Source organism: Sarcophilus harrisii, chromosome 3 (assembly GCF_902635505.1).
Source record: "Sarcophilus harrisii chromosome 3, mSarHar1.11, whole genome shotgun sequence".
NCBI lineage: Eukaryota > Metazoa > Chordata > Mammalia > Dasyuromorphia > Dasyuridae > Sarcophilus > Sarcophilus harrisii.
This window is the reverse complement of record NC_045428.1, coordinates 39,857,391-40,001,569: the sequence shown is the minus strand read 5'-3', so window position 1 is coordinate 40,001,569 and position 144,179 is coordinate 39,857,391. Positions and strand designations below refer to the sequence as shown.

At 38.4% G+C, this 144,179-nt stretch overlaps 1 long non-coding RNA gene across 1 annotated transcript; it reads left to right on the top strand.

The window, feature by feature from the left end:
- The first annotated feature begins 57,531 nt into the window (after nucleotides 1-57,531).
- On the top strand, nucleotides 57,532-108,935 carry LOC116422208. Its single transcript, XR_004232763.1, has 3 exons — nucleotides 57,532-57,634; nucleotides 92,426-92,639; nucleotides 108,406-108,935. It is a non-coding gene; the product is annotated as an uncharacterized LOC116422208 (long non-coding RNA).
- The last annotated feature ends 35,244 nt before the right edge of the window (nucleotides 108,936-144,179 follow it).

The window sequence follows — 144,179 nt, the reverse complement described above, 5'->3', positions numbered from 1 at the left end:
TTAGCACAGTTTCTAAAATTCATAACTATAGATCTTTTGGCTGAAAGAGAACTTTCTTCAAATTATCTCATTAGATTATTACAATAACCTTGAGAAGAAGGCACTATTATTGTCATTCTTATTTTTATAAATGCAGAAACTGAGGCTTGTGGAAGTTGTGACTCTCCCAGGGTCAGGCAGTTTGAAAGTGTCTCAGGTAGGGTTTGGCCCCAGGTGTTTTGAGTCCAAGTCCAGAAGTCTGTGTTCATAGATAGAATAGTAAGAGAGAGGAAGACTTGTGGTTTAAGTACTCCTGAAATTTACTATCTGTGTGACCTCAGGAAAACTACTCTAAAGGACTCAGTTTCTTCCTTTGTAAAATGAAGCGGTTGGTCTAGATTATAATAGCTACCACTTATGTAGGGCTTCAAAGTCTACCAGGGGCTTAGATGATCCTCTCAACAACTTTATGAAGTCAGCAATATTATTATCCCTACTTTGTAGATGAAGAAAATGAGACTGAGATACATTAAATCATTTGATCAGTGTATCAAAGTGGCTAAATTTGAATTCTGGTCTTTTTAACTTACAATCCATCTCTCTAGTCACCATGTCATATTAGATGACTTTTTAAGATTTCTTCCAGTTTTAAATCTATAATCAAATCCACTCCCCAAGGTTTCAGTTTTATTTTCTTCTATTAACTGAGGGAGTTGGACTGTCTACACACTGAGTCTCCATCAAGTTCCGGACTTAGAAGTCTCAGTTCCAGGAATTCCTATTCTCATGAAACCCCAATCCTTGTGCCTGAATACCTAGCTCAAAATAAAATGAAAAAGAGTTGCATGGTTCACTAAAGACTTCCATGGACTACAGAAGAAATCTTGGGTGAAGGAAGGAAGTGGGTGTATTGGACAAGTGGGGACAGAAGGGTTTTTGAAGCCTGGCAGGAAGGTTAGAGGGGCAGTGGGAGCTATCAAGGGCCATCAGAAGAATGCCATCTTGTAATCAGGCATTGAATCTATGGTGCTTCCTCACCCTTGGTCAGGGGGCCATCAATGGCACATGTGCTGCTAACAAATGGCCCTTAGAGTAGGGTAGGAAGTCATCCCACCAACCACGAAGCATCCACACAGAATCATGGTGAGGCTTACCAATTCAGAGCTGAAGGATATCTCAGAGGTCATTGGGTCCGACTGCTTCATTTTAAAGATGAGGAAATAGACTGTAGGTTAAGTCACTTGCTCAAGGTCATAAAGCTAGTAAGTATGAAGGGCATCCATAGTACAAGTCATTCTATCAAAGGATCCTTGTGGCACTTTTTATTTCCAGGGGAGAGAGAAGCTACCCCGTAATCCAGGGATACCCAGAGGGTGAACTATGTAAAGTGTTTTGCAGATTTCTAAAGGGCCATTTAAAGTGCCTGCTCTTATTATTGGGAGACAGAATCTCTATCAGTCCCTTGGTACCGGAGTGTCTCACTGCAATCCTACAGGGTAAATGCTGTTTTCTCAGATAAATGACTTAGGTGCAAGGGACTTGTCATCCAGTCCCTTTGATCTGATACACGAAGAAGCTGAGGGCCCAGACACGAACCTTGGTTTGCCCTTCAGTAAAAGAGGAGTCATATACTGTCCTTCTGCAAATTAGATAGATGCAAGATGACATATAAAGGGGAGCTCTGAACAGACCCCACTCTCTCATTGAGCATTTAATATTATGGCTTAAACCCATTGGATTTGCCCAAGACAACAGGGCAAAGATTTGAACCTGGGACCTAAGAAGACCCCCAAATTGTACTCCACTGCCTCTATCATAGATCTACCTCAGGGACCATCTGGTCTAACCCCTGTGATTCAGAGCAATGAAGTTAGCCAAATAGAGAGAAAGGAGCCGAGGCCGGCTTCAATCTCAGGCCCTCTGATTCCCAATCCTTGCCTTTGCCACCATGTCACCATCAGTGACAAAATCAGAGGGCTCCCATCTCCCTAGTCAGCTGGCCTTAAGTTGCTAGAAGTTTTTTTTTTTTCTTTTCTTTCTTTTATCCTCCCCCCTCCTACCCCAGCCTCTTTAGAATTTGTAGCTATGTATTTTTAATACTGTCAATAAAACGACTTCCTCAGGACCCAGAAGGGCAATAAGGGGCCTGTTAACAAAGTGTGAAAGCAATGGGCCAGCAAAGGTTAACCACATGGCTGGCCCTAATGACCTCTGCAGCCGGAGCTGATGCCCTCCGCTCCTTGTAAAGACTCATCACGTGCACAATTTCCTGTCTGAGGTCGCCTTTATGGGCCAGAAGAAAAGCTGGCCTGCTTGTGAATAGAAAGCTCCCGGCAGGGGAGGAGGTTATTATTTTTAAGCTGATCGAAACACCTGGGTTTCCCACTGGACCCTATTAAGCATCCGCCATTATGTCTAAATATTTCAATCATCCCCGCAGACAAGCGGCTGAGCCGATGGGTGAATGCATTAGTGGGAAAGCACCGGCCAGACCAGGGCTGAGAAAGGAAAGGGCCATCCCAGGCTCTGAGTGGAGCCCAAAGGGTGAGCCAAGCAGGTGGAGAGGGGCCTAGGGTCAGAGGGTGCTGAAGGGGGGTCAATTGGTCCATCCCCCCCTTCTCTGCATCCCATAGCCCATGCCAAGCAAGACCACCCTGCAGCCCAACCAGCTTTGTTATTTTCTAAGACCTCTGAAGAAAGAGATTCCAGAATCTCTCTTGATATTTTCCCCTCCAATTCTCCCCAAATTATGTAGTCTTTATCTTCTGTGTATTTTTTAATTTGTTTTTTTCTGTACATATGCTGTTTCCTTGCAAATATTGTAATCTCCTGGAGGTCAGCGAGTATTTCTTTTCTGCATCTCTATTTGCCCTACTTGGCATATGATGGTTGTTTAAGAAATATTTCTGCTTGTTTCCAATGGTCAAGATATTTTTCCTTAGGATTTGTAGAATTCCCTCTGCTTGAATGTCAAGTTCAGCTATGGTTCAATTCAATGCAATAAGAATTTTTAAAGATTCTCTGCTACCTACCAATGAGACAAAGACCCCCCAAAATAAGTTCTTGCTATCAGTGAGATTGCATTCTTCATAGGAAGCTAACTGCACACAGAAGAGAAGCTGGGTAGAAATGGTACATGACTGACTTTCTAAGAGTAATAAATCTGGAAAGAACCTCAGCTGAAATATGAATAACAAACATTTGCTTTAAGGTTGGCAAAGCACTTTAAATGCCCTGCAAGATAAGTGCTATTATTATCATCCTGAGTTTGCATATGAAGAAACTGAGGCTGGAGGAGCTCAAATGACTTGCCCACAGTCACAGAGCTAAGTAAGTGTCTGGGATGGATTCAAACTTGGGTGTTCTTGATCCCCAAGTCTAGCACATAGCCACCTAATAGTGCTTCATTTGTAAACAGAGATGGAATCATTATTGCCCAATATTTGATAGTTGGAGTCAGAATCTACAGACAGGTTCTCTTTCTGGACATTCATTCTATCAATCTGCAGAAGACCTGGGTTCAAATTTCAGTTTTGCTCATGTGTGACCTTTCCAGACCTCAGTTTCCCCTTTGGAAAATTAAAGGGGTTGTACTAAATGGCTTTTGAAGGTCTTTCCAACACACCCACTTCTTACCTTTCCCTCTTGAATTCCCTTTCAATCAGCTCAAATATCACTTTCTAATGAAGGCTTTATTGGTCCCCATAGGTGCTAGTGCATCCATCCCAAATCTTGTATGTTAAGATTCTGCCTTTATTTACATGGATTCATGTTGTATCTTTCATGGGAACTCATACTCCTTTAAAATTTTTATTCGAATACTCACTTAGGATATAGTTCCTGGTACATCACATGGCCTCAATAAAGTTCCTGAGGAATATTATTGTTCAATGAGAAATGATGAGCAGGCAGATTTCAGAAAAGCCTGGAAAGACTTGCATGAACTGATTCATAGTGAAGTGAGCAGAACCAGGAGATCACTATAGATAGCAAGAAGAAGAAGGATCTGTGATAATCAGCTGTGATGGACCTGGGTCTTTTCAGCAATGCAGTGATTGAAAAAAATCCCAATAGAACTTGTAATATAAAGTGCCATCGGCAGCCAGAGAGACAACTATGGATTCTGAATGTAGATCAAAGCATACTGTTTTTTATCTTTTCTTTTTTGTTATTGTTTGTTTTTCTTCTGTTTTTTTCCCTTCTGATCTGATTTTTCTTGGGCAGTATGATGAATGTGGAAATATGTTTAGAAGAATTGCATATGTTTAAGCCACGTCAGATTACTTTCTGTCCAGGGAAGGGGGAGTAGAGAGAAAAATTTGAAACACAAGATTTTGCAAAGGTGAATGTTAAAAACTATGCATGTATTTGGAAAAATAAGAAGCTATTAAAATAAATTTTTTAATTAAAAAAAGATGGAAAAAAAGAAAACTCCAAAGGCAGTTAAGTAGTATGGGATAGAATGCCTGATGCAGAATCAGAAAGATCTGAATTCAAATCCTGCAGTTAACTAGTAGTTAAGTAACTTGACCTAGGCAAATTACTTAGTTTCTGTTTGTCTCAGTATACTCATCTGTAAAATGGATAGAATCTATCTAACAGGTCTGATGTGAGGATCAAAGAAATTGTGAAATGTAAAGACCTTTGCAAACTTCAAAATATGATAAATATAAAATATATTAAATACTAATACTATTAAAATCAAATCCAGTAACATGAATACTACTAATAATATGTTTGTTTACTGATCAAATAAGTGCAAAGTAATTTTCTAAGGCTTAGGAGAGGAATAATAACTTAGGGGTAAAGGGTTGGGCTGATAGGAAAATTCCACAAAGGAAGGAGCATTTGAGTTGAAGGATTTTCTAGATCATAGGTCTGATTGTCACTTCTCTTACTCAAGAAATAGTTATGACTCCCTATCACCTTTTAAAAGATCTGCCATCTGACAGGATCCTGACCCCGGTGATTCAAAGCTTATCATTTCTGTTCCAGATTAAACTCCTGTCAAAAGAAACTTTACTTTTCCTGGCCAAGTCTCCTTCCTAATTCAGTATCTACTAAGGTGTCAACCAGTTAAACCAATCAACAAGTATCATTAAGTGTTTACTATGTACCAGGCACTGTCCTAAGTAAGCCCTTTGTGTACGGTAAAAACATAACACCTGTTCTGGTGGTGCTCTTAGAAATGTTTAACAATTGGGGCTCTGAAAAAAAAAAGGACTTAATACACTTTAAATATAATCTGCATTATTAAGATTTTCTCCATCATTTTCTCAAGTCTGGAAATCAACAAAACAATAAATGGAGTTTTGATTTATAATGTTTGTTTATTTGTAAGGCATAAATCCTCACACTGAAAATTTAACAACTGGCTTGCAGTCTAGTGGAGAGACAACATTCAGAACATACACACATATATATATATATATATATATATATATATATATATATCAGGATACTTACATTAATATCTATATCTCAGGATACATACATATATATGGATGCATGAATATCAGGATATATATATATATATATCAAGGTACATTTATATCAGGAAACATAGGTATATCTGGATACATGTATAAAGCATGATAGATACATGTCAGGATCCATCTATATATGAGGAAATATACATATTGGGATACATGTATATATCTGGATACAAATATATATAACAGGATAAATACATATCAGGATACAAATATTTAAGGATACATACATACACACACATATATATGTATGTATAATCAGGTAAGAACATAGCTAGAATGCTCACTAGATAGGAAATAGAATTGGACAGCTCCATAGCTATGGTAGACAGGAAGTCTATTCTGATTGAGTGAGGTAATTTGCATCACTCTTTGAACCATGTGGGAAGCCAAGGAGCTAGTTCAGAATCCTGGAGTTTGTGAGCACTCACATCAGAGTGAAGAAAGCATTTGAGCTAAATCCCAATGAAGGAATTGACTGGTGGAGGGGCAGGTCTTGCCCTTGGTTTTCTCCTGACCCATGGTAAAGGAGAACCCTGTGAACTTCTACATGTTGAAAGGCTTTGAGACTTTCCTTCTTCTCATCAGTACTCTAACAGTGTTATCAGAGCATCCCACTCTATTATTTTTCTTGAGAGTCAAGGATAAATTCAGCTATAAAGAGCCCAACAAAAAAGCTATAGGTTCCATAGGGGACAACTTGAAGACTCCAGCAAAAAGGCTTCCAGGAACCAGAAGCTGTGAACTAGCCCCTGCCAGATATAGCATATCTCTCTCAGGGTTGTTGTGAAGGTCAAATGAAATCGTGTTTGTAAAACTCTAAAAAGTTTCAAGTGTTCTGTGAAGGCAAGGTATTATTATTAAAAAGGGGAAGAAGAGACAGTCTGCAAACTATACATCAGTAAGATCGACTTTGATTATTAGGGAAACTCTAGATTGGATCAGGATTGACAAATATCTACAAAAGGAAGCAACATTACAAAGATTCAGTGTGGCACCTTCAAGAACAGGTCATACAAACTAAACTTATGTCCATCCAATCAACCTTTAAAGCTTATGTTTACTCACCTCATGTAGGTCATTATTTTCCAGGTTGTGTGTTCTCCACTACAACATCCCCGCTCCCTTTTCTCCACTGAATCCAGCTATTGTCCAATCCCCTTTCTCCTGGTTTATCAAACTAGCCTTTTAATTGTGGAGGTGGTCTTCCTGCATCATATCTCACCCCTTTCCAAACCATCCTCCAAATAGCTGCCAAAGTGATTTTCTGCATCATAAGTCTGTTTTTTTCTTGAGTAAGAGAAGATTGTATTTCTCCTGCTCAAGAAACAGCCATGATTCCCTATTGCCTTTAGAAAAAAATATAAAATTCTCTGTGCGGCACTGAAAGCTCTTTATAATCTGGCCCTGATTGACTACATCAGCTTGATTACCCAAGGCTTTACATTGACTGCCCACATGGCCTTCAATTACACTTGCCTTTTAGAATCCCTAGATTTCTTCTAGGCTGAGCATGAAGACTTTCCTGATCCTCCCAGCTATCAGTGCTTTCCTTCCTAAATTATCTTGTCTTTGGTTTTTAATTTATCTATTTGTGTATTTATGTTCATGTCTCCCATGACTATATTGCATGGTGTTTAAGGACAGAGATTATTAAGTTTCTATCTTTGAACCACCAACATGTAGCATACAGTAAGTGTTTAATAAATGCTTTCTGCTTGGTTTGATAGGGTGCTTACGCTGACAGGTAAGGAGAATGTTGTAAGTTTAGTTTGTAATGAAGCCTTTACAAAAGGATTCCATGCTATTCTTGTGGAAAAGATGGGAGAGGTGTGGACTGGGTTAGTTACAGAATATGATGGATTCAGAGCTGGTTGAATAGCTGGATCCAAGGAATAACTGTTAATAATTTAAAGTCAAGCTGCCAGGAGGTCTCCAGTGGAATGCCTCAGGGATCTGTCCTTGACTTTGTAACTGCTTAACAGTGATTTGGATAACCTCATAGATGGCACATCCACCAGAGGTGTCAAATACACAACCCAATAATTCACATGGTTTGCCATGTGATAGAAGGATTAGACTTCTTCTATTTGATCCCAGAAAACTGAACCCAGAAGCAATGGGTGGGAGGTTGCAAGGAGAAAAATTTAAGGTTGATGTCTGGGGGAAAATAAAGAAAAAAACTTCACAATGTTGTAGTGTTGTCCCAAAGTGAAGGAGCTGCCCCCCAAAGTAGTAGGTTCCTTCCCCTTGTAATTCTTCAGGGAGAGACTCAATGACCACCTGACCAGCATGTTGTAGTGGGAATCCTTTCAGATATAGGTTGGACCTGATGGCTGCTAAGACCCTAAGATTCTGTGGTCCTAATTACATTATAACATTCTATGACAGGAAAGGACCACAATATATTCAATCAGGCTTCCATTGGTGGACATCTAGGTTGCTCCCAATTTTTTTTCACTTATAAAAATTGCTGCCGTGCAAATCTCAGGCTGGATAGCCCTTTTAAATTTTTATTTTCACTAACATCCTTAGAGTATATTCCCAACAATGGAATTATTGGTTTGGTGAAGTTGATCCTTTTTTCAACTTTTCATGGGTGCAGATTGCTCTACACATTTTCAATTCCACAAAACATGAATATATTTGCCTCTTTCTTACCAGCCCCACCAGCACTGGGTTTCATTGTTTTTAATTATTTTTTGCCAACTTGATTTTAAGTGGTACCACAAAGCTGATTTAATTTTCATCTCTGATATTTTTTTTAGCAAAGTTAGGCATATATATATATATTTTTAAGCAAATATATATATATATATATAATATAATTTGTTTATTCCTTTTGAAAATTTAATATTTTGAATCATTTATCTTGGTATCTTCTCCCAAATAGAGAAATTTAGTTTCTATTTTCTGATAGAGAGTCACACATAGGTTAATAATTCTGTTCTAGAATGTGATTTAGTAAAATGAAGGTTTAATGAAAACTACAAACTTCCATTAAAACACGACTCATTATTACATGGATTTGGATGGTTTCTGAACTTTTCCATGTGCCCAAGACTGTAACTACTTAGCAGATGGTGAGCCTAACATTATTAACCCTTATTAGTGAGCAATTATCCTATAAGTTGGCTAAACTGGCTGCAAAGGATTCTCTTTATGGCTAATCATAATAAAAATCATGAAATTGGCAAAGTAGATTTTTGAGGGGTATGCATTCTTTTAAGGACACCCATCTTCCCTTGAGCATCCCTTATTCCAGAATCTCATTGTCTTTTTGATATTTCCTGGAACTTAGTGCTTTTCCTAGGCAGGCCAAAAATGATTGAATTTTGGACGTCACTTGAATCAGTCCTCACTTTACAGATGAGAGAAACTGAGGCAAACAAGGTACAGTGACTTTCCAAGGAAATCTCAAATAGGATCGATCACAGAGTGTCTTAGATATGACTTGAAAAAGAACTGAACAACAAATAAGCACATCTTCAGAGGCAAACCCTTTTCCCCCTTTCACAGTGGTGGAAATGGTTGGGATTTGGCTGGAAGCACAACCCTAGATCCTCCTGCTGGACAAGATCTCTGCTCCCTGAACTAATCATTTCCAACTCCTCTGGAGATGGAAATTCTTGCCGTCCTTTCAGGCCTGGCTTAGGAAGCAGGATGATAGAGGGGAAAGAACACTATGGCTATGGAATTGGGCGTTTTCATATGTCCAGATCTCATCTCCGACAACTTTAATCACTTCCTTGGAGTTCTTTTTCCTCTTCATTAAAATGAGAAGGCTGGACTGAATTACCTTGGAAGTCCTATGCTGAGTTCCAGATCTTTCTCCTCCTTGAAGAGTTCTGCCTCCCTCTCTCTGCCCCCTTCCTAATGATATTTTCTCTGCCCTTGACTTTTTGCTAGAACACATATTCTAGATCTCTCCTTTGCCTCATCACACTATTCTACTCTGTCATAAGTAGTTTGTGTGTGTGTGTTGTGGGAAAATGTAAGCTCAAGAGGACAGGAACTGTTTATTGGCTTCAGAATAAATATAAACTCTTCTGTTTGGAAGATAAAGCTCCTCACAGTATGGCTTGGATCTTTCAGGACTGAATTTACATTATTCTCCCTGATATTCCTCCCAAACCAGCCTGTTTGCCTTTTCGGTATCCCCCTTCTACCTCCTATTTCCTGCCCTTTGTGGATATTGTAGCCCATCTCTGGCAGGCACTTCTTACTCCCCACTACCTTATGGAATCCCTGGATCCTTTCAAGGACCACCTATAGGACTACAGACTCATGGAACTGCCCATCTAGTCCCACCCCTCATTCTGCATATGAGAAGAATGTAATCAGATAGCTGGGTGATTTGTCTAAGGTCATGTTGCTAGTATTCCCTCTCTCTCTCTGACCCCCCAAAATAACTTTGCTTGTTGTTGTTGTTCAGTATTTCGATGATGTTCTACTTTCTATAACCTTATTTTGTGGTTTCCTTGGCAGACATACTGAAGGGGTCTGCCATTTCCTTCTCCAGCTCATTTTACAGATTAGGAAACTGAGGCAAACATTGTGAAGTAACTTGTCCAGGATCACACATCTAGGAATTGTCTGAAGCCAGAGTTCTTGAACTCAGATCTTCCTGATTCCAAGGCCAGTGGTCTATCCATTATGCTATTTAACTACCCCAACTTGGCTTATTATTATTTTTTTTTTTTTGTATTTAATTATTCATGCACATAGGTGCAGTGGGATATAATGGACAGAGAGCCTGGATTTAAGTCAGCCTGGCTGTGTGACTCTGAATGAGACATGTACAATCTCCATGCTCTCGATGAAAGCTTCTTAAATTGTGGGTTGTGACCTCATATGGGAGTCACTTAACTGAAAGTGAGGGAGGAGTCACAAAAATTTGGCAACAGTAAAAGGCATCAAATATTCTTCCACGATTTTATTCTGCATGTAAAAATAAAGACATCTATCTCATTAGCATGCCAATTTGCTTTCATCTTTAATAAAATTATACCAAAGAATATCTTTATGATTTAATTATCAGTAAATATTTCCTACCAAATGATTATACCAAAGAATTGTTTTAAAATAAATTTCTTTATGATTTATTGTCAGCAAAAGTTTGATTTGTGTACCTATTTTACATATCTATATACCCAGGATCCCAAGTAAAAATTTCTTGGGAGAAAAGGGGTAGTGAGTGGAAAAAGTTTAAGAAACCTTGTTCTAAGTACTCAAAATTTAGAAGGTGCTGGCTGATCTCCTTTGGGAGAGAGGACTCCTTCCCTCTCATCCCAAGTCCTAGAAATCACAGATATAGTCTCTCTTCCCATCTGGACATGTTATTTCCTTTAGTAGAGTATAAACTCCTTGAGGGCAGGGAGCAAAAGTGAGATGGAATTATTTTTCTTTGTGTCATTGTATAGGAACGTGTCTGATGCACAACAGACACTTAATAACATTTGTGAAATCACACTGACTGGTTCGTAACTAAACAAAACTCTGGATGCTTTGGAGCCTGGGGGAAAAGGACTCTCACTTTCCCTTTCTTACAGATTGTTTTTACTCACAAGCTGCCCAGCCTCGGGACAGACATCAATGCCCCCATATTCCAAACCGCGGATGGGCTTGAATTAGTCCCTGGAAATCTGAAATGTGGGCAGGCTTGAAGCTTTGTTGGCCCCCTGGTGAAATCTTGCCTCCCTTCATGGGAGACAGCTCTACTTTCAGGCCCAATGAGTCAGATCCCTGTTGATGTTCATGCTTCATTCATATGCAAATATTGGCTTTGCTTGTTTCTTGTAAATAGTGTTTTTATTAACCCAGGAGAGCCTGACTAAGAGAAGTCCCAGTAAAAGGCTAGAGGTTTGATTTGCATTTTTCGAGACAAGGCTCACTTCCTTTTAGGCATCTCTTAGGGGGATCTGGCCTGCTTCCCTCACCTCAACTTCTGAAATCCTTTGATGTTGATTGGTAGAATTGTTTGCCGGAGAATCAAAGAAATATATTTTTACAAATTGCTACCCATCTCAATTCCTTCTCTGCCTAATACGGCTTTTTTCAGGTTGGCAAAACATCCTTCCAGTTGAGCTTTTTCACTGTCCTTTGAGCTAACCATGATGAATCTCCCTTTGACAGATGAGGAAACTGAGGTTCAAACACCACCTGACTTGCCCAGGTTCACATAGATGGCAAGTTTTAGAAGCAGGATTCAAATCCAGATCCCCCCTGTTTCTAATATGCTCAGTTATCTCTAGTTTTTGTTTTAGTGGGAAGGTCCACTCTGAGTCATGTGTTGGTTCATCTGGGCTGGCAGGGGGCTCTGACCCCTGAGCTCACAATGGCCAGAGCCACTCTCCAGGAAGTGTTCATCCTTCATCTCTTCCACAGATGGACGCTGTGAGTCCAGAGAACTGTGGATTTATGCTCCCTGTAGGAATGTCTGTGAAAGAAAGTGGCCTGGGAGAGCCTGAAACAATGAGGGTCTTTCATCCTTGAATTACAGCATCACAGAGTTAGGAAGGTCCTTCGAGGCAGTGCAGCCAAGTGGAAAGAGCTCAGGGATTGGGGATCTAATTCTAACTCTACCACTTACTACTTGGAAGACCTTGGGTGAGTCACCCCCCCCCCCCACCATCTGTGGGTCTCAGTTTCTTCCCTTGTAAAATGAAGGGCTGGCCCATGACTTATCAAGACCAAAAACATGGACAGATTCCCCAGAGCAAGTGACCACCCAAGCTGTCTTTGAGAATCCTTGAGGGAAGGGGAAGTCCTTTTCATTCTTTTCCCTAATTACCCAAAGATATGGTATCTCCAAAGCCTCCTTAACACAACTCACATTTCTTGAACCCTTTACAATTGGTAAATCACTTAATAAGCTTTATCTCATTTTGATTCTCACAAAACCCGGTCTAGTAAGTCCTATTATTATCTCCAGATATGGATAAGAAAAAAAACCACTTTACAGATGATAAACTGACCCTTAGAGAAGTGAAATAACTTTCCTAGGGTCAAATATCCAGAAAGGACGGGAAGTTGGATTCCCATTCAGCTTTTCTGGAGGAAAGGAAGAGATAGCATGGTACTGAGGAAGCTAGGTAGCACCACAGTAGATCTGAATTCAGAAAGACTTGGATTTGAATTCTGCCTTTGACACCTATCAGCTAGGAGACCCCACACAAGTCATTAATCTCTCTGCAGCTTGGTTTCTTCATCTATAAGTGAAAATCACGATAACAGCTACTTAATAGGGTTGTTATGAATATCACACATGTAAAGTGCTTTGAAATGAATTTCTTAAAGCCATAAATAAACATTAGTTTATATCATTAAATTATATTTATATTATAAAGTTTTATATATATATATATAAAGTAATTTGCCATAAATTATATTTATATTATAACTGTTAGTTATATTAATAATAATTATTATTAGAGAATAAGGAATGACTCTGACACATACTGGTCCTGCGAGGCTGGCCTAAACACTCCTGTTCTCAGAGCTTTCGGCAACTCTCATTCAGTTGCGTCCAACTCTTTGTGACCCCATTTTTAACGCCAGAGGTACCAGAATGGTCTGCCATTTTATAGTCGAAGATGGGGCAGACAGGCTTAGTGATTTGCCCAGCATCATACAACCATGGTCTTCCTGACCCAGTCTCTGTGCTCTATCCACTTGGGCCCCAACTGCCTACAGATCAACTCTCTAAGAATACGTCAGTTCCAGAGAAATCGCTGTTCCACTTTAGAAGAGGGTCTTTTCTTGCTGGAGAGGGCCCTGTGGCAACGAAATCACTGCTGTCTCTTCCCAGCATTGTGTCCAGAACTCTGTCTGCTGTGAATGTCTCCCTACGTCAGCACCGCCACAGTGGATAGTTCAAAGAATCAGAGGTGGGAGCGATATTAGGGGCAGAACAATCCAACAGCTCCATTTTCTATCTGTGGGACCCAAATCTGACCTCAAGTCCACTGGGAAGGCAGAGCCCCAAGCGCTCTCTCTCTCTCTCTCTCTCTCTCTGTCTCTCTCTCTCTGTCTCTCTCTCTCTCTCTCTCTCTGTCTCTCTGTCTGTCTCTCTCTCTCTGTCTCTGTCTCTGTCTCTGTCTCTCTGTCTCTGTCTCTGTCTCTCTCTGTCTCTGTCTCTGTCTCCTGTCTCTCTCTGTCTCTCTCTCTGTCTCTCTCCATCTCTGTCTCTCTCTGTCTCTCTCTCTCTGTCTCTCTCTCTCTTCTCTCTCTCTCTGTCTCTCTCTCTCTGTCTCTCTCTCTCTCTCTGTCTCTCTCTCTCTTCTCTCTCTCTCTCTGTCTCTCTCTCTCTGTCTCTCTCTCTGCCTCTCTCTCTCTCTCTCTCTGTATCTCTCTCTCTCTCTCTCTGTATCTCTCTCTCTCTCTCTCTCTCTCTCTCTCTCTCTCTCTCTCTCTCTCTCTCTCTCTCTGGGTCTGCTGGCTCCCGTGAAAACTCTGACTTGTCCCAGGAACAAGAAAGAGCCGGGTTGGTCAATTACCAACTCTCACAACTGCCCTCAGACTAAAGTGATCCGCAAACACCTAATTAAAAAAACTGCTGGTCTCTCTGGAGCCCCTAATTAAAGATCCTCAGCACCCCTCCCTTTTCTCAGGGCCATGGAGGGAGGGGGCAGCTCCTTTAATTGCAGCCCTGTTGGGCGGCTTGGGGCAGATGCAGATGGTGGGGGGTGGGGTGGGGGGGACTGGGGCCCATTTGTTGGGCCGGAGCCTCATTGCTATTCCCAGAATGTCGAGCTGGGCTTATGCTCCTCCACGGGACTTAGAAGCCTGCAACAGTAAAAGAGTCTTTTCTTCTCCTCCTCTCCTCCCCCGTTCCCCATCCCATTCCCTCTTCACTCTTCACCTCCCCCTCCCTCTTCAAGGACATTGAAACATTGCCAATATCAGATCCCACCCTGTCTGCTGCAACTGCATGGAGATGAAGTCATTCCCTCCCTCCCCTCTCCTCTGGCCCCCTTTTTCTTCCTCCTCCTCCTCCTCTTCCTCCTCCTCCTCTTCCTCCTTTTCCTCCTCCTCCTCCTCCTCTTGCTGATCCTCCTTCTCCTCCTCCTCTTCCAGGTCCTCCTTTTCCTCTTTCTCTTCTTCTTCCTCCTCTTCCTCTCCCTCTGTCCTTCTCCAACTTCTCCCTCTATTTCCTGTCCCCTGCCAGTCTCGCCCCTCTCCAGATCCCTGCTTCCCTGGCTGTAGAAGCCCCTCTTATTGCTTCTGACAAGCCTGCTTGGAGCTGGGGGCCTTCCCCCCACCCCCATCACATCCCCCCTTCTGATGGCCTCCTTGGGGATAGGAGGGAGGTGAAGAGGCCAGAGGGGGGCCCCTGTTTGCGTCTGGAGGTGGAAACAGCCTAAGAGCCAGCAGGTGCACAGCCCCCCAGCAGCTGCTGGCTGGCCACAAGCTGCAGCCGCTGGCTTCGCCCTCCAAGCCAAGAGCACTTCATCTAATCCTCTCCTGCAATTCACACTGTAATTGCCCAGATTCCCCACTGCTCAGGACTCATTTTATTATTATTATTATTTTTTTCTTCTCCCACTGATAACAAGATCTTCTGCAAACAGGGATGGGGACCTGGTCCTATTAATTAGTTTTTCTCTAAGATGGGCAGCTTGGGCAAAAGAAGGAATTTTTTTGTCTTCCTCTCTTCAGCCCCCTTCCCCCAGCCCCTGGAAGGCCTCTCAGAAAGTCACACATGTGGAACTTTGGAGCTTTTTATTGCCTCACTAACTGCCTCCTGTGCCCTCTTGTTGGTGTGTAGCCTGATGGCAGAGAGAGCTTGGGAAGTCCACCCCAGTATCTTGTCTCGAGACTCTACTTCCTACTTTTCCTACTTATCAACTATCATTAATTTCCAGTGCTGGTCCATCAGCAGCTTCTTTTCTCCATCCTCTCTCTCTGCCCCCCAATAAGCACCTTATAGACCGCTAAGGAATCAGGAGCATGATGGAAAAAATCTGGTTATTTTGTGTTCTTTGTGGATGTCACAAAGAAACACACAGCTTCATTTACTGAAACACTTCTCTGTGTCCCTTGATTCCAAACAGTGTGTGGTGTGAATTCTCAGCACAAAGTCCAAATTAGGCTTTTCGATTTATTCCTCCCCCCCTTTCAAGTAAACTTTCCTTTGATTATCTGTCTCTCAATAGAATATATCCTCGTTGAGAGGTCTTAAAGAGGGTGTAAATAAGAATATTAATAAGTTACTTTAAGGTCTGTGAAGTATTTTACATATTATAAAACAGCCCTCTTGAATGTACATGAAACAGTATTTCCAGAGTAGAAGTTTTTGTTATTTCTATTTTCAGCTGAGGAAACAGATTGAGAGAAGCAGAAGATCATGGATTTAAAGTTAAAATGAGCTCTAGAGATCATATTGTCCAACCCCCTCATTTTACAGATGTGAAAACTGTGTTCAAAGTTTAAGTGACTAACCCAGGATCACACAGCTAGTCGATGTCTGAGATAATTAGCAAACTTAGATTTATTCTGCAATTCTTAGGAGAAAATGTTATGGAGCTGACACTGAGAATTAACAACTAGCTATAGATTAATAATAATAACAATATTAAATAGACATTTACGTATTATATTAAAATGGACAGAAAACTAATTTTTTTTAGCTAAAGAGCAGCACTGGGAGGCAAGTAGGGCAGGGATCATTATTTATATTTTAAAGATGAGGAAATTGAGGCTAAGAGGTTAAGTGACTTAGCATCACACAACTAGTGCCAGAGTCCCTATCCACCACACCATATTATTTCTTGACAGTTGTACATTGCCTACTAGCTTGTCCACTGGGATTAAACCTACCAGACAGGTCAGTCAAGTGATCAATTTTGTCAAACAACTATTTGAACAATGTTTTTCTTCCTCCTAAGGAATGGAGAATCTATTTGCTTGAAGCTACTACTTAATATAGAGGCAGAGGTAGAATATTCTTTGTCAACTACATAGAAGTGTAGATGGATAGAATTAACCCACTCTTCTGAAAACAGTCCAACTCCGACTGGGTTGGAGAATTCTCTTGGATCCTTAGGATCAGTCCGGGGAAACTTTGTGAGTTGCTGCTTCAAATCCATTGAGCATTTATGAGCTCACCCGTTTGCTACCAATATGACTTCCACAAGTTTTCTAAATGAGTATATTCTTGACTCTTAGAAATATTCTAAATGAGTACATTCTTGCAACGTGCATATACATGTACAAAATACACATATACTATATATATGAAATATAAAAATTTCCCCAATTCAATATATTTTCTTTAATACTGCAGCTGGAAACAAGGACTTATTTTTTTTTGGAAGGAGAAAAACAAGCATTTATTCCTATCAGGTACCTAACAGGGTGCTTAGTATTTCAGAAATATTGTCTCATTTGATCCTGACAACGACCCTAAGAAGTTGTTGCTATTTTTATCCCTATTTTATATTTGAGGAAACTGAGGCACACAGGGCTTAAGTGATAAGAGCTAAGAGATGACTGGGGCTGGATTTGAATTTAAGAAGGACACTTGTTCTTAAAGATGACCTCAAGGGCTCAAGGAAAAGCATCAGAAGATGGCAGGAATACTCTGGTTTTGTGAGACAGAGTAGTATAAGCTAATGTTAGTAGGCACGGTTGATGGCAGGAGGTCCATGGGAAACAAATACTGGTGATGGAGTGATCAACTAGGACTTTTTTGATCAAGCATAACTCCATATGAAAACTTCTTGTCTGTAGTGTGGGAGATAACAGGAACCTAAAAACTCCTCTTTTTAAAGAGTTTCCTACATATTTGGGAAAACAAAAATCACCTTACCTTTAAGCCTTAGAGTATAGGATCACAGATCTGGAGGTGCAAGTTATCTTATAGGTCATTTAATACAATTAACTTTTTACAAATAGGGGGGAAAAGGTCCAGAGAGGACAGATAAGTTCTAAACTCTATGGTACTTAATACAGTAATAATAACAATAACAACAGCAACAATAATAACTATATTCCTATGGCTTTTTGGCTTCTTCCCACTGGCTCTGTAAAAAAAGTTTTATAAGTAGTACTCTTATTTCAGGAATAGGGATTACATTAATTGGCAGGCGGCACTCCACTAATGCAGGTCAACAATGAGAGACTAAATGGTTGTTTGAGATCACCCTTAGGATATCCTGAGTCTGTGTTAGAAGCAGGATTTAAATACAGATCTTTCTTGCTTCAAGATCAGCTCAGTATCTACTGTTCTGTCCTGTTTCCCATTTTTTGCCACTGAAGAAACAGCCTTGGAGAGGTTGCCTGTGATCATGGTGGCTAAGTGTCAGAGGCAGGGTTTGAACCTGAAACACTGCTGATTTCCAGTGATCTTTCTGTGATACCATACTGAGTTGAGCTTAAGGGAATGGATAGCACTATCATAAATTCATGGGTGTTCATAGGATGGATGACTTAGAAAAGGATATTAGGAGTCAGCTTGTCCAACCCTCTTATTTTAGAGAAGACTAAAGCTGAAAGTAGTGAAGTGTTCCAGCTAGGGTTTGCATAAATTGAGGGGAAGAGAGAAGTCTTTCAGGCAGAGGGAATAATAGAATTTAAGAGAAAGAAATGGATGATAAGTCTGGTGAGTATATATGACTGGGACAAAGAATGGGTTCTGAATAGGAAACATAGTCAGATAAAGTTATGGCTGGCTAAGCAGAAATTCATGGAGTCGATCAAAGACTGGAGCTAAATTAGAGCCCATCAGGTAAAACTGAAGTAGAGAGAGGTTAAGGGACTTGCCCATTGAACTCAGGGCTTCTGCAATCCACATCTGGGGCTCTATCTACTAACCTTTGCTGATTGTTCCAAAGTTTTGGGCTAGTAGGTATTTTGGCTCTTAAGCAAGGGAATCCTTAGGACGATGAGTCTGCTAGTGGGAGGTGAAAAGGAGCTGTGCCAGGGCATTGGCAGTTGGAGAGAAATGTGTAAATTCAAGAGATGGTACATAGAGGGATATGATGATTTGGCTAGATTCTCAAATGAGAAAATGGAATGATTTCACTCTTCTACTCTGACTACTGACCTCTCTGGCTTCCTTAAAATGCCAACTAAAATCTCACTTTCTATAAGGAAGCTTTTCCCAATCCCTCTTAATTCCAAGAAGTTCTCTTAAATATTTTCTATTTATCCCATATGGATTACTTTGTATGTAGTTATTTGTATGTTGTGTTCTCTCATTTGATTATAAGTTCCCTGAGAATAAAGCCTGCCTTTTATCTCTTTTTGTATCCCCAGTGCTTAGAGTGCTTGGCACATAGTAGGGGCTTAATAAATGTTTATTGGATTGAATTGAATATGGAAAACCTTTGATTATGTTGAAGTACTATTATATAAATGCTAGCTGTGATTAGCTATTAGAGGGGTTGAGGGAGCAGAAGAGAATAAAAATGAATTCAAGTTTTCCAATCTAGGACAGTGGAATAATAATGGTACTACTGAGAGGCAGAAATGGAGAGTTGAAGAAAGGAGCCAATCGAGCTCAGGAGAGAAAATGAAGTTGGGCTTGGGACATGGTTGAATTTGAAGCGTCAGTCCCTAGGGTTGAGAGCTTTGGTAAGTAGCTGGTATCCAGAATTTGGAAAAATAGATTTTTAAATTTACTTTCTTTTATTGTTCCCTTGAATCATCCAATAATTCCATGAATATAGACTAAATACCATTTCTATTCTGCATCTGGAAAATGAGGATATTTTCTCACAGGGCTGTTGTGAAGAAAAGCATTTTCTAATGTGAAGAAAGAAGCATATGAAGTCATACCAAAATTCCCTATTGTACCACAAGTCCTCTTGCTTAATATTTATGATTACTGGCTTCCAAGAACAGATGAATTTATATATTTATATGTATAGTCTATAAACCTCAAAGCACCAGATTAGTTTCAGTTGATTTTACTATTAGTATTAATTCAATAATGTTATAATATTATAACAATTATAATTATAACATTCAGTGAAGCAGAATGGTGGGAGGATAGGTCATAGGGCATTCTGGTTAATTGATTTAATTTTCTGGTTACCTGAGGATTTTATTCACATCCTTTTATAAAACAAAACTGGTCTCTTTTTGTACCCTGGGCCATCAGCAATCATCTCTATCTTTGTCTGGGCACTGGACTCCAATGATCTGGAGGAGAGAGTGAAGCTGATGACTTTGTGAAGCTCTACCTCCCTCAAATTCAATACACTAGCAAGTCAGGATACATTCCTCTGAGCCTTGGTCCTTTTCATCCAGTGCCATGGATGGAAAACTGGCAGATGAAGTTTTAAGGCTTCACTTACAGAATATATAAATCAGGAGTGTGTGTGTGTGTGTGTGTGTGTGTGTGTGTGTTTTAACAATCCTTTAAGTTTGTTCAGTTGAATGTCATCAACTTATTGTCTTTCTAAAGCACAGTAGAAGAAAGAAGTAGAGCAGGATAATTGAGATCTCTGGTGGCTTGAATTCCATTTTTACTGAGGTTTCATTGAATGAGCAATTTAAAATATTAGTTATTCAGTTGTACTTCTCTAGAGAGGAAGACCTGTTGTATCTATCTTTGTATCCTTACTGTTTTGAGTAAGGCTTTGCATACAGCAGGTGCTTAATAGATGGTGAAATGAACCATATTGGATAATAGACTTAGAACTGGAAGAAAATCCATCTAGTACAAGCCACTGATTTTACAGGTGAGGAAACTTACACTTAAAAAGGTAAAGTCACTTGGCGATGGTTGCCCAGGAAGAAAGCATTGGAATTGGGATTTGGATTCAGATTTTCTGGATGGTCAAGTTAATGTCTTTTCCGCTGTCCCCTCTGTGCATTCCTCATTACATATCAGACTATCCACTCTGCCAACTAACTGCCTCTGGATGAGTATTAGCAAGTATTTTGCAGCTGGGTGGTACAGTGGATAGAGTGCCAGGAAGACTCATCTTTATGAGTTCAAATCTGGCCTCAGATACTTGTGACACTAGTTCAGTCACTGAACATTGTTTGCCTCAGTTTCCTCATCTGTAAAATGAACTAGAGAAGGCCAGAATCTTGGCCAAGAAAACTCCAAGTAAACCAATTGATCAGACAGGAAAAAAAAACAGAAGAGCTGGTTTCATATCCTGCATCTGCCATTTACTCCCTGTGTATTCTAGGGCAAATAATTTAACTCCCCATACTTACAGGTGAGGTTTCCTCATCTATTAAATGAGAGGGTTGGAAGAGAAGGCCTCTGGGGCTCTTTCAACATGATGCTATGACCAGAAGGGAAGAAAAGGGGCAATTACTTTAAAAGCTTCTTTAATATGTACTTTCCAAATTAGCAAATGGGCCCTTCTAGTGCAGCTGAGATTAACTTTTTAATCCAAGAACTTAAAAAAAAAAAGGAACTCATCTCAGTGACTTGAGAAATAATATGCTTGATTAGTTTAAAATGTGCTAAACAAATGAGGCCACTCAGTGAGAAAAGTTAACTTTGTGGTACTGCTACCAATCTGGTTTTTGGTCATAAACATCCGAGCTCCTCTGCACTGAGCAGGCGGCCACTCTGAATTTTATTCTTTGCTCATCCAGTTGTCATTAGGCACAGCAGCTGATACCATCTTCTATTAGAGAGCCTCCGATCTGTGGGTGGTCTCACCCTCCTCCCCCCATCCCATCCCATATGAACACTAATGCTCAGGCACAACAGAGGAAGTACAGGATTCTGAGCTTTAATTCAGAATCTCCCAGACTTCTATTGGTTGGAATCAGGGGAAAGAATAGAAAAGTCGTGAGACACTTAGCCTCTATTGGAGCCCAGCTTCTTATCGATGTCTCTTTACTGGGAGAACTTTCTATCATTCTGCCATTCCCCCCTCCACTCCCTCCTGCTTTGCTCCTCAGTTCCATCTTTCAAGTTGTTTACCTAACTTGTAGAAGGAGCTGAAAGAACGAGACTATGTATGTTAGAAAAAAACTGAAGAAGCCACGTCTTAGTGCCTGATACACAGCTGTCTGCCTCTACTTTACAAACCAGATGCTCCTAAAAGAACTTATTGGAAGGAAAACAATAGCAGACTTTTGATTTGTAAGCAGCCCTAAACATGTTATAGTGGATGGAACATCTTGAGAATGTCTGAGGCAGATGGACATATTAGATGGCTGATGTTCACTGTGATGTTCTTACAAAGAAATGCTACTAGGAAAAGGCTGGGATTTGGAATTGGAGAATTCTAAATCGAAAAATACAGACTCCTTCTCCCCCCGCCCCCAACAAGAGTGGCTGGTGTCCACTGCAGATCCTTAGTGAAATATTTATTTCATGTCTAGGAGAAACACACCATCGGTTTGCATCTAATAAGAATCGTTTGCAGTGGGACTTCTTTCCAAACATGGTTAGAATGTAAGAGAAATCTTTCATTTCTGGTAAATGTCCTTCAACTTCACACAGCTCAACAATCTTATTTTTTCTAGTAAGAGAACTTTTCAACCACAAAGAAGCTGACTCTGAAAAAGGGAGCCGTCCCCAAGGTCTTTTTCACCAAGGTCTGGAGTCATTCTTGGAGAAACCACAAGTTATCCTCTGCAGAAGAGGCATTTTAGCTTCAAGGCTTAATTTCATTTTTAACCTAACAGGCAGATAATTTAGGTCTCTCTGTCTCTGTCTCTCTGTCTTCTGTCTGTCTCTCTCATTTTGTTTTTGTCCCCCCTCAAAAAAAAAGTTTTCTGGAGCCCAGGGGGATTGGCTAAGAGCCTTGGCCATGTTGCATTCTCCCCTTCCCTCATCATCCCATAATATTTCAATATTTTTAATGGCCTAGCCTCAATACTGGAAAATTCTATTGCCTTCTTCCCCATTCCTCTTTTCTCTGCTTCTGTTTCAGTCTCTCTCTCTCTTTCCTCCCTTTCTCTCTCCTCCCTTCCTCCTTCCCTCCCCCTCTTTCTCTCTTTCTTATCTTGTCTGCCTGTCTCCATTCTGCCCTCATTCAGTCATTCTCTCTCAACTAATTCTCTCTCATTTGTTCCCTCTCATCTCCTCCCCCCCCCCCCCCCCCCCCGTCTCTGTGTCTTTGTCTCTCTCCCTTCTCTCTTCCTCCCTCTGTCTATATCTCTGTCTCTGTCCGTTTCTCTCTGTTTGGGTTTCTGTCTCTGTTTCCCTCCATCCCTGGCTCTCTCCCCCTCCCTCTCTCCTGGATCCGTCTGTCTGTCCCTCTGCATCTGTCTCTCTCTCTCCCAGCTCCCGGCCCCCCGAGGAGACCCCCTCCCTCCCCAGGCTGCCGCGGCCCGGGCTGCCAGTGCTCCTTGCTGCGCCTGGCGGGCCCCCTCATTAGCATGACCCCCCGGCCGCGGCCCCGCTCTCCGCTCGCTCCCGGGCCGGGCAGCGTCAGCCAGAGACCCGCCATCAGTCATGAGAAAGCAGAAGAATGCGGCCCCTTGGCAGGCCTCGCTGCCAGGACGCGGCCCCGCTCCGGTCTCGGGCGCGCTTTGTGTGCGCCCCCTCCAGCGCTCCCCTTTCCCATGGAGTCCCAGCAATCGGCTGCGGGATTCCCAGCCCGAGGGTAGACTGAGGAGAACAGCCCGGGGCGCTCACTGTCTCCCCTCCGCGCCCCCCCCTTCCCCTGCCCAACCGGGCCCGACTCTGCAGGGATTCACAAACAGAGCCAAGCCATCCGGATGCAAGGGAGGGGGGGCCCTGGTTGTGGGGGCCCCAGCACCCCCGCATTCCGGAAGACAGCAGTCTTTGTTTTCCGAGCAAGGTCTCCTGGGTATTCGCACGGGGACGTTCATGGCATCCTCCTGCCCCAACCTAATCGTGGGTTCCACTTGGCCCCCTTACCGGGGGGCTGTCTCCAGGGAGTCGGCCCTCGCAATCTGCTGGAGATTTCCTCCTCGGCCAACCAGACCCGGAGCTCCTGGCTCTCTCCTTCAGAAAGCTTCAGTTTCCCACATCACAAAGAAGTATCTGCAATAAAACAGGCCCCCAAAGTTGTAAGTGATGAAAGTAATACGAATCGCTAGCATTTATATATCACTTGAAGGTTTATCTAGTGTTTTCCAAATACTATCTCATTTAATCCTCACCAACACTAGGGGTGTTGCATGGGGAGGAGTAAACTGAGGCAGACAGAAGTCACATCACTTGCCCAGAGCCCCAGACCCAGTGTCAGGCAGAATTTACACTCAAGTTTTCCTGACTCTGGATGCAGAGCTCTATTCACTTCACTACCTAATGGTCTCAAGGCCTTTAAAATTTTTTCTCTCATAATAGAAAATACTGAGTTTTCTATCTCGTAGCAACTCACAACTTATCATTGCATCATAAAGCTGGACCCTCAGAGACCAGTTTGTCGCAAACCTCTCATTTTTCACGTTAGAAATCGGAAGCAAGGGAGCTTAAATGTCTTGTTTCAGTCAGAATTTGAACTCAGATCTGTTGACTCCAAATCCAGAACTCTTTTTTTCCCCTTAGCCACAAAATAATCCCCCTTCTGGCTTCCTCAAGAATCCACAACGCCATGAACATACAAGTGCTGTCCAGAACTCATTGCGGTGTTTGGATTTAAACATCTACTACTACTTGGTTTACAAGCATGAAGAGTTTGAAAATAGAGATTCTGCTCTTCCCTCTTCCCTCAGAGCCATCTAGCTTCTCCTCCCCTGACTGTATGCTGGAGATGGGGCCCTCTAAGTGAATTATTTTGATTATTCCCAAATCGAGGGAGCCAGAATCCTCATTGATCGTTTTATCACTTTCTCCTTAAGCTCCAGGGAGTTTAAATTTGGTCCTCAACTCATTGAACAGGTTTTTCAAAGTGCTGAATAATTCCTTGGAACTTCTCTATCTGTTTTCCGAAAGGAAAACGCCTTTCTTGGAGTCTCAAGAAAAAACCTCCCCTGCAAATCTTGCCGAGTTTCCAAGAGACTTGAAACATTCCCTGAGTAATCAGCTGAAGATAATTTCATGCCCTATGGGATCAATGAAAGCCCTTAAGATACAGAGGTCCGGTTGTTGGTGGAAGGCTCACACGGTGATTAGAATTAGGTTGCGGAAGATTTCATTAATTATAGGTGACTGATTTTCTCTGAGAGGACAGCTCAGGTCTCCTTGCCTCCCTCCTTCTCTCCCCCCTCCCCTCCCAGCCCACTCTCCGGCTCATCTCAAACTGTTGTCTAACCTTTTCCTTAATCCATCTCATCTTGAGCTGATGGGAACTGCTTTCATTCTACCTCTTGGGGAGGTAATGAAACAATCTTCTTATTCACTTGGTCCCTCTGAGCCGGTGACACACAACAAAAAAAAAGGAGAAGGAAAAAAAGAGGGCCCTGATTAATGGCTGCTAATTAGCAATGTTAATGACCAGGTGTCCAAGAGCATGGCCAGCTCCTCTCAGCATGGCGTGATCTCTCAATGAGAGGCCTGCAAATCCATTCTCAGTGACCCTGCCCCTCAGCTGCCAGTAATGAAGCCGAGCTCTCTCATTACTCCTGGGAGAGGCTCAGGGGGTGTCCCAGGCCTGAGAGCCAAATTCTTTTTCTTGGGGTCTAGTGGTCTTCCATTAATTAAGGTCAGCTTCTCTGGCCCCCCAAAAGCTCAAAGGTAAAGAAGTGGGGGAAGGAGAGCTTAACACATACTCTTTGCTCTCAAGTAGATTCCTTTCTACATGGGACCAAGAGTTCACTCTTAAAGTACATAGCACTTTCTTCCCCCTCTTTTAGATTCTCACACTTTGCCAAGATTGTGTGTATGTGTGTGTGTGTGTGCGTGTGTATGTGAATAAAATCTTCTGGTTACTCCTTGGAGATTTTCTCTTTTGGTAGTTTTTTAGGATCTTCTCTTTGTCATCTTGCAGTCACAAATCACTAGTAGCAAGTATGTCAACACCCAGGGCCCATGTCTCAAAAGGCCTGGCTCTGCTGCTTGAAAAAAAAAAAAAAAAAAAAAAGAAAGAAAAAATAAATTCTTAACCCTTTTATTGTTCCCCTTCCCCATCAGGGACTGACTGGTCCCAGGTGACATTTTGGCAAATAGGGATGATAATCGATAAAGTTGTTTTTTTTTTTCTTTCATTAAATCAAATGCGCCATGCTTTGCCGAGCACTAGTCATAGCATGAGCTCATCAATAAGAGATTTCTGAGGCAGAATGGGGAGAGAAATGGTGGATATTTTAATAAGACATTTAAGGTGGATGGCAGGATGTTTTTTTTAATTAGTGCTAACTAAAAACTGAATAAATTGCTTGAGAAGGTAATGGATTGCACCTCAATGGAGATCTTCAAGCAAATTTTGGGGTATGATGAAATTAAAAGCGTTTTCATGAATTGGACTAAATGGATGGAGTCCCTTTCAGATCCAAGAAAGGTTCTATGAATCTGAAATTGTTATTTGTCCTCTGGCTATAAGACTGAGACATAACAGGCTTATAGAGAGGAAGGTTGTATTACAAAGTAATACTAAGTATATGATAAGTCATACAAAATAACTTCAAAAAGGAAGGGGGAAATCTGGCCTCTGAAACAGAAGTATCAACACTTGGGCTGAGCCTGGAAGGAAGCTGAAGATTCTAGGAGTCAGGGTTCAGTAGGAGATCTTTAGATTCCTGTGGGACAATTTTAGTTAAAGATATGGAAGCAGGAACAGACAGAAGGCCAGTTTGGCTAAAATGTTGAGTGAGTAAAGGGAAGTAATGTGAAATAAGTCTTCAAATGTAGAGCGAATCCAAATTGTGAAGGGCTAACACTCAAAGGGAAAAGTGGACAAATGTGGTACAAAATACAAGTTAAGAGTTAAATGGGAACTTCATGATGCATATGTAGGATTACAAGGACATAGATTCACAATTAAGAAGGGTGCCTTAGATTTTAGATGTACCTCCACATTTTAATTTTAGCTGGAAAGACATTGGCTAGCATTGGAATTTTCAAACAGAATCCAGCCTGGTATGGGAAGAAAAAAAAACTTTTAGAAGTAGAGGACCTTGGTTCCAATTTTGGTTCCATCATTAATGATCTATGTAACTTGGATGAGCCATTAAGTATCATGGGCCTCGGTTTCCTTATTTATAAAATGAGGGGTCTGGACTAATGATTCTAAGGTCCCTTTCAGCTTTAGATTTATGATTCTGTATTTTGTTGTTATTTAGTTTTATCAATCACATCTGACTCTTTGTGATCCCATTTGGGGTTTTCTTGACAAAAGATCCTAGAGTGGTTTGCCATTTCCTTCTCCAGCTCATTTTGCAGATGAGGAAAACTGAGGCAAACAGGGTTAAGTGAATTTCCAGGATAACAGAGCTAGTAAGTATCTGAGGCCAGATTTGAACTCACAGAGAAGAATCTTCTTGATTCCAGGCACAGAGCTCTATCTACTGTGTCACCTAGCTGCCCAATGATCCTGAAATATGGATAATAATCTGTCTGTACCAATTACCCCATGACCTTTGGCACGTTACTAAGTCTGGACCTGTTTTTTCATCTATAAAATAAGGAGTAATAGTTGGGGTCTTTAGGGTCTCTTGCACTCTAAAGAGGACATATTTTATGGACAACTAATAACACTTAGGGCTCTGCCAACTGTTGTCTGGGCCGGGAGGCAAATGTGTACTGTGTAATGAAGGAGAAAGGGAATGACTTCTTTAGATGGTGAAAAACTGAAAGGGATTTACTTTCCTTTTGATGAGCCACTGTTTTGCTGTGGGGCTCAGATTTTGCAAGCTGTTGGAATGAAGAGGAGAAATAAAAGGGAAAATGGTGGGAAGGATCTTTTGGAAATGATCTCAGAGAAATCCCAGAGGTAGTGTGTGATTAGTGGACAGATAAGGTTTTCTTTCTGATAAGAACTGACAATGGTAAGTTGGAAGTAGGTAAAAGCAAGGGATGTTCATTGTGTCATATTTTAAGGAGGACATTAATATCCTGCTTTGATGACCAAGATGGTGAAGGACCTAGAGACCAAGCCATATGATGACTGACTGATTGAACTAGTCAGGTATAGCCTAGGGCAAGAGAAGATCTCATAAGGAAGTAGAAGAAGGGAAGGGGTAGGCATTTAGGCTCAAATTTAGGAAAAGAAAATAATATTTCCTAAAAATCAGAGTGCTCCAAAGGTGGGATTAGTTATTTTGAGCCTCCTTAAGCAAAGAATGGTAGCCTCTTGTTGGATTTATAAGAGATTTGGTCCTTTTCCAGGGATGGGTTCTACTGGAGGTTCTCCAAACTCCTGTGATTTTGTACTTCTGTCCTAGGGGGAATTAAGGGAAGTGTCTGAAGAAAATCTTAAAGTCAAGAACGATAGACAAACCACTATGAAATCCTGAAAGGAAAAGAGATGTTCCTTCTTTAGGGAGGCATTGTGGGACAGTGGATTCAGAGGGCCTGGGTTCAAGTCTCTCCTCTGATGCTTATTATCTATGTTGTCTTAGAGAAGTAACTTCAGCTTTCTAATCTGTAAATGAGGAGAATGGAAAATCTACAAACGTGAGGAAGTATTGATCTCTAAGGTCTCTTCCAATGCTATATCTCTGATCCTCTGATCTCATCACTTATAGCCTCTGTAGCCCCGTAGATAGATGGATGTCAGGTCTCCCTAGGAGACGGCAGGCTCTTTTGAGGGCAGGATCTAGTTTTTCCATCTTTATATTCACCTTTCCCCTTAATGCCTTAATTATTTTTGTCACCACTTTGTTTTCTTGGTGGAGATCTTGGTAGAGAAAACCCAGTATGGAAATACCGCCACCAATATAGATTTGCAGTTCATCTGTAACATATATAAGAGAATTGCCTTCAAGAAATGAAGGGACTTATCCAAGGTTACACACATAGCTTGTAGGTCATTAGGTTATGGATTTAGAAATGAAAGACATCTTGAAGATCTTATAGTCCAATCTCTTCATTTCACAGTGAGGGAACTGAAGCTTAGAGCAGTGATGCAATTTTTATAGGATCACACAGCTAGTGACATAGGACCATGGGATCATGGATTCCAATGATAAAATGGGATAAATAGCAGTGTCCACTTTGTGGGGTAAACTGATTTGAATTTGGTAAAAAAAAAAAAAGCAACAAAAAATTCAGGTAGAAGAAGACCAAGGCAGCTAGTTGGTGTGGTAGATAGAGTGCCAGGTAGATAGAGGCAGGAAGACACTCATTGTGTGATCCTGGGCAAGTCACTTAACTATGTTTCCTTATCTGTCACGTGAGTTGGAGAATGAAATACAAACAACTATAATATCTTAGCCAATGTGGTTACAAAGGGTCAGATACAAGTGAACAATAATAAAGTCAGGGCCAAATTAAGGAGACTTATTTTAAACTTAATTATATATATTTCAAGGCTTGCAGAAAATGTATGAGACAAGGAAGGAGATAACGAATGTATCTGTAGTAGTTTTATTATTCTCTGAATTTTAAATTTTTTTTTTTTTGGTGACCAAGATATACGTGAACTCCTACTAGGGAAGATGTTCAGACAAGGAAAATCTGCATTGTCCCAGACCATAATTGCTCCCCAATTAATCATTTCCCAGATACAAATAAATGACAAAAATTAACAGTTAGGAACAGTCTATGTATGCAATGCATGTGGGATGAACTTATATCAATAACACAATCTTTGAAAGAAATACCAATTATCAGACTTACACAATCACACACATTTTCTTTCTTTAAATTTTTTTAAAGAGTATTTTATTTTTCCAAATACATGCAAAGATAGTTTTCAACATTCACCTTTGCAAAATCTTGTGTTCCAATTTTTTCTCCCTCTCCCCCTTCCCTCTTCCTTTCCTAAGACATCAAGCAATCTGATATAGGTTAAACATGTGCAATTCTTCTAAACATATTTTCATATTCTCCTTGCTGTGTAAGAAAATCTGATCAAAAGGGGAAAAAAAGTATGAGAAAGGAAAAAAGCAAACAAACAATAACAGCAAAAACAGTGAAAATACCATGCCTTGATATACATTCAGTCTCTATAGTTCTCTTTCTGGATGCGAATGGCATTTTCCATCACTAGTCTATTGGAATTGTCTTGGTTCACCTCACTGTTGAAAAGAGCTAAGTCCATCACAGTTGATCATCATATAATCTTGCTGTTACTGTATCCAAGATTCTCTTAGTTCTGCTCGCTCTTTCTTTTTGATTAGCCATACATTCTCTTGAAAATATACATCTAAGGGAGTGAATGTGCAATGTCACATTTCCCCTTCCCAATGTAGTACATTGTTTGCTTTGTATTTATTTCTCTGTTTAGATTTTTATCCCTTTAATAGAGCATAAGCTCCTTAAGAGTAGGAACCCCAGCACCTAACACACTGCCTAACATATAATAGACATTTAATATATGTAAGTTGTACTGCTATTGAGTGAACAAATATTTCAGATGTTTGTATTTAAATGCTAATAGCTAACATTTACATAGCACTTTTATGTTTGCAAATCTCTTTTACACATATTATGTTAATAAACAAATAGACATGAAATAGGATAGAATAGGGGAAAAAGACCTTTCCTGCCATAAAATTTGAGTTCGAGGATGGGTTCTAATACTTCCTCTGCATTTGACCTTCAATAAATGTCATTTGACCTTGGTGAGCCTCAGTTTCCTTATCTGCAAATTAGGGATAATAATAATCCCCACTCTGTCTTTCTCCCAGGATAATTATGAGGATCAGATGAGATTGTGTACCCAAAGCATTTTGCAAATCTCATAATTATCACCACATAGTTATAAACTATTAGTATTATTATTAGTCTGTCCTAGATTATTATATGGAGACATATTCATAAAGAAGGCTCTTTCTATTTAGAATTCTAGTACTTGGTGTTTCAGATGAAAGTCTTAAAATCTATCAGAGAGGACAAAGACTAATAGTTAACAGACTTTCGGAGTTTAAAGAGGACTCAGAGACTTTCTACTCTGAGCTTGGACTGGGTATAAATCCCTGTCATACTCAACATGTGATTCTCTAGTTCCTGAAAATAGACCTTCCTTGAAGACAATCTACTTCTCCCCAGGGTTGGCCAACCTCCTGAGGTAGTTCTAATGCTTGAGTTTTTTTTTTTAACCTCCTGTCAAGCAGAAATCTTCCCTTTTGCAACTTTCATCCATTTTTCCTTTGGGACTGAGCTGAACGAGCCTCATCCTTTTTCTTCATGATATTCCTCCATATACTCAGCACCAGCTATTATGTTTCCCTTAAATCTTCCCTCTTTCAGACTAAATATCCCCAGTTTCTTCTTTGGCCTGTTCTATAGTTTTTTCTACACTGTTCATCCTTCCTAATTTGGAGTGCCCATCACTGAACAGAACATTCGAATTGTGGTTTGCCCAGGAGCTTCCATCTCCTTTGATCTGGAAAGGGAAAGAATTAGGTGTACCTGACAGCTGTCCTTAAAGATTTGAATGGCTGTCACATGAAAGAAAGATTAGACTCATACTCTTTGACCTCAGAGGGCAGATCTTGAAGTAGTAAGTGGCAGAGTGCTAGATTGAGGTTTCATGTAATGAAAAACTTCCTACAAATTACTCAAATGCAGCTGTGATCTCATCCCTGCAGATGTTCTCTGGGTCAAAACAGATCCTACTCATGCCTACTTCTTGTCCTGTAGATAATGAGCGAGGTGCGGAAGGAGGATGGAGCACCTTGAGAGGGAGCAAGCTCTTCCTCACAAGGCTGGAAAACCACTTGGCAGTGATGTTAGAGAGAGGAGACTGGGTTTAGGTAGAAAGTGGGCTCCATCAAAACTTCCTAAATTGTAGATTGCATTCCTGAAAAATCATGATTTAATATCAGTATATATTTGATTTGTATATCTGTTTTATATACCTATATATCCAGGGTCACATAAAACTTTCTCAGGCAAATGGGGTCATGTGTGGGAAAAGTTTCCGAAGTCCTGGGCTTGATCTCTGAAGTTCTTTCAGTTTTGAGATGTATGAGATCTCATGATGCTGACATTTTGTCTCTTTCATTTAGCCCCAGAGAACACTAGCTTCTTTGGTTACTTTTGACTCATATTAAGTCAACAAACTTAAGTCTAAAACTCTTAGAAGTTTTTCCTTCATGTAGGAGAAGCCTACCACCCTGTGTTTGGGGAAGTGGGAGAACTCGTTAAGTACCCTTGCTCTTTATTATTGCCCATATGAAATCAGATGTGATACCCTAGAGGGAATTAAGAACTTAGGGTTCCCTTGGCTTGCTGGCTCCATAAAACTATATTTTCACAGTCAATCCGAGAGGAATTAGGTGAGCATTTGTATGGAACTCATCTTTGTCCCAGGCCAGTCATCTCTTTAAGGTTCTTTATAAGATTGTGGATTGTGGATTTTTGGAAATTCCTGTCATGGTTCCATCTGCAAAGCCCTCTCAGCAGGACAGGAAAATTTCTTGCTCTTCCTTCTCCATTGTATGTGACATTCTCTGAGACACCTGCCGTTTTCAATAGGTAGAGATGTTGCTATCAGACCAATCCAATCTAAACCAATAAGGATTTACTAAATGTCTACTGTGTCTACGGTGCTGAGGACTCAAATATATAAAGAAAAACAGTACCTACCCTCAAGAAACTTGATTTCTATAGAAGCGAAATAACTTGAACGTAGTTCAATAAATAAAATAATAAATGTAATGTAATTACAAGTTAATTTGGGGATGGGAAAAGAGCACTTACAACTGAAGGGTCAGGAAAATCTTCATGGAGGAGGTAGTGCTTAAACTGTATCTTTAAAACAACTATGGGTATCAAGAGTTGGAAGGATAGAGAACATTTCAGGGATGGGGGCAGCTTGTGTAAAAGTACATAGATGGTTATTGGAAGATGAATAAATTATTCTAAAGCTAGCTCTAAAGGTTGCTAAGTCAGTGAGAGTTAGCCTCCATCCTAAGGATCATTACAGTTGCCATCTTGATTTTAGTGGTCCATTACTATATAGCTGCCTATAAAAGATTATGATGATGATGTTATTGTTATTGATTGATGGTTATTGTTATTAATGCTGATAAATTTACTTCTGAATGGGCCTTATTAAATAGTTAATACCCAAGAGTAAAATCAAAAGAGCCTTTGATGGAGCTGCTAAGTGACACCTAGTGGATAGACTACCAGTCTTGGAATCACGAGGGCCTGAGTTCAAATCCAGTGTCTGAACATCTACTAGCTCTGTGACCTTGGATAGGTTATTTATCCTGATTGCCTTCCCTTCCCTAAAAAAAAGACCCCTGTATAAGACATTTACATGAATTCAATCAACAATATGTCAATAAAGATGTACACAAAAAATGTTTGTCATAAGGAGTTGTTGACAGAAAGAGAAGCTATTAATCTAAATTCAGAATCAGATCATTTTCACCACAAATTATCTTTAAAAATCTTTGATCAATTCAGATTACATAAACAAATGGTAAAACTGTACAACATATCATTGTATAAATGTGGAAATATGTATAGAAGAATTACACATTTAATAGCGATTACTTGCTGGGTAGGGGTTGGGATGGGGAGAAGGGAGGGAAAATTTTGGAACACATGATTTTGCAAGGGTGAAAGTTAAAAACTCTCTTTGCATATATTACATATATTTTGAAAATAAAAAGCTATTATTTAAAAACCCAACATATCACTGTAGATTCATAAGATTCAGCACCTAACAATACCTCCAAAGACAGGTTGCAATAATTTTAAACTGAAGTTTCCTACCTGTCATAGCTAATGGATGACAGTTCTTCATATTATCAAAAACAGATCCCTAAATATTTCTTGAGAATTAAAAATGTTCTTGAACTGGAGTATTGCTATAAGCAAAAATGTTTCCCCAAATAACTCATACAAAATGTTAATTTATAAAAATTTAAGAACAATATTGTTCATAGGTTTACGACATTGAATACTCTGATTCTCTAAAGTACATGAAACAAAGGCTTTCAAAATATAAAGACCTAGAGAGAAAAATCTAGCCATATGAAACTAGGACGAAGTATGTATCATGCCCCTCATTGCACTAAATCCATGCCCCAAATGCTTTTAGTGAGAATAATCTTACATTTCAATACTTTTATTCTAATAAAAATGTTTAATCCACATTGCAAAAGTCCTCTGAAGATTAAATTTAAAAGAATGGCAGGAAGAGAACTGGAAACAAAGTATATACTTATTTGTTTGGCTAAATAAGTTGTGGTATAGGAATATAATGGACTTTTACAATACCAAAAGAAATGGTGAATATGATAAATATAGAGAAACATGGGAAGACTAAGATACACTGATACAAGCGTAAGTAAATGAAACCAGGAAAATATATACATAATGACTACAACAATACAAATAGCAAACAGTTGTAACAAAATGCTGGAAAATTGTCATAACTGAGCTTGACCCCAAAGAAGAGTTACGAAAAGGAATCTTTATCTAATTTGCAGAGGTGGATGAATACGGGTCTGGACCATTTCATATAATATCCAACTTTTTCAGTATCTTAGTATCACTAAAGTTCTTTTTGTGATTCAGTAAAAAAGATGACTTTCTGGTTATGGAAAAGAGAGGAATACACTGGGAAATGAAGTTAATTTAAAAACCAAACTAATTTTTTTATTTTTAAAAAGATTATAATAGCAGAATAGTGACTTGTTTCAAGACTGTTTCTATTTGAACATCATCTAAAATGATGAGAAGAGTGAATTAATTATAACAACACTGGAAATTTATATAGCTCTTTACAATCTGTAAGGAGATTTTTATATATTATTTTATTTGAGCATCATTATAAAAAAGTAAGCACTATAGGAATTTTTTATCCTTATTTCACAGATGAGGAAAGTGAATCTGAGAGTTCAAGAGACTTAACCTTAGTCACAGCGCTAGTAAACATTTAAATCTAGGTCTTCTTGATTCCAAATCTGCCACTTTATGTAGCCTAATACACAACTCTATCAACACCCCCCCTGAGCCTCAGTTTCCTTATCTGTAAAATGGAGAGAACAATGGGACCTGTCTCACTAAATGTCAAATGAGCTAATAAACATAAAGTTCTCTGTAAGTCTTAAAACACTATTTAAATACCAGCTATTCCTATTATAATGTGCTGGAAGGCTTGCACTGCTCTAGATATTGGAGCTGACCCTGAGAATGCACTTTGTTTCACAATCCTGAGAACTGTGTAAGAAAAGCAGGTGCAGAAAATGGAATCCCCAATTAAAAAAGGCCACCAGGATTTCTATTATAGCCTAGCAGGGATAGCATTCAAGTACTTCAAATAAGCCAAGAGAGAATGTGAGGAAGCCACTTTCTTTCTCTCATTAGAGGGTAGAAAGGGAAGTCTGAGATGTCCTCCTGTAAGAGCCATGGGTCTCCCCTATGCCTCTTCAAGTCTGGATGAATACAAGTAGGGAAATATTCATGTCGGTGATCTTTAAGTTATCCACATTAAAACAACATGTTTAAAACAAGTTAAATGAAATGCGGAACCTTCCCCCAATACCCAAATTATTCTTTTTAGGGCTATGATGAGAAACAGGCACTATAATATATTAATCTTAATTTTTTTATATTCATAGTATCTCAGAATTGAAAGGGAACTCAGTGTCCATCGAGCAACTAAATAATACCTGAACAAGAATTCTCTCTAGAATGTAATCACCCATAAAACCCTTCCCTTATATTTGCTACTTTGGGTAAATCATGAACTCCCCCTTGAGAGTCCTCTACTATAAAATGAATGGATTGGCAGAGATAACCCCTAAATCTCTACCACTTCTAAATTTAGGATGCCATTGGAATGGTGGGAAGGCAAAGTGGGGTACTGAGGAGAGTTTTCCAGCCCCTTCTATTTGTCCCCCTCCCCACCCTGTTACATGGATTTCCTGTATTGACATCCTTTTTCTGATCTGGGAAGTTAAACAAAGGGGATCTGTAATTCTCCAACTTTCTAGCTCTGAGCCCCGAGTCCAAATTTTAAATCCTTTTTCTTCCTTTGTTGAAATATTCATTTTCAAAGCCTCCTCCTAATTTTAATTCCCAAACTCGGATGAACAGATTCCCCAAATTAACACTGTTTATAAAGCTAAAGTAAACATTGTGAGCTGTTGAAAACAAAGAAACATAATTTGACCTTTCCCTTGCCCGGAGAAAAGGGTTTTAGGTTCCCATGAGATAGCCTAAGGGGACAAAAGCAAAATTGCTATCTTAGGTTCTGTAGTCTGGGCAGGGGGGAGGGAAGGGTCTGCAACAGGACAGCTGTTCTGGCTCACGCCTGATCTCCCAGTATGAGGTGGCTGCTTCTGCCCACCCTTCATTTCTTCCAACTCCATCCAGCTTTTCATGGCATCCCTTACTCTAGCCCCTTTTCATCTTTTATGCATCTCCTAGGGATTTGAGATGCTCCTCAACTCCAGGTCCAACTGATTTCCTCTCTTTAAGTTCTGGTGTCTTTTAAAGGTCACTCAGGGGCATAGCCAATGGTCACTCAGCTGTTTGATAGTCAGACCAACCAAATTTCATTGTTCCAACTCAATCAAGGGTTTACTTAATGGAGAAATTGTGGCAATCAGGTTAGCACCTCATTATCAAGCCCTTACTTTCTATGATCCTATTTGGGCTTTCAGAGGTCAGCTCTCTGGCAGTCTGACCCTTTGCTTTAAAATTCTAGAGATGGGGAACTCACTCCCTCTTGAAGCAGTGTACCTCTGGTACTTTGGTACCCATCTAATTGTTATTCTTATAGTCCATAGCTTTCTTGCAGCTGTATAACTAGAATTTCACATACTGAATCATGAAAAGACCCTGAACGTGGAGTCAGAACATCTGGGTCCATTTACTAGCTGTGTGATCTTTAGTAAGTCTCATAACTTCTCTGATCATTCTTTTATGGGTCTGTAAAATGAGAGTAATAATCCTTCTACTGCTGATCTCACAGGGGTTTTATGAGGGGCTCTTGGTAAAGTATAAAGGGCCATGTAGATGCAGACTGTGACAAGTGTGATAAATAATGTTTGCTCCCACAAACTGTTTTATTGAAGCATATGAAGAGGGAATTGATGAGTGGACACTTGGGATCCTAGAATGGTATAGTGCTATATTGCAGAGTGGAGCATGTCATCACAGCAGTGTGATTACCTGGGTAATTTTAGTCAAGTCTTACTTTCCTATTGTAGGTACCAGTTTCCTTCTTTGTCACTTCAAGTGAGAGGGAGACAATGTGATACAACAGATAGAACCCTGGTCCTAGAATCAGGAAGATCAGGATTAGAATCCTGCCTCACCAGCCATGTGACTGTAGGCAAGTCATTTAACTTCTCTGAGTCTCAACTTTCCAACTGTAAAATAGACCCAATAGTCTCTTAAAGCTTTAAATTTATAATCCAATTTGACAAGCACTTATTGAGCACCTACTATGTGCTGGGTGTTATGGATGCAAAACCACTTGTATCCTACTATCAAAAGAGGGAGCTTTTGGGATCCCCTTTAGTTCCAAGTATATTCTCAAAGTTTATGTCATATTTCCTTCTTAGGTTTTCACACCCGCTGAACAAATATGTTTAACTCTAGGGAGCCACACTGACCCACAGTTCCTCAGGGCTATAAAAGGAAGCTGCCTCTGATGCTTCATATCTAACCATGGGGACATTCTTTAATCTCTCTGAATTTCAATTTGCCCATCTGTAAAATGGGACAGTTGGATTTAATGTCTTGTAAAGTCCCTTCTGGCTCTCCATTTATGATTCAGGAAAGAGACAGTATTTCTTGACATGACAGATACTGTGTTTTTGTAAAGACTAGATAGCACAAAAGGAAAGGGGGAAAACAGCGATGTGAAGCCAACATTTGGGCTAGGAAGGAAACCAGACTTATTTAACCTCACAAAGAGGAATTCCAAGTTCCCATGGCTTCCTCAGGAGAATTCTGGGATATGATCCCACAACTCAACTCTGACGACAAGAAGCCAAATTCCTACTGCTCTTTGTGCATCCTCTTTTTTTTTAAAACCAGAGTGGACACCCAGCAAGCTTGGAGGCTCGATTTATGAACTCTATTCCTGACCAGCATTCATTGGGGCACCCATCTCAGTTGACTTCAGGTCAGGATAATAAGGCTGGCTGAGAAGAGCCATAGAGTCCCTTTCCCTCTAACATTTACAATCGCAGCCCCAAGTAGGGCCCCTGAATTGTGCCATTCTTGATGTTTGCACTGACATCACACTGGCTGGCCCATCCCATGCCCCTGTCAGGGGATGATTTATTCTTGAGGACCCATTGGACTCTCTGAGTCAGCACCAAGGGCACTTGGAAGGAGAAGCAGTGATGTGAAGGGTTGGCAGTCATGTTTACAATTTTTGAATTAAGAAAAATAATATGGAAAACTAAATTTAATTTGAATCATTAGAGGAGTCCTTTAGTTCTCAAGTGGAATCAATTTAAAATGATTTTGGTTGGTTTGGTAAGAGCTGTCCTAATGACTAGAGTGAGAGAACAGAACCTTCTCTATGGGAACTGTGTTGTCTTTTCAAGTGGAAAAGACATTAATTTGCTCCTGTTTTGAATTGAGTGAGAATTTTGTTATTGAGATATTAGCCATGAAAAAGCCAGATTTCAGTATGTTATTGCCATAAAACTAAAACTTCCAAAAAGCCAGGTATAGACTAGACGTTAGGAAAAACTTCCTAAGTATTTGACCTAATGGAAACAGTGGATTCCCTTGTACTGGAGGTCTTTAGCAAAGGTGAAATAACCACTTTGTGGATGTTAGGGGATTCTGAGTCATGGCAGGGTTGAACTAATAATAATAGTAATAACAATAACAATAATAGTTTAATATAACACATTAAGGTTTTCAAGGCTTTAAAAAATTACAAATACAAAAAAAATACAAAACCTGGGAATTAGGTTCTATTATTATCTCTTATTTATTGTTGAGGAAACTGAGGCAGAGAGACGTTAAGTGATTTGTCCACAATCACACAGTAAGTGTATGAGACAGATTCTGAATTCAGGTCTTCCTGATCCAAGCATAACACTCTATCCAGCTGGACTAAAGAGACTTCTGAAGTGCCTTCCAGCTCTGAAATCTGGGAAACATTAAATTTGATTCAATTAAACAAACCTGATCAAGTGTTTTTTTCCATGTAAAATCGGTTCATCAACATGCATTTATTAAGCACCTACAATGTGCTTTAGCACTGTGCTAAGTGCTTTACAAATATTATCTCATTTGATCCTCACAACAATGCTGGGAGCAGGTATTATTGTTATCCCCATTTTACAGGTGAGGAAGTTTAAGTTAGTTAAATTAAGTTAGTTAAGTATCTGAGGCTGCATCTGAACTCAGGACTTTCTGGATTTAGAGTCAGTTTTTTCCCCCAATATATCTATGAAACAATCCTCACCCTCAGAGTGCTTATGTAAGATCTAGGGGGAAAATAAATACATCCAAACTATAAACAAAGTAAATATAAATAAAGTGTGATGGAGAGTCAGGAGCAGGAAAAGACCTTTTAGAGGAGGTAGTTCTAGGGTTAAGCCTTGAAGGAGATCAGAGATTCTAAGAGGAGGAGGAGGGGAGGGCAGTTCAGGCATGTGATGCAATCAGCTTTGGGAATGCAAAGATTAGGAGGACTCCCTGGGAGGAATGCAATGTTTACACTGATGAGAAAATAAGGAAAGAAATAAATATACAAATAAATAAGGAAATAAACAAATGTATAAATAAATGTAGTAAAACAAGTCATTCCAAGAGGGAGAGAGGCTTTCTCTGTGCTTTGAAAGAACCTAGGCAATTCTATGAGGTAGAGATGAAGTGGATGTGGGGGCTTGAACCTGTATAATGGCATAAAGATGGCAGATGGAATGGCAGGAATAGGGAATATCTAGAAAACCAATTTGGTTGAAAGGTAGATTGTGTGAAGAGGGTGTAATGAAATAAGATTAGAAAGGAAATGGGAGCCAGAGCTTAGAGGGCTTTAAATTCTAAGGTGAGAATTTTGTAATTTTTTTCCAGAGGCCATAGGGAGTTTTGAAGATCTTCATGTAGAGGAGTAAAGAAAATGTGTGCTTTGGGGGTATCAGTTTGGAAGTTATGTGGACAGTGAATTAGAGAAGAGAGAAACAGAAAACAAAGAGAAACTGAAGCTTATATTATTCTCAGAGAATGTATGATGATGTTAAAACTAGTCCTGTTGAGCATTTTCCTCTCATCCGAAAAATACAAACCTATGTTTATTCCATCCCAACACCCACTTTCAATTCATATTGGTAAAGCAGCTTTAACGTAATTTCAAGGACTAACTTAGACAATGGGTTTTTGCAGGCTCTACTTCTGAGTGTTCAAACATAAATAAGACAGATTCATTCATTCTCACAAGTTCCTAGCTCAGTGCCTTGTACATTGCCAGACTGATGTAGATTAGATTGAACAACTGGGATGCAGGATCCCCAGATCTTGATAAAGTTCACCATCATAGCAAGAGGAAGGCAGATGCTAACCATGTGTTGATTAGATACCTCAGTGATATTTGCTAGGCTATTGCATTTTTCTGTTGCTTGGTCCTCCTGTTTCTAGCCCTTTCCCACCTCAATTCATCCTCCATTCAGATGCTAAAGTGATTTTTCCCCAAAGCATAGATAAGTCTGATCATGTCATCTCACCCCCACTAATCTGTAAATTCCACTCTTACCTCCAACCTTTAAAGTAAAAATGCCTTATTGGGTATTTTAAATCCTTTACCATCATTTTACTTCCAGCTTTCAAGTCTTCTTCCACTTGAAACCCTAGGATCCAATATCACCTGTCTTCTTGCTGTTTCTCACATATAACAATCCATCTTTTGACTGTTTTTTTCAATGGTTGTCCCTTCACTGGAATGTTCTTCCTTTCCCCCTTTTCCTCTTAGCTTCTCTGGTTTCCTGTAAGATTGATGTTAAATCCCACCTTCTGTGGGAAGATTCCTTCTCCCTCTCTCCAACATACACACCCACCCACCCGTATTGCTATTACCTTCTCTTCTGAAATTTTTACTTTCTTTCTAAATAGATATTTATATGGTATTTCTGCCATTAGAATGTAACCTCCTAAATGTCATGGATTATATTTTTGCCTTTCTTTGTATCTTTACTTCTTGGGATAACCCCTAACACACAGTAAACACTTAATAAATGCTAGTTTATTGCCAAATGATTATGATCCTTTTCTTTTTAGCCTCTTCCCCCCACAATGATGTGGCCATTTCAGCATCGTCTGTTAGATGTTCAAATAAGATGGTCGTTATCCACCTTGGGGTGGGTGACTGAAACATGGAGGAGAATGAGGGCATAAAATTTTGCCAAAGAACCATGGACAGGTATGATTAGAAACAAATTCTCACAGACCAATGACCCAATTAAGGCTGCAGTGGTACAAAAATTACAGAGAGGAAAAGGAAAGTGACCAAATCCATTTTAAAATGCCATTCTCTTCCCCAGCCCATAATAGTCATATGGATTTGGAAAAGGCACATCAGAAAAGAAGCTCTGTGAATTTGGAGGGAGGACCAATGAAGTAGACCAAAGGGAAGAAAATGGGCCGCTTATCTCCAGTAAGCTAGCTCTCTAAGCAAATTAAAACAGAGGCCCCATCCTTGGAGTGTGCAGTAATCCAGGGTCTATAATTGATTCAAGAAGACTGCTTCAGGCCGGGCTCCTGTGTAATTACAGCTGCATTCACTCGGCTGCCTCTCACTCTCCTCCTCGTGTTCTACCTCACTGCCCTTTCTCCTGAAGCCTCTGTTGATGAGGGGACGGAAACAGTAAGGAGAAATAAAGCAATTAGCAGGTGGGGAATGCGACCACTGTCTAAGGATAACACACAATCTTTATTGGCACTTATTAAGTCCAAGTCTAGAGCTGAGGCACTGGGGAGAATTTTGTCAGGCACAAAAAATGAGAGCCAGACGGAGAGAGGGGAGGGGGGAAAAACAACTCAAAGAAGAAATGAGAAATCTGTAGAAGAGACATTTTCCCACATCGACATCTCCACAAAAGGTTGGATTTGAAAATAATCTAGCATCTAAAATCTAGTGGTGGTCTGTGAGGTTAAAATTGGCTCTCCAATTATCATCAAGTTTCAAAGAAACCCTTGTTTTTTGGATCCTGTTTTATTATGGAATCCTAAGTTTGTGGCTGAAAGACTGTAAAAAAGGAAAATTCGTGCTGAAAGGGATCCATAAGGACTGATCTATACTTCCTAATTTTACAGGAGAGGAAACTAAGGCTGAGAAGTTTATCATGAATTAAAGGAAAGAGAGGGATTTGAGGGAAAGGGGGGAAAGTGGTTAACTGGTCAACAGTTATTTGTAAGACAGGTTATATGGACTGTTTTTTTATTTTTATTTTTTATGGTAGCTGAAAGGATTATAGAATCAAAGATTTCGAGCTAAAAGAGAGCCATAAGGATTGATCTATACTTCCTAATTTTGCAGTGGAGGAAAATGAGGCTGAAGGGTTCACCATGAATTAAAGGAAGAAGGATTTGGGGAGAGGGGAAAAGTGGTTAATTTGTCAACAGTAGGACAGGTAATATGGACTAGTCTTAGATTTTTTTTATTATGGCTGAAAGGATTGTAGAATCAAAGAATTTGAGCTGAAAGGGATCCATAAAGACTGATCTATACCTCCTAATTTTACAGGAGAGGAAACTAAGGCTGAGAAGTTTATCATGAATTAAAGGAGAGAAAGGGATTTGGGGGACGGGGGAAAGTGGTTAACTGGTCAACAGTTATTTATGTAGGACAGGTAATATGGATTAGGCTTTGATTTTTTTATTATGGCTGAAAGGAATATAGAATCAAAGATTTCGAGTTGAAAGGGATTCACAAAGACTGATCTAAACTTCCTAATTTTACAGGGGAGGAAACTGAGGCTGAGAGGTTCACCATGAATTAAAGGAGAGAGAGGGATTTGGGGAATAGGAAAGGTCATTAACTGATCAACAGTTATTTGTGTAGGACAGGTAATATGGACTGGTCTTTGATTTTTTTTTTTTTAATTGTAGGGAATTCCCAGAGAAGGAACCTCTCTTTATCATTCAAGTTTTCACCTTCTCTGCAAATTACTTATGTAGGCATGCCAGTTTTGCTTTGACTATAGTAAAGCTCACCAGCAGGGGGAGTTAGGATAATTAGCAACCACCTTTCCTGCCCTACCCTGGCATCTTCATTCACAGCATAGGTCTCTGAAAAAAGACTGGCACCCATTTAGAAATTGCCCTGCTAAACCCAAAAGTCAGTGGGGACATAGAAACCAGAAAGGAGGTTGAGAACGTTTCTAGGGGAGAGACTAGAGGATGGAGGGTCAGCAAGGAAGCGAGGACCTCCACCCCTTCCCATATTCTACAATTTGCAGACCAGTGAGCTGGGTGGCCACTCAGAGCCTCTGTTTACTCATCTGTAAAAGGGAGACAATAAAACTTGGCAATCCAGAACATCGTGAGGTCTAATGACTCCATGGGAAAGTGCTCTGAGATCCTTTGATGAAAGGACGCCTCTAGTATCCACATGTTTGTTGGCTGGTAGCTTGAGAAGCCTTTCTGGTATACAGCCTTATCTTGTTTAACAGAATATAAGCTCTGTTAAGTATTAAATAGCTAAGGAGTATAAGCAATTGCTGCTTCTTGGAATACATCCAGAAGTTGTTCCCTGAGTCTAATTTTGGCTGAGTGCTTTTGTCTTCAAATATCTCATTAAATCAAGTCCATCACTCTCAAAGTAGGACACCCTTCAATAGGGTTTGCAGATTTTCAGCTAGAACCTAAAAGGCTGTCAAGTTAAAAGGATGACATGATAGGAAAAATATGGATAAGCTGGAAGTCTGTAGTAAAATCAAAATTCTCTTTCCTTGTTTTAATGGGAAAAGGCATAAATGATAATAAAAATAATAAATTACAAAGCAGAAATAATTTTTAAAAATAGATGTCATCCTGTCAAATTCTCAAAATCTCAAGCTTCTTGAAAAAAATACTTTCAAATTATAGAGATCTACAGTGGAGAGCAAAATCAAGTGAGAACAGCACAGGTGACACCTTATCCTCATGGTACTGTCTGTAATTGGCTTTGTCTTGAGCATGCTCACATTGAGCCTACACGGAGCAAGCTTACAGCCAAATACTTTTATTTAACTACAAAAAGCTTGTATTTTATCCATCTGTACAGTGGCCCCCAGAACATTAAATATTAAGGAACAATAGCAAGATAGTGACTTTTCTCAGGGCCATTTATACATTTAGGCCCTTATAAGAGATGAAAAAAAATTGATAATGAAAATCACAATATTAATAGTTAGCATGCTATCTCTTCTTATCCTCATAGGAATCCTAGGAAGTAGATGCTACTATTATTCCCATTTTACAGATGAGAAAATTGAGATAGATAGATATTTGGTGTGTTCCCTAGAATCATATAACTATTTTGTGGTTGAGACTGAATTTGAATTCAAATTTTCCTGACTTCAAAATCTACAGAAAGCAATAATAATAATAATCACATTTCTATAGTATTTTGAGGTTTGTAAAGAATTTAAGATTCATGATCCCATTTGAGCTTCAAAAAGCAGTTCTGAGAGGTAAATATTCTTATTCTGATTCCCATTTTGAATATCAGTAAACTAAATTTCAGGGAAATTAATTGACTTATGTAAAAATTATTCATGTGATGATGAAGATGATGGTCACACAGCCAGTATGCTTTAGAGAAAGGATACAAAGCCATGCTCCCTTAAATCCAGTAATAGGACTCTTTCCCACTATTTTGTAAGCAGAATTGCATGAAGAAAGTTAAAAAGATGGAGTTTTTGAAGAAAGAATCACCTGTTTCACAGGGAAGTGATTTGTGTGTGATATTGAATTTTTTTACCCATCTTCCTTCAGAAACTCCTCTAGTTATTGGTATGAGAAACATGGTAGAGTAGTCCACAGGCCTTGTGATAGTGTTAGAGTCTTAGATTCTTCTTTTTCCATTCCTGATTTTTTTCTCTTTAAGGCAGAAAGCAACATAACAACTAAAATATATTTATTTGAATAGAGTTTAATTTCATTAAATATTTCCCAATTATATGTAAAGATTTAAAATAATTATTTTTTAAATGTGGGGTTCCAAATTTTCTCTCTTTCTTTTCCCTCCTCCCCTGTTTAGGAAGGTAAGCAATTTAATATCAGTCATACAGGTAAAGTCATGAAAAACATTTCCATATTAGAAATTAACTTAGTTAATTAAGTTAACTAAGTTAACTTTTAACTTTATTTTTCTTACTTTATTTTTTGTCTATGTTTAAGAAAACACAGACAAAAAAATAAAGTAAGAAAAATAAAGTTAAAAGTTAAAAAAGTATACTTCAACCTGCATTCAGAGTTTCTCATTGCTTTCTTTGGAGGTAGACAGTATTTGGAATCATCTTGATCAGAGAAGCTCAATCATTTGTAGTTTATCATCTTATGACATTGCTGTTACTATGTACAATGTTTTCCTGCCTCTCCTCACTTCACTTTGCATGAATTCATATCAATCTTTCCAAATTTTTCTAAAACCATCTTCTCATGTCTTATAGCATAATAATATTCCATCATAATCATAAATTACAACTTATTCAGGCACTCCCCCCAAACTCTTTGATTTCTAATTATTTGCTACCACAAAAAGCGATGCTATAAGTCCATTTCTCTTTTCTTTGATTTCTTCCAGATATAGACCTAGTAGCGATATTCCTGAATCAAAGGTAAGCACAATTTTATTGTTTTTTGGGCATAGTTCCAAATTGTTTTCCAGAGTGGTTGAATTAACTCCACCAGCAGTGAATTAGTGGCTAAATTTTTCCATACTCCCTCCAACATTTGCCATATCTTTTTCCATCATGTTAACCAATCTGATAGGTGTGAAGTAATATCTCAAAGTTAATTTAATTTGCATTTCTCTAATCTGTAGTGATTAATAGCATTTTTTATTGATATCTCTGAATTCTTCTTCTAAATACTACCTGTTCATATTTTTTTAATGATTTTTCATTTGGGGAATGCCTCTTTAAATAAATTTAGCTCAGTTCCCTATATATTTAAGAAATGAGGCCTTTACTAGAAAAACTTGCTTTAACAATTTTTCCCAGTTTCCTTTTTTCCTTCTACTTTATCCATAGATTTGACGGGTACCTTTTTCTGTGGTCTTCTAATTTATTTATGGTATCCCTTTTATGTCTAAATCATTCATCCATTTTGACCATATTTTGACCTTATTGTATACCAGTACAATATGAAATGTTTATGTAGACCTAATTTCTGACAAACTGCTTTCCAGTTTTCCCAGCAATTTTTATCAAATGTTTCTAAGCTGCTTTCCATTTTTCCAAGAAATTTTTGTCAAATATTGAGTTCTTAAAGTTTGGATCTTTGGATTTATCAAACATTAGATAATTATGGTCAGTTACCACTATGTACCTAATTTATTCCATTAATCCACCACTCTTATTTCCTAGCCAGTACCAGATTGCTTTTATGATTATCACTTTGTAATATAAGTTTAAATTTCTAGGAATCTGGAACTGTTAAGCTTTCTTCTTTTATATATCTTTTTTATTGATTCCCTTGATATTCTTAACTTTTTGTTCTTCTGGATGAATTTTATTATTATTTTTCTACCTCTATAAAACACATCTTTGGTGGTTAAATTGATATGGCACTGAATAAGTAAATTGATTTATGTAGAATTATGATTTTTATTAGATTGGCTCAGCTTATCTGTGAACAATTAATATTTCTCCAATTGTTTAGATGTTTTACTTATGTATTTTTGTAATTGTATTTATATAATCCCCGAGTTTGTCTTGGCAGGTAGACTTCCAAGTATTTTATATTGCCTACCGTTATTTTATATGGAATTTCTTTTTCTATCTCTTCCTGCTGCTTTTTTTTTTTGGTAATATATAGAAATGCAGATGACTTAGTTGGGTTTATTTTATATCCTGCAAACTACTGAAGTTATAAAATTTTTTCAAGTAGTTTTTTGGTTGATTCTTTAAGGGCTCTCTAAGTATATTATCATATCATCTGCAAAGAGTGGTCATTTTGTTTTCTTATTGGTTATTTTTACTTTTTATTTATTTATGTCTTTTCTTGTTTTATTGCTATAGCTACATAGCATTTTCAGTGGCAACTAGTATTTCTCAAACATTTATTCTGTGCTAGGCACTGAGCTATGTATTGGAGATACAAATATGAGCAAAAAGAAAGTCAGTCCCGCCCTGAAAAAATTTACATTCCAATGGGTATATACAACACACAAAAAAAGGAGTTGAAAAGTATGTTTGGGAAGGATGGAATACCAAAATATATTTTTGTCTTCAAATTCAGAAGGAGAACTAGAAAGGAAGTGAAAGTTGGCTGACTTTAGCCCTGGAAAGTACTTACCATTGGGAGAAGGGGATGGATATGGTGAAGAAATGTTTCAGGATGTGAAGGCCTTAATGTTGAGGCAATTTCCTTCCTATGTGACAATATTTTTAAAGACAAAAAAGAAAAAAATAAGTTTAATTAGTAAATCTTTGAAAAAAATAAAAAATACTGCAGTGGACATATGTAGATTTTTCATCTTTGCAAAGAGATGGGGATGAGAGGTATATTCTTCTTTGAAACTATTCTAGATCTTTGCAACATTCACTATTAGACTTTTTTTGGTGGTTGTTTTTCCTTTTTACATTTCTATAGTCATTATGTAGATTGTTTTCTTGACTCTCCTTACTTCACTCTTCCTTAATTCATGTAAATTTTTCCAGGCTTCTCTATATTTATTATATTCCTTATTTTTATAGCATAGTAATATTCCATTATATGCATGTACTACAATTGTTTAGTTATTCCCTGATTGATGGGTATCAATTTTTCTTCCAATTTTTTTTTTTTTTGCTATCACAAAATTGCTGCTCTAAATATGTTGTTATAACTATGGACTTTATTTTAATCAATGGGATCCTGGAGGTATAAAGCGAATAATGGAAGCATATATATAATATTCATTTAATATATACTTGTTGGTTCATTGATTGATAGATTATTAGGGAAAAAATTAGTAAAGAGGAAGAGAAAAGAGATGATTAGAAGAAGGAAGCATAGTGATAATACTACAAAGAATGAAGTGATCTCTACTTACAATGAGCTTATATCCTAATGGAGGAATAACATTTTATGATGATGGAGTGGATGCACATCAGATTCAAATGGTACAGGGGCAGATATTACATTTCCTTCCTGGCTGGGGCTTCTGACTTTCTGGACTTTAATACATTAAGGGATGTGTTGGCAAATGTTTAAATGTTTAGCTAGTGAGGAACAGGTCAAATAAAGAAGACCATTGCTTGTATTTATATCCTAGAACTTAGCACAGTGGCTGGTGTTTAGTAAATGTTTCTCCCCTTTACAAATGTAGGTACAGCGCAATTTTAAATTTAATCTGCATTATTAACATTTTACCCATAGTTTCTTAAATCTCAACAACCAACAAAACAAAAAAGGTCAAAATTGGTAGCATTTACTTATTTCTGAAGGGTAAATGCTCACACTGAAAATTTAACAACCAGCTCTCAAGTTAGTATGGGCTAGCTCCAGCATACCCCTGAAATGTAGTTTTATCCTGGCACTTCCCTTAGCACCAATCCCTTATCATCCCAGAACATCTCTCCACCACGTGAGGTCCCTTGGTGGGTTTGGTGGGTTCCTCTCAGAATTTCTATTTTGGGAAGAAGTCTAGGTGGTCAACATTTATTTCTCTCCTAAAGAGCTTCAGGATTGTTGCAATCTCAGACAACTTCTATACACTGATTCTTTAGATTTCCCTTTTGGATGCTGCCTCCCTCTGAGTAAGACTCTGCTAATGAGGAACAGGTCAAATAAAGAAGACCTTTGCTTGTATTTATATCCCAGAACTTAGCACTGTGGCTGATATTTAATAAATGTTTGAATATCCTACTATTGTTCTTTAATGGTCAATTTCACTGGAATATTATGTAAATTAATAAAATGATTGCTTTTTTGGGAACAGTCAGTAAATCAATAAATATTTCTTGGGTGCTTCCTATGTGCCAGGAATTGTGCAGAGTGCTAGGGATGCAAAAAGAGGCAAAAAACTGTCTCCTCCCTAAAGGAGTTTATAATCTAATGGAGGAGATTTTAAGTAAACAAATATATACAAGCAAGTTATGTGCCAGATAAGTAGATAATTGAAATCGGGAACACACTAGAGTTAAGGGGAGGAGAGTGGGAAAAGCTTCCTGTAGAAGACAGAATTTTAGTTGGGACTTAAAGGATACTGGTAGATGGATAATAGGTGGTAGATGGAAGAGAGATGGAAGTTTATAATGCTCTCATTCATTCTTCTCGTCCTTTTCAGTTGGCTTCAGTTGTAAACACTGAGGGGCAGAGGATGTCTAGTAATTCCCTTCCTCTTTTGGTGAGAACATGCTCTTCTTTTTATAGCTTCATTGGAGGTGATTAGCCCTATGCTTTGTTTTTATGAGAATACTTTTTTTTTATTTCTTTTGTTCATTTATTTTAATACACATTGATAGATATTGGGAGAGAAAACTAAGAGCAAAAGGGATAGACCAAGGGAGAGATTTAAAAAAAAAAGCAAAACAAAAAAAAGAAATGAACATAGCATGTGTTGATTTACCTTCAGTCTCCTTAGTTCTTTTTCTGGATGCAGATGGCATTTTCTGTCCAAAGTCTAATGCTTTGGATCACTGAAGCCTTTCATAATTGATCATCATACATCCTTGCTGGTATTGTGTACAATGTATTCCCGGTTCTGCTTGTTTTGCTCAGCATTGGTTCATGTAACTCTTTCTTTCTTTCTAAAATCAGCTTGTTCACCATTTTTATAGAACAATAATATTCCATTACCTTCATGTACCATAGCCATTCCCCAGTTGATGGGCATCCAGTCCTTTTCCAATTCTTTGCTACTGCAAAAAAGAGCTGCTACAATCATTTTTTCTTTTCCCCTCCTTTATGATTTCCTTGAGATACAAGCCCAGTAGAGACACTGCTGGGTATAAAGGGCATGCCGTTTTATAGCCCGTTGGGCATAAATTCCAGATTGTTCTCCGAGAATACCTTCTAAGTATGTTATTGTTCATTTTAGAGTTCCTAAAATGTCCACTAAGATTAATGTTAAAGAGGTGTTCATTCTTTTTAAATGTGTCATTTTTATTTCACTTTGATTTCAGGATATTAGGAAGTCTCATTCAGCCACAATTTCTTCTTCAATAGTTTTATGCTTTTTGTATCTTATGTGGAGAAGAACAAGGTGTTTTTAGGTGTTGCCTTCTACCACTAATTGATATGACCTTCAAAATCAAAGTCAAAATCTTTAGTCTCTGTCTCTCTTTGAAGAATTTCATTTTTTTAAACTTCAAAAAATTAATACTATTTTATTTTTCCAAATACATGCAAAGATAGTTTTCGATATTAATCTTTGCAAAACCTTTTACTCCAAATTTTTCTCCCCCCCTCCTTTTCCTCTCAAGACAGCAAGCAATCTAATATAGATTAAACATTTGCATTTCTTCCTTGAAGAATTTAAAACTTTCTGAGTCCAGATGATTTTTGATGTCATTGAAGATAGATGTCCAAATATCAAGAACTATTATCATTATTATAACGATATTATTATTATTGTTATTTTTGTGGCTATTATTCCCTCTCCTATGATGCATATATTTCCTCTATTGTCTGCTAGAATGATTTGTGTTTGTGTCTTTGTTCCTAGATCTGAACTATGTTTTGCTTGAGGACAAGGATTCTGTCTTAATTTCTTTTATTTTCCCCTGTATCCTATAATAGCTGGTCAACAAACATTTACTAAACACCTACTCTGTTGATCATACTGTATTGAATAGTGGTAATACAAAGAATAGAGAAAAAAATCTATCATCCACGGGGCCTGGTAATCAATGCTCAATAAAATGGGTGAAATTCAGCTGATTGAAGTGTGACCCTCAGTACATGAACAACCAAAATGTTTCCAGATAATTGAAAGCTCTTCATTATTTAAAATGCCCAAGCACTTGATCCTTCTCTCTCCCAGGAGGAATAAAAAAAAAAGAACACAAGGTTTGTGTAGGTAAGTTCACAGAATGCTGCCCAGTTATCCATCTCATTTCCTTCCTCCTTTAATTCCTTTCAAGTTTCTGTCTGAGAATGGAGTGGGGTCCTATGGTCCCCAACTCAGCTAATCTGGTTAATTTCTATGTGATGGAAAAATACCTTAAAACACATGTGTACATAAAATTGCATGTGTTGAGGAAAGTTACTAACTCTACTTCAAGGGTATATGATTTCATAAGAAGGATCAGACATTAGCTTGTGTAGATCATATCCCTTCCATGCCTTAAGTACCCCAGGCTCCATAATTACACAAAACAAAAGAATCGGACTTTGTGGGGATGGAGTAAGAAGACCAACCCACCTTTCACTCATGAACATCAATGGTATTTAAAAAATACCAATAACTTGAATTTTAAAAGTACAGTTAATTCTCAATTACCTGTACATATGCCTGGGAATTGAAGTACTATGAATTCAAACTAATGGTTTTAGAATCATCTTTTCTTCCTCATTTTCTCTTATCTCACTTAGGCAAGTTGTTGCCAAATCTTGTTGCTTTTATTTGTACAACATAAGTCCCACTCTTTTTTGCTCCCAGAGCCATTGTTCTACTTTAGACCCTCATCTTCTCTTGCCTGAACTTTTGCAAGAACCTTTTAATACTTTCTCTGAATTAAATCTATTTTTTTTCAGTCCAATGCATTTTCCCCCTGAGTGCCAAAGTAATTTTCCTAAAAGCTCAAGTCTGACCATAGTATTCCTCTACTCAAACTCCATTAACACCCTGTTGCTTCTAGAATCGGGTCCAAACTCTTTCACTTAGCATTTAAAGTCTTTTCACAAATGGACTTTCTCCAGATTTGTTATATGAATCCTCTTCGCAACTATTCAATCTAATGGACTTCACCTTACTCTTCACACAAGACCAAAAATGTGCTGGACACAGTCCCTATTGACTTAGGAGAGACAATTGTAAAATTTTCAGTGTGAGAAATTACACTTCAGAAAATGACTCAGGATACAAATCATATCTTTATTTTTTGTTCTGTTGATTGACTAGTTTTAATAATAATACAGATTAAGCTTGAAAATGTGTAGTTCATATATATATATATATATATATATATATATATATAATTCTCATACCCAGAACTCACTATAATACTACAAATGGAATATGAGGATATTGATGTTCTCCTTTTTCTTGCTGGAATTTATGACTCTTTTAAAGCAGCCCAAGCTCACATTGGCTTTTGAGGCTCCATATCCCACTGTTGAAGCCTTATGATTCTTTTCAGAAAAGCTACTGCCTAATTATCCCCTTTCATATTCTGCTCATGAAGTTGATTTTCAAATTGATGAACAAGACTTTTCACCTGTCCTTACTGAATTTCATTTTATTTGCTTCAATCCAATGCTCTAGCCTATCAAGATCTTTTTGGCCACTGATTCTCATCAAATATAGTAGCTAGAAAGGTGTTATTTGGAAATTTGATGAACATTTCAGCTAAACCTTTATTTAGATAATCATTGATAGAATTGATAAATGTCTCAGAGACAAACACAGATCTTTGCAGCACTTCGTTGAAGACCTGCTAGCAAGCAGCTAAACTATCAATCATGATTCTATGAGTTTGGCCACTTAGCCAATTGCAAGTCTGTCTGATTATACCTTTGAGCAGCTTACTTCTGTCAATTTTTCCTCTAGGAATAATACAAAATATATTAAATGGTTTGCTAAAATCTAGATAAAGGTTATCTACAACAATCTATCTACTAGGTTAGTAGTCCCATTAAAAAAAAATCCAAATCTGGTTAATCTGGCAGGATGTGTTCATGATGAATTCACAATGGCTTTCTGTCATCTCCACTTCCTTTTTTAGATACTCACTAATCTCTTTGAGGAATTCATGAAATTTCCCTAGGAATCAAAGTCAGACTCATTGGACTATAGTTTGTAGACTCAATTCATTTCTAATTTTTGAGGGGGCAAACTGGGACCCTTATCTTTCTTAAATCCTATGGCACCTTTCCTGTTTTCCATGATTTGGAGTCCCAGTGACTCAGCCATCTCACCTAAGAGTTCTTTCAGGCTGTGAGGATCTTTGGAGTTCTTTGGAAAAATCATTTCTTAAAGACCCTTAGAAATTCGGTGACCATCTCCTTGCTTCTCTTGGCTATCCAATTCTGGTTAAGATTTTCTAGTCTAGCCTTTACGATTCAAAGATCAGTGGGAGAGCAAGCAGAAATTAAGGAAGAATCAGACCATTCTCCTGTCTGTTATTGCTGTCCTATCCTCCCTAAGCAAAGGTTCGATCTATTCTTTGATTTTTTTCTTCTAATATGGACCCCAAAGCCCCACTCTCCAGCTTCAGCTCCTTCTGAGCTTTAGTGCTTCTGTCAGTATTTTTATGACTCTGACACACTCTTATTTTATCCTTTGTTACCTGGTCTTGTTTCTACTTTCTGCATGTCTCTTATGGAAATCAAAGTTGATTAACTTGTATTCACATTAATTTCTTCAGATGAATGATGTTTTTCTCCCTTATCAGGCTGGTTTTCTTTTTTGTCTTTTAGATTTTAATTCTTGGGCAGTTCTTATCCCTCTCACTTGATTTCCCCTGTACCATTTTAGTTTGTGTGATCTATTCTTCCTTTGAAAAATTTGGAATTTGATTTCCCTCAATCTATAAAGCATATAATACGATCAACTTGCCTCTTCTCTATTATCCACACAAGAGAGAGTGGTCATGTTCTCTCCATATGCCCATTATTTCCACTTAACAACTGGCTCCCCTTCAGTTTTTTCTTCTCTAGGATAAGTAAGCATCCCCACACACTTCCACTAATCCTGGCAAGATATGAACAAGCCCTTCACTATTTTGATTGTCACATCTGGATACTTTCCAACTTATTCTTATTCCTAAACTTGTTCCTAAATGAAATAGAAAGCCAATCCATCAGTTGTTATCTCATAAAGATCATGGAATGAGTCAGAGACTCCCTAATCTACCCCATGATGCTCATGTCTGTATTGTTTTTGTGCCTATTTTGGATCCTTCCATAGTTAGCTTCTATTCTTGGTAACAATAAATCTATTGAGGAAATGAGGAGGACACAGTATGTTTTTCCATTTATTGATAATTCTATATTATCTCTATATCTATATTAGGGGACTTAGGATGGGGAGGGATTTTTAATTGTCATCTATTCCCTTTCTCTTATAGATAAGGAATCTGGGGCCCAGAATAAGCAAATGACTTCTTTAGGTAACAGAGCTAGATTAATATCCAGATCTTCTGATTCCTAACTCAATGTTCTTTCCATTTTCACAGCTGATTTTTAAAGGATGGTAATTAACCTTCTCTTCCTCATTATTAACTAGGATCATAATATATATTTAGGATCAGTTATAAATAAGACATATTGGCTCAAAGGACATTAATACTTTGTATGATGTGCAGATGTAAAACTTACAAAAAGGAGAAAGAAAAACACATTTTAACCCATATTATTTCCACAGGAAGAATTTGATATGATAGAATAATATGGAAAAGGAGATTATTATCATCATCATTCTTGTATTTCCCTGAAGGATCTGGTGTTAAGCAGGGGAGGTAAGAGAGTATGTAAGGAACACTGACCACACCTTTTCTTAGGAATTTTCAGTCAAGGCCAGATCCTCCCTACAAACTTCCCTGGTCTGTTTTCAAATTAACAAGTTGCTCATTCTATGGCCTGTCTTGGTTCCTGATAGAGCAGGAAAAAGAGGACACATTCACTCTGTTCATTCATATTTTTGCCCACCCTCTCAGGATCTGCAGGTTGGAGGTCTCCATCAATGGAGGTCACCAGATTCTGAAACAGATACAAGTACAGCCCTTCTCCCCTCTGAACGGCTTGTAAAAGCAGAACCTCTAATCACATAATGCCTATATGATGTGGTTTTTTTTTTAAATTAAGTGACCCACAGCATATTAATCTGTTGGTAATAGCCCCCAAGGGATACAGTGCTGGCAAACACTTCAAGGGCAGCTGGTGGTGCTGCTGTGAAATGGGATGTTCATTTCATCTGAACATATGGAAATCAAAACAAGCCTTGGAAGGACTTTGGTGTTCTGTACATGCTATATTGTTCATAAACCTGTCATAAATAAATGTTCCTTAAAGGAGCCCAGTTAGCAAATGTCTATTGTATTAGGGGACAACAACATTCCACTATCTAGGGCTCTTCCCTTCCCTGGTGGAGCCTTCTTCTTAGGGGACTTGGTGGAATCCTTCCCACTTTTCTGCCACCCATCTCATCCTTGCCACTGTTGTGGGCTAAGTCACCCAGTGGGTACTGCGGAGCTTGCAAACCGAAGGAGGGGTGGGGGGAAATCTGTAAGCTATAAAGTGAATTTTCTTTCTTCCTTTGTCTGTGTCTTAGAGTCTGGCTTGGAATTGAAACCCCACCCCATACCTCCCACTAAGAGCATGTCATATTTCTCTGTGTTCATGCATGTTCAGCTTCACCTTTTTTGAAATTGTGCCCAGAACCCACCGGTGTTTACAGAAGTCAAAGGGAGTTTTGCTTTCATGCTGCAGGCTTCCTCGACCGGCGCAGACCTTTCCCGAGCCATACTTTGTAGTTTGCTCATAGGTGAACTTGTATTTTCCTAATGTGATGGCTTTATCCCGCTTTGACAACAGATTTCTTTAGGAGATTACACACCTGGAATTAACTTTTTCTGCCAAGAATTACAGCGCACCTGGAAGTACTAAATCATTTTAAAAAAAAATCTGTGTTGGAGACTTTTCATGGCGAAATCGCACATTCTGAACTTGACTCATTTCTTGAGGGACTTGGGGCTGAAAACCTAGCGGCTACGTAGGTGCTGGTGCTGCGAAGTAAACATATCCGAGGTGTGTTTACTTCCAACCGGCCAAATACGAGCTCACCGAACACCATCTCCCAAAGGCGACTCCCTTCTTCAAAGGCTCTGCTTACTGCGTGTCACATGGGAATGTGAGTCCACACTTTCAGTGGCCTGTTGGCTCTGTTTACACCAGTTCTAACACTAATCCCCATTAATGTTTGATATAGTTCCCAACGGGTTTAAATAGATGTCAGGCACTATCTCTTCCGAGTGTGTGCTGGCCAGCCAAACCTTTTCTCCTGCCTTCCCAAGAAAAGAAGGAAGATACAAAGGTGCTTTGAGGGATTTCTCTTCTAATGACATGTTTGCTGACTGGATTAGCTACTTGGAGAATATGAAAGGCTAATGTGGGGTGTGAATGCCATCCAATTTTAACCACAATTAATTTCTTACTTGTGTGGAGAAGACACGGTGGAGAGAAGTCATGACAAACACAGGTTTTCACTCTTCCAGATAAATAGCACCTATGGTTTTCAAAGGTCTCCCTTCTGTTAATAAAGTTTTCTAATGTCTGTTCTAATTTGACGAGTAGCTTTGAGTGCCTACTATGTGCCAGGCATTTTTAGATGCCAGGGATGCCAAGGCAAAAAATGAAAACACTCCAACTGGGGAGATCTGTTTGTTGATATCCCTTCAGTGACTAGTTTATAGTTCCTAAACTAAGCATAACATAAAGAGAAAAAGAACATTAAGCAATAGGTGGGGGAATCAGGATAAGAATCATGTAGAAGGCAGCATCTGATACTTTTGGGAAGCTGGGAATTCTTCAAGGCAGAGGTCAGAGAGGGGAGTGCATTCCCCTTAATTCTCTATAACTCTATGAGATTGAAGATGTCACGTTCTCTGTAGTACTTCACTGTGGTATCTATGCCCAGGACAAAGTTGAAAGCTCGTCTCAATCAAAGTCAACATATGATTATTTAACATCTTTTAGTTATGAGACTCTAAACTGGGTGATGGGGGTTCTAAGAGGGATATGAAAATAAACGAGTCAATCCCTGCCCTCAAAGATCTTACATTCTATTGACAATAAAGTTGCTAGATAAATAAATACCAGAGAAATCAAGAAGGAAAAAAATCCCAAACTACTGGGAGATCATGAAAGTTAGACATTCTACTGAGAATAAAGTCAATAGATAAATAAATACCAGATCAACCGAGAAGGAACAAGATACAAACTACTGGGGAGATCATGAAAGTTTTCCTTATGAAGAAACATTCTACTGAGAATGAAGTTAATAGATAAATAAATACCAAATAAATCAAGAAGGAAAACAACATAAACTGCTGGGAGATCTTGAAAGTTTTCCTTATGAAGAGACCCATGAACTAAGTTTTGAAGGATGTTAAAAGGCTTAAAAGGCAAACACTGTTTAAATCAGCTAGCGCTTTATTGGTTAATAAACTTAAGAACTGTGACTCAGAGCAACCTTGGAAACCTTAAACTGTCACCAGGAAGGAGCTATGGCCCTAGTTGGCACCAGTCTTGGGGATACAAGTCAAATCCTATTAATTTCAGCTGCTGTTAGTGGGAATAAAGGGTGGCTGGATGTTGATGATAGTTCAAGGCCCAAATATGTGCTTCTCTTCTCCTGTGTCAATTTTGGGAAGTTCCTCTGAAGCAAAGGGCGGTTTTAAACCTTGGGTTTCTCTTTCCTTCTGTATTTGGTTTGCTCTAGAGTTTGCCAAACAGGTTCTACCTATTCTTGTCAAACAAGGATATTTTTCCCCCATGAGTTGTCTCTGATATATTGTAAGCATTTTAAAGGCCAAAAGTTACCATGGCAACAAATCACATCAGTATAAACAGCGCTTCTGTTTATGCAAAAACTTCGGGAGATTAAGAAAATGAAGGGGGGGGGGGGAGCGAAGAATGGATAAAATAACGCATTTAAACTAACAAAAAGTATATAATGGCTTGGTTTGTTTAGATTCTACCTAGAGTGATATTCACTTTAGTCAATCATGTAGTCGTGCAGCAAAGAAAATACAGATACATTCACGTAGATCCCAGCCAAATCCCAATCTCAATAATCCGATTTTCTCAATTGCTATTTTCTCCAGGCGCTGTGGTTTTCCCCCCAAGGTGACTAAGATCAGCTACAGGTATAGATCAACTCATTATGTCCTCTTAGGAGTTCACATTTCCTGATAACCGGCAGTCAAACCAGGTAAGCAGGCAGAATTAGTGGCCAAGTCTCATAAAGGACTGGGAAAAAGCCTATCGGCCACTCATTCGTGGTTCCCACACACTCTGGTTACATCATACCCCAGTCTGGGAACCGGGAGGCCAATGAGGCTCGGGGACCCAGGTCAGGTGGCCGCAGCATCCCAGGGCCCCTGAAATTCGACCCCCAAGATGCGATTTCAGGAGGGGCCCACCCGCCGGATAGCTGACTCCTGTACTGCTGCTGCTTGTGAGCAATTTTCGGATTTGGTTTCACCATGGCTTTCAGGCCTGGCTGTTTGGGTCCATGGATTGATGGCTGGAGTAGCCTTGTTGATGTGTGTGTGTGTGTGTGTGTGTGTGTGTGTGTGTGTGTGCAGGTGTGCAGGTGCGCAGGTAGAACCATTTCTTGTACCACATGTCCCTGACTTACATAACTGCATCTTTTTCTCCTTTTTTCCTTCCTTGTGGCTTCTCTCTTCAAAGCTGCCCCAGTGGCAACTCGCTGGATTTTATTTACCCTTAGGATAGTTTGGACCATCAAGCTTTCATCCATAAGGTGCCGAGGGTTCCCCGATCCTATGGGCAAATCTCCCCTGCTCCCCCTTCCCCACTTCTGGAGGACTGGCTCCACCAGGAGGAATGTGTAACATGACCACCCTGCTAAGGTTTCACTGGGCAAATGCGGTGTTGACAAGAGGGATCTGTTTGCTGCAGATGGAGCAGGCATTTCTTTACATGTGCGGGAAGGGAAGCAATTATGGCCAGCGGGTAGGGCTGGCTCGTGAGCCCGCACCCAGGCAAGGGAGATTCCAGGTCCCAATCCCAGGCAAGAGTTGAATCTGTTTTCTTGATAATAACCTTGATGGATTCATCCTAAGACATTGTATATACGGGACACTTAGGTAAAGTATTCTTAAAATAGATAAGAAGAGAAAGTTTTTAAAACTAAAGTCCTCCTCTGTGCCAGGTACTATGCTAAATGCTTCATAAATTTTATTACTTGATGTTCATGATAACACAGGGAAGTAGGAACTATTAAGATTGAGGAAATGGAGGCAAACTAATTTGTCCAGAGTAATATAGCTAGGAAGTGTCTGAGGCTGAATTTGAACTCAGGTTTTCTAAAAACCAGATCCAGTGCTTTAACCACTACTTCCAGGCTGCATCAGTGAAAACTTTTTACCTCCTTGGGTGGGGATGGGGAGACAGTAGGAGTCAGGACAAAGGGGAAGAGAGGGCATTCACTAAAAAAAAAAAAAAAAAAGAAGGGGATCAAGAGAAGTCTAGTATGGTTATTCCTCTCCTCCATGTTCTCCAAATTATTGTTCTTCCTAAACTGGTGGCATCACAGATTAGAGATGAAAGAGTTTAGAGAATATGTAGCCTGATCTGATCATATTGCAGATGAAGCAAAACAGAGAAATGAAGGATCTTACTCAGTCACCTTACCAGAAAGTGATGGGTGGGTTTTGAACAAAGGACTCTTTACTCCAAGTACCTCTCAGGATATATTGCAGAGGAAACTCTACCTATAGATATTCACACACAAGGGCTTACTATGAAGGAAGAATAGGAAAAGGAGGGGAAGAAAAGAGGAAGAAACAAAAAGGAACAAGAGAAAGAACAGGAGAGGGAAAAGAATGAAGAGATAGAAGAGAAGGAGGGAGAATGAAAAGGAGCAGTGCTGTTCAGTCATTTTAGTTGTATCTCTTCATGGCCCCATTGGGGTTTTCTTGGCAAAGATACTAGAGTGGTTTGCCATTTCCTTCTCCAGCTCATTTGACAGATGAGGAAACTGAGGCAGACAGCGTTAAAGGACTTGCCCAAGGCCACACAGCTAGGAAGCGTCTGAGGCTGGATTTGAACTCAAGAAGATGAACTTCCCTGATTCCAAATCCAGTGCTTTAACCCCTTACCCTTTCAAAGATCTGGGATTTTCTGGGTGTGAGTCTTCACTCAGCTAAGGCAGATGGTGAAATTTCTATAATTTAGCACGTGGTCTTCAAGAGCTTCTGTGGTCATCGGAGTTCATCCCTCTGCAGCACACTGGTCATGAACCTTTCTGAACATGGCTGGGTTGGTCCTTGATATACAGTCATCACCAGGCTCATACTAGAAGCCTGTCTAGCTTGTTAGGACCTGATGAAGCATTTTTTGGCGAACCCAAGCTAAAGCCTCAGAGGAGCACTTTAGTGGATGAAATAACCATATATGAACATGAAAAATTAACGCATGCATCAGTGCAAATGGGCTAGGGATGGGTCCAAGTCTGGGGAAGGCTTTACAGTTTCCATAGGTAATTCACTGGAAATGCTCAGTTTTGACTTTTCCTTTGCAAAGCAAACCCTGCAAATGCTGTGTAAGGACGAGGGCCCTGCCGTCGCCACTGGGTGCCTGCCAAAGAAAGCAACTAGGTGCTCACATGTTTTTCATACAAGTGCTTCATTATTCATTCATGGTCCAGGTCCTCACTACATGCTGTTACTAATATTAGGTTTCATCAGAGAATAATGAACAGGAGCACTGGACTGAATGTCTTAACATTTTTTAAACAATGTTTGCTGTGCTCAAATCTATTTCAGGCTTAATTGGGGTCCTTATATAAACATAGGGAGGGCTCGATAGTTTTAGGAAAGGCATAATTGTAGGACAGCTTAGCAACTGAAGAGGAGAGAGTCAGCATGAGAGAAGACCTGTAAGAAGCAAGAGGGTGGAAGGGATTTTTCTGGAGTCTTGGTGAATTGTTTAAAAAATAATTTAAGATAGAAAAACCAGTTTTTTGCAGTAGATGTTCAGGTAGAAGGGTGGTCTTACCTCATGGTGAGCCAAGTAGTTGAGGGGGGAGGACTCGCCTTGAAGTGATCAGGCAATGTTCTCAGGTTGATCTCTCTTCCCCCAAAGATAATTAACTAAATGCTCTCCAGATGGCTTGGAAAAGGTAAAATTACCTCACCTGAACAAAGATTTTCCTTCCCACCTACTAGAAGGTTTCTTGCCATAGCTCATAATTAGGGGACATCATCTCTGAGGCAAAAGTATTCCTAACATGGGCTGATAAAATACTCCTCGAAAGAGAGGCTCTCATATACTTTTGGCCCTGCCCCACTTAGTGCTCAGCACAGTGTAGAAGGTCCTTCTTATATAGGAAGCAAGGCAAGAAGGAAGGCAGAAAAGCCCCAAAGAAGGAAGATAAGGACGGAGGGTGAAAAGAAGGAAGGCAAGAAGAAGAGAAGGAAGAAAGATTAGAAAGTGGAAGAAAAGGAGAGAGGGAGGGAGGGAGGAAGTGAGTGATCAACTTATTTTTCTTTAAATCTAGAATAGGAAAATGAAAGGGAAAATCCAAATATTATCTTTTAAAGGATAAAAATAGGGGGAAAGCATGAACAGTGACCCAACCCTGTTATCCTATAACAGTGTTCAAGAAATGAGCCACGGCTATCTCTTTGGTGTGGCATCCTCATTCAAAAGGATTTTCCCGTGTGTTATTGAAGTCCAAATAAAAATATTCATAACAAAAAATAACTGAGTTAGGGCTTTGTATCGGGCTGGTGTTCTCAGACCACTTAAAAAAATCAAAGTCATTGAGTTATTTCCAGCAAAATGAAGACTGGCCCAGGTAAATTAGCAGTGGGAACTCTCCTTCCATGTGCCATAGGGAAATGAGCCAATATAGATTCTGCAAAGTGTCTCCAACTCCAGCCAGACATTACCCTCTTGTTGCCATTGAGCCCAGTGAAGATTAATTTTCAGCCGTGAGATCCAGGGGATGGAAGAATAACCAGGTAAATGGGGGCTCTCTGATTTACTTGATTTGCCCTTATCATCAGGCTTGGTTATTGTACTGGTCTAGGGGCATCCCTTGGGACCTCAGGCAGCACAAAGCCCTCGCCTTATTGTACTCCAGGCATTGATTCTGTGAACAGTTCTCAGGAAGGCAGGGAAGCTTGGGTAGGAAGACAGCCACTACTGATGTCAACAGCTGAAATGGCAGAATGCATGTTGCTGCCTGCAGGATACCTGTCATTCATCCAACCAATGCCTATGGAATAGGCCAATAGGATCTCAGGGAATGGGCTTTGCTTTGTTCAGAACTCACCTGGCCAAGCTATTTTGTCCCTTTGTGCTCTCTCTCCTCTTTCTCTCTCTCTCTCCTTCTCTTTCTCTCTCTCTCTCCCCCTCTCTTCTCTCTCTCTCTCTCCCCTCTCTTTCTCTCTCTCTCTCCCCCTCTCTTCTCTCTCTCTCTCTCTCTCTCTCTCTCTCTCTCTCTCTCTCTCTCTCTCTCTCTCTCTCTCTCTCTCTCTCTCTCTCTCTCTGTCTCTGTCTCTCTCTCTGTCTCTCTCTCTGTCTCTCTCTGTCTCTCTCTCTCTCTCTCTCTCTCTCTCTCTCTTCCCCTCCCCTCCCATTTTTTGTTGCAGCTTCTGCCAGCCTGTATGAAACGAAGGCAGCAGATTAAGAAACCAAGTTCATGACCTGGTATGGATTTGTGGCAAGAATGGGAAGCCAAACTTAAGACTCCATGATTCTTAGATCTGTTCTCTTCTCATAGAGTTAGAATCTAGAGGCAGAGCTGACCTCCGCAGACTAGCACCTTCTAGTTTGTGAGAGTTCACAGAGCATAGAGAAGGTAAATGACTTTCCAGAGTCACACAGCTAATATAAATTAGAATTAAGACTTGAACTCAGATGTTTCTAGACCATCTCTCCCTGTAACATAGGACATAAGATAACTTTTTAGGGCTGGCACTAGCACCTGAGCTGGGAAGAGAGGGGATCTGGGAAAGATTTTATGTTGGAGGGAGCATTTGATCTGAGCTCTAAAGCTAAGAATTTGAAAGGGCAGAAGTGAGAAGTACATTTCCAGCCTGGGGAGGCAGCCTCTGTGGAGGCAAAGATAAGGTGGCTGTAGCCTCATTTGTGAGGAACAGCAAGATGGCCACTGGGGTCAGAACACAAAATTTAAAGCATTAGTATAGAACATAAAAGGACAGAATCTACCCCGTTTCTTTTCTGCATTCCACTAGTTGCTCATCCTTTCCATGAAAACTCAACTCAATTCAGTTCAACAAATGTTTCTCAAGTCTCTCCTATATGTCAGGCTCCAGGCTGAGCAAAGACAGTACAAAAGAGAAATCCTCCCTGCCTTTGACGGGGGGTGAAAGTGGTGGTGGTGCCTGCAACAGGTTCTCAGATAAACACACATGAATGTATATGAGATAACCCAAAATGTACCTGAAAGGATGCTGTGGGAGGTGGCTCCTGAGCTGTGCCAGGGGCAGTGGATAGGGGTATTCAGATCTGGCCTTACACGCTTCATTAGCTATGTTACTTAACCTGGGTCTGCTTATTTTTTTCATCTGCAAAATGTGGATCCTAATAGCTCTTACCTCTCTTGTAAGGGTTCTTGTAAGGAGCAAGTGTGTTAATATTTGTAAAGCTCTAAACACAGTGCCTGGAATATTGTAGGTGTTTAATAAATGCTTATTCCCTCCCTCTCTCTCCCTCCCTTCCTTTCTCCCTCTCTCTCTCTCCCTTGCTGTTTCCCTCTCTCCCTCTCCCCACTCCCCTTCTCTTTCTTTCTTTCTTTCTTTCTTTCTTTCTTTGCTTCCTTCCTTCCTTCCTTCCTTCCTTCCTTCCTTCCTTCCTCCCTCCCTCCTTCCTTCCTTTCTTCCTTCCTTCCTTCCTTCCTTCCTTCCTTCCTTCCTTCCTTCCTTCCTTCCTTCCTTCCTTCCTTCCCTCCCTCCTTCCTTCCTTCCTTCCTCCCATTACCAATGAGAGAATGTTCTAAGACACTAGGTAAATTACACCTATATTCTGTATTTTGCAACAGTGAGGGAATGCGGCAGAGATGGCTACTCTCTTACTGAATTAGGTTCTTGGACAGCAGGTCCACTCTAGTACCAGGAATATCACTAAATGAAGCCTTCTCATTTGGAAAAAAAATCTATTTCAGTTTGTGCTTTGATGACAAAGTCTTTGTGAGTCTATGGTCAGTGAAGATTTTGAGGAAGGGAGAGGGAGAGAGACAGACAGAGATAGAGACATGCATTCACAGACAGAGACAGAGAAAGAAGGCAGAGAGAGAGAGAGAAACAGACAGGTAGACAAAGAGAGATAGAGAGACAGACAGACTGACATATAAACACAGAGACTAACAGAAAGAAACAGGGACAGAGACAGAGATAGGGAAAACACTTCGCCCATAGTAGAATAAGTAGGGGGCAGCTATTCTCAGTGAATAAGAGCACTGATCCTGAAGACAGAAGGACCTGAGTTCAAAGGTGAGTTCAGATATTTAACATTTACTGACTGTGTGACTCTGGACAAGTCACTTAACTCCAATTTCCTCTCAACAAAACCCCCCAACAAAACACCATAATGGAATAGATAGGTACAGAGGTAATGCTTAGCAGGTATGCTGACGTAACTGATCACATTCAACCCTCATGTTTCTAACTGTGTGATTTTTGGGAAAGCCATTATATATTTTTTGGCTTCAGTTCCTTCTGTAACATGAGGAAGTTTGACTCAATGATCTCCAAGCTTCCCACCAATTCTAATTTTGTGAGCCGGCATGATACAGTTGAAAGGGTACAAGACTTGACATTGAGGTACTGAGTTAAAATTCTCTCTCTTGTTCTTATACTACCTGCATGACCACATAAGTCATGTAAACTTGTTACATCATTTACCTCATTTGGAAAATGAAAGGGTTGGACTAGATGGCTTTAAGGGTCCTTTGGACCTCAATCTATGATGTCTTTTAGAAACATTTTCACTCAAGATAATTAGCAAGTCAAGATTCACTAAATCCTCCCTCTATAAGACCAAAGGATCAGATTGGGCAGCTGGAAGGTGCCTTAAAAATAACCGAGTCCAATCCCTTCCTTTTATAAATTGGGAAACCGAGGCTCAGAGAGGCTCAATGGATTTTTCAGTCACACAGCTACAGAATCCAGCCCCCCAGCTTCCTGATTCAGAAAGCAGCTTTTATTCATGAATCCTCCTTTGTAGAATCATAGCCTGGGATTCTCAGCAAGGAGGATTCTATGAGTTGGTTTCTTTCCTTGCTTCTTTCATTCAAACTCATCTGCTTCAGCCCATCTGCAGTCCTCATATCATAGATACGATAGGATTTGCAAAAGCAAAGGCTTAACTTTATGTTGCATTGGTGGGACAAATTTGGTGACCTCATGTTCTCTTCTAAAGAAGAGCAATTACTCATCAGGGTCTGGATATCACATTTTCAAGAACTCACTTTACTGAGTGGGGGGATAAGTGGGGGATTTTGGACTGCCCTCTTCCCAATTTCTACTCCTCCCAACCACCCAAACTCCAGATTCCAGCTGATGTAAAACCCTCTCTCCCAGTGACCAGATGGAGACAATATTTTTTTCTCATTATAATACACTGGATAGTCCCAAAAAAGTAATGGTTTTATTATACTTGTTCATTTATAAAAAACAGATGGAGCTTGTTTATATTGAGAGTTCTGAGCATTTTCCCCCTCTGGGTTTCTGAGAGGCAATTCATGTAGGGCAAAAGAATATAGCATTGCTAAAAGGGCTATTTGGAGCAGGGGGAGTACAGTTAAGGAGCCAGACAGGTTATGTGTGGTCCCTGAAAAGGGCAGGTTGCGATCATGTTTGGCTTCCCACTTCTACCACAAACATTGGCCTAATTTTATAATAGTCTTGCATTTGGGTCTCATCTGTGACACAAACTTTGTGACTTTGGTCAAGTATTTTACCTTTCTGAGAATTAATTTTATTGGTAAAATGAAAGGGGCTGGACCAGCTGACTTCTAAGATACATCCAACTCGAAGTCTCCAATATAAAGATTATCTTCATCTATACCATTAATTATTTGCCATTTGATTACCATTAATCTATCACCATCATTATCTTCATCTTTAAAATGGGAGAGTTAAATATACTTTAACATATTTAACATGTATTGGTCTACCCGCCATCTGGGGGTGGGAGTAGGGGGAAAGAGGGGAAAATTTGTAATAAAGGGTTTTGCAATTGTCAATGCTGAAAAATTACCCATGCATATATCTTGTAAATAAAAAGCTATAATAAAAAAATGGGAGGGTTAGACTAGATGATCTCCAAATTCCCTTTCAGCTCCAAATCTAGGATCTTATGAAAGATGGCCCCAAAAATGTTCTGTCCAAGTGTCCAGGTTATGACAGTCATCATAATGCATATAGTATAGTGTTGGACTTGGAGTTGGGAGAATCTGAGTTCAAATCCAGCTTTATACACTTAGTAGCTGTGCAATCCTGGGACAGTCACATAACCTTTGAATCCCCTTGTTTTCTAATGAGAAAATCTACCTACTGAGGCAATATTATTTTTTCTTTTTGATATTTTATATGATGCCAAAAATGTTTATGTTAATCTTTGAGGCTGATTAGAACTGTTTCTATTTTTTAAATCAGTTTTGCCTCAGTTTGCTTATCTGAAAAATGAACTGGAGAAGGAAATGACAAACCACTGCAGTATCTTTGCCAAAAAGACTCTAAATTGGGTCAAGAAGAGTAAGACGTGATTGAAAATGACTCATCAATAACAACAAACTGACCTAAAGCAATATATCCCCTTCCTCTTTATTTTCTGCTAAGAATTGTCATCTATTCTTGCAACTGAGGTTGAAAAAGATCCCCAAAATCATGTCTGTTACTCGATGTAGCTGCCATGTAAAGTGATCATCCTGTTTCTAGTGAAAGACCTTCAGTAAGAGGGAACCACTACCCTTCCCTTGTCCCTAATACATCTAACCTCAAGGAAATTTGTTCCATTTTTTTTTAACCTTTGATTCCCACTTCTAGCATAGTGACTGGTACAAACCAGTATATTTTAATTGACCGATTGTTTAATTGGATAGCTATAATTGGTAAAGAAGCTTGAAGTCCGTTGAAAGAATTATTTTGTTTTCATGCTGGTCTCAACTTTGAAATTACTTAATCCCTACTAATTTTCTGCCCTAATTTTTAAGGAAACTCAGATCCCCAAAATGGTAAGGATGAGGGCACTATTCTAAAGGGCTTTTACACACTGGCAGAGCTGAGACTAGAACCCAGATTTCCTGGATTCATGTCCAGTTTTCTTGCCACATGCTTCCCACTTCACTCATCAAATAATCTAGGATAATTTAATAATATTTCTAGAAGCCTGTTGGGACCCTATGTGCATAGCTCTCCCAGGCAGTGGTGTAGGTACTGCCTGATTCCTTTTTATCATCTAACTCTTTGGAACAGAACTGAGAATCAAGAAGAGGAAAGTAATATATTGGTTTCCCATTGCGCTCCAACTGAAACTAAGAGAATTGCAATGAGTCATGGGAGTGGATGAAAGAGTCAATTTTTTGTTGCTATCAAGATTGGACCTCCTTGATCGAAAAATGACCTGTCCTTTAAAAGGGGGCAGGAAAGTACCCCCATTAAACCTTTAGAGTACAGTTTAAGATGTCTATCTTAGTAGGATCTATCATAATGACCTTCTGACCAAATTGTTCATAAATGATGGACAGGATATCTGTGACTTCAACTTCTCTCTTCCCTATGATGTTTACATTTTTTCTCTGGCAAGCAGGCTAGCATGGAGAAGAGCTCTTTGGTTGGTTCTATCACTCTGTCTGTCTCTCACTGTCCGCTACTTTAAAATCCCCTTTCTGGGAAGAGGATGGGATCGTTTGGATTGCTAGACTTGTTCTTGAAATAGTGTCATAACCAGTACTCAGAGTGGGTCCTTATCTACTCTGTATATTGTACAAAATTTCATGCCCTGATAAAGAATTTACTCTACATCATTTCTGACAAGTGTTCACTTATCTTCCCTTGTAGTTTACTAGGGAGGAAAGCCTACCTCCTGAGGCAACCTTATTCTTTCCATTTTATATTCTACGTGAAGCTAGAAATGCGGATGTTAGCCATTGAAGCTCATTAGAACTCTGCCTCTGTCTCTATTTTTTGTAAAAAATCAGGTGATCTTACTGCTTATACTGTTCCTTCTAACTTGCCACTTTGCTCAGGTTTGTTTCTTATTACTTTCATACTTAATCTCACTTTTTGTTTCTAGCTACTTTTTTGGAGTTTAGTATTTACAAAGGTGCTAGAAAAAAAATTTCCTCCTTTATTTTTCTTCCCTCTAAAAATAATGCACTTCTCTAGGGTCCATATAGAAACAGAAAGTCCTGCTTTTATTCCAGTGTCACATTAGGACTTTGTCAAGGAAGAATTAATATGATCGCACAATGCCAGTGAATGAACACATGTTCTTATAAATACTTTTGTGTCCATATTTATTTGATGATTACATTGTTGTAGTTTAATTTTTTTTTGTTACATTGTCCTCTCCACCCTCCCATGACTGCATGCTCCAAATGTGGATGGATGAGTCAGTGTTGAGTTCAAAGAGGAGTAAAAAGCATGCAAATTTTGCCTTGACTGCATCCAGGGAGCTTGTAGATAGTCAAAAAAGAAAGGTCCATTGATACTGCTTGATTGACAGTCAGACCTTGGAGCAATTTGCACCCTGATCAGATAGGAGTTTTCTCCCATAACCTTGGGCTCCAGATTTTGAAGCCCTTAATTGTGAAATGGTCTGCCCTTTGCCCTTTAAGAGAAAATGAGACTCACATCTTGTAAGTGTCTTCCCTGTGCCCCTCAACTGACGTGTACAGTAAATGACTGCTGTCCTTCTTTTCTGCCTGGGTAAGACACATGGATGTCACGGCTCCTTTTCGCATGCTCTGTGCAACTGACCCCATCCCGATGGCGTGATCTTCAAGGACATTGTCCGAAATCCACTTTGCACATTGGGAAGCTTGTTTTATTCTTCATACATTTATTTTTTCTTTCCTGTAATTAAAAGAAGAAAGAAGACAAAACCCAAGCAACAAAACAGCCCTTTCCACAAACGTTAACTTTATATATTTATCAGGAAGTGACACTGGGTGGGCAGCAGGGAGTTAGGCACATAAAGTCTCTATCACCAGGAATGGAAAAGTGCAACAGCAAACATCCTGCTAGGGAAACTCTCCCTCCTCCTGGTCAGAGCTCTGGGGACCTTTTCATCTTCACTTATAACCAGAGCTCACCTAATTTAATGCATCATTTAGTTCAGCATCAGTGAGCAAAACCCTCTAAGGTCTACTTAGAATGACCCGAGGGCTTGGCGAAAGAGGCTCATCAGCCCAGTTACCCATTCTCCCTTTCATTTGTGAAGATCAATTTCCATCCCTGTTTAAGGTAAATTACCTGAAAGCACATTGGGTCCAATTCAGCTATGGGACTAGTTGGGCGGAAGGACACCACATTTCTCAAATCTCCTCTCATCTACATTCCAAGAAATATGAGGCAAAACCCTGGAGGGACTGATGGTAATCCCACCTGGGTATTTGGTGTTCCAGAGCAGAGCCAGGAAGAACCATTTAAGGGATCCCAAATGAAAACTGATCCAAGTTTGAGCGGGAAATCAGATCCCAGGAACTCATCAAAATGTGTTCACTCAGACCTGCGACCATTAAAGAGAACCCCTCTAGTCCTACTTAGTCTAGACCCTGCTGGTGCTGGAGAGAAACTCAATCCGCTGGAAATAGGCACGTGACTGGGAATATATAGCATACAGTGTGACCCTATGGGAGACCCCTGTCACAGACTATGTTCCCCCTGGAATGAGGGAGACCTCCTTCCTGCCAGCCACCAGATGGGGCCAATATTTCATCATGAGTCAAAACTCCATTTCTGAATTCTTTGTTCTTTCGAAATTTGGAAGAAAAAAAAAGGAAAAAGAATCTTGGACGAAAGAAAACAATCACGTCATTTGTTCTCCTATTGCCCTGCCCGTGATGCAGTTCTCCACAAATGTGTGCTTTGAGATTAATTTAATCTCACTAGGCTGGCTGAGGGCACAGAATCATGTTTTATCTTGCTTTAGGTAAATCGTTAAGGAATTGCGTGAAGTTGTTTGATCAGAGGAGCATGATTTTTAAAAAGTGGCCCTGCCTCCGTTCAGTTGATAATCCCCTTTAAGATCGGTGTGATTCATTACGATGAGATGCAGTGAGTGGTACTTGCTCACATGGGGCACACACATGTGCCAACATACCTCCTGCTTTTTCCTGTTCCTCACTCATTCTTCTGACCCCAAAGCCAGCACTCACAGGACAGACCCTCCTTTCTCCAAAGATAGGAGAAATTTGTTTAAACAAATCTAGGAGAGTTCAGTAAAAATGAATCCTTTAAGGGTATGACACAACACAGAGGCTTTCGATGGTTTAATTCATTTTTGACAAGTATTAAAACGATAGCACCTTTTCAACAAACAATTATTATTCACCAACCGTGTACAAATCTCAGTGAGATGCCAAGGGCACTGAGCAGTTAAGTCACTTTCTCCAGACCACACAGATGACATCGGTCAGAAGGCAAGAACTATCTTGAAACTAGTCTTCCTGACTCCAAAGGTAGCCCTCTAGCTACTATGCTACACTGCCACCTGTCACTCTATCCACAATGCTATCTTTCACTCTGTATCAGGAGGGGTAGTTTCCACACTGCAAGTTCTCCACACTTAGGACATCATAGATCTGAACAAAAAGCATCAACAGACAAAAAAAATATGATCAAATTGGGACATGAGGTCATACTTTTCTAAGCTGAAGTAGTATTGGATTTGGAAGGAACTGATGTTTTCCAGTTCAACTTGTTCCTGAATGAATGAGTGAAAAAGCCATTATCAAGTATTTATTATGTTCTAAGCAACACAGTAAACTTTGGAGATGTAAATACAAAAATGAGGCAGTCCCTGTCCTCAGAGAATTTACATTCTAAAATGGGTATGTAGCATATATATGGAGATGGTAGCCAGGAAGGTGTGTTTTGGTTTGCAAAGCCATAATGATGGTGAATGAAACCAGAGAGTAGTGGATTTTTACTTCTTTTCCAATAGTAAAGACAGGTTCAATTTTATTATAGTTCTAGAATTGGAAAGGAGAAAGGGATGAAGAAGAGAAAGATGGTTAGCAAGAAGAAGTCTGGGGGATGTTAGAAATGGCTGAGACCCATTGAGGGAGAGCCTGTCCCTTATTGTAATAGCATGGCCATTTTCCTTGAAATAGTAAACTTTCAGTTTGGTTATTTGGGGCAGTAATACAAATGACTGGTTAAAATCTTGTGGCTTTCTTACCAGTACACGGACTGTGGTTATTTCCAAGTCCGTTGCCAAGTGATTAGGTAATAATTGCTAGCGTCCCTATAGCACTTTATGAATTGTGAAGAATTTTAGAATCCATGCAACAACTTGGGATGTAGGTGCTATGTTCATTTTACAGATAAAGAAATTGAGATAAACAGAAGTTAAATGACTTGGCCAAGATAACATAGCTTGGATTTCCACATAGAGATAGATGTGAAAGGCAAACTAATATAGTGGATAGAGAACTGGTCTTGGAGACAGGAAGACATGAATTGATGTTCCCCCCTGACACAAATAGGCTATGTGATCCTGAATAGACCATACAATCTCTCAGTGTCCTAGACAACTCTCTAAGACTATTTCAGGTAACAGAATTTTCTCATTTGGGGAGCACCCTAATACCAATTAAATCACAGATCCGGTTTGTGTATGTACATATGCTGGTGTTCAACATCAATAACTTACATCCATGTCTCTGAGAGTAAGGCTTATATTATTGTCTTTGTTCTTCATAACCAGACTTGGCTGTTCTTATTTCCCCAGAGGAGCTCAAAAGTTTGGATTTGGATGAATTTGAATTAATTCGGGATAGTGGCCAGAACTGGAGACTAAGATTTAGGAGTCCTTAATCTAGAGCTGATGGTGAAATGTTATAAAGAGAGTGGAGGGAAGGAGGGTAAGTGAGGGAGGAAGATAAGAGAGGCAGAGAGAGGCAGAAAGAAGACATAGAGAGAGGCAAGAGCTAGAGAAACAAAGAAAGCAAAGAGGAAGAAAGAGGACAAGGAAGATGAGAGGGAGGAGGAGGAAGAAGTGGAGGAGGGAGAAGAGGAGGGGAAGGAGAAGAAGATGATGAAGAAGAAGAAGAAGAAAAGAAGAAAAAAGGAGGAGGAAAGGAGGAAAAGAAAGGAAAGAAAAGGGAAAGGAAAAGGGAAGAGAAGGAAAGGGAAGAGACAACAATCCTGAGGTTAAGATCTTGAGGGATTCCCACACTTAGTAGGTGAGAGGATAAAGAAGAGTAAGTAGCGCATCCAGAGAAGGGGTGAATCACGAATGAAGGAAGAGAACCAAGATGGTATTGAGTAATGGACACCTATGATAGTGACACTTATGAGGAGTATGTGATCTATGTGCATTTCTTTGCAGAATGATGTCAAATTTATGAACTCTTGAGTTACTGTGAGACCACACTTTTTGTACCTCTCATAAAATTACAGAATCATAGATTTTCAGCTGGAAAAGACATCAAAGAACAGCTAGTCCAATCATTTGCTTTTATATATGGGGAAAATGAAGCCCAGGGAAGTGAAATGAAATGCCCAAGATCACTTTGAACTTTGCCCAAATGGTAAAGTTGTGATTTGGATCTGGTTTCTTGGAGGCCAAATCTAACATTCTATTTTTCTGTACATGTTTCCTCCAAAAAAAAAAAATCAGAATCTCTATTCAAACTTTCCTCTAATGGTTTCTTTTGGTATGGTTGTCCCTCTAGCTCCTCAAATAGTTTGTCAAAGGACCAAGAACTCTGACAGGTCCAACTGAGCTGGAAAGACTTCAAGAAGAACCCTGAATCAAGACTTGTTTCTATGATTCAAGGTCTAGCTAATGATAGAGGACTTAGTTCCTTGATAGAAAGTTGAACATAAGACAAGGAATTCTTTTCATCATACTCATGAATTCATCTTAACAAATGCCTATCATCTGCCAGGTGATGTTCTTGCTGCTTGAGGATTCAAAGACAAAAATAGAACACTTCCCTCCCTCGAGGAACTTCCGTTCTATTGGAGGAAAGCATAATATGCTTCGATAAGAAGATATGAAATGCATAGCAGATAACCCATTGTGAAAAATACTCTTGAAGGCACAGAAACTTAGAATTTCTCCCAACTAGCTCATAATCTAAACATTAGTTATGAGATTTTTTTTTCCATGTTGGGTGTGACCCTAGCTCTCTGGGACTATGGTGGAAATTCTTGCCAATTGGAAGAGGACAAGTAAAGAAGACCTAACCTGAGAATTTGGATCAGAGAGAAAAATTTTGCCCCCTGCCCCTTTTCCATAAAGAAACCAATGCCTTCTTAGATCAAAATAAGTGAATTTGGAAAGCAACCCAAGTTATCAGCTTGGCCAGGGAAACCTAGGATTCCCCGAAAACACCATTGTCTTTACCTCCTTCCTGAAACTGCTCTCTGACTCCAGTCTTTTCATCAGGACTCAGAGCTAAATGAACCTCCATTAGTATCACTCTCTCCCGGAAAGAAAACTGGGACTTGGCATTAGTAGAAAGCCACGAGAAAGGAAAATGCTTGGATCTTTTCAAGCTGATCTCCCCGAGAAGAAGGGTGATTATGCTTTACAAGAGGAAGTGTTGCTGCCATTAGGTTTATTAATCTAACAATTTTCTGCCTGGCCAAGAAGAAAGCGAGAAATACCTACTCATGCTCAACTAATCCCAAATAACTTTCTGAACATCCCATTTGTTTTGAACTCCCAAATGCAAATTCAGGGTGTCGCCTCCCTGCTATTTCTTTATCACTTTTCATGGATTTGCTGCTTCAAAAGAAATATGTCTCACTGAATTACCCCTAAGTATATGGATTGAGATCAATAGGAAAATAAAATGTTACATGTTGTCAATTGAAAAAAAGTGTGATCACGTTTAATCTGGGCAGATCAGTTACTTTTGGGGGGTTATAAAAGAGGAGAAAAATCAGATGAAAATTGGGAGGGTGCTTAGCCAGGAGGCTTGAGGCTGAGCTGTTATTAGTAAAGAATTGGTAGATCACCTTGCCCAGCCCTCCCTCACTTAAATCCAATTTACTTTCTCTGATGTCAGGTTCCTCTTTTAAGAATGAAGAACAAACAACAGCAAAGAATTAGGGCTGGAAAGGATCTTAGAGGTCACTTAGTCCAGTCCTTCATTTTGTGGAAGAAGAAATTGAGGAAATAGAATGACTTGTCCAAGGTCCCACAGCTGGTAATTGTCAGAGCTGAGATTTGGGCCCAGGTGCTTTGACTCCAAAGCCAAGGTTCTTTTCTATCAGCAGTTGCCATGTCTAGCCATATCATCACTTTAATACAATCAGGTTCTGGAAAATCCTATTTATTCCAGTTAAAAGATACCCCAGGGAATGGAAAGATTGTTAGATTTAAAGGCTAGATTGGAATCTTGACTTTGACATCATCTGTATGTGACTTCAAAAACCATGTCTCAAATGCTCTTTTGGAGTTTCCCTCAATGCTAGAGCCCTCCTCAGCCTGTATTATTCCTTCTGACAGACTTGCTTCCATGTCCTATTGATTAATTCCTCCTGGGATCCAGCTGAGGAATGTTTTTTTTTAATAATAAGTTTTTATTTTTCAATATATATAAAGATAATTTTTACCATTCAATCTTGTAAAATCTTGTATTCCAATTTTTTCTCCATCCCTCACCCACTCCCCTAGATACCAAGTAATTCAATATTGATGAAACACGTGCAATTCTTCTAAACATATTTCCACATTTGTCATGCTGCATAAGAAAAATCAGATCAAGAAGGAGAAAAAAATGAGAAAGAAAACAAACAAGCAAACAAAAAACAACAAGAACAAAAAGTTGAAAATCCTATGCTTTGATCGCCATTCAGTTTCCATAGTTCTCTTTCTGGATGTGGATAGCACTTTCCTTCACAAGCTGGAATTGTTCACCTACCTCATTATTGAAAAGAGCCAAGTTGTGGAATGGTTTTTAATTCCAGAAAGTCAGGAGCAGATGGAGGAAGGGAACTGAGATGGGTTTTCCCCTTATCTTCTCCTGTCTGAGGTCCATTATGCCACTTCCTGGACATTTCCAAGTCATGCCCCACTTTCTTGTGTCCCCTCCCCAATTTTCGTTTCCAACTCTTGTCACTCCTTCACATGTGCTACCTTCTCCTCTTAGTATAGAAGCTTCTGCAGGGCATGGACTATCTTGTTTGCTTGTAAATTCACAGTGCCTGGGTTCATAGTAAGTTTACTTCATAAATATTTTTTGAGGTATTTGGATTTGATGATTTCTTAGGACTCCTTCAGTTACAAATCTGTAATTCTAGTGTCTTCGTTATAAGAGGTGGAAATAATGGAAAACTAATGAATGTCAGAGTTGGAAGCAACCTGAAGGATAAACTAACATGTGTAATTTATCATTATTAATTTATCACTTTTAATTATTAATATTTTATAATTATTTTATTTAATTCCCCTCAATTACATGCAAAAACAATTTGAACATCATTTTTAAAGGAAAGTTTTGAAATCTAAATTATAATTATTAATACTCAAAACAGTCTGTGACCTCATTGACTTGGAAGTTCCCTCCACTTATCCAGTTATTCTTGGCATTTATATAGCACTTTAAGACTGATGAAGTATTTGATATTAATTATATTTTTATATGTTATGTGTATTATAGTTATATATGTTCATTCAATTGAGCCTTACAACTTTGTGAGTTAGGTGTTATCATTAACTGAAGAGGAGAGGTTAAGGAACTTGCCCAGAATTAGACAGCTTGTAAGTATCTGAGGCAGAATTGAACTCAAATCTTCCTGAATGTAAGCACAGGATTCTATGCCTTGTACAACCTAATTGTCCATGCACAACTACATATTCACCTTTGTGATTGTTGTCTATGAATTTTCATAACGATTTCCTAATTAGATTGTTATTTAAAAATCAAGTCTACAGAAAGGGATGATTAATCACACTATACTAAGTTCTGGAGTTAAAACCTCCACACATTTTGAAAACAATTTCTCCCCTATATTCTTGAGAGGATGATTTTTAAAATCTAAGTGAAGGACTTTTCTTTTTATCTCTACTGTAGTCCAGCTTCTTAGTTTGGCCCAGATCTTTTTGAATCCTGATTCTGTCAGGAATATTTTCCTTCCTTCCTTCCTTCCTTCCTTCCTTCCTTCCTTCCTTCCTTCCTTCCTTCCTTCCTTCCTTCCTTCCTTCCTTCCTTCCTTCCTTCCTTCCTTCCTTCCTTCCTTCCTTCCTTCCTTCCTTCCTTCCTTCTTTCCTTCTTTCCTTCCTTTCTTTCTTCCTTCCTTCCTGGCAGTTGGGGTTAAGTGACTTGCCTAGAGTCACATAGCTAATAAATGTCAAGTGTCTGAGATCAGATTTGAAGTCTGGTCCTCCTGACTCCAAGGCTGGTGCTGTATCCATCGTGCCATTTAGCTGTCTCAGGAAATGTTTTCAATGCCACAGGACTGCTTAAAACCATCCATTAAATCATGAATGCATTTTAGTATGTGGAACATGCACATTAAGTCACATATCCTGGAAATATTGAAGAAGAATAAGAAATTTTACAAAGTGGTGTCATGGCTCAGTAAAGAGAGAAAAAGATGGCCTTGTTATTGGGAAGAATTGCATTTAAGTTCTGACTCTACACTAGACAAAATCATTTATGTCTTCTGAGCCCCCTAAGAGTTCTCTAAGACTGTACATTGCAAAGCAGAACTAGTCTCCATTGGTACTGGGAGTTTCCATTTGGTCTATGCCAATAGAATCACAGACCCATTTCCATCCTATTTCCATGAACTTACATTAAATACTTTCTAGGTATTATTGCTCTTTGGTGAGTCAGTCATTAATTGAGTTTATAAAAAACCAATTGTCATCATCCTCAAACTGGATCTAAAATGGAGCCATATTTGACCTCCAAATTTAAACAAGAAACATTAAAAAAAATTTATTCTGAACTTGACGTAAAACAAGTATTTATGCAACATAGTAGAATTTTAAAAAGATGATTGAACATGCAACTATAAATCTGTTATGTACAACTTGCTATTCCTTTTAAATATATAATAATATTACATATTGTTATATATACATAATATATTATCATGTGGTTGTTTTCCACCCTTCTTTCTTTTCTGACATAAAGATAGCTACTATTAGACAGAATGTGTGTATATATATGTAAAATCATTCTGTACATATTTCTATCAGTTCTTTTTTTAAATATAGATAATATCTTCCTTTATGTGTCCAGTGTAGTTAATTTGAGTATTTATAATCATTAAAATGACTTAGTCACTCAAAGTTGTTCTTAAAACAGTATTGCAGTTACTGTATACAATGTTCTCTTGATTCTGCTCATTTCACTTTTGATTATTTTGTGCTAGTCTATTGATATTTTTTTTCTAAGATCATCAAGCTCATCATTTCTTATGGTAGAATAATATTCATTAAAATCATATAACACAACTTGTTTAGCCCTTCCCCAACTGAAAGGCATTTTCACAGTTTCCAGTTTTTTGCCAACACAAAAAGAACTGCTATAAACATTTGAAAACAGATAGATTTCTTTGCTTATTCTTTAATCATCTTTGGAAATAGACCTGGAATTGTTATTGTTGAATCACAGTGTATAGACAGTTCAATAACTCTTTGTATATAATTTGAGATTGCTCTCTAAAATGGTTGCATCAATTCACAGTCCCACCAATAGCAAATTAGTGTCCTATTTTTTTTCCACATCCCCTTCAACAATTGTTACTTTCCCCAAGAAATATTTGTTAAATGCTGCCTATTGTTTCATTGCTTGAATTTTCTATTTTTAAACTAGTAGTAGATTTTTGGATTGAGGCTGCTAGGTTGGTGGGTACATATTAGAAAGGATTATTAATAAGTGAACAAGAATCCTAAGACAGGAAATAATGAAGTTGGCCATGACAGATAAAGATCCCCTCTTGCTGCCCTTTCTTTCCCTTCCCTTCCCAACGTAAACTGAGGAATTGAACTAGATGGTGTCTGAGGTCTTTTCCAGTTCTAGGTCTATGATCCTGTTATACCTTACCCTTCACAATACAAATGCAGAAACACACGCACACTCTTATATGTATACATAAACATTTGGCTAAAACAGTAAAAGAGACACTTCTTCAAGCTCCTCTGTATGTAACTACAAGTCCAGGGAAGTTCCAAGCTGATGGGACGTGTTCAGAAAGTGAAGAACAAGTGGAAGATGAGGGATTAGGAAGAAAGTCTGTGTGTAACCTTAACTCTCCTGTTCGTGAAGGAAAACATCAGAGCAGCACAGGTCGTTTTGTGTGTTTGTGGCTGTTTTTCACAAAAGATTAAAAAGAGAAAAGAGAAAGGGAAGTGGGTGAGACAGCCCTGTGATCTGCAGAGCCTAAAACAATAGACTTCAAAGCTTCTGCAGAAAGAATTCTTGTAATCCACAGTTTAATTCTCCCTAAGTAGGCATTGGCAAGGTAGATCATAACAGCTTAAAAAGTGATTGAGATTTCTGGTAAGAAACCCTGAAACAGGTACAATGCCCATTCAGATCAGTATTGCTAAGAAGCTTGATTTGCCCTGATGAGGGGAAAAAATCCTCCTGTATGAAATGAAAATTCCTGCTTGAGACCATGATGGGATGAAGCCAGGAACTTGGTGGTAGAGTGGACCTGGTCTTGATGGTTAGCTGGGTCCTATATAACAGGAATTGCACACACTTGCATATCACCATCCTTTTATTTAAGGGATTGGGGAAAGAAAGCAATAGATTTTTAGCTGATATCAAGGAGTGATGATATTCATCCAGGTGGAATACAAGGGCCAGTTTTGTAGTAGCCAAGTTTACTTGGCAAAAGCTGAAGAAAGTTCATGCTTTGGTTTCTAATTCTCCTTTAAAATAAGCAGTTATTTGACTGTTAGATTGCCCATCTTTGGTATTTTAGAATGATCTTCATTTCCCAATGGATAAATCACTCCGAAGAAAGCAGACCTCAATTATAAACAACAGCATACACATTGATGTTAAGTATAAATTTTCCTCTCCATAGTTTCTCCTATGGTTCTTAGAGCATCCTTCTGGAGCAAAGCAGAGAGTGCCATTCTGAGGCAATATGGCCCAGTGGGGTCAGAACATCTGGATTCAAGACCTGGCTCTGAGGCTATACCTCCATGACTTACTTGGATACACTATCCCCACTAGGCCTTAGTTTTCTTAGAGTTGGAATAGATAGACTCTGGAGTCGCTTTTGCTTTTAAGACTAACACAAATCCTTCTACCTGATAGCACTTTATATACTTGAAGATGAATATTATGCCTTCTCCTAAATCCTTCTCTTTTCTTGGCTTAATATTCCTTGTTCTTTCAACCAGCCTTTATGTGACAGGGTCTCAAGTTACTCTAGAATATTGCCTTCAGCTGGATATATTCTAGCTTGTCAGTTCAGTTATTTTTCCAGTCATATATGACTTTTTGTGTCTCCATTTAGGATTTTCTTGGCAAAATACTCTATTGCCATGCCCTTTTTAGAAGCCGTGGTAGTTGATTCATTGGATTACTATACTCAGGGAAGAGCTGGCAAGTTGAGGCTGAGGGGGAGTCACTTAAGGTGGTAAAATGCCCAGGCGGATCCTAGTTTCCCAATGGATGGCTAGATTAGATACAGAACATTTTCTTGACATGGTCAGATGTACTTAGCTCAGTAAGTTTGCATTTATCAATTAGGAAGGTTGTCTGATGAATTAACTGATTTTTAAAAGTGAATTGGATCTACCCCAAACCCTTTTTAGCTGAAGGTAGACATAAAATTGTACTTCTAGGAGCATTGACTGGTGGGCAGATTGAATGGTGGATATGAGGATGAATTGGTGGGACAAACTGTATCAGATTGGTAGAAAAATGAACACAAAAATAGAAATAATAAAGAAAGAAATGGTGAAAAAACTCTAAAACTTGGGTTTATGATTTGGTAACCAACAGGAAGGGCATTTGAGACCTCAAACTCATTATCACAATCCATTAATATTATTATAAATCCTGACAGGCATGGACAAGGTCTATATCCTAAAACCTGTTCCATTTCCAATCTGTCTCTGCCCTCCAGCCACTAGCCTATTTCCCATCTGCCTCACAGTTCCCTAAATACATCTGTGACCACGGGTTTCCTTCAGAAAGCCATAGCGCCCAGGAACAAGAACTAGCTCAACTGCAAGAGTCCCATGGTTGTCTGAACGTGACATCTAGAGCACCTGCTTTTACTTCTGGCCACCATATTATAGGAGGATCACTGATGAGCTGGAGAAGACAGACAGAGGGGTAGACACTATGGTATTGGAGGAGGACAGCCAATGTGGTGAGGGGCATGAAGTCCATGTGATACAATTGAATAAAGAAACTGGGCATGTTTAATTTGGAGAAAAGAAGGTTCACAGAGGAGATTCTACTGCTTGGACAAGATGAACACTGAGATCCTATACAACTCTCAGATTCCTTATTCTGTGATATCAATTTTTTTCCTCATTAAATAATTTTTATGCTGAATGAAAAAAAAGACAAAAGGCAGTATAAAGACATAAAAATACTTGGGGAAAGTTAGTTCATCAGTGCTTTAGTTTTTCCTACAAATACCTTGCTCTATGTCTGAACTATAGATTTAATTATATAGGCAAAGTGAGGTAGACCTTGGGGAATTCTTTTTTTTTTTTCTTTTTTCTGTTTCTTAATTAATTTATTTATTTTAATACACATTGTTTTATGAATCATGTTGGGAAAGCAAATTAGAGCAAAAGGGAAAAAGCATAGGAGAGATTAAAAAAACATAAAAAAGAAGTGAACATAATTCTCCTTAGTTCTTTTTCTGGATGCATATGGCATTTTCTGTCCCAAGTCTTACTGGGATTGCTTTGGATCACTGAACCATGAGAAGAACCAAGTCTTTCAAAGTTTATTATCACACATTCTTGCTGTTATTATGTACAATGTATTCCTGGTTCTGCTCGTTTTACTCAGCATCAATTTATGTAAATTTTTCCAGACCTTTCTAAAATCAGCTTGTTCATGATTTATTTTAATAGAACAATAATATTTCATTGCCTTTATATGCCACAACTTATTCAGCCATTCTCCAACTTATGGGCATCTACTCATTTTCCAGTTCTTTGCTGCCACAAAAAGAGCTGCTATAAACATTTTTGCACTTGTGGGTCCTTTTCCCTCCTTTATGATTCCTTGGCTCTACTGGATCAAAGAGTATGCACAGTTTTATAGCTTTTTGGGCATAGTCCCAGAGTGCTCTTCAGAATAATGGATCATTTCACAACTCCACCAACAATGCATTAGTGTGACCATAGGGAATTCTTTAGATAATTTGATTCATGCATTTCAGGTCAGTAGTATATGGGACTCAGACTGAAAAAAACAAAAGACTCAACCCAAACAAATCGTAATCTGAATTCTCATGGAGTAATGGTATACCCTGCTTCAGATTAGCTTTATGTATTTGAGATGCAGTGGGGTATAGAGAAATTGTTTCATCTTGCCTTTTAAATATGGCAGAAAACTGGAGGGTGTTGCTCTTGCCTATCTTTAAGTCTAAAAATCAATGGTACTTGGGTCTGAGAGCCAGAGAGCCAGGACAAGAATGCTAATCTTCTCATGGTCTTCTCATCAATCTATTTGGTCTGAATTGGTGAGTCAAGAGCATTTCAGTTATTTATTGATTCTTGGATAGATTTGTGAATTCATCCATGTGGGAACTTAGTACTTCAATGGAATGGCTCACAACTGTAGCGACAATCCCAGATCTGGATGTGGAAATGATTCTACAGTCATTGAGGAATAAGCCCCTCATTTTACAGATGAGGAGCCTCAAAAAGTCATAAGATGATGACTCTAAAACTGGAGGAATTTTATGGTGTATCCAATCCATCCTGTCTTGGGGTAGTAGATAAGGCACTAGATTTGGAAACAGAAAGGCCTGTGTTAAAATTCTGCTTCAGACATTTCTGAATTGTATGACCCTGGGCAAATCAATTAACCTCTCTTGGTCTTGGGTTCTTCATCCACAAAATGGGAGAAGATTGGATTAGATAGATTACAGCTTTGAACTCATGATCCTATGAACTCTCCTTTTTGAAAGATGAAAAATTGAAACCCAGAGAGCATGTCCCAAAATCTCATAATTATTAACAAATCCAAGAATCGAACCTAGGCTCTTTGATTCCAAATTCAGTGTTCTTTTCACCTCATTACACCTTCTCTCCTCTTATTCATATCTATCCAGTCTATTGTGATTCTTCTCCATGTCTTCTGGTAAGTCCACAAAACAAGTCCATCCATCCTAGAGGCTTTTCCCTATATTTATTGATGGTATAGAGCAGTGATTCCCATAAATGTAGGTATGATGTGGTGTGGTGTAGGATCCAGTGTACAATACAATGTCATAGACATAAAGAGGGTGATAAAATAATAATTACACAATGCTTTTTCTCACTTTAACAATACCTTCAACTTGCATAGAAGTTTACAAATTTCCAAGTGTTTTCACAGCCACCCTGGAAGGTAGGTGAGACTCACACATTATTGCCTACTTTTTACAAAAATAGAAATTGAAGCTTAGATAGATGAAATGACATTATCAAAATCACATAGATTGAAAGCAGTGGAGCCAAAAGTTAATCTTTGAACTATACAAAAAGTATCTTGGAGAAATATCCACTGCTCTCCAAAAATCTTATTTTTTAAAGTACTGCATAAGAGGGATTCCTTTCTGGGCAAGACCTCTTGAATAAGTTTATAAGATCATAGAATTAGAGCTGGAAGATTCCTTAGAAGTCATAACCTTCATTTTAGAGATGAAGAAACTGAGTCTCAGAATCAAGATCACCTGGGTAATAAGTAGCTGATCTGGAAACTGACCTCCAATATTTTCCCAATTGTATTACAGGGCCACTTCTGACAATCAATTGTCAGATTGACATCTTTCTCTTCCCCCAAGACAAAACCAATTAGGAGGCTTGACTGTGTGATTTCCTGAGCAGCGATGTCAGATTTACCAAATAGAAAAGCAGAGAACTCCTTGTTCCAAAAGGCATATGTCAAGCTGGAGGGAATGGGACAGGAGGGAAGCTGCTGAAGAGAGAGAGAGAACAGCAGCCTTCTGCTTCTGTCTGACACTGATTGCCCTGGGGCTGAGGAGGAGAAGCTTGTGATCTCCACCACTTATCTGATTACAAAGTCTGATAAAGAAGGACAGCTTTTTACTTCAGGGGAAGCTTGAATTCTTCCAACAGAACACTTGTTAGTGGAGTCATACAATTATTTTTCCTTCATCTCCTGACTTAAAAAAAAAAAAAAAGAATCTGAGAGACAATGAAGGAAGGTACATGGGTAACAAGAACGGAATATGTGTTTTTAGTTTGGCACTGATGTTTCCATGATATTCATTAGCTTCTCATCCAAGGACTGTCTCATATATTTTGATTAGACTCTTCCTTCCCTTGAAATAGTCCCATTTCATGTTCTGGTGGATGGCCTGTTCTGGAGGAAAAATTATTGAGAATCTGTTTGATATGATTCAGTCCAGTAAATTTATTAAGAGCTTACTAAATGCCAGACACCGGGACAAAAATGAAAATAGAATACTTTCAATGGGCTTTTGGAGTCACATTGATTAAAAATCAACTAGTTGACCAACCAACCAATCAATCAACCCAGAGACTTCTCATTTTCTCAATATTTCCCTCCAATAAAAAAACCAATAAAAATAGTTTGGGCTAATCTAAATAGGAAAAAGTAAATGTATGAAGAGTACTGACTAAACTATGATATATGGTTACAGAGACAAACTAAAGAAATCATTTATCTGTATGTGTGTCTTGATAATGCAAGAAAATAACAAATTGAGCTCAAAAGGGCCAGTAGAAAAGTAGACTGAATTATTTTAGGAATTGCAAAATATAAAATAAGCTAAACTTCTACCTGAAACAAAAATCCATTCTTTTCAATGTGTATATTCTACTGAAGATGTCTTGTGATTAGGTCAATAGAAACATATGTAGATTTGAATAGGTCACAACACATTACCTATGAGAAATCCTAATTAAAAAGGAAAATGGACAAAGATGATGTTAGCAAAGAAATATATGACAATAAAAGAATTTAGACTGATCAGATGGCTCCAACTGATAGCCCAGAGACTCCATTTGAATCTGTGGGATGTCAAGAGAAAATGAGGAAGGTCACTGACTTTTTGGATGGACTTTGTGGAAAATTTATGGGAAAATCTGAGTGGGATTAATCTTGAGTCCTGATATTTTGCTGAGTCCTTCAACCTACTTGATAAGATAGTAAGACATGGACCTTCTGGAGGCATCTGAATGAAAACTTGTTCAACAAGCATTTATTTAGTATCTAGGAATAGAAACATGTTATGCTGAATATAGTTTCTGAATTTAGAGTCAGGAATCTGGATTCAAATCATGCCACAAACAAATGGTCTGGGCAAATCAACTTGCTTCTTTGTACCTTTATTTCTTCACCTCTGGAATGAAGGTATTGGACTTATTGGGCTCTAAATTTCCTTCCAACTTTAAAGATCCTACTATGTGCTAATTACCAGAGATATACAGTCAAAACAAAATTGAAGGGAAAATTGTGCTGGGCAGCACAATCCTTCTAGATCTAATCTATTCTTCTAGAAAGAAAGGAAATTTCTTGGGCAGCTTCGGCCTTGGAAATTGTCATGTGAGCAGTTTTGAGAATTTTGAGAGAGAGAGAGAGAGAGAGAGAGAGAGAGAGAGAGAGAGAGAGAGAAACAGAGAAAGAGACAAAGACAGAGACAGAGAGAAAGAGACAGAGATAGACACAGAGAGAGGTAAGAGACACAGAGAGACATACAGAGAGAGACAGAGATGGAGAGAGAGAGAGAGAGAGAGAGAGAGAGAGAGAGAGAGAGAGAGAGAGAGGAGAGAGGGAGAGAAGGGAGGGAGAGAGGAAGAAGGGAGGGAGAGAGGGAAGAGAGAAAGAAAGAGAGAGAGGGAGAGAGAGAAAGAATGAGTGTGTTCTGAGAAAGATGTTTAGAGGTTTACAACTTTTGGGGAAAGGAAGAGGATGGTCAACAGAAAATCACACTGAAGTTGAAGAACTAAATGTAAGCCATTAGTTTGTATTGTGTGTGTATGTAGAAAGTTGATTGTTACCAACTCTGCTATGACTTACTGGGCACTGAAGGTACAAAGGGAAGGGATCATTTGCTGAGTTCTCATTCTTCCCTTTCCCTTTCCCCAAAAAATCCCCTTGGGGTTGGGGATTTAATGGACTATGTGTTTCTATGTCTTTTTTTTTTTTAAGTGTTCTCATTAGTTCCCAGAGATGTTGCTTCTGATCAATGACAGGAAATATGTACTTTATTGTGTTTTTCCAATGTTGTTGATATACTAGTTTAATATAGTTATGAGATGACTTCCCTGATACTACAATATAGTCTTGGAAAAGCAAAATGTAGTAAAATTAACTGGCCAACATAGATAGGTCTATGGGAAGCTATTTACTCTTAACCACTAACAGTTGAAATGCATGTCCAGAAGATGTTCTGAAGACTGTGTAACTTGATACTTCATGTAAGCATTTTCTTGTAATTTGGTTCTAAAATGCCATATAAGATCGCAGAGAAAGTGGTGACTTGGAAATCAGAAGAAAGTCACTTCCTTTTTCTGGGTCCCAGTTTCTCTCAGTTTTCTCTGAGAAGACAGACCTAGGTCAGTAGAGATTCTTCACTTGTTTTGTGTTATGCACTCTCTGGTGAAGCCAATGGACCCTTCCTCAGAATGATGTGTTTAAATGCATAAAATATACAAGATTACAAAGGAAATAAATCATACTTTACAGTTGTCCAAATTAAAAGGAAAAACACTTCCCCAAATTACAGGTTAAACACTGCTATCTGAAATGATCACTCAATTCCATCCCAATTCTGGTTTTTTGTAGTTTTGTGGAATACTGGACTTCCTGAGCCACCCATCCAGCTCCAGGGGAACTGTCCATGGTGCCCCAGGAGATTAAGTGGTAGTTTTGTAAACATGAATGTAATTACCATAAAAATATGTATAGCTTGTTAGGGAGTTTATATAATAGCAGTTTACCACTGTTTACGTGCTTTGTTTGTTTTTTCTTAGAGGCATGGCAGGATAATAGCATGTTGCATCCTGATGTAAGAGGAACAGAAATATGATCGTTTTCCCATTGACAGGAGGTCAAGCATGTCCTCCTTCACCATGTTGAGTAACCTGGCTGTGGGGAGTGGTCCACCAGCAACTCTGTACTCATACCAGTTCCATCAGGAGAATGCCTTGTTGATGGAAGAAGTCATTCTTTTCAGCGCTCATTCCAGTGATCTTATTGGGACTCTATACTACCTTGCCATCCAATTCATATGGCTTTGACATGCACAATCAGGGGAATACATTGGCCAAGAAAATCTTTTCAAAGCTCATAAAAGATTTGACTTTCCCTAAAATGTTAATTTAGTCTTTCCTAGGTCCTAGAGTGATTCATATGATTTTTACATCCTTAGATTCAGTCTAATTTCCTCCTTTCCCCCTTCCCTCACTACCTACACAAAAAGAGCTTTAGCTAAATTGCATTTTTAAATGGCTAAATTGAGTTGAACCCCAATTCTGTTCTTTGATCTTCAGGAACCAGGAGCAATAAGTGGAATTTACAAGGAGGTAAATTTTGTTTTGATGAAAGGGGAAACACGCTTTTTAATCAATAAGTATGTAGTATGTATCAACTATGTGCTAGGCACTAGTGCTAGGTGCTGGAGATGCAAAGTAAAAAATTCAATAGCCCCAGACTCAGAGAGGGGAATGTGCTACTTTGGATGGTAAATAGGTTCCATTTCACTTAAGATCTCTAAGATCTTAAGTGAAGATCCATCTTCACTTAAGAATAAGCAAATGTTAAAAGATTTCTTCTTGGATAGGTTAGAGGAGATGCTTTTCCATTTATGGATTGGACTAGATGCCATTGTTCAACTCTGAGATTTGGGTTTTTTTGATAGTTTGTGTTTTATCTTTCAACTGGTTTTTTTTCCTGGCATCATCAGACATAAGACATTACCTAATGCACAGTGAAGAAAAGAGCAGTTCTGTTCAATGGATCTGTGTTCTCAATATACTCTCCACAAGCATATCACCCATCCATGTCTTCTCTTCCTTAAATTATGAACTCCTTGAGGGCATAAACTATCTTTTGCTTCTTTTTTGTTTCTTCAGGACTTAGCACAGTGCCTAGAACACAGTAGGTGGTTAATAAATGTTGATTGATTGTATGATTCCTCTTCAAGTCCTTCTAGAAATCCTTTGTATAGGATCAACTCAAGGTGAGATGGAATTCTTTCGTGTCTTTTGAGTATCTTATGTTAACCTTCACTCTCACTCGAGTTCTCTACCCTTTGGAACTGAGATCCTTATACAATGAACAGTGGATTGAGATAATTCCAAAGGGTAGGGACTACATTAATAATAATATTCTGCTACAAAGGTAAATATATAACAATCCTGGCTTTATCATTAGCTAGCTGTATGATGACTTAATTGCTCTGGATTTTGATTTCTTTTTCTAGAAAATAAGGGGCTTGGATTAGAGCAGTGTGTCTGAAGCCAAATCATTTTACAGCTTCATAAAGGATATTTGTCTACCTCTGTATGTCTATAGGTAAATGTATGTATGTGTGCATATATATATATATATGCACACATACATACACATTTTATTAAGCTATAAAATATACATATATGCATATCTACTTTATAGTAATAATTATATATAATATAGTCTTTGTAATTATTATTTATTATAAAGTATATATAGTAAAAGTATAAAGTATATGTATTCTATATGCACATGTATGATACAATTCTATAAGTGTATTTATGTATGTATATATATGTGTGTGTGTATGTGTATGTAAAGTATACCTATGTATATATTTTCTACAAGAAAGGAAATTCTCTGTACCCTAGTTTCAGTACAGTCACTTGGGATTCCCTGTGATTCAGAAAGAGGGTGTCAGGCAAAAATAAGGGAGTCAAAAAAGGAAGAGGAGTAAGTTTTTAAAAATTATTATTTTAATGGTTCTAGATTTTTAAGAGGAAGAGTCTTTGTTAGTAAAATTAGTTGTGGATCAGTAATTGGGGTCAGGATGGGGGATAGTAGCTGAGTTGGGGGAGCACAGAGGTCTTTTCCAATGATTGTCATTTCTAATAATTGTGTCTTTCACCTTGTAACCCTGAGGTTCTCTGACCCTCTGGATCTCCTTTCCCTAATCACTTATCACAAAGCTTTTTAAAATAGTGGCAAACTAATCTGGAAGAAAGAACTTTGGTTCTGGAATCAGAACATCTAGGTTCAAATTTTACCGCTGATGGTTTTTACCTGTGGTGGCCTTAGTAAAGTTACTTGTTCTGAAGTCTTTGAAAGATTTCTATTCATTTACTTTGTATGCATTTTTCTTTGTCATTAAAATATGTTTGGTGCCAGTGCCTTCCCTAGAATATGATCTCACTTTGACCTGTATATATCTTGTTTCTACATAGGTGTTTGCATGTTCTCTCCCTTCATTAGATAGTGAACTTTTTGAGAGCAGTGACTGGTTTTGCTTTTCTTCATATATCTCCAGGGCTTAGCACAGTGCCTGGCAATAGTAGTCCTTAATAAATGTTTCTTGTGGAGTGAAGGGCCTCTTCCTTCCTTCCTTTCTTCTTTCCTTCCTTCCTTCCTTCCTTCCTTCCTTCCTTCCTTCCTTCCTTCCTTCCTTCCTTCCTTCCTTCCTTCCTTCCTCACTTCCTCCCTCCTATCCTCTCTCCCTGCCTCCCTCTCCCTCTTTTCCCCTCCCTCCTCCCCTCCTCCCATTCCCCCCCCCCTCTCTCCTTTCTTTTCCCAGCATTTAGAACAATGGAAGTGCTTAATAAAAGCTTGTTGGGGATAGATCTTCCTGGGTCTCAGTTTCCTTGCCTATGTAATGAAAGACAAAAGCTAGACTTCCTAAAATCCCTCTCAGCTCTTGATCTATGATCCTATGATGAAAATTTACAATCAAATCATTTGCATGAAAGTTCAGACTCTTAGACCAGAAGCAGTAATCAACCTAGCAAATTACTTAATGTTTAAAAAAAAAACTTTAGATATTATCATTAGTGAGTCTGAACTTATCTGTCATTCTAGACGTATGCTTAGGTGCTATTTAGATACATATACAGAGTGGGGGCTTTAAACATCTAGTAAACACATCCAGATGGCACAGTGAACATTGGCAGTCAAGCAAGAAGATCTGAGTGCAAGTCTAGTCCTAAACATTTACTGACTGTGTGACCCTGAACAAGTCATCTATCTTTCCTCAGTCCCAATTTTTTCATTGGTAAAATGAGAGCAGTAATAATAAGTTCTTTCTTCCAGATTAGTTTGCCACTATTTTAAAAAGCTTTGTGATAAGTGATTAGGGAAAGGAGATCCAGAGGATCAGAGAACCTCAGGGTTACAAGATGAGAGACACAATTATTAGAAAGGACAATCATTGGAAAAGACCTCTGTGCTCCCCCAGCTCAGCTACTATCCCCCATCCTGACCCCAATTACTGATCCACAACTAATTTTACTAACAAAGGCTCTTCCTCTTAAAAATCTACCTCTTCATATTGTTGTGAAGCCAAAATGGAATGATATTAGTAAAATGCTTTGTAGATCTTAAAGTATTATCAAAATAATAGCTATGATCATTGTTGCCATTCTGTCTTTGAATGGAAGTGTGGTAAAATGAAGAGTAGGAGTTAGTTAGCCAAGAGGCTTGGAGCTAACAGAAACTTGAGTTCAAATCCAGCCCATCTTTTATTCTTTTAATCTGTATAAATCATCTCTCTGAACTTCAGTTTCCTCATCTGTAAAATGAAGGGATTGAATTCAATGGCCTCTGAGAATGGTCCTGTTCATTTCTAGCTTTCTGCTCTATGATTATCATTTTAAAAACATGGTTTTTGAAGGGCTTGTGCTGAGGCAGATATGCAGGGAAGCTATATGCCTTTCCAATTCTGATTGCGATTATACTTAAAAGGAAATAAGGTAGGCCATTTTGGGGAAAGAAACAATTCCCGAAATTCCTCTGCCAGAACTCCCATTTATTTGGGAGCTCAACCTCAAACTCATCATTGTCCTGTGAAATTCTTCTCAGTTCGAGAGCTCATAAGTAGGAGCCATGTTGAGGGTATTGGAAAAGTCTTTTGGAATAAGAAAAGAGTTCTTGTTTAAAAGCAATCTCCCCATCCCTAGGGCAATGAGATTGGGGAATCACTGATAGTTTTTTTTTTCTTTGATAGACTGCAAAAGCAAAGCTCAAAGGTAAAATGTATGCCCAAGGATTTAGAAAATCTTGGCAGAATGTATAGAGAGCCAGAGTTGAAGGTTGTGTCCCATCTGAGGCAACATCCTTTAGTTTACTCACCTAAAATGTGGAGAATAGCATCGGCTACTTTATAAGGTTGTAATAATCAAATGAGTAACATAGGTGAAGCACATAGGCAGCCTTAAAGTTCCTTATAAATGTGTATGTTACTGTTAACAGCCTTACTCCCAGTGTTCTTAATTAGAAAAATGATTTTATTGGTTAAACCATTTTAAAGTGGGATGTCCATGGGATACTTTGACATCCATGCAGCATGTGTGTAGGGCCTTGGGATGAGGACTTAACAAACATACAAAAAGACCTGCATTTTTACACCTATTATTAACTCCTCAGCTTGGCCCAACCCTCAGAGGCAGATGCTTTATTTGGGCCTAGTAAGCAGCTGCCTCGGGCCTTCTTGCTTTGCCCCCCCCTTTCCATCTGTTTTACCTGTATCTGTTTCTGAATAATTCATTTCACCATCTGCATAAATAGAACACCTGGCCTAAGGCTAACTTTGTCCCTAAATAATTTAGAGAAAATACCTTCTTTGGTCGATACTGAAATAATATAATGACTCCAAAGAACGATGCTCTTGAATCAGTGGTTCTTGTGGATCTTACACTGATCCATTTTTATGGTTTATTTTTTATTGAAATTTTTATTATTCTAATCTTTACACCTAGAAGTAAACTGTAGGCAACCAATAATCAAAGTAAACATAGGATCAGTCTCTCTAACAAATCTTCCTGTTGATCTATTTACACCATATGATTGGGATGAGGAAGGAAAATCTATATTGTATCAATTTTTAGACAGGAAAATGCCTAACAAATTAATGAAAAAAACACAAAATATCTTTACTTCTTGCTCTGTATGCATTCCCTCGGGATCAGTCCAACTTTCCAAAAGTGTTTTAATTATGATAATTGAAATTTAGTACAAAACTGATATTTACATAGGATTTGAGGGTTAGGAAAGCACTTTACATAACATCTTACTTGAGCTTTCAAATAGCTTTGAGAATTAGAAATTAGAGGTATTATTCCTGAAGTATCTCCCCCCCCCCCAATTATTATTGAAGCATTTTGGTGGTCAGACATCTTCATTTATTTTTTTGGAATCTCCATTTAGTGCAAGGGTTCTTAACCTGGAGTCCATGAATCAATTTTTTAAAATCTATTTTGATAATTTTATTTCACTATAATTGATTTCCTTTACAATGTTAGGTATTTTATTTTATGCATTTAAAAAGATCACTCTGAGAAGAGGTTCATTGGCTTAACTGTGATGCCAAAAGGGTCCAAGGACATAATAAAGGTTAAAGAACATTTGATTTAGAGACAGGTCTTTCCAAAAATTCAAACTGTTTAGATGTATATGGAATGAGTTTTGGCTTATATATATACATATATACACAAAATACCCAAACTGGTGATGCTATTAACTTTATTAGGGTCTGTGCTATAATAACAACAGACATTTATATAGTACTTTAACATTTGCAAAACACATTATGGACTTTATATCCTTTGAGCTTTACAACAAGCCTTTGAGGGATATACTATCAATATTATTGTCTCCATAGTATGGATGGGGAAACTGAGAGTCTGAGTTATTAAGTGATTTGTCCATAATATTACAGCTAAAGTCAGAGGTAAGACTTGAATTTAAATCTTCCTGATTCCAAGTTTAGCCATTCATTACACCCCCTTTTTTAAGCATTTATTTTTCTTTTAAGTTTTAAATTCCAAATTCTATCCCTCTTTTCCTTCCCTCTGACAGTAACTAGTCAGATACAGGTTATACATGTACTATCAGATTAAAAAAACCATGATGTCTTAAATGTCATTGATAAATAAAAATCTTTTTGAATATTTTTTATCTTCACGATATACCAAGACACTTAGTTAAGACATTTGTAAATACAATGCATTCCTTTGGCATTAGGTGACACTATGATTTGAAAACATCAGGGACCTCAAGAGGAGGGTGGGTGCCTACTTGTCAAGAATGTGATGGACAGTAGTCTTTTCCCCATGTGGATCACACTAAAGAACTTCTGAGTTCTCCTCAGACTCTAAAATTTTGGAATTCTGGAAAAAAGGAGTCATATTTTGAGTACTCCCTTTGTTTACTGTAATGTGCATATCCAGTTCAGAATAACTAGGCTTATAGGATCAATAGGTTCACACACCTAAAGGGAGGTTGGACATCTCCCTCATTTTATAGATGAAGAGGCCAAAGGCCAAAGAGAAGTGGCTTTTAAGGTCATACTAGTAGTAAATGGATAGAGCCAGAATTTGAACTGTGGTCACAGGATGGTAGGCTTAGGGCTGCAAGGGACCAAACTTAGAGATCATAACATTTAGCTTTTTTAATTTACAGGGAAGATACTGAAGCATAAACATCAAGCAAGATGTAAAACAGGTAAATGGATATCTGACAACAGTATTTTCCAGTTACTTAAAGAGGAAATCATCATGGAGTCTACGCTGCAAAGGTGATGAAGGATGATGGAATTCTAAAGTTGCTGTTTATGGTTTATGCTGTTTATGGATGACAGTGTATGGATTGATTACAACATCCCTGGAACTGAAAGGTAACCATTCTCAAGAACCTAGCCTAGCCATCTATAAAAAAAAAAAAAAACCCAAATAGATGAAGAAAATCTATTGTTCAAATTCTGAGATACAATTGAATGGACAGTCTATAGCATTTGTCCATCTATATGTTTATCTGGAACTGGAAGTTCAAATGGACAGCAAGTTAGGTCCAGAATTAAAACAAAGAGGAGAGTAGGCTAGAACACTTTTAGGAAATTGTAAATCCTTTTAATGACCCTAAAACTATGCTGGGAGTTGGGGAGGAGCCTGGTAATGGAACTGATAGGTCATGGAGAGCCAAAGCACTTTAGATTTTTTTTTTTTTACTATTTTTAATATTAAAAACTCATTTAATTCTGCAATAATATTTGAAAATGCTTCACAAACTTTAAAATGCTGGCTATTATTATTAACATTAAGTTTGGTTGTTGCTATGTTGCTCTAGGGAAAAAAAAAGGATTGTTTGTGCTCTTGAAATATTAGCACTTTGGGGTCAAAGCCCAGGTTGTCCTGCTTTGGTTACTCTTTTGATGCCTCCTTAAATGTTTACAGCCATACTCAGGACATGAAGACTGTTGAATGTACATAATCAAAAGATGAAAAAGGAAGTGGAGGGAGGAGAAGACATTGAGGAGTCTTGCTTCTTTATATTGTGAACACAGGGGTGGCATTTGATGATGTAATTCTGTGAAGGGGATAGAGAATTAGAATGAGGGCAAGTGAGAGGAGGAAAAGAGGAATACTTTAAGGTAGATGGAGAAGAAAATCAAAGATGCTGAAGAGGGCAAAAAGAGAAGGAAAGAGAGCATCAACAAGAAAGGCACACTACACACAATCAACTCATTTAAGGATGTTGTTAACTCAGTCTTTTCTTCACTGTAGAGAAAAGAAAAATAAGGGAAAAGTCAAGGAAAGACTTCAGAGAGAGAAATGTCCAATGGGAGCTTTTAAAAAGGTCTGGTCTCAGAGGCGGACAATGATTCCTGAAAAAAAGATGAAAAGATGAGAAAAGATAAAGCTCTGGGGGGTAGGGAAGTGATTAACAAACCAGATAAGGTCTTAGGGAATGAAGCAAAGAAAAAAGAAATACTGTTCTCCAAACTGATTATGCAGTGGGAATTGGGAGATTCACAAAAGAAAGAAAAGAAAGAAAGAAGAAAGTCATAAAGGAAAGGAATGAAGGAAGAAAGAAAGAAAGAAAGAAAGAGAAAGGAGGGAGGGAGGGAGGGAGGGAGGGGAAAAAGACAGAGAGAGAGAAAGAGACAGGGACAGAGACAGACAGACAGACATAGAGACAGAGACACACAGAGAGAGACAGTGAGAGGGAGGAAGAAAGAAGAAGAGAGAGAGAGGAGAAGAAGAGCCAGGGGGAGAAGCCTGGTAACAGAATTGATAGATCATGAGAAAACCAAAGCATTTTGGACCTTTTCTACTATTTTAATATTAGAAATTTTCATGTAATTGAGCAACCATTTATTAAATATCTACTATGTACCTATGTTAAACACAAATTCAATGAAAAACATTCCTACAGAGATGAAGACACAGTCCTTTCTCTCAAGAATCACAATGTGTGTATGCCATCTATATCTATCTATATATAGATCATATGTATATATAAGTATATATATATATATATATATATGTGTGTGTGTGTGTGTGTGTGTGTGTGTGTGTGTGACTGCTCATGTGTGTGTGTGTGTGTGTGTGTGTGTGTGTGTGTAAAACACAGTGGGATACACAAAGGAACTTTAATTTTGCTGTGAAGGACTCCCAGTGTCTAATAGAGATCACAATCATTGATGAGCCAAATGAAATCCTAGGGACTTAGGGATTAATAAGGAAAGCAAGAAGGGTGGTAAAAATCCTAAGGAATTACTTGATGCTCCTATAGGTTAAGTAAGTTACTCAGAAGCAAACAGCTAGTATCAAAGGCAACATTTGAATCCACCCCACCTTCATGTCTTAGTTCCTCTGGCTTTCTTCATGACTTGGTTCAACTGCTTTCTGTAGGTGGTCTTTTTTGGTCCTCTGGTCCCTAGTGCTTTCTCTCAAAGTAGTTTCTATTTGTTCTGTTCATATCCTATATGCTAATTTATGTTGTCACTCTCATTAGAGAGTAGTAAACTGCCTGATGGCAGGGGCAGTGTTCTTTGTATCTGCAATGATTTGCACATAGTAATAAATGCTTGTTGACGGATTCATCAATAATATAGCAAGGGAAATCATGTAGGTAGAGTGCCTGGGTGGAGGTGAGCTTTAATTTTGAATTATTCACTTAATGGTCCAGCTTTGTGACCCTTCTTTCCTTCACTGCCTCCAAGAGTTGTCCGAGCTCTTGGTTGTTGCTTCCATGACAACATCATCTATCTCATCCTCTACCATTCTCTTCTCCTTTTACCTTCCACAACATCTGGGTCTTTTCCAATGAGTCCTATCTTCTCATTATGTGATCAAAGGATTTAAGCTTCAGTTTTAGTATTTGACCTTCCAGGGAATAGTTAATTTATTTATTATTTAATATTGAACAAATCTAATAGCTTTTTTGGCGACAACCCTTCAGATAATTGAGAATATACATCATGTTCCTTCCTTAAGGAGTGCTCATAATGCTAAGTTTTGTATCCTGAAGATGAACATTTAACCTTGCTCTTTTGATCTTGGGAATGAGGTACAATAGGTTTGGTCTAACTCGGTTCTAAGACATTTACTAGCTCTTTGGTTCTGAGTAACTCAGTTTAGTTCTTTGAACCTCAGTTCTCCCATCTCTAAAATGGGGGGATCATAATAGCATTTACCTATCAGGGATCTTGTGAGGTTCAATCAAGTCACAGGATTATAGCTGGAGCACTCAAGGGAAGCTGATAAGCCATCTAGTCTAACACCTGCCTTTTATAAATTTGGAAACTGAAGTTTACATGGAGACAATGACTTGCTGAAGATCATGTAAGTAGTAACCGAGACACAATTTGAACTCAGCTCCTGAAACTCTAATCCTGGAAGGGGATTTCCAGTGCATTTTACTATCTCTTTCAACATATAAAGACTTTAACCAATCAAAGTCCCATAGACATGTCAGCTGTTATCATCTGGGAGATGGTTGGGACTCTGAAATTGGAGTTACTGATGTTGAGTTTGAACCCAAATTTGGCAGTGGGTGGCAATGGTGCTGTGACCTAACCACCATGGGCTTCAGGGCCCCAAACTGTAACTTTCAGGGCCTGATCTAATTGGCTGCTTAGGTCTCTCCCTATTCCATCCCTTGGAACCTGACATTTCTTTCATACTAACTTTTCAATCACCAATTAATTAATCAGCATCAATTAAATGCTTACTCTCTGCTGAGTCGGTACATTGACATAATGACATTTTTAGAGGGAAAAATAATTCTTTCTTTGGCGACTTTGTCCGTGCGCCCCATCCCAGCCGGGCTATTACCCGTATGAAGCTTCCCACTTTTTTTTCAAAGGACTTTATCAAGCATATTAGGTTTGTCTCTGGGTCTGCCTTTGAAAGCCGGGGATTCTGGATTTCAAACGAGACACTTTGTTACAATTCCAGGGCAGCAAGAAAACACAATGGCCGAGACAAAAATCTCCCGTGGTATTTTTGGCTCTCTGCCTCCTTTTTCTTTGACAATGACAGGGGGAAAAAAATCAAGGTGAGACTGGAGTCCCCTTCCTGTATGCTTGTCTCCAGCCAGGAGAGTGAGACTGACAGGATGATAAAACCTGATGCCAGGCTCTCTTGCCCACTCAAAGACCCTCCCGCAGGTATCGGTTGCTGTGACTGGGCTTTGAGGTCAACCAGACACCTCCCGGGGGGCTCCCTAGCCTGCCAGGGAGATCTCCGGGAAAGGCCTCTCTGGTGAGCAGCTGTTATCTGAGCTAGCATCAAAGTCCCCTCTGTACTGCAGGGGGAAAAAAAGGGAAAAAAAAAAGCATCTTCTGAGCTGGGCTTCTTTCTCCCAGATTCAGATGGATGCTCGAAGTCTCCCAGGGGACACCAGTTGCTTTGCCCAGGAACAAGCTGTCACAAATTCTCTGTGGGCAAAGGTCACCTCCTGGGAGAGGTCTTTCTGGCTGCAATTTCTTTCTTTCTTTTTACTAACTGTCTCAGAGGTAATTAGTAAAATAATCATAATAAATTACTGCTCTGTTTTTGTGTCCCTAGAGCTTAGCATGGTACCTAGCACATAGTAGGTCCTATATGGTACTTGTATAAAGACTGCCACCCCCCCAGTTCCTGAAATACTCTTCCCCCTCCCCTTAGCCTAGCAGCATCCTCATGTTTCAATGAAATCCAGCTCAGGGGCCACCTTCTTTTCCCACTCCCTCTTAGCACTCTCTCTGTCACTCTTGAAGTTTTAGTTACTTTGTATATTCCATGTATTTACTAAGCTGTGCAAGTATTGTGTCTTAATGTAGAATGGAAGCAAACTGCAGCCAGGAAATGTTTCATTTTTTTGTCTTTGTATTCCTGGTGCTAAGAGTGAATGTTGCCAAACTAAAATAAACAAACAAACAAAAAACAGGCTTGATCCTAAAGAGAAAATAAGGGAATATGGTTCTTTTTATTGCTTCGACAAGATCCTTTGGACTAAAACATTGCATACAATGTCAGTTTTGTTCCTTTTTTTCCTTAAAAAAAATTTTTTTTTTACTTCTACCATATTTAATATATATTAGACTAATTGCCATATAGGGGAGGGGGGTGGGGGAAGGGGGGAAATTGGAACACAAGGTTTTGCAAAGACTAATTTAGTTAAAGAATCAACGGTGCATATGTTTTGAAAAATAAAAAAACTTTAACAAAAAAAAAGAAAAATGTTTTAAGGGATGGATGCTGAAGGAAATTTAAAAGATATCAATAAAGTTTTATTTTTAAAAGGAGGAAAGGTCATATGTTGTTTTACACACACACACACACACACACACACACACACACACACACACACATTTTTAAAAGCTGGGGATTCTACCAGGAAGATGTGACTGGGCAGTGTTTACAAATTCTATGGGAAATAGGCTACTCCTAGTTTTATAGGTGAGAAAACTGACTTGTATAGTACATTACTTGCCTAGTATCTATTGAAGTTAGTGAATTAGTACATGAAATTTTGTCTTTTGCCTTACATTTTGTTTTAATACCTTACATTAAAATCTTTAACAGTTCTTTACCTTCAGAACAGCTCTGCGATAATTTTCCATCAACCAATCAGCACGATGCATCAATGGCATGGCAATTCAGTTGGCAGAGATCCAGAAATAGGCAAAGTTCCAGGCAGAGAGGGTCAGCTGGGAAGCCTGTAGACAGCCCAACCTGTGTTAACTATTCAGAAATAGAGAACAGACTGACCAAATTGGAGGTAAAATGTCCCACAGATATATTATATTACCAGACCACTAGTAACGTAATCGTTGCCCTCCAAGGGGAGAGGGGTCCGGGAAGTACATTTCCTTCTCATGCATGGACTTGTGAATGATCCTATTCATTTCAGTAGGAATCTTTTAAGTAACATTGTGGATGTGTGTGTGCACACACAAGCGTGAGTATGTGCATAAGGATGTTTTTGCTTGTGCATGCATGTCTCTATAGGCTACATTTCAGATTGCCCAGTTTAAATGAATGTTTTTGGTCTTACTACCAGTGGGAAGGTGGGCGGGTCAGATATTTTCGTCACGGCTCCCACTATTATACAGCCATCTGTGATATTGAATGGATTATTTTGTTTTTCAAGTTTCTTTGAATAGCAATTTCAGTCTTGTATCTTCTTTCCTACCCCACCGAGGGCACTGCCAACAGATGCAAGCTACATATTGGCTTGAGTTCCTTGCATTTTCCTGAAATTTTTTAAAATGCTTTTTTTCTTCTTCTCAGTACTTTTCTTCTCAAAAACTATTTCAATTCCAAAGGATCTCAGCTTCTGAACACAACTTCCTATAATTAATATCCTTGCTAATTCCTCCCTTTAAAATATTTTTTAAAAATCATCTTCTCATGTCCATCATCAAGTGAGAGGGGCACTTTATTCTTTCATTCTTGTCTTTGTATTGGCCACGTGTTCCATTGTTGTTCAGAAGGCTTTCCTGGTCTTTTGGAAATCAGATCAGAGTATTGTGAAATAAAGCAAGAAGGAATTTTAGAGTTCATCTAGTTCAACCCTCTCTTTCCAACACTCTTTTCACTATACCACGCTGCCTCTTAAAAGTGGGTATTTATGAAAGTGGTGATAGTCCTAGCCATAAGCACACCTAACACTTTTCACTATATCATGCTACCTCTCAATAGTGGGCTTCTTTGAAAGTGGTGGTAGTCCTAGTTCTAAGCATAGGTTTACCTCATGAAATCTATTCCAGTGCATTACAATCCAATCCAATCCAGTCCAGTCCACTGCTATCCAACTGAATTCAATTTTCTTCCGAAGATTTCAATTCAATGAGTTTAAATTCAATTATTCACCAAAACATCTATCAGGTCCCAGGCATTGTGCTGGATGCTGGGGTACAAAAGCAAATAAGAAAGGTCCTTGCTCTCTAGGAGCTTGTATTTTACTAAAGAGAAAATAGATTTATTCTGTTTGACTCCCCAAGTCAAAACCAAGGGCAAAGTCTAAAATGTCCCAAAGCAGCTAATTTAACATGGTTGCAGGGCTACCACTGAGGATTTTACAACCAGTTGTCCAAAAGTAAAAAAAAAATCATGAGAAACTTTTGAGTTTAATCTCCAATTAGTAATATTTTATTCATTGCTTTCACAAATATAAACATCCCACAAAAATATATCAAGTTGTGATTTGTGGAGTTATTTAATTTCTAAGGTGTAAATGCTCTCACTGAGAATGTCACAAGTGGGGTCAGAGTTGACTCTGGCATAGGGCTGGCTGGCTGTTGGGAAAAACACAAAAAATTAAGACAAAAAAAGAATTTCCTAACAATGAGAATTGTTCCCAAGGGGAAGGAGCAGCCTCTGGAGGTAGTGAGTTTCCCCAAATGGAAGCTTCCAAGCAGAGGCTAGAAGATTGTTGGTTGAGGATACTCCAGAAGAAATTTCTATTCAAGTATGGGCTGCATTCAGTGTTGCTGAGGTCTCTTCTGATTCTCAAGGTCACAGATCACAGAAAAATAAAAAGGAAGATTTACCATAAGAATAAAAGAATTGGGTACACATTATATCTATAAGAAGGAAAACTGTGATGAAGCAGCTGAAAAAGCTGGTAAAAGCTAATAAAAATATTTGCATTTGAAAAGTGGCTTGAGGTTTGTAACATGCTTTATACATTTCCTCATTGTAGAAAGAGATGGCATAGTGCAAGAATGGAATAGGTGCTCAGGCCACTGTGTGCTACCTGGAGCAGAGATCATCTCTGGTACTGGGTTCAAGAATGAGTCCTGATTTTAGGAAGAACATAGACAGATTAAAGAGCAAGTAGGGGAAGGGTGACTCAGAAGTGAGTAGACTGAAGATGATGACAAGTCAGAATACAGTGAAGGAACTGAGGATGTTTCATCAAGAGAAGAAAAAGACTCAGGATGGGATTTGGGATGCCAACACACTTCTTCACCTTTTTAAAGGTATATCATGTAAAAGAGGAATGAACCTGTTTTTGCTTGGCTTGAAGAGCAAAACTAGAAGCAATGGATAGAAAGAACAAATTTAGGGCAAGTTATTAGAACTATTGAAAAATGGAATTGACTGACTTGGGATGCAATGGGTTCTCTCTTGCTATCATGTCCAGTCTGAGACTGACTGAAGAATTGGGATTAATATGACAGAAGAGATTTTTAGTGATATAATTGTGATTGAATGGAATGGCTTCTGATGGCCTTGGATATCCTTTCTGATTCCAAGATTCTGGGAAAACAGGGGTCCTGGTGAAATGTCAAAAGTACTTGTTCTCTCTGAGAGTTCCCTTACTCTTTAACACCTCAATCCAACTTGTCTTTCTGACTTTGTGGCCCCAGGGTCTTTCAGTGTAAGTAGGGATGGCAGTGTTATGACAGAAGGAACCATGGCTCCAGCATATCTGGGATGTGGCTCATTAAAAGATAAAGAAAAATAAAATAAAATTGGTGGATATTGGCCATATGGTATATACATTACATCTTGAATCACAGTAAACAAATGAAAAGAGGTTTATATATTATATTCTTCTATTCTTCTAAGGTAATCTTTAAAATATTAATTATTCCATTGATTTGGAATGCTCTCCCTCCTTTCTTCTGCTTCTGAGAATTCCTGGCTTTCTTTGAAGTTCTGCCCAAGTGCCATTTCCTATGTGAAGAAGTCCTTCCCAATCCCAACCCTTCCCAAATAAAATTGCTAATGCTCCCTTCCCCTTCTGGGAATTGGGGGCATGGCTCTAGAGCTGGATAGGATCTTTGAAGTCATCAAGTCCTCAGTTGAGAGAGAAAGAAATTTAGCCAAAGGTCATAAGGTTAACAAATAGCTGAGATGGGAACCCAGTTCTTTGGATTCCCAAACCATCAGAAAAGAATTGTCTCGCTAATATCTGCTCACTGAGAAAATGAAAGAAGACAAACTAAACTATGAATTCAGTAATATTTTAAAACAAATTTGTATTTTATTCATTGCAATTCTATCTCTATACATTAAAACAAGAAATACATATATGTCCATGATGTGATTTTTTTGAGTTTAAAGGAGGGGTTTATTTTTTATGGAAATATATTTAAATTTGAAAAGGACCTCAGGTCTCTCAGGGACCCCCTTCCTTAGGCCAACTCTCATTTTTCAGGTGAGGAAATTTTGTCTTTACCTTTTTTACATTTTACATTTATCTGACTGTGTATTTATTTCCCCCAATAAAATGTAAGCCTCTTGAAGAGAGGGACTATTTCATTTTTGTCTTTGTTTCCCTAGGCCCTACCATAGAGTCTACTTTTGCAATCTTATACAATTGAAAAATCTTTTACAATCTTATAAATACTATAATAATTGGAGCTCTGATTATTATGCATTGGATAATGAAGTGATTTTGTTTCCTTGAATCCATGGTACCACTCATGTCTTGGGTTTGTAGACTATTCCAAATATCTTTGCTTGGAAGTTAAACAAGCCCACTAGAATCCATGTTATGGCTTGACTACTTCCTATCTGTCAATACAGGCAGGTTAATTTTTCACAGGAGTTCCCTTTGGGAGTTCCCCTATATCAGTAAAACCCCAGATCCAGGCCAAGCAAACAAACAAGCTTTTCCTCTTCAGACAAACCTGATGAAGAATCATAAGGAAAAAATTTTTGGAAATACTTTTAAAATATAAATTGATTTGAAACCAAAAAATCAGTGTCTTCATTGCTGAAGTCTCCATTTTCCTCCCCCATTTCCTCTTGGCCAGGATTGGGGAATTGTCATCAAAATGGTATTCAAGTATTTAAAGCTGGAAAGAAGGATTAGATTCATTTTACTTGCTTCCAATGTAGGAACCATGGGGGGGAGAGAGGAAGCAAGGGATGGGAAGAAGCATTTATTAAGTGGCTACTATGTACCAAACACTCTGCTAAACTCTTTAAAGGCAGGGAAGACCTTTTGCTTCTTTGTGTATCTCTAGTGCTTATTATTATATTAATTAAATGTTTTGTATTAATTGTGCTAATATAAAGAGGAAATTTAATATTATAATTATCAATCACATATAAAATATATTTAATATTATATTAATAAATATTTATTGATTAATTATTGCAAAAAATGTGTCAGAGATGATCTTATGGACATGCCCAGAGTTTCCTTTCCTGGTCTCGATTGACTTTGTGGGAGTTTCAGAGCTGGCTTTTTGCCATGTGTGCCTTAGGGGCAGGGGATTGCAGTTGGAGACGATGAAAAATCTCTTTATTGGCTTCATCGCTGAAAGCAAAGTCTCAGTGAACATTTAAAAAAGAGTGGCCCCATTCACTGCTCACTCCTTTTTTGGCAGCAAGTGTTTTTTCATACCATTTCCAGCTGCTTCCTAAGGGGTGCACTGGGGGAAGGGATGGCTTATTTTATCCCCCCCCCCATCCCCACCTCCCACTCTCTGTGTATTCACAAGCACTTGGTATCTAAAATTCTCTTTCCTAAGATTGAGCCATGGTTTGGGCCTTTTTATGTTTGTTTTTTCTTGATCCTAGGTGACCCAGTAGTACCTTTACCAACATCCATATGTCCAGGTTCAGAGGTGACATTATGAATTCAAAAGATCTGAGTCTTCTCAGATAGGTGATGAAAGGTAGCTAGGGGAGGAATATTTTTGGCACCTACCACAGTGTTCTTGGAGAAGTTGGCCACCAACAAGAGAATTAGCTAAATCTGGCCATTTTTTCCAGAAGCTATGTACCAGGAGTCGTTTGAAAATGAAGAACTGAGGTGAAATGTAAAATGCCTAATTGCTAGTCCTGCAAATGACTTCTTGTTATAGTGAGGTTCAAGTATCAGCCTCCCAGGAATTTGTAACTGTAGTTAAAATTAAATTGCTGGATCCTGTTTGAAGGTTGTTTTTGTTGAAGTATGTTTGTGAGTATTTTGTATTTAATATTCTTCTTGGGTATAAGAGATCAGTACCTATTTCCTACCTGATTTATGTAGTTTATTTATGTTTTTTGATTCCTTTCCTTTAAGGAAACCCTAGAGTAGTAATCTAAGCCATAAATAAAAATTTCCTGGGACACCAGGGAGGGAGTTTATTGAGCCAAAGAATATGACAGCAGGATACCTAGCCCCATCCTTTTCTCTTTTGAAGACAGACTCCTCTAAGACTGAACCTATTTCAAGTCATAGGCTTGGGCCCAGAATAGGAAGTAGACATATTAACACAGTCTTCTTGGGCCCAGCAATGATACCTTAATGTTAGAGACACAAATTTAGGCTCGATATCAGGAAAAAGCTTTTCAGCAATTAGACATGCCAAATAATGGAATGAACTACTTTTTAAGTGATGGATTCCTCTCAGTTTTCCCAGATGTAAAATGGGGATAATAATAGCACCTACCTTCCAGCATGTTGTGAAGGAACAAATGAAATAATATTTATAAAGCGCTTAGCATAGTGTCTGGCCCATAGTAAGCACCATGAAATAAAACACTGTCATCATCATCATCATTATCATCACCATTATCCTCATTATTATTATTACCATTACTTTTCCTTTGGCCTCAGTTTCTTCATCAGTCCCTTATAAAAGTCCCTTTCATCCTTCAGTCTAAAATCATCTGTTTTCATAGTCATTCTATGAAAGTCAATGAGGTTCCTTCTATCTCTGAGATTCTAAGATTCTCATTGTATAAACCAATTGGAAACACACACACACACACACATATATATATAGTATCTTAATATTAAGTGGCTATTCACAATTTGTCCAGTGGAATGACTAACAATGACTTAAGGAAAAACATTCTTTGCTTTCCAGATAATGAATTCAGGATTGAGACTTCCATAACAACTCTCCAGCAGACTCATAGAAATTAACTCAAGAGACATTGGTTTTTCTCGTACTTGTATCCAACATGTAGGAAACTGCTCCAACAAGAAGCTGGCTATTTAGCTGCTGAAGAAAGAAAAGATATTTTACTTCTGCTTGGGTTTGGTGGGAGTAGGGGGTGAAAGAGAAAAAAAAACCCTTTGTAAACCCCAAACACTTGAAAAAAAAAGACTAAGACCAAGAAGCAATTTAAGAAAGATTAACGGCAATTGTTCTGTTACCCTTGGCAACAGAATCGAGAAGCAGCCAATCAGCTGAGTTGATATATTGTTTTGACACACGTGCACGTATTTCTAACATAAATAGCAACAGAGACCTAATAACAGTAGGTTTTGAAGCTGGAAACTGATGTCATTTAAAAGATGTCAATCAATGAGAACCATGGAAAGTATTTTTTTTTCCTCTCTATCAAGCTGACATTAAGTATATGCTGCAAATGACTTCCTTAGGGATAGTCAAGTTCTGTTAGGCCATACAGAAGATGCTAAATCTATAATTACATTCCAGAGTCACAGAATGTGCTCTTTTGTGGGTTAGGGAAAAAACCCAACCACCCCAAACTTTGATACTTTGATCAAATGAAATCATAGTTTTACTGCAGCATCTCTTTCCCCCCCTCCCCCGCCTCCACCGCCCTAACAAAAAAAAAATAAAGCACTGAAGAATGAGTGAAACTAGACTAGCCTGTTGGTCCCCGACATAGATGCATTTCAGTAGTTTTTATGTCTGTTGAATTTATGTTCATTTGGTGCCAGGAAATCCTGCTATTTACATTTTGTAAGGGCTTCCAAAAAAGTAGCAGTGTCTTAGAACAATAGGTTTGGGCCACACATAGGAAAAAGGGTAATGAAACACAGACCCTTTATGTGCCTCCTGTTGCCCATGAATTAAGGCATGGTCTATCTCAGTAACACTGGGAATGGGGATAACTCGGGATCCCCCATGGGAGTTTGGCTAGAGCAGTCACTTGGTTTCCTTGGTGATTCCAGTCTGAGATATTCTACTTAGATGTTGGAGAAGAGGAAATTCTCTTTATGCATTTGCATTTGCCCTTTGCTTGGAAACTGTCTTGCTTTCCCCCCACGCACTCAATAATGGTCTGCCCTTGAAAGAGGAGTTAAATTCTTACCTCCTTCCTCCACAAATATTTCAAAATTGCTTAGCCCACCCTGATCTCTTTTTTTCTACCTTTGAATATATAGCACTGATAGATGGGCTACTCATTTTGATCTTATGCTTCGACAATTCTCATTTATTTTTTCCAAATTTAATATATAACTTTTACAAATATACAAATATATGCACATGTGTATATGTGTATATACACACACTAGACAGAGCTCATCTTTCCTTTCCAATTCTTCCCTCCTCTGAATTTCTCTATTTTTATCAAAGCCACCATCTTCTTCCAATTAAGGAGATTTTTGATTTTGATCTCATCCTTAACTTTCTCATTCTCACTCACCCAAATCCAATCTGTTGCCATATATTATTCTTTCTATATTCACAATGTATTTCACATAACTCTCTTTCTCCTGATTCAAACAATTACTACTCCAGTTTAAGACTTTCATCACTTTTTGTCTAGACTTCTGGTTGGATTCTCTTAACTTTTAACTCATTTTAATCCACCCTCCATTCAGATGCCAAAGTGATTTTCCTAAAATGCAATACCTTATCACTCTCCCCACTCAATAAACTCTGGTGGTTCCCTATTATCTCTAGGGCAAAATATAAAATTCTCTGTTTGACCCTTCACAAGCTCTCCATTTCCCAACTGTCTCCGGCCAAAGGTTGTTTTCCATTCTTAAAATCTTATCCTTTCTCCCTCCCCATCTTGAACTCAGGTTTTGTGATGACAATAGCAGTCCCTGCTCTACTATCCCACACTGTCTTTCTATGTTAACCATGCCAGTGTTCAATAGCCTTAAAAGCAACAGGACCTATAAAGCTTGCTTTCCATACATTTTCTCAGTTTAGGCTCAAAACATCTTTGAAGGCAGGTACAAGAGGTTTTGTCATCCAATTTTTTTTAAATAGAAAATTGAGGCTCATTGAGCCTCTTAGCTCCAGTGCTGCGTCCTATAATAGGTCTGTCCTGATTTTCCTAGTTCCTAGCCAAAGCTACTTTGCCTTTATTACCTATTTATATATCTGTGGACATCCTGATTTCCCCAAATTTTAATTGTTAGTACTGAAATTACTTTTTGTATTTATGTTTGTAAACACTGTTTCCTCAAACTAGAATGTCAGCTCCTTGAAAGCAGGGACTATTTCATTTTTGTCTCTGTAATCCCAGCCTTTAGTTCAGTTGCTTACACATTGTAGATGCTTAATAAATGCTGGTTAGCTTGAATTAGATTGTGATAATCACTAGTAAGGATCAGAGGTAGTATTTGAATCCTGATCTTTTCTGACTCCAAGTGTGGCACTTTATTGACTCATTCCCATTAGTACTTTAATGAAGTTCAGTTGCTAGAAATTCCATAAACTTCATGTATAGTGGGATTTGCCCAATTACACGGCCCCACTACATAGATTTATCGAGTCCTGAGGCTGGGAGTTTGGTTCATCAAAGGAACCCAACCATGTCTCAAGCTAGGTTTCAAATACTTGGGGCTTGGCACAGTCTCCAAATCCAAAATGCATTTTGCAGGGGCATTTTTCCCTTAATTGTTAAACACTTATGTATTTTCAGGGAAATGTAACCCACATGTTTATTATTTAATTTACATTTAACTGTGAAGTAAAACCCATTTCGTAAAATGTAATGTTGTAGGGGTTGGTGGGAAGTTGTTTCTTTCTTAGGAATAAGAAGTCTTGGTTCTGTCCAAACTAAACAAAATCCTGAGCTAACAGACCTGAATTTTGCATATGACACAGAATCTGTGAATTATGACGGACTTCCAAAGTTGGTTCAGTGATTGAATGCTATGTGTACCTTTGACCCTCTCGGGAGTTAAAAGGGTCTGATTCTGAAGATTTTCTGTGGCTAAACCTTCTTTCCCAAGTTGTGGGGCCTCTTTCTTATGCTCATCCAGTGAAGTGAATTCTGTCCCAGACCCAGCATCTTGTCAACATGGCGGGTTGGATTCTCTTGACGCAGACAGAGTGATTTTTTAATACCCCAAACTATTGTGTGTGGGTGAGGTCTCTTGGCAGCTAGTTCTGCTGCATGAGTTTCTCAAGAAGAGAGGTGGTCACCACCCTATTCTTCAGGAAGCTCAAAAGTTTTGTCATGTTGACCTATGTTTTATGAATTTGCCAAAGAGAACTTGGCCGTGGGGACACCAGTTTCTTGCTGAAGATGTCTTTGGCCAGAAGTAAATAAGCTGAGACCTCTTCCACTAAAAGCTGAGACCTCATTAAATGTTAAACAAGGGGGAGAGAGTGCAGGGTGAGAGCAATTAAATGTCATTTTTGTTTTTTTAATAAAAAGATCGCTGAATACCACCACAGGCAGAGCAATGAATGGTCTGAAACAGCTCTGTTCATGTGGACGTGAGTATTGCCTGGGAAATTATCCATCTCTCTGACAACAGAGAATGGCCTGAAGTGAACAAAGGTATTGAGAACACTTAAAGCAGAACATAAAATTGAAATGTGCATTTGACAGGGTGTTGTCTTATGTTTACAGATTTTCAGAGTGGCCAAATATAGGAATTCTAGAACCTGATATTTCAAGAAATAAAATCTTGGAAAAATGACATAGAGGGGGCATCTAGATGGTACAGTGGATAGAGCACCAGCCCTGAAGTCAGGAAGACCTGAATTCAAATCTGGTCTCAGACACTTAATGTTTCCTGGCTGTGTGACCCTAGTCATTTAACCCCAATTGCCTCAGCCAAAAAAGAAAGAAAGAAAGAAAGAAAGAAAGAAAGAAAGAAAGAAAGAAAGAAAGAAAGAAAGAAAGGAAGGAAGGAAGGAAGGAAGGAAGGAAGGAAGGAAGGAAGGAAGGAAGGAAGGAAGGAAGGAAGGAAGGAAGAAAGGAAGAAAGAAAAAAGGAAAGAAAGAAAGGAAGGAAGAAAGGAAGAAAATGGAATAGAGTCTGTCAAATGGTTATTCATAAAGGGTAGGTCTGAATACTCCCCTGCTCAAGATGTTTAGATGGCTCCCTTTGACTTCTGGGATAAAATGGAAACTTCTCTGTTTGTCCTGCATAACTTCACTCTTTCTGTCTTTCCAACCTGATTATATTTCATTATGTTCCTGCCAAACTGTTCTAATTACCCAGAATTCTATCTGTCTCTCATGAACTTTTCTTCCTTGCTTCTGCTTTCAGGAAGCCCTGGATCTCTTCAAGGTTCAGCTCAAATGACATTCCTTCATGAAGCCTCTCCCAAGTTTGCTAATAGTCAACGGTGAGGAACCACAGGAAAAAAAACTGTTATTTATTGTGTATGGATTTTGTATTGATATATTCAAGCAGATATTAGTTTCCTTCCTTCAGACTATAACGTCTTCAAGGATGGTAATTGTCTTCTTTTAATATTTGTGCACCTAACACCAGTGCTCACACACAGTAGGTTGCTTGAATGTTTGTTGAATTAAATTGAATTGCCTACTGTATGAAAGGCTTAGATTTTCAAGAATCAGAATTGTTTTTTTTCTAGAATTATAAAATAATAAAATCTTAGAGTTAGAAGAAACCAGAAACCATTTAGTCTAACTTGTATCTGATTAAGAACACCTCTCTATACAGTGGTTCTTAATCTGAGGTCTATGAACTCCTTCTGTGGATATATTTAAGAGTGGTGGTAGTTCATGAACTCGAATAGGAAAACATTACATTTTTATTATCACTCATTATCACTAATTTGAAATTTAGGATTTCTTTCAATTGCTTAAAAACATGATTCTGAGAAGGGGTCTATGAGCTTTATCAGACTGTTGTTCATGAGACAACAAATGTCAAGAACCTCTATCTAAACTGTTCCCAACAGTGGTCATCCAATCTTTGCTTAAGAGAAAAATCAAGTCAACCCTATTTCCTCCTGGAAACTTGGGTAACAGGATATTTTTGTTTATATTTAGTCACAATTTGCCTAGTTGGACCTTCTCTAAATTCTTCTTAGATCTGTCTTTGGGATACAAGCAAAATTAGTTTAATTTAATAGAAAGGCCCTTTGAGAAGATTCTGGACCACTTGAAATATAACATCAAGGAGATATACAACCGGAAGAAACAGCTTGTCTAATCCTGTAGCAGTAATGAAGGACCTTGGATGGGCAATCATGAGCTCCCCCTGAAATTTATAAGTAGGGACAGCAGTTTCTGTCTTTCACTAGTATAGAAACAGTTGAATTTAGCATTTAGAATTATTAGTTTAAATGGAGAGGTACTAAATGGAAATTGTGTTTCTTCTCTTTCAGTGGCCTTCTTCAGGTAAACTCTTTTCTTCTCCCTCTCTTTCTCGAGAAATATTATCTTGTTATCCCTTGATCACTACCACATAGCTTTGTACTATAAGTGCTTTTCCTGCCACTGGAAACTTAAATAAAATTGTCTTAAAACTTGATCTCAAAAAAGAAAAGAGTAAAAGGACATATATGCGCAAAATCATTTTTACTCTTTCTATTGGCAAAAAACCAGTGTCAACTAGAGCCTATTACAGCACAGTTGAGTTTTAACCTTATTGGGTAAATGTTTTGCTTAAACACACTTTACACTGTTCTTCTGTTAATTTGGGTTAATCGTATGGGTTAATCATGGCTGACATGAGATTTACCAACCCTTTTTATTATGATTTAGTCAAACTTTCATTTATGGTTCAATGTTAGTCACTGTTGTATCCCATGGGAGTGACCATTGATTAGACTCTATAGAGCTTAATTAATATTTAAGATGGTATCTATTTCAATATTCCAGATTTTGATGTTCTCCATTCTCCACTAAGTTTCTTCCAAACCTTTGCATCCCTCCTTAAATCTCTCTTTTAGCTTTTCTCTCTCTTTAGCTTTTCTCTCTCAGCGAAGAATCTTGCTTCATATACTACAGAAGACATTGAGGTCATTTGCCATGAGATCCTTCTTTTCCTTTATTTTTTCTCTTTTACCACTTTAGTGCTATTCTGTCACAATCTCTTCCTTCACTCCTGTCTCATAGTAGATAATAAATGTTTATTGATTGATTAACCTAATCAACACAAAGGGATTTGAATGATCTCTTCTACCATATGGATTCCCTCTTCTTTTTGGATGCTGTACTGTAACTATTCATAATGATTCATAAGACATTTCCATATTTGAGGATCATTTTTGATATGAATAATGAGATTTATTTCCATCATTTCACTTTTCACGGGATAGAATTATAGATTTAGAGTTAGAAAGGGCTCAAGGGATCATCTAATTCTATTTCCACTTATTTTATAGAAGAAGAAAATAAGACCCAGAGAAGTCAAGGGACTAGTCCAATGTCTTTAAGTACCAAGTGGAGTGGGTAAGATTTAAATCAAGATTACATGACTGGGTTCATCAGTTTTCAATATTGTAAGATTAAGATATATTCATGGAAGACATCTTAATGATGATGATGTGTTACTGTGAGTCTTGAAATACTACAGAGTCTAGAAAATTAAAGCTGGGAGTCACCCAAAAGGGACCAAAAGGTCCCAAAAGGACCAAAGGAGGGGAGCATGGGAATATGAGTGGGCCCTACTAGTGATGTGCTGCTTGCTCTCATGCAAGATATCATTAACAAGATGAGTGACAGAAGAAGAAGCTGGACCTGTCATGTGGATAACCAATAAAAAGCTCATAAGCTACATAGGCATCCATAACACCATCAAGAGTACTGGAGGTTAGTCTTTTAAATTTTGAGGGGTACCCCCAGTAGAAGATTTATGGGAATATATGGGCAAGAGTCACACAGAATAAGAAAGCACAGGTAGATTATGATTTGTACTGATAGTGAATAATATCGAGTAATATAGATTCTATCAAAGGAACAAAATATTCTGATTATGAAAACTATCTTGTGAAAATCATTTTTAAGTAAATGGTAAAAAAAAAAAAGCAATTTATTTGTCTTTCAATCTCTCACTGTCTCCATCTCTCTGTCAATCTTACTTTTTACAATCTCTTTCCTAATATTAAAAAATCATCTTTTAAACACCAGCATTCTTCCAGGGATGTTATGTGATTATTAATCATGGAGAACTTGATTTCATCATTGTGGGCAAATCAAAGGGCAATAGAGAGATACATGCTGGACACCAGTTGGCTGTAAGTCTATAAATTATGAATCAGGGTATGCTCTACATTAATAGATTGGCTTTCTAAGTTGGATGTTTCAGAAACTGATGAAATTAAAGTCCCAGGATCTGTTTCTCCCAAGAAATAAGAGAAATAGACACACACACACACACACACACAACACATACTCATACATGTATACACACGCACACATACACACACAGATTGAAAGAAATAAGTAAAGATAAAAATAGAAAAATAGAAATAATGATAGAGATAAAGTGATGGTGTTAGAAAGAAAAATTTAGTTAAAGACATAAAGATGGAAATAGAGATGGTGTCCATAACATTAGACTTAGACTCATAAAAATCAACATTCAGATCTAAAGTTACATAGTTATTAGCTGGGTGATCCTGGGCAAATCACTAAAATTCTCATTTCTTTGAACATCTCAAGTGTTTTCCAGGAATCCAGGAATAATCTGCAGAATAGGAACTGGGAATCTTGAGTGGGACATTAAGAAAAGAGTGGGTGCACATGGGCTTTCTTTGAGAGCCCACCAATTCCCAACTGCTATTTCAAATCTGTAGGATTTTTATAATGAATAAGTTAGATTTCTTTCCAACTTTCTAAGGAGAACAAGTTTAACGAGTTCCTTAAAAGTTTCTGTTTTTCCAGGGCAAATATGCTGGCTTACCACCTTTGGACTCTTCCCACATGCTGAAGTTTTTGTTAAAAAAAAGAAAAAAAAAGCTTTGCTTGGTAGCTTATTAATTCCTCTGAGAAAGAGACTTATCTCTGGATGTTATACTTTCACACTATCTACAAAGGTAGGACATTCATCTTAACTTTTGCATGCTACATAAAAGAAAGGGCTACGATAAGAATGCCTTAACTAGCCAGTCATATTACACAAAACCACCTCGGTTTGGTTTTTTTCCTAGCCGCCCACTAAATCCATGAGTAGGCCTATTAGAATTCAATATCCATTCATTTTTATTGTGTGATGGATAAAGCCTGTTTAATAATTCTTTGCATTTTTTTAAACCAAACTCCTTAGATGAGAGCTTTGGAGACTTTACAATAACATGTCAGAGGGTATTGTCTGCATTGCATAAGGGGGCAGGACGGGAATGGGGGGAACCCCCTTCCCACTTGGCTGCAGATGCAGTGACTCAGATGGGAATAAAAACCAGACTTTCTGGATTCCATGATTCTGGAGCTCTATCCACTAGGGGACACTGCCCCTCTCTGTAACTTCCATGGTCAGTGGTTCCTTTAATATCAGAGCACATTATTTTCCTGCCGTTTCTTTTTCCTGGACTAATTACCAACATCCTGGGCAGCCCAATCTCTTCATAATTTGGACAAGTACTGAGAAATATAGGGCAGAGATAAAAAAAAAACCAAACCAAATCTGACCTATATTTCGCTTTCAATTTTTACTTCTCGATACAATGGACTTACTCTTTAAAAAATGCAAATATTCTTTGTGAAACTTTCTTCTCAAAATCTATGAAAAATTCTGCCAGGTTTTTAGTCTGTGGAATCCCAACCTGACAGACCAGAGCTGAGTATAAAAGGAAAAAAAATCACTTCATCATTCTTCCATTCAATGCCCCTATGAATTCACCCTAGAGTCATGGGTTAGAAGCAGTGGCAAGGTAGAGAAACAAGGAGTATTGTTTTGAATCTCTCCTCCTCCTTTCTGCTAGCTGTGTGACCTTGAGCAAAATGCTTCATCTCTCTGGTCCCAATTTTTCCTATTTATGAAATGGGGAGAGTAATAGCACCTACCTCAACAAGATTACTTTGAGGATTAAAGTGATATTGAATATAAACTGCATACTGGTGAGTTTCTTATAATGTGTATGTACATATGCTCACACACACATTTTTAGAGAATAGCATTGGTTCTTTGGGATCATAGACTTTGGCTTGTAGGGGCCTTAGACACCAAGCAGTCCAATCCTCTTATTTCACAGATGGGGAAACTGAGGCTCAGAGAGGTTAAGTAGGTGCCTATGATGACATAGGAAGTGTCTAAGGCAGGATTTGAATGTAGGTTTTCTCCAAGTTCAGCACTCTATAAATCACTAAATACAATACAATCTAACCCTAATATCCCAAGCAATAAAATCTGGAAAATGATATTGAATTACCTTTCTCATGAAAGTTTTTTGTGTCGAAGAAAGGAATTCCCTTTCTCTACTTGAGTTACAAAATCAAGTAATCTCAAACTTTTGGATTTCAGTGACCATCTACTTTCAAACTGTCCCTGAAAAAGGGACCCTTTTCAAACAAGTCCAACAAACAGTCCTCCTTATTTTGAAGAACTGTAAGAAGGGGGAAACCCACTCTTTCCTGGGGCAGCCCATCCCACTTTTGAAAAGGCTCTCATTTCTAGGAAGTTTTTCCTTATGTAATACATACATCTGTCTTTATAACTCCAAACCCTTGGTCCTGGTCCTGTCAATCTGAGGTCAAACAATAGAGTCCTTTTTACACATGACTGGTTTCAAATATTTGAACACTTACACTCCCTCCTCCACAAGTCTTCTCTTTTCCAGGCTAAGGATTTTTGGTTCCTTTACTCAGTCTCCATCTAAAATGGACTTAAGACTCTTTATTATTCTTTCTGTCCTCTGGAATCTTTCCAAATATTTAATGTCATTTCTAAAATATGGTGCCTAGAACAGAACATAATGCTCAAGCAAGTGGGACCATCACCTTCTTGTTTCTTAGACAGGGTGACTCCTTTGATTTGGCCTACACTCCTTTGGATTGTTTTGCAATAGCAAGAGTCCTAATTCACACTGACACTGGAATCTATCTCAAAGGGCAGACCTTTTCAGATAAACCAAACCTTCCCTATTATGTTTTTAAAAACTGATTTTTAAGATCCAACTGTGGGTGGGGCATTACACTATGATCTTGAGGTCTGTCTGTTTTTTTGCCTTTGCACAGCCCCTAGCACAGTACCTGGAACATATTAGATGCTTAATAAATGTATTTCTCTCTGTTACATTTTATCTTATTAAGTTCAGCTCAGTTTTTTGATCTGTTGAACCTTTTTCAATCCTGACTTTGTCAATTCTTATGCTAGCTATCCCTTCCAAATTATTAAGTTTTGGGTCCATTTAGGGGGCCAAGATACTTACATTTTTTTCAGTACTCACACATAGATATTGTGCTGTATGCTTTTTCTAACTGTTTGTTTCACTGAATTTCATGCTTAATTTTTGTGTTTACTTTCAGTTTGCAAAATTTATTTGAAACTACAATCCTATTATCTAATGGTTTGTCTTCTATGGTATAATTTTGGTGTCATTCCTGGCTTTAATAAAAGTCTTCCAGCTTTCATCCTTTAGAAAGGAAAGAAAGAAATGAATACTAAGCACCTACCATGTGTCAGGCACTGTGCAAAACACTTTACAAATATTATCTCATTTGATCTTCATAACAATTCTGAAAGGCAGATACTATTATTATTTACAATCACTTTTGAGTAAACTGAGGCAGATAGAAGTTTAGTGACTTTTCAGGTTTGTGCAACTAATAAGTATTGAAAACTAAAGTTGAAATTAGTTGTTCTTGACCTCAGACCTAGAGCTCTATCGAGTATAACACCGTGGTTATGAAAGCATTCAGTATTTTTGGACCAAGGATTTGTCCCTGGAAAATGGCATTTATTAGGTTTTTTTTTTAGTTGGGGACTTTGACACAATCCATTCAATCATTAAGAATTTATTGAGCATTTACTTGTAAGATTCTTTCCAACTTGATCAACAGAAATGTAGTTCAAACTTCAGATTTTACTTTAGTAACACCACCATCTTAATTCACATCACCCCTTGGTCCTTTAGGTTTTTCCTTTGCTTTCCAAAGGACGTTGTAATTCAGACAAGTGTGGTACCCTAAATGGCAGATGTTTGCAGGGGAGGAAGGGACGTTTCCCTTCTGCAGACTCAGTATTTTGTAGTGGAAAGAATAATATACTCAGAATCAGAAAGACAGGGTTCAAATTTTGCTTTAGCTACTTATTGTGTAGTTCTAAACAAGTCACAACTTTTCTAAACCTCAATTTCCCCATTGACAAAATGAGGCAGTTGGACTTGTTGGTGTCTCAGATCCCTTCCATGTGACATCTATGATTCATGTGAAATATGGACACTCAGATTCTTATATCTCAGAGATATAGCAGGATACTTTACTATCCCATAAACAGAAGAAATTTCATGGTGTTTTCAGAAAAATCTATTTTTTTTAAAGACAAATTTTCTTTACTCACTCCATTATATGGCACTACTATCACAGTTTAGAATTTCTCCCTGAAGTGAAGGGTTTGGGGATGGGATAATGGGTAGAGAGAAAAAAAAAAAACAGAAGTATAAAAACCAATGCTTTTATTTCTGCAGTTATCAGTAAATATTAGCTCTTTCCTTTGTTTCTCCAATACACTATCTCTTTGCCTGCTCTTTTGTTCCTTTTCCAAATTAGAATTCCTTATCCATTACTTTCTACCAATTCCACTCCTACAGAATGTAACGTCCTTAAGTCAAGGACTGTTTATCATTTGGCTAGCTTAAATGTGTTTTGAATACATCTGGATATACTTATGTACCTATAAGTTGTTTTTTTCCATGGTATGTTAGTTTCTTGAAGGCAAAGTCTGATTAATTTTTGTCTTTGTATTCATCCAGCTTAGCACAGTACTTGGCATGTAGTAGAGCCTTAATGCTTATTAAATGAATGAATAATCACTTCTTTCAAGATATAATTTGATTAACCAACTTCTTTATAATCCCCCCCTGAGTAACTTCTCACCATCCAAACTTCTCCTGTGTTCCAAACCTTCCTAAGAATGAGCCTAGTTTGTATGACATTTTCATCTGATTCAGAGGTATGGTTTTGAAATTGCTCATTAATAATCAGAGAAAATAAAGCAACTCTGAAGTTCTACCTATACGTATCAGATTGAGAAAGATGACAAAAGAAGAAAATGACAAATGTTGAAAGAATTATGGGAAAACAGGCACACCAATGCATTGATGATGGATCTGTGAATTAGTGCACAGTCATTCTGGAAATCAATTTTGAACTAAGCCCTCACATTTACTAAGCTATATGGATACCTGTTGACTCAGTTATATCATTATTAGTGCTATTCATCTAAATAGATCCAAGAGAAAGGAAAAGAACTCATAAGTACAAAAATATTTATAGCAGCATGTTTTGTAATAATAAAAAATTGGAAGTGACAGCAGTGCCCATCTGTTGGGGAGTAAATCAATAATTGTGGTATATGAACAAAAAGGGATATAAACTGGAAAGATGTCTATGATCTTATTCAGAGTGAAGTGAGCAGAATAGAACAATTTAGAGATGGATGACAATATCGTATAGGAAAAACAGCTTTGAAAGACTTTAAAAACCTCATTAATACAATGGGAAAGCATGGATCCAGAGGTATGAAGGTGAATCACATCTCCAAAGTCCTGCTAGTGAGAGGTAAGGGATTTAAAATTCAGAATGAGCTATACATATTTGGACATGGTCAATGTGGGGTTTTATTTTGCTAGATGGTAAATACTTATTTGAGGCTCTTGTTATTTTTAAAATCATTGTGGGGAAAGAACTGTGGGAGGGATGAATAAATTTTTCTTTCTTCTTTTTTTAATAAAAGAAGGGCAGCTAGATGGCACCGTGATAGAGTACGAGCTCTGGAGTCAGGAAGACCTAAATTCAAATCTGGCCTCAGATACTTAATACATCTTAGCTATGTGACTGTGTACAAGTCACTTAATCCCAATTGCCTTGCAACAAAAAGAAAGAAAAGAAAGAAAACTTTTCTAGCTATTTGGTCACAGCTTCTGTATATTAAATCTCTATTTCCCCACCTTTTTGTCTTGATAAAACGTAACCTCCTTGAGACAGCTTTACTTTGTCTTAGTATCCCCAGATCCTAACAACATGATACCCGGTTTATGATGGGTATGAGTAATTGATTTACTACCACAAAATTACTATGAATATTTTGATGCACGAATCCACTTTAAATTAGACCACCGGTCATCGGTGGATACCAGGAAGATCTCCGTAAGTTCCACCTCTGATACATTTTGCTTGGGTGATGCTGGCCAAGTCACCTAACTCTTACAGATCTAGCCAGCTTTTTCTAATATTCAAGATTATAGGAAAGGAGGTAACCTACATTGGTGGAGGGGATTTCCTCACTCAGAAATTTCCCAAGCCGATGAAGTTAGTCCCTACCAGGGGTCCTCAAACTTTTTAAATAAGGGGGCCAGTTCACTGTCCCTCAGACTGTTGGAGGGCCGGACTATAGTAAAAACAAAAACTGTGTTCTGTGGGCCTTTAAATAAAGAAACTTCATAACCGTGGGTGAGGGGGATAATCGTCCTCAGTGCCAATCTGGCCCGCGGGCCGTAGTTTGAGGACCCCTGCGACATTCCCTCTCCCTAGCATCACCAGGCAGCCACAAAATTGCCTGATAACTGGGTAGCAAATGCTGCTTTATTCCAGGCCCCTACTCTTGAAAGGAGGCAGAAAAGAACTCAGAGGGCAATGGATGCCTGAAGTCTGCCCCAGTCGCCTTTGTTGACTGTAGGAGTAGGGATTGAGCAAGGCAGGAAGGCGCTATTTCGATGCCCTGCCCTTGGGAAAATCGGGAACTGAAGACGCTATTAATCCTAAACTGTAAATTTCTTTCTCCCTTGAGAGCGATTTCTCACCTTCCCATATTCATTTAGCTGCAATAAAACACTAGGTGAATGGCTGTCACGAGCTGCTCCATCCATCCAGGGTGGGCGGGAAGTCTTAAATTAGCCGGCTGACAAAGCGGAGGGGCACGTATGTTCCGGGCCCGGCTGTCTGAAATCTACCAGACGTGTCAGTTAGCCGGGGGCCGGCTGCCCCGAGGGCTCGGCTCGTACTGCGGGGTGGAGCCGCCTGCGTCCCGATCCCGGGCAACTTGGCTGCTGGGCAAGATCAGACTCCCCAAATTAACTGGTTTGGGTGACAGCAAAAATGCCTACCTGTCCCCCGGAGCTAGGCTCTCCACCCTGAGTGAGAAACCAGAAGCATGGCCCAAGACCAGAACAGGTGTTTAACGGGGAAGCTTCCACAAGCAGGGGCCTGGGCTAAATGGCCGGGGGGGATTTGGTGGGATGCTAAGCTTTCATTACTGCTAAGGAAAATTAAAGGCAGATTCTGCAAGACTGAAACGGGGAGCTTACAGGATCACGTGTACCGATGGGCCGGGCTGCCTTAACCCTTTGTACAAGCTGGGAGCAATCGGGGCCTTTCGTCCCCCCCGAAGTCTGTGCTCCGAGAGCATGCCGGGGATTTGGTTCAGCCTGGGACTCTCATTTTGTTGACATTGTCTTTTTCTGCCAGATACACACACACACACAATTTTATACACACACGAACATACATACACACACATACATATAATTTTATATACATAAGCATATGTTATATATTCCCATGCACACAGGGATTTTAATGTATGCATATGTATACTTTTTAATTTCAATGTATGCATATGAATACTTTTAATTAAATTTAATTTTAATGTATGCATATATATATATGCATATATACTTTCATACATGTGTGTATGTATAAAATTATTATATGTAATATATATACATTGTATATACCTACATATATACAATGTATATTAATGAATATAATATATAAAGTATATCTTAGTGTGCATATGTATGTGTGTGTGTGTAAATTGTGTATATGTGTATGTGATGCACTATCCAGAATGGAGCAATAAGCTTGGAGTCAAATCCCAGCTCTGTTATTTCCTTGTCTGAGTCACTTAATACATCTAAGTATTAGTTTTCTCCTCTTCAGATTGAGGGGGTTGGTTCAGCCTCTTCAACTCTCAATCCATGAGCTTGGCCAAATCGTTTTATTTCTGAACCTAAGATCCCATGTCTGTAAAAGGAAGATGGGCTATTAAGGTTTATTTGTCAGATACCCTTTTATAGTCTGGTGAAATTGATCAAATTCTGTTCTGAATATTTTTAAATACATAAAATATTATCCATAGGATTACAAAGGAAACCAACTGTAATGAAATAGAGTGAAATAGACAGGAATATGTAATGTGTATTATATATGCCCAATAATTTATTTTGTATATTATATAATGCATATAATACATTATGCATAATATGATATATTGCATATATTATATGCAATATATAATCACTGTATTTCAATACAGTTTTGTATTATACATGTATTATAATATTAGACACATTATAATATTATACACAAATAATATATAATATATACATTATATAAAGATACTTTTCAATATAATTTGTTTCCTTGGTAATCCTATGCTGTGCCTTTTGATCATTTAAAATATATGTATGAACCTAAATGTAAACAAGTCCAAAGATCCCACTAACCTTGTTAGTGAGTGAGACAGTTTGGAGGTGAAGGGAGGAAGAAACCCAAATTGGGTTTAGAGGAAGAACTGTATTCAAATACTGCCTCTGATACCAGCTGTGGGTCCTGGGACAAGTATGTTACCTTTTTAACATCAGTTTCCTCATTTGCAAAACACTGATGATAATACATTGGTGGGATGGAAAGAACAGAACATGTGGAGTTCAAAGACCTCTGCTGCTTACTCTTTGTATGACCCAGGCTGTCACTGAATAGTTGGAGTTTCGGTTTTATCGTGTGTGTATAATAAAGGAGTTAGACTCAGTTTCCTTCTATGACCTATGACCTATTTGGGACCCAGGAGGGTTGTGGTCAGGTTGGAAAGAGATAAATTTGCAAACATTTATGCACTGCACTAACACACTCTAGTCTTCTCACTCTGCTCGGTTTGGTTCATTTTGTTTCAAATAAATTATATCAAGATAAGAAGAAGTTTTCTTTTGCAGTTTACAGGTAAGAAAGTTGAGACTGAGGGGAGAAATTATAGTTTTATTAAAAACAGAGAAATTATTGAAATAATTGTGTCACGAACTGATGCTAAGTGAAATGAGCAGGACCAGGAGATCATTATATACTTCAACAACAATACTAGATGATGACCAGTCCTGATGGATCAGGCCATCCTCAGCAACGAGATCAACCAAATCATTTCTAATGGAGCAGTAATGAACTGAACTAGCTATACCCAGAAAAAGAACTCTGGGAGATGACTAAAAACCATTACATTGAATTCCCAGTCCCTATATTTATGCACACCTGCATCTTTGATTTCCTTCACAAGCTAATTGTACAATAATTCAGAGTCTGATTCTTTTTGTACAGCAAAATAATGTTTTGGTCATGTATACTTATTGTGTATCTAAGTTATATTTTAATATATTTAACATCTACTGGTCATCCTGCCATTTAGGGGAGGGGGTGGGGGGGGTAAGAGGTGAAAAATTGGAACAAGAGGTTTGGCAATTGTTAATGCTGTAAAGTTACCCATGTATATATCCTGTAAATTAAAGGCTATTAAATAAAAAAAAATTTTCTTAACAGCCACAAAAAAAAAATTAAAAAAATATCATAAAAAAAGAAATAATTGTGTCATGTGTGTGTGTGTGGGGGGTGTGTTTAAGTCATATCCTGAGGAAAGGACACTTTTATCAGAAAATAACCTGTGTTGTGTCAAGTGAGATGACAGGTTGTGAACCTGATGACTGGATAATGATGGTGCTGTTCAAAAAAAAAATCAGAATTTCAGGAAGTGTTGGGTTTGGGATGTAAAGATGATGCTTTCTCTTCTGGACTTGTTGATTTTGAGATGCCCATGGAAATTCCAGCTTTAAGATGTCCAAGAGAAAATTGGTGATAAAAGACTGGAAAGCAAGAGAGACACTAGGTTTGGGAAAATATGTAAAATCATTTACATAGAGCGGGATGAACTCATGGAAACTGGTAAACTCCTCAATTGGCATTAGAGAGAAAAAAGAGGAAAAGGTTCCTGGCAGAGCACTGGGAAACAGTGGAGGTGATGCTGATGACAATCTAGGAAAGGAGATTGAGAATGAGCAGTCAGAGAGGAAGGAAGAGAACCACGAGAGCAATGTCACAGATTTCAGAGAGAAGTGAGCATGGAAAAGAGAAGACAGTCATCATTATTATCAACATTGTCAGATGCTGCAAAAGATAGGGATGAAGGATGAAAAAGCCATTTGATCTTGCAACTTTAACTTACTGTTCTCTCACTTACCCTTGGTTTCAATTTTCACTTAATCACTTTTATTCTATCCTTCTCAACATAAAAATCATTGTCAGTAGAAATAAAAATAAATAATATAACAAATGAATAGCTCAGCTTTCTCTTCACTATCGCTTTCCATCATCCTAACCACATGGAACAGCGATCATTATCCCTTCTTTGGATTTTCCTTTCCCCAAATATAGCCTTTGGGTTTAAGTCTTTCTAACTTGAATCTGCCTGTTTTCCTTTCTAATAGCCTTCAGCTCTCCTTTGTTTCCATCCTCTTGCCTGCCTTTGTTTCCATTTGCTATGTATAAAATCCAATCTGGACAAAAAGAAGTGAAATCTGTACAGGGTGATGAGTTTCATTCTGCAGCCATATTGGTTTATTTGACCAACTCTTCCTTACTGGGATTGTTTGTGTAAGTACCTTTGGGATTCAATTATCAAGGTTCATCCCAGGTCTTTTAGGCCTGCTTCCCTTATAATGATTTCAAGCCTTATCATCTTACCCATCTTGACTTTGGATTCTTTTCTCCCCATATCTAGGGTGGATATCAGGCCATGTAAAACTTTTCTTCCCAAGTGTCTCATCATTTATACTTCCCCAATCTTTTTTTTCCTATTGATCAGAATCAGTTTCTTTTTTAAAGCTTTTGAGGAGCATTTATCATTATGGCAAATCAAGAACTTATCAGTTGTATGGCCACTTTAATAGCTCTGATTTGATTTCTGAAAGGCTTTTTTGCTTTCATATGCAATATGAAATATGATACATTTAGCAATTCAGTAATTGCAGTGATGTGAATGGATTGCAAGTTTATATACCAATTCTAAAATAAATGGCTTCAGTTTACTAGTGTTCACTTTGATATAATTGTCTTTGTTGGATAACCAAAAAGAGAGCTTTGTTTTCATTTTGGTTGGAGAATTTAATCAATGATGTAACAAAACAAAACAAAAACTTTTTTTGTAAAGATGTCTAGGTAATTTAAATCCCTCATAACTTTTATATCATGCCTCTGTTTCAGGTTTAGAATTCATTTGTTAAATTGCTCAGGGACAGCTAGAGTACTATCAGAGGACCTGATTTCAAGTCTTACCTCAGAGACTTGGTTTACTAGCTGTGTGACCCTGGATAAATCACTTAACCCCATTGTCTCAAAAACAAACCAACAAAACACCAACAAAAATTCCTCAAATGTTCCACATTCTGTTTGATTGATGGTCTGTTGCTAATGATAAGATAATTATTTTTTTCTACTTCCATTGATTCTCATCCAATGCTCTTGTGATTCTTCATCCAATGTGCTTGGATTTCAGCACATGACTGTATCTCCTCAATATTTTTGGGGGGGAAGGAGGGAAACTTGACCTGTGATTTCATAAATATAGAGTTCTTAGTGAGAAAACTCCCTCTCTCAATGTGGGTCAGCACCTTTTTTAGACAGTTAACTGAGTGAACCAACTAAGAACTTAAGTGTCCTGCCCAAGGTCAATAGCCAATATGTGTCAGAGGCAAGACTAGAAGCCAGGAAAATCTATTTTCTTTCTTTCAAATAACATATACATTTACTATATCCCAAGTGATATCTCAATAGATCTACTTGCCTTAGGGAGGCAACCAGGTAACAAAAAATAAAGCTCTGGACTTGGAGTCAGAAAGTTGTTCATTTCAGTCATGACTCCATTTGGAGTTTTCCTGGCAAAGATTCTAGAGTTTGGCATTTCCTTTTCCACCTTATTTTACAGATAAAGAACTGAGGCTCTACAGGGTTAAATGACTTGTCCAGGGCCACATAGCTAGGAAGTGTCTGGGGTCAGATTTGAATTTAGAAGATGAGTCATCTTGAATCCAGGTCCCACACTCTATCCACTATGGTGCCACCTAGCATCCAGGAGTCAGAATGGCCTGAGTTTAAAATCTGGCTCAGCTGTGTAATACTGGGCAAGGAGAGACAAAGAGAACTGGGGAGGGAGGGAAGGAGGATGAGAGGTCAGCCTAACAATGGGTAAATATATTGGTGTATTAGTTGTTATTCTTGTACCTGCTCTGTACAAAACTCCCAGAGGTTCTTATTTGGAGATAGAGGGAAAGTCCGAGTGCACAGGGGCCATGAGATCTTGACAGAGTGCCCTAGAACTCTGTGGAAGTTCTCATAACATTTGTGATGCATTTGACTGTTATAAAAAAATACTATGAGATAGATATTATTATCCTCATTTTGCAAATCAGGAGACTGAGACATTTGAAGTTAAATAAATAATAATGACAACAATGATAATTAACATTTGTATAGTTCTTACCATGTGCTAGGCACACATTAACTCATTTGATCCTCACCACAACTCTGGGAGGTGGGTGTTATCATTATCCCTATTTTACAGGTGAGGAAAATGAGGCAAACAGAGGTAAATATATTTTAAATATAATTTAATTTAATAAAATATATTTTTTAAATGAGGTATTTTGAGGAGAGGAAAGATTATCAGGGAAGGTTTGAGAATCTGAAAAGGTATTATTGAACTGGTCACAGTCTATATTTCTCTTAGATTCTTCATTCAGGGGCACTTCTCTGAGTCTTGTATTGATCTATGCCAAAATCATCCTGCCAGGCCCCTTTTGACCAGGGCTAATTTATTAATCTATTTGTATTATAAATCTATTTATTAATTTATTTTCTTTATCTGGTTTGGGTTTCTTTCTCTACATCCTTTTTACCTTCATGGACCATATGGTATCCTCAAAAGGAAGATATTGTACCATCAAGTCAGTTGAGATCTCTTTTTCAAAGGAAATATCAAGCGCTAACATTCAATGTATGCCATATATGAAAAGATAATGTATCTTAGCTTCTTTTCTCCCTCTATTAAAAAAACCACCTCCCTGTCAATAACTCACTGACCTATACCAACTATTCGAGGTTTTTAAACAAATATTTTTCAAGCCAATTGTTTTTGACTGTATAGCCTCCATGTCTCTCTGTTCCAGGAATACCCTTCCAAGGTTACTCTCTATGTTCATCTAGCCCTCTGTTTCCCTTGCCCTCTTTGGCTGTTTGCAACTACATGGGGCAAACTGCAATGAACTTCTAAGATATCCCAACAAAGAATTTTGCCAGAATTTCCTGGCATCTCAGAGAATGACATAACTCCATTCTGTTCCTTCACTCCATTCCTCCTGCCTGGTTTCCAAGGATCTCTTTTTTTATACCCCAGGAAGAGAGCATCTTGATGAATGGGAATCTCTCCTACCCAATGCTCAGACAAAGACTGGAAAAAAATCTTATGTCTTCCAATACTTTGTGTGATGAGTTGTGTGTTGGGTTTGGTGACCATTCCTTTGAGATCCTCCTAGCTGTCTTGAAAAATCAATTCATGTGAAAACACATATAGATAATATATATTCATTTATATATATTATATATAGCACATTATAATTTATGGATAGAAATATGCATATATAGATAGATAAAGATAGATGAATGGATAGATGATGGATGAATAGATAATAAGACACAAAGATAAATAGACATATAGATTGATAGATAATAGTTAGATTTCCCCTTGATAATAATCCATGGCCTTTCTTTGGGGGTTTGTATTAGGACCAAATTGAAAGAGCCATAAGATTAAAAAACAACCAATGAAGCTTGGGACGTGAGGGAAAGAAATCCAAAGTAATTATAACATGTTTCACTTTGTAATCAAAGATTTCATTGATGGATCTTTTGTTTGTTTTGTTTTGGGTACATTTCTTTGTCATGAATTTAGAACAAATTCAGAAAATGTGTTGAAGGGTACTAATTTGATCTCCCGTTCTTACATACAGATGGCTGCCACTTTTTCCTCTTCCTCTGGGGCTCAATAATACCAATTGCTTACATTGATAGTACTTTCCTGTTTATCTCAGTATCTCAGAGTTACCCAGAACCTCAATGATTGTCTAGCCCAATATACCCATGAACAAGATTTCTTGTATGACAATGGGTCATCCAGCTGAGGTCTGAAGATCTATAGTGTTGGGGAAACACCTCCCAAGATGGCTCATTCCACTTGGGATAATTCTAATTGCTCACACCAAGCTTAAATCTGCCTGCATCCAACTTATACTATTGCACCTAATTCAAAGAACTGCAGAATTTTTTTATTAGAAGGGATCTTAGTAGCTATTTAGTCCTACTCAGACCCCTAAAGAAATTCCCCCTACAACATAACCTGCAAGTTATAGGGTGATATAGTTGGATCTATACTTCGGGAAAATCAATTTAGTGCTGAATAGAGGATATATTGGGTAGAGAGAAGCAAGCTGAGCTACCAGCAGACTATTGCCACAGTGAGACAATGAGAGCTCTTTCCATCACCCACATTTGTGAATTTGTGAAACTAGCCATTAGTTTTGATGATACTATATGTATCTATCTTTCCTTGAAGCATCATGGGGTCCTTAGTTCTGATATCTTGCCAAGAACCAAGCACCCATAGCCTATCTTACAACTCCACTAAGACCACTTCTCCTCTCTTTCTTTTATCTGTTGTTTTTCCCCATTAGAAAGCGAACCCCTTTGAGCAAGGGTTGTCTTGTTCTCATCCCCAGAATTTAGAACAGATTATTAGAACATAAAAGCACTAAATAAATGCTCTGTCTTTGTATGCCTCCATCTATGTATCTATCTATCCATATATCTATTATCTAGGTATCATCTATCTATCCATCCATCTATCCATCTCTCTTTCTCCCTCTGTCTATCCCTCCATCCCTCCATCCATCCCCCTGTCATTCTATCATTTTGTGAAAACCAGAGGCATTCTTGCCATGCCTTCCTTGCCTTATTTTGCATTTCTTTGCCCATTTAGAGAACAATATCTTAAGCCAGGTAGAAAATCAGAGCTGTCTCTTCTGAAGGGACCATATTAGCCTAGGGAGGCACCATTTTGGAACTTTGCCAGAATTTCCTAAAAATAAACTAGCCCTTTGTCCCTGCTGGGAAGTTTTCCCTTTAGGAGTTCTGCTTTCATTTTCTCCAGGATGGATGGAGCGCCCATATCCATAAGTTAAGTCTTGGGGGCCATTCCTGGGCACCGGCCCTGCTTTGCTTTCTTGCTGCTGCTTAGGTGAGTGAGTAAGGTCTCACCAGACCTTCGGTTCCAACATGAAGCCTCCAGGTGCAGTGGCTCATACCTGGGGGATGATGAGGTGGTTTGGGCAGGAAGCCAAATGGGAAAGGGTAACGAATGGCAAGCACCTGGGAAGGTTTAGCAGGGCCTGCAAAGGGATCTGCTGGAGTCTGGGTTGTTGCAATACCCTAACCACAGTTAATAAGTGAGACCGTTCCCCTGTTCCCAGGCCTCCTGATGGATGAGAATCAGAATACCACTCCCCTCGGAGATTCAGGGGATTAGGGGGTACTGTTTGGGTGTGATTGGAGGAGCAGAGAAAAACATATATTCTACTTAAAACTGAAGGGGGGGAATGTTTTTCTCCTCAGGAAAAGTGAGCATGTGACTACATCAATCCTGTCTTTGAATGCCCTGACAATCTGGAAATATGTCTTCATTATAAAGCACCTACTAAGTACTGAGGACTGGAGTCTTTTGGTTATATTAAGATCAGTTGTTATTTCAGTGGTAAATAGAACTCCTACCATATAGATTATTATCTACTCTGAAACTAAAGTCTTTGAAAACTTCCTGGGCTACTGACTTGCCCAGTACCACACAATCATCATGTGTCGGAGACTGGCATGGAATCCAGGTCTTCTTGACTTTCAGACCATCTCTCCATCTTACCTCATACCACTTTATCTCATGGCACCTATTTTATTTTGTTTTATTTATTTATTTATTGTGAGGTGATTTGAGGTAAGTGATTTGCCTAGGTCACACAGCTAGGAAGTGTTAAATGTCTGAGGCTGGATTTGAACTCAGGTTCTTCTGACTCTAGGGCCAGTGCTCTATTCACTTTGCCAACTAGCTGCCCCATGGCACTTATTTCAGACAAAATTCAATCAACCAGTAAGAATTTAAGTGTTCACTAAGTGCCAAGTACAGTGTTGTCCTCAACATCTCATTTATATATAACCTACATATCCAATCTATTGTTATTTTTATCTTCACAAATCTCTCCCATACATCTCCTTTCTCCATTGTTTAGCTACCACCCAAGTTTAGACCCTTATCACCTTTTGCCTGGACTATTACATTTGCACTGGCTATCCGCCATACTTGGGATGCTGGTGATCCATCCTTATCTCTGTCTTCTGGTTTCTCAGTTCAAATCCTGCCATCTTCAGAAGACTTTTCTTGATTTGTTAATTCCATCCCCTCTAAAAATGTCTTCCATCTACCTTGTATTTATCAGGTATGTGCCTATTTATTTATACTTTGTCTTCCCCATGAACATATAATCTTTCTGAGGTTAAGGTGCTATTTTTACTTATCATGGTACCTGACATATGGTAAGGGCTTAATAACTGTTAATTGATTGACTCTGCCTTCAAGGAGTTTCTTTTCTACTGGAGGACTGCAACAAGGACATATATAATTCAAGGACATGATAATCTGAGAAGGAAAAGAGCATATCATTAATTATAAAATGGAGTTGATGGCTAGATTTGAACAGTAAGCAAATCCAAATCCTTCCTCTTGGCATCTTAGGGTCTCCATTGTTAAGGACCATGCCTGAGTGAAAGGGCAGGTCAATTTTCCGAGAGCCTCCACAGCTGTGGATTGTGACACTTGAGGGAGTTGCAGGGCAGCTTTTACTGACGCAGGTGTTCCTTGTGGACTGGGAATGAAATAAATTGGAAGGGGGGGGGAAGAGGAGAGAGGTCAGACAATGCAATGGCCTCTCAGTGGGGAGGTCAGGGAACAGCAACTGTCTCTAAGTCTCCTTGTATCATCATCACTCACAAGAAGAGATAACAATTCCAGGTACTGGTGTCTGGATTCTGGAAACCACAAGAGCAGCAGATAATATTCCATCATCTATTTCTACTTTGGCCAGCTTAATTATTCTGCTAAATTATTCTGCTACGTCACAAAAGAAACTAACCTCTCACCCTTCACATATACTATATCTCTGCCTAGAACAAAGGCCCATGGTACTATCCCAGCCTAGAAAGCTTTCCTGTTTCTTCTCCTTATCCAACCTTCTCCAATGCTGAAGGCCAAACTCAAACCCTCCCACACCTTCCACAATAACCTTGTTCATCCCTGCTGCAGCTGCATCCCTGGTTAAGTAGCTTCTTTGCACTGAGGATCTGGGCCCCTTTGCACTCTTATTTCCTCGATGGGGCCCTCTCACAGAGCCTCCAAATGTCTTAAGAAGAAGAGTCGTGTCGTCTCATTTTCTATCTCCTTTCCAATTCCTTGTACACTTCTGAATCCAGAATCAGTCCTCTGTAAGGACCTGCTGAATGCAAATGAGCCAAGTGGAATGAGACAAGATGGGTTTAGTCATGGGCAAAGGAGGAGGCTGACCATCTATGAGGTGTGATTTCAGGTCATCAAGAAGCTAACCCTTCAAAACACTTCTTCCACTTGTTAATTGATGTTTCCTTGCTACCTCGGTGGTTAGCACAGTGCTTGGCACATAGCAAATAGTTAATAAATAAATGCTTGTTGGATTGGTTGGACTTTATCTGTATAAAGCTTTTTCCCCAAAATGAGAGAGAATGCTTGAAATTCAAATACTCCTGGGAGAGGTGGTACATTTGCCTGAAACATCAGTTACATTAAGGTTTAAATGACGTATCTAGATTCTTTTCCAGAAAGCATTTTTTTTTATAAAAGGGGAGAAGGGAGAGAAAGTAGAGCACCTAATCAGCATCTTACATTTGAGAGAGAAAGACCCCACAGATGGAAAAAGGATGAAAAGGAAGCTTGGGGAAAACTGAAGGCAAACCAGTTAACAGCTGCCCAGGGAAAGAGATTTTCACAAGAGTATAGATAATGCTTCTGTGATTTGCCAGTAGATTCTAATCTATTATCTCTGATTTAAATAGCTAAATGGGAAAGTAGCTAGAGTGCTGGGTTTGGGAAGAAGACCTAAATTTGAGTCTTTTCTCAGACATTTATTGATCACTTGTGTGAAACACAAACTCAGATTTTCCCTCCTCTCCCTCAGTAATCTTGCCATTCCCTGCTACAGCTTCATACCTGACTCGGTAGCCTTTTAGCTGAAACACAAATGACCAGAGGCAAGGTCACATGTGTAACTTTGAACAAGTCACTTCCTATTTGTGCCGGTTTGTTGTAAAATGAAGGCGCTGACTACATTGCCTCTTGGATTTCTTCCACCTTTAAAACTATGAACCTATGACACTGTCTTCAGATCTACTTACTTCTTCCTCCCCAACACTGTTCTATATTGGTGGTCCTTAAGAGAAATAACATGTTATATGTCTTTCTTGTTTGATTTCAGTTAAGAAAAATCAGGGAGGTAGAAGAAAGAAAATATTTGGAAGCAGATGAGCTAGGTAGAAGCAAACAGTTCTTGAGAAAGAATAAGAAAAATAAGGATTATGTCAATTGCCTTAGAATCACAGGATTTTCTGCTGGAAGAGGGATTCAAGATCAAGATCTTGCCAGTGGCCAAGGAACCTTTGGCATCAGAGAATGGCTACTGGAAAGAGGATTTGCCCAATTTTGCTAGTAGTTTCTCACTATCAGGGCCAAGGGGATATGTAAAAGGTGCAGCTATTTTCTGATCTAAGGAAGTTTAGATATTTACCTCCCAGCTGTTTGTAAATCTAGTTCTGAGCTGTCATTAAATACTGTTAATAAGGTGTTTGTGATTCTTCCATGTTTAGAATACCTTTCTAAGTAGAAATAAATTACCTGTACAGTACCTGATGAATATTGTACATTGGTTACCTCTTTTGTACTTTTGTGAGAGGTCTTTACTTGACCCACAAGAAAAATCTTCCCTGAGTAAATGGAGTCAGGATTTATTAATAGATTTGGGAATGTGAAAAAGAGGCCCTCCCCTCCCCGAATAAAACTGGTCCAGAAACTTCCAGTATCACAGGTCATTGATGTAGACATCAACAATCATTGTGCAATTCTGAGCATGAAGAAGATGGCGGGATGCAGGAAGCAGAGGAATGGGGACAGTTCTGCAGCACTACTGGGGCCAGTAGCAGTGCCTTTCCCACTAGACAATCAAAGCAAATACACAATCATTTCAGTTTGGAAAGATCCCCATTGACTAGAATAGGAGAATCCTTGGGAACCAGCTTTATGACAACCAGAGAAAGACAGAATACTGCCTCCCACTATAGATCATAATTCAGACCTTTAATACTAGAAGGGGTCATCGTGTTCATCCAGTCTCCTTTTGTAAGCAGGAAATTCAGATGACTTGTGCAAAGTCACAGATATCTAATTAATGGCCAGGCTGGGATGGGAACCCAGACTTCCTGCGTTTCCACCTTGCCACTCTGAACCGAGAGTCCAAGAACTTTTGTAACTATCATCGGTCTTAGTAAAATTCTCAATTCTTCCCTTGATTTGGCCCTTCATTCATTGTAGCAAACTGTTTGTCTAGTCCTCCCCAGTAGTAAGCCTTTCCTGTTCTCTTCATTATGGGGCCCAAAGATATGCTGCTGTCCATTGTTCGGGCTTAGTTCCTTTCTCGAGTATGCTTTGCTTGTTCTTCTAAGTGGTCCTGGAGGGGTTAATTCCATAGCAATCTCACTGTGTTGTGGAGCAAAGGGGTTAGTGAGACAGGGCTATTGTATTAGCCTGCTTATGTCAACCGTACTTTAAAAAATATTCAGTTCTCATCTTCTCACTCCCTTCCTTTTGCCAGCTGAATTATCCTAATCTCTCTTTGCAAAGAAAACCCTCCCGATCCCCTTCCTGGCTGCCTTCTCAGTTTGTTGGTTTCCTAGAAACGGTGGGATTAAGTTGGTGTGTGTGAGAGGCAGATTGGTACAGTCCCAAGAATGCTGGACCTGGACAGAGCCTGGGGAGGCCTGGAAGCACAGAAGAGCTTTGACACTCACTACAGTAGCTGTAGGATGCAGAGTTATGTGCGCCCATGGAGCTGACCATGGAAAGGCCATTTCAGTTCTCATGATTCACTCTTTCTTTAAAATGGGATTAATGGCATTCCTTCTTTCTATCTCCAGGGGAGCATTTTGTAAACCTTATGGCACCCTGAAAAGGTGGTTCAGAACCAAGAGTTTGGGATCTCGGTTTTGTACCTGGCTGTAACCATAGCAGAAGAATACCATCGATGTGGCCTTTGTGAATTCCCCAAAGTTCTTTGATGCTTGGAGTTCAAAAAAGGGGACCAATATATAAATAAACAATACAATTTTTTGCTTTTAAAGTTTGTTTATCAATTGATTAATTTATCGATTGAATCTGTGCAAGGCTCAGTTAACACCTGATGTACAAGGTCTTTTCTGGTTTTCTTCCGCCCTACCCTCTCTAATAACTCTGAAGTTGTGGCTTGTGTTTTATTTATCTAACTGTATGGAGCATGGTTTGGTGGAAGGAGCTCTTGGTTTGGATCCTTTGTTCATATCCTGGCTCCAATGAAATCTGATCCTTTGTGTGATCCAGCGGGAGTGTAAAGTAAGAAGAATGGATTGGTCTTCTATCTTAAAACTAAGGTGCTATGGTACGTTGTTATTTCTCCCCTTCCTGTGCCATCCCAACAGAACGTAAGCTCTCTGAGGCCAAGACTGGCTCACTTTGGCCTCTGCAGCCCCCACAGCCAGCACAGTGCTTGGCGGATGGTAGGTGCTTACAAAACGCTTATAGAATCAAATGAAATTGAATGGGCGCTTATGATTATTATCATTCATTAGTGATAATGTTATTAATAAAAGTAATTTTATATAAGTTGAATGGTCACTGACATCAGTGGGAGCCACTTAGGGAGAACAGCAAATTATTAACCTAATGCTCCATTTCAAATTAAACAGTGGATGAGCTGGATTGTGGAAGGAGGCAGGCAGGCAGGCAGGAACAACGTGGCAATGTTGACCAATAGCTTAAAAGTGGATTCAGCCGATTTGTGCAGAAGGAGCTGTCATCAGCATAGGGTTCTGCCTCAACTGAGGTAAACTGTGGCTCATCCACAACCTAGTAGACCAATTCTAGGGAGCTGCTGATCTCAGAGAAGTCAAGTGACTTGTCCATGATCACACAACTAATAGGTATCAGAGAAAAGATTTAGATTTACATCTTCCTGACACAATCTATTTACTCTCTCCTCTCTCTGTCTTTGTCAAAGAGCTGTACTAAAGTGGAAAGATGAAAGTATTTCTCCCTCTCTTCCTCCCTCCCTCCTTTCCGTCCTTCCTTTTTCCTCCTTTCCTTCCTTCCCTTCTCCCTCTCTCCCTCCTTTTTTCCTTCCCTCCCTCCCTCTATGACTCCTTCATTCTCTCCCTTCCTCTCTCCTTTCTTTCCTTCCTTCCTTCCTTCTTTTCCTTCTCCTGCCTTTTCTCCTCCTTGTCCTCTTCTTTCTCCTACTTCTTCTTCTTCTTCTTCTTCTTCTTCTTCTTCTTCTTCTTCTTCTTCTTCTTCTTCTTCTTCTTCTTCTTCTTCTTCTTCTTCTCCCTCTCCTCTTTTCTTCATCGTCATCTTCTCCCTTTCCTTTAAAGGTAACTAATTGATGTGTAATGTGCAAAAGAATTTGAATCCTATCTCAGATGCTTACTGGCTGTGTGACCTTGGGTAAGTTATTCAACTTCTCTGTGCCTCAGTTTCCTCATATGTAAAATGAAGAAATTAATCTCAATGGTGTCTAAGATGCCTTTCAGCTCTAGACCTACCATAGCTTTTCTCCTCACTAATAGTGACATTAATAATTAGTAAATAGTAATTAATTAATAGTAATATTTGTATCACCATCATTATTATTTAAAAAGCATCCTCTCCAACAGAGTTGCCTTCATGTTTTTATTGTTTTTGTTCAGCGATTTCAGTTGTGTTCAATTTCTCTGTGACCTTGAATGGGGTTTTCATGGCAGAGATACTGGAATGCTTTGCAATTTCTTTCTCCAGCTGAGGCAAACTGGGTTAAGTGACTTGTCTAGGACCACAGAGCTACTAAGTGTCTGAGGCCAAATTTGAATTCGGGAAGATGGTTGTTTCTGACTCCCAGGTCTATCACTCTCTCCACTGTACCACCAGACTGCCCCTTTTCATATACAACAGCTAATTATAAATCCTGAGTAATAACTGTATTTTCATCTCTTCAACTTTAGGAAATCAGTTCTTTCTTCCCATTCCTTAGTCAGATTTTAAGGCAAGTCATTGCTCCTTTTCTCCCAGGGTTAACAGGCTGCTTCTGTGTGCTTTGTGCACTTCCTATTCTCTAAAGCAAGTCCACCCACTGGTTAGCCTTTATACATCATTTTGTTAACTCTTTCAAAGCATGAAAACAGATTGGGGAGATCGGATTTGTCCGAACAAAAGGTGGGCCTGGGTTGGCCCCTTTTCCATTTCTGTTCCCTAAGCAATTTATAGCTACTCCTTAATGAATGGCTGAGATAGGATAGATTAGAAGGAAGGAAGGGGGTGAGGAGAAGAATGGGGAAGGGGGCGAGTATGGCTTGAGTCCTTGTCAGGGGTCACCAGAAGTCCTTTCTGGATAATCTAAGTCTGGCCACCCAGGCTTGTATCGGGAAGTCTCCAAGTGGAGCTGGTAACTAGCTCTAGCAGGGATGGGTGATGCTCAATCCTGTCTGGCTTTTTATTCATAGGTTCTTTTCTCAATACCTCCCCCACCCTCTGTTTCCACCTCTGGAAGTTTAGACTGGGGTCTCAAACTTCTTTAGGATTAGGATGGCATAATTAAAACTACAAGGATAAGCTCAGAAATGTGAGGGAGGTGGAGGTCTAATTTTAAATAAAAAGAGCCCTTGGAGCAAAGCCCTAGGAGGGTGGAGAGGAGAGAAGAAAAGCTGGAGCCAGACAAAAGCCCCACTGATGCTTGATGGCATTCCTGGAAAAATTACTGGGCATCCTATCTCTTTGGTCAGCTTCAATTATGTGACCTAAATCCTGCCAGTGCTCTGTGGGCATTCGGGAAGTGTTCATTGCCAGCAGTGATGAATTGAGTTTCTTGTGGCCTGGAATAACATTGGGTATCTGGGTAATTGATAGGATTTAGAAACAGAAGGGAGCTTTAGAAACCCCCTTATTTTATTTATTTATTTATTTTAAAAATAACTTTATTGATGCTTTTTACATCACATTTGTTTCCAACTGTCTATCTACTCCCTGCTCTGACTCCTTGATTTATCAAAGTGAGCCTTCCCTGCAACAGAGCAAAAGTTAAACAACCCCAACTGGGGCAGAAGCTGTACAGTTTCTGCAGTGTATACAACAGCCAGTACCCATAGTTCCTCACCTCTAAGAGGAGCAGAAGGAGGTATATTTTCTCATTTCTTCTTGAGACCAAGCTTGATAATTAAAATTATATAGTTTCATCTTAGTGTTCTTCTCCATTACATTATAGTAGTCATCATGTATATTTTTGGTCTCTATTTACTTCATTCTGCATCAGTTTCTGCAAAACTTTTCCGTGCTTCTTTGAATTTCTCATATTTGTGTTTTCCTACAGAAGAGTAATATTGCATTGCTTTCATATATCCCAATTTATTTAGCCATTCCCCACTCTATAGGGAGCCAATTTGTGTCCTGGTTCATTGCTACCACAATATAAGTGCCTACTAGATGCACTGTATTGAGCATTTTACAAATGTTATCTGGTTCGATCCTCATCACAAACGTGGGAGATAAGGACTATTATTAACCCCATTTTATAGTTGAGGAAAGAGAGGTTAAGTTACTTGTCCAGGCTCAGCCAGACAGTAAGTTTCTAAGGTCACATTTGAATTCAGATCTCTCTAACTCTGGGCTAGCACCCCATCCACCCACCTGCCTTAAGTACTACATGAATAGTTCAATATATATGAGACTTTTCTTTGGGTCTTTGACCTCCTTGGGAATAACCTTTTCATTTTAGAAATAACTGAGAGTAAGTGACTTGCCCAATATCATACACTTCATAAATTCATAAGTCAGGTTCCAATAACTTACTTGACGCTAGAGGCATTTCGGAGTCATCTTATAGTTGTCTAGCATAGAGGTAGCTGGATTGTCTGTCAAGCATCCGAAGGTCACCACTTGAGCTACCACTAATCATGAGTTACTTGAAAACAGAGACCTCCTGAGACCTTATGAATAAGATAAACTTATTCCTCTTCATAATTTCTGAAGCAAATTTTGTATCCAGTAGGTACTCAACAATGATTTTTTCAGAAAATTAATTGAACTGAACTATATGTAGGAGAATCATATGATAAATGTTCCTATCAACATTTAAAATGAAGAATCCAATGCAAACTTTTTCATCATATAATTCATTTTTCTAGCATTCATTTGACTCTGAATGGTCAAATGACAAAATCTCAAAATCTAAAGTTCTCAAAGATCTTCATTGACCATTTAGTCCCAAAGATGACCTCACTATAGTATAACATACCCAACAAATGACTTAATTGTTCTTTCCCATATTCTACTTTTAGGGGGGAAATGAGGAAATCATTTGTCTTAATTCAGCACCTACAATGTGCCAGGCACTGGACATACAAGGCAAAAGAAAGAGATAACTAACAAGTAAATACACATATATGAAGAATATATTTTAAAAAGTAATTTTTATGAATGTCAGAGTTAGTGATTTATCTTGTTTTATGGTATTTTCTTTATCTCTAAAGCTATATAATACTGATTTTAAAGATAATTTTATTATTTTATTTATTTGTAGCATTCTTTTCTTTTTAAATTTTGAATTCCAAATTATTTCCCTCTCTTGCCTACTAAGGTAAGAAAAATGATACCATTCATTTATATGAAACCATGCAAAACATATTTACATTATCCGCATCACAAAAGAAAAAGCACAAAAAGAAAAATAAAGTTATACTTTTATACTTCAATCTGTGCTCACAGAGATTTAGCTCTCTAAATGGGAGCAAATAGTATTTTATCATCATGAGTCCTTTGTAATTGTCTTGGATCAGAATAATCAAATCTTTCACAGCTGATCATCATTACAACATTGCTGTGACTGTACATAGCGTTCTGGTTCTTCTCACTTCATTTTGCATCAATTCATAGAGGTCCTTCCAGATTTTTTATGAAACCATCACTTTCATCATTTCTTATAGCACAATAGTACTCTACCATATTCATAGGCCTTTAAAAGCTGCTATAATTGATTTTTATCCATTTAGATTCTTTTCCTCTTTCTTTTTATGTATTTGGGAATCAAATTTATTAGTAGTGTTATGGAGTCAAAATCGTATAACTCTTTGGGCAGATTTCTAAATTGTTCTTCAGAATGCTGGACCAGGTCATAACTCTATCCAGGTTTATTAATGTACCCATTTTCTTCAATACCTCTAGAATTTGTCATTTCTGATAGGTATGAAGTTGTATCCTAGAGTTGTTTTAATTTGCATTTCTCTAATCAATAGTGACTTAGATAATTTTTTCATGACTATCGATAGCTTTGATTTCTTCTAAAAATTCCCAATTCATATCTTTTGACCAGTTATCAACTAGACAATGGATCTTATTTTTTTAAAATAATTTTGACTCAATTCCAAGGAACTTGCTGCAAAATATTTTTATATTGCTTCATTGTCTATGGTACCTTTTAGTAAAATATAGCTTCCCTGGTTATCTTTTTAATTAGGTCTCTTTTTGCTTTTGCTTTGTCTGAGATTATAATTACTACCCCTGACTTTTTTTACTTCAGCTGAAGCATAATAGATTCTGTTCCAGCCCTTTATTTTAACACTGTGTATCTTTCTGTTTCAAGTGTGTCTCTTATAAATAACATATTGTGGAATTCAAGTTTCTAATCCATTCTGCCATCGATTTCCATTTTATTGGTGAGCTCATTCCATTCACATCCACAGTCATGATTACTAACCATGTATTTCTGATGAGTTTTCCTATGTTTCTTCTCTCTTTTTTTATACTACCTTTCCTGTTTTTCTTCTGACCACTGTTAATACCACCTTAATCTGGGCTCCCTTTTATCATCCCCCTTCATATCTCATATCCCCCTTCTCTATTGAGTCAGATAGATTGCTTTACCAGAACTATGCTCAAAAAGTTATCAAACTGTGCATACCCTTTGATCCAGCAGTGTTACTACTGGGCTCATATCCCAAAGAGATCATAAAGAAGGGAAAGGGACCTGTATGTGCACGAATGTTTGTGGCAACCCTTTTTGTAGTGGCTAGAAACTGGAAACTGAATGGATGTCCATCAGTTGGAGAATGGCTGAATAAATTGTGGTATATGAATATTATGGAATATTACTGTTCTGTAAGAAATGACCAACAGGATGATTTCAGAAAGGCCTGGAGAGACTTACACGAGCTGATGCCGAGTGAAATGAGCAGGACCAAGAGATCATTATATACTTCAACAACAATACTATATGATGACCAGTTCTGATGGACCTGGCCATCCTCAGCAACGAGATCAACCAAATCATTTCCAATGGAGCAGTAATGAACTGAACCAGCTATGCCCAGAAAAAGAACTTTGGGAGATGACTAAAAACCATTACATTGAATTTCCAATCCCCATATTTATGCCCACCTGCATTTTTGATTTCCTTCACAAGCTAATTGTACAATATTTCAGAGTCTGATTCTTTTTATACAGCAAAATAATGTTTTGGTCATGTATACTTATTGTGTATCTAATTTATATTTTAATGTATTTAACATCTACTGGTCATCCTGCCCTCTAGGGGAGGGGGTGGGGGGTAAGAGGTGAAAAACTGGAATAAGAGGTTTGGCAATTGTTAACGCTGTAAAGTTATCCATGCATATAACCTGTAAATAAAAGGATATTAAATAATTTAAAAAAGCCAAGATATTAAAAAAAAAGATTGCTTTACCCGAGTGTGTGTGTGCATATATAAAATGTCTTTCTATGTCTCCCTTTCTCTTTTTCCCAGGGAATACTTCTTTCTCATGCTTTCATTTTTTTCTGGAAACCCTCCTAACATAATTGACTAACTCTTATGCCCTCTTTGACTTCTTGTAAGTGCCCTAATAATGAAAAACTTCTTAGGAGTTAAAATCACATCTTATCATAGAGGAATGTATGCAAGGATAATTGATATTCATAACAATGACCCTAAGACATTATGAAATTCAGACTTGCTTTCTGAATCATCACAGGAAGATGAAATTATGTTAGTGTAGGATATTGTATATTACTCTCTTCTTAACATTATCATTCCTTATACTTATATAACTTTCACTCTGTCTTGCCATTTTCCTCAGAACAGGAGTAAAGGCAGACATTATCAGCCCCATTTAATAGATGAGGAAATTTTTAACGAGAGAAACTGGTTGACATGCCCATAGTCACATAGCTGGTGAAAGTGGAAGTGAGAGACCCAATCAAGAATTTCTGACTCCACTTGAAATGTCCCTTCCACTATATGGTATAAGTTTTAACAAGATCTCAATCATTACACACATTACTCTTGCCATGCATTGAATGGCTTAGCTCTACTGGTCTTACTGTTGACCTTCACACATGGCTTTCCACTTCTAGTTTCCATATTTTTGTACTGGCTGTCCTAAGTGCCTGAAATGTTCTTCTTCTTGACTTCTGATGCTTAGAACCTCTGGTTTCCTTCCAGACTCAGTTGAAACACATCTACTATGGGAGATCTTTTTCTATACCTATTCCTTCCAAGTATAGATGCTTTGCCCCCTGACGTTACCTTCTATCCAGTCTGTATGTGTCTCTCTGAAGAACTTTGGAACTCCATTGCATGACATGGGAAACACTTGCATGGGGTCACCCAGTATGTTGTGCCCTGATCAAAGAAAGCTCTGTGCTCTGAGCAAAGCAGAATTGAAGCAGCTCAAAAAAAAAAAAAAAAAAAAAAACAAAAAACAAAAAACAAAAACAAAAAAAGATGCTCAGGCTTAGACTGGCCACCCCGAGTGTTCACAAGAACTATATGTGAATGATTCGTGGCAGAACATTCTGAGCTTGTATTGATCTGATCAGCCACAGTTGGGCACACTGTAACTTAGTTCTGACATAGTGTCAGAAGAAAGGACAGCAACCCATCAACCATTTATCTTGTCTTACCAAGTTACGTGTTGTTCTCCCATTAGAGAGTAAGGTCCTTGAAGACAAGGGTAGATTTTGCTTCATTCATTTTATTCCCAGGGCTTTGCATGATGTCTGGCACATAGTTAACCTTTAATAAATGTTTTCTGATTTATTAATTAATTCAAGAATGGTATACAGAGTAACTTTCCTTATTCGCTAATCATTTTTAGAAGCTTTATGGAAATTATTCTTCAGTCACTCCTTAAAGGAAACTGACTTATTAGTCATTTTTTTTCAAATTTTAATTTATTTTTTTTGCTTTAGGATACAAATTTATTAGTAATTAGAATTACTCATTAGAAATTAGAAAATTGAGTGGTAGAGGGTGAGTTAACTGGGTGATGTGATAGCCAACAGAGCTAAGGAAGTTCTGGGCTTTATTATTATATATTTAAAAGGAATAGTGAATTGTACTTAGATTTGTAGTTTTATATACAACCATCTTTTTATTATATGATGTTATGGAAATTCAACTCTAGTTCTTCACCCCATGGGAAACTTGAAGCCCACCTCTGACTGTCCTGAGGGAAATAGGGGAGTCTTTTTCTTATCTTAGTAGAAGTCAGATCTTCCCATCACTTTCTTTACTCTATTCCCTCTCTCTCTACTGTCTAACTCCTCTTATGTGTCCTCCAATAGAATATAAGTTCCTTGAGGGAGGGGATTTATCTTTCTTGTTTTTGTTTATCTAATATTTAGCACAGTGCCTGGCACATTGTAAGGTACTTAATAAATGCTCCATCCATCTATCCATTCATTCATCCATCCATCCCATCCGTCTATCAACATAATATCATATCATTACATTTAGGTGATAAACTTGCTAGAGAATGGGGTCTGGAATCAGGAAGACTTGAGTTCAAATCCAGCCTCAGACACTTATTAGCTGTGTGACCTGTGCAAATCAATCAACTTCTGTTTGCCTCAGTTTCCTCATCTGTAAAATGGGGGACAATAATAACACCTCTCTTCCAAACTTATTTTGAAGATCAAATGAGAATAATTGTAAAGCACTTAACACAAAGCGTAGCACCCAGTAAGCACTATATAAATATTGTTATTATTATCCTTCCATCTATTTTTAAAAGTGTACATAATAATAAAAATGTTATTTTTTCCTACATTAATAAGCTTAAATTTATACTGTTTTTTCTTGATTGTGCCTAGTAATTTAGATGTTGCCTGTGAGCTCCTTGAATCAGGGACTTTTTTAAGTTTTTCTTTGTATCCCCAGCATGGCCTAGTATCTGGCATGTAGTAGGCACTTAATAAATGCTTGTTGACTTGTTTGATCCTTTGACCATGTCTCTGAGCCTCTAATTTTCAAGCATCCTATTGGAATCCATGCTTGATCTTGCATAGGATCATGGGCCACATGGAGCATGGATCGACCTCCAGTTTAACTTCTGGCGACTTGATCCCTGAATCAGAAAGAAACCCTGGGAAGAATGCAGATCCGGGAAACATTTCCTCTTGGAGAAGACTGCACTTTGACTCAGAATTCCAAAGCAAAGACTCAGCCTGGAATGAAACTCAGATGAGTCTGGCACCTGCCCCTGAAACCCACAACTGGGCTGTCGGTTTTGGGTTTCTAAAGAAACACTTTGCTTCAGCTCTTGTTTACTCCTCAGTGTGGCTGTTCTGAGCCCTAAGAGATCAGCACTTACTTCTGCCGCAGGTGAGAATGTGGCCCAGGCCCTGGCTCAGTAATCCCAGGTGGAGAAGTAAATGCTTAGAACGAGACCTGGGAGGGTCTTTCTGTATTTTCTTTTGGAACGTGATATTATCACTAGATTAAGGGGCTAGACACCTGGTGAGGAAACATTAGCCTTATTCTGTCTAGTTTTTGATGTCTTCCTCAATTATTGCTGGTTGGAGAAGTTTCAGGTCTATTAAAGATTACATGGCTCCTGACATGGGAATGAGAGAATAGGAGAGTGGGACTTTAGGGAAAACATACGTTCTAAAAAGAAATTAAGATTCTTCTTTTCTAAGGATAATTTCTACAACATTGTTTTAATGTTCAGAGAGCAATTGCCCTTTGTGTGTGTGTGTGTGTGTGTGTGTGTGTGTGTGTGTATACACACAAATACCTTCAAATATCCTTAGATACAGAAAAGAGCTCTCAGATGTGTCTCTGTGTCTATATGCAAAATGTATGTATGTATGTATGTATGTGTATGCAATGCACATATATACATCCTTATGCCACATATACATGTAATCTCTATATATGCATCTATAGTCTCTTCCTTTATCTTATATATAGGTATATATGCATTTTTACGAAGGATGATATTTATATTTTACCATCTTAGCAGGACAAAATAACTTTTTAGCTCTTCTAACCTAGAAGCAAGTAACTCCAAGTATGAATATATATAAGGGTATATGTGTTTATATATATATATATACACACATATATATATATGCATATATGCATGTGTATATGTATGTATATATAAATGACACAATGCGCATATATATACAATATGTTCACATATCTATATAATAGTGCATATATGTATATAATATGTACATATATATGATACATATGCATGTTTATATATTGTATATACACATAAAACCATTTTATAGTTTGGCCATCTTAATACATGTAATAATCTTGATATTAATCATATTTCCTCCACTTGGGTTTTTTTTCCAGAATAGACAGTTGGGCCAAACTCTTTCAAGTGGTTATGAATTTTATCTGGGTCTTTGTAGCATCTATGGCTTAATTAAACAATCAATCATAAGAATTTTGGGTTATATCAGTTGTGCATGTGAAATCAAGCAAAACATATTTTCATATTAGTCATGTTACAAGAAAAACCGAGTGAAAAAATTAAGTTTCAGTCGTCATTCAGATTCCATCATTCTTTTTCTGGAGGTGGTTAGAATTTTTCATCAGAAGTCCTTTGTAATTGACGTGGATCATTGTATTGATCAGAATAGTTAAGTTATTCACAATTGATAATTGTACAATATTGTTATTATTGTGTACAATGTTCCCTGGTTCAGCTTCCTTCATTTTTCATGAGTTCACATAAGTCCTCCCATTTTGTTCATCATTTCTTATTGTACAATAATGTTACATCACAATTATGTGCCAAAACTTCTTCAACTATTCCCCAACTGATGAGTATCCCCCCAATTTCCAATTCTTTGCCACTACTAAAAGAGCTGTTAAAATATTTTTATGCATATGGGTCCTTTTCCTTTTTTAAAAGAATCACTTTGGGAGATAGAACTAGGAGTAGTATTGTTGGGTCAAAGGGAATTACAGATTTATAGCCCTTTTGACAGAATTCCAAATTGTTCTCCATAATGGTTAGATCAGTTCACAATACTACCAACAGTACATTATCTCAATTTTTCTACATCCTCTTCAACAATAGTCATTTTCTGTCATATTATGTAATATGATAGATGTGAAATGGTACCTCAGAGTTGTTTTGATTTGCATTTCTCTAATCAATAGTGACTTTGAACATTTTTTCATATGACTAGCTGGCTTTGATTTCTTCTTCTAACAACTGTCTGGGCATAATTTTTACCATTTATCAACTAGGAAATGGATTTTATTTTTTATAAATTTGACTCAGTATTTGAGAAATGGGATTTTGATCAGAGAAACTTGCTATAAAACTTTCCCCCAGTTTCTTACTTTCTTTCTAATCTTTATTGCTTTGGTTTCATTTGTTTTAAATTTAATGTAATCAAAATTTTCTATTTTAATTCCTGTGATTTTTAAAATCTCTTATTGGTCATAATCAATGGCATTTTAAGCACTTACTATTAATCAGCCCCTTGGAATATAAATAGAAAAGTGAGATAGTTTCTGCCTTCAGGGAGCTTATGTTCTACTGGGAGAGTTCAGTTTGTTCCAAAATATATCCAGGATATATTAAGAATACATCCAAAGTGATTTGGGGAGAACTAAAGTTGGAGAATTAGGAACTGTATCTTCCAAGATGGGGCCATTGATTTAAACTGTGAGGGATGGAGGAGATCCAAGAGGTAAGACACAAGAGCATTGCAGGCATGGAGGATAGTCTTTAAGAGGATGGAGACAGAATCCTGTTTAAGGGGAATAGCAATGGGCCAATTTGTCTAGGACATCATAGAAGAGAGTAATAGCTTGGAAAGATAATTGGAATCAGAATGAGGACTTTAAATATCAAACGGAGGCTTATATTTTATCCTAAGTGCAATGGGAATCCTCTTACAATTCTTGAGCAGAGGCGTGACATCATCAGAACTCTGGTTTAGGTGGTGTGCAGCTAGGTGATATAGGAGATAGGACAACGGCCCAGGAGTCAGAAGAACCTAGTTCAAATCAGGCCTTAGACATTGTGTGACCCTATAAAAGTCATTTACCCAAATTGATTAACCAAATAGCTGTCCAAAACCCAAACAAAAACAAAAAAAACCTAACA